This window comes from Ostrea edulis, chromosome 1, assembly GCF_947568905.1.
Source record: "Ostrea edulis chromosome 1, xbOstEdul1.1, whole genome shotgun sequence".
NCBI lineage: Eukaryota > Metazoa > Mollusca > Bivalvia > Ostreida > Ostreidae > Ostrea > Ostrea edulis.
In genome coordinates, this window is record NC_079164.1 from 38,785,630 (window position 1) to 38,929,808 (window position 144,179).

The following is a 144,179-nucleotide window of genomic DNA, read 5'->3' on the forward strand; positions in this document are numbered from 1 at the left end:
AAAACAAATGTATAGAGTTATATTTAGACTCACTACATACCAATAATAATTTTTAATAACACACATATATATATATTACCGAATTGCATTCATATAATATGGTATACTATCTAACTTTTTCCATTATTGAAAGTACTCGCACCTCAGCAGTTAGAGATAAAATAAAAGGTTAAGAGCTCTTCCTGCTTTCAAATTTCTCAGACACCAATTTCTTAAAACAATGTATCTATACCCAAAAGCGGATCCAACGCCAGCGACCCCACCCCTTGTTTAGTTTGTTTCGCCAGACCTCTGAGACTGTAACTCTCCGTTCTGAAATTTATTGATCTGAAACTAATTGCACATGTTATTTAATCAACTTCGGATATGTACATTTTGCTTACTCACCCCCCCCCCCCTTTCCAGCTTTTAAAACTGTGTATCAGTCAAGCTGAAAGCCTATATCAAAGGGAAAGCGAATTTTATTTATATGGTAATTTTCACAGGGGCCTAAGATACCATTTCTAATAAAAGAGTTCGGTTATACAATCTGTTTCATTTCGTTTCGGTAGATTTCGTTTCGTTTCGCACTTTACAGGTACCCACCTACATCTACATGTATATATTTCGGCATCGTCGGAAGCCCACGGTTGATTACGCTTCGTTCCTTTATCCATCACCCGTGGGTTCATTCATTCCTACTCGCTGTGTTTGTGTCTGTATGTATGCTGAATTTAAGGAACATTTTCATCGTGTCTTTATAGAGAGCTATGTAGATACATGTAGGTATACATATATACAGATATCTATAGGCTTGTAGGGAGGGCTGACAGCGGATACTCGTCAGGGACGTAGCAACAGAAGGGGGGGGGGGGGGGCTGATCCCTTCCCCACTTTTTAAAAAAATTTCCTTTCTACTTTTTTACATGTTAAAACTCTTTTTGGTTCGGCTGCCCCCCCCCCCCCTCCCCCTCCCACTAATCCTTTCTGGCTTCCCCCTTTCAAAAACGATGCCACACGCCTGCTCGTGTTCCCTTAACACTTTCAAAAGTAGGGAGTGGAGACAAGAGTATGTATGTGCCCCCTCCTTACACTTCTGGGACCCCAAACGAGATCCTCATCTTTATATCAAATGTTGTTTGATAACATCCTCCCCTTAATTCTAGTGCAAGAAATTTCTGTTCAAAAATTGTTATTTGCTATAAAGAAAGGTATACCATAAAATTGGTATAAAATTCGGATATACAGATTTCCGTTGAAAAACTTAGATATGCTCTGATTGGCGCATAATTGCATTATTGTCGTTCCATACAAAAATTGATTTCCTTATTGATTGTGTTATGCCCCGTGGATGGGGGGGTGGGGGGGACTTGAGGCCTACTTCAAACTTTTTAGACTGAGCAGGGTGTAGGGATTGCTACCATTTTTAGCTTGTTATTTCAGGGGTTGGGGTGATTATGTAGGTTACCGTCGCCATCTTCATGACGTTTATGTGGAAAATTTTGGAATTGAATCCCATTTTAGCATGTGTCCCAATCTAAGTTTTGTGCTCTCCTACCAACACTTTACGGTATTTGACTACGGCATTGGCGTTGCCTTATAGCTAATAACAAATTCGTCCGAACAAATTGCTAATTCGTCCGAACAAATAGCTAATTCGTCCGAACGAATTACTAATATGTCCGATCAAATAGCTAATTCGTCCGAACAAATTACTAATTTGTCCGCACGATTTTCTATTTCGTGCGAACAAATAGCTAATTCGTCCGAACGAATAATATATTTATATATGGCCTTTCTACGCCGCCGTAAGTTTACACTTGAATGATTTTGATCAGAAATTGATTGTCTGATTTATAATCAGGCCGTGTCGATTTTGGCGGTTTCTGGTAATTTCCTTAAAATAATGCCTGACATGAATACATTTTAACTCTATTAATTAACATTTTTGGTGATGGTCAACATGTCGGACTATCGGAATATTGAACCGTCGGACTACCGGCCCGTCGGACTATCGGACCGTCGGAATACTTGGCTTGAACCAGATTTATGTAACTTATGTGTTAAATGATCATCATATTGATGCCAATTTGATCATTGGAAGTCCTGAATACAGTTGTGGAAATTTTTCAGAATATCTACAATGAAGGTAGTTATTATAAATTGTGTACGGTATCACCCGATTTGAGCTCATAGTTCATTTCGTTAATTTAATTGAAAATTTCAATGTTTTGAGAGTAAATGCTTAGTTAATGTTTTGATTACATGATTTTGAATTACGACAGTTGGGTTATAAGTATAAAACAAGAATTGTCTGAATTGGGATTAACTTATTTATGGGAAGAATCGGGATTTGGCCATAATACATACAAGGTAATTGAACAAAAATTGTTAGATATATATAAGCAAAATATTTTTTCATCTTTTGTAAATTCACCAAAATGTATTTTATATCAACACCTTATTGATAATTTGTGTTTACAGTTCTATCTTAAAAATCCGATTGATCCCAATGGAAAGAAATATACATGTATAACAAAATTTCGGACGTCTTCACACTCTTTGAACATTGAGAAGGGCAGGCATAGAAATATTTCAAGAAGTAATAGGATTTGTACATTTTATAACCTAAATGAGTTAGAAGACGAATTTCATTTTATTTTAAAATGTCCTTTTTATAACGGTTTAAGAATTAAATATATCAAAAACATTTATTACAAGAAACCCAGTGTCTTTAAATTAGTAAAACTTCTTAGTGTAAATAATACAAAAGAACTCAATAATTTAGGAAAGTTCCTACAACAGACTACAAAGTTTTGACCTTCATGTAACTTATGAATTCTGTACTTGCTACGTCATATTATTCACGTGTATTGTCATATGTATGTTGAAATGCATTGGTTTTATATCCTTAAAATTGTATCTGTATGTCTACTCACCCTCTACTATCTTATTTGTAAATATTTTGTATCTATAACTGATGAGCTGTATAGCTTAAGGAAATAAAGATTCTATAATATAATTATCAATTGGCTGTATTAATATTCCGAGTATATGGAGTTTCTCTCACTAGCGTTATATTAAGGAAAATCTGCAGGCGGTCTTGAGAGCAGCGACCGCTTTTGTGAGGGCGAGACAGCGGCTGATCTGTGCAATCTGTTGTCTATGGGTCAATAAGATGTAATCAGTCGTAATTATTTTATAATATGTCCACTATCGCTAGATGCCGCCAAACGGGGAGTCGGTCGATTGTTGGACGATGTCATCTGTACATCGATCATCATGTCCCCAGAAATCGGCGAATGGTGGAAGAAAATTATAACTTGGACTTCAACCACTTGTCAACCTAAAATATAGAAAAACCAGTAATATATATATATATATATATATATATATATATATATATATAACCTAAAATATAGAAAAACCAGTATATAATATATATATATATATACACACACACACAAAGCACTAAAATGACCAACGACACGAACAACGAGATTGTCAAATTTTCGGGACGACCCGTCCCTTCTTCAGGACAAACGAAAACAATTACATAATGTGGTAAATATCAACAGAGCATAATAACAAAAACTACATATAAATATATCTAGCACTACAACTACACTAATCTACAAACGTATTTACAATGCAGACTACATGTTTTTGGTCTTTAGGCTTGCCAATCAATGTTAAAAGTGGAGCGAATTAGGACATGCCTTATTCGTCCAAAGAGCTGATCCAAAAATCCGAAAATTTGACAATCTCGTTGTTCGTGTCGTTGGTCATTTTAGTGCTTTGTATAATTTTTTGTATTTGACCTTGTATCCATGTTGTGGATCCGACACTTTGAGGTATCGGGTGTTGTTGGAACTTTAGTGCTTTTATATATATATATATATATATATATATATATATATATATATATATATATATACTTGGTCAACGGTCAAACAGTTGCCAAGAATGTCTCATTCTACTTAACCAGGCTGTGATCGCGTGCCGGTTTTAGAAGTGTGACATAGGTATCGGCCTTGTGCCGTTGTACCAGTCGTGTACCTACACGTGTATATGTATGTGGGACGGAAGGTCATACAGACGGATGGACAGAAGTAAGGGTAGAAAAAAACAATATAGATTTCATACATACCGAAGAGTAGCCTACACTTGGTGGCCCTCACATTCATTATGTACAGTGTAGGACAGATTGTTTCATTGATTTTCAGAAAATCGAAAAAATGCCAAGGTTCAACATTCTATCACTCATGGAAATGTTTAAGAACCCCCCCCCCCCCAACGATATACACAACTTCTCTAATGTCCAGCAGGTGTGGCACGATAAAGTTCCCTCCCTGCTCAAAGACCGGAAGCCCTTCACCGGCAATGGCGACGTCGCCATATGAGTAAAATATTCACGAGTAGAACAATATCCGACCAACTAATATCCTGGTTAATATAAAACTTCTAACTGCTTTGAAAACTGCATGAGGAGTTTGCTGAACAAACTATGTATCTATAATCTTAAAATAAGAAATGACAAAGTTAAAAATCCTTCATTTGTAAATAATTAGGGAGTACTCTACATCGTCATAATGGCTACCTTCCTTTCAAAACATGGATGAAAATATAAATATCAGCAATATTTGTCTATTCATTTCTAAAATTTTCGCATACTAAACTGTAGATCGCGCGTTCGGGTCCAGCAGGAGTTTTAATTTTTTCCCATATTGTTTTCTACTAAAATGACATTTTTTGAATGAATAGAGTAAATTTGAAAGTTTACAATTTCAAAATATTGTCATAACCTCCATTTTTCATCCATATCAAATTTCTCTGGTGTAGCATACATCATTATAGAAAACTGATAATATACGCATTCACTTCTAACACAGAGTTTGTGATATTCAAAACAATCACTACATGTACCTATTGTAGACGCCTTAAGTTCAACACTACGCAGGGTTCTAGATTGGAACTTCCTGTTCGCTCGTGATGTGTTATTCATTTATTGTGTGTATTCGAATTTGGTTTTTAACATACATTTTATTTTAATTCTGTATTTCAAACAATGTGTACAACCGTCGCAGTGGTTTAGAGGTAGAGCGTTCGCCCCTCATGCGGAGGGCCGGGGGTCGAATCCCGCCCGCGTAAGACCTAAGTCGTTAAAACAGATAGTGACAGTTCCATCGCTAAACGCTCGGCATCAGGTGTGAATGTCACCGGTCCTCAAAGATTGCGTCAAAAACGGATGTCTTGTGTCGCAGTAGGTGTGACACGCAATTAAGTGCCGAGCATAGGCCTAAATTTGAAGCCCATCACCGGTCTTGGTGACGTCTCCACATAAGTGAAAAATTCTCGAGAGGGACGTTAAACAAGATATAATCAATCAATCATACAATGTGTACAAATCCAAAACTTGAAGTTTGCTGCGATATACAAAATTTGGAATATGGTATATTGTTTAGCGGATGTTTTTTTTCCCATACTCTTTTAGACAGACTAGAATTTTCAAAATTTTAATCTTCTGTAGTGCTTCCTAGTATGATTTGTTCTTCATTATAAACGTCCAAGAATATTATCACTATTTTGAAATGCTTAAAAATGATAGAAAGAGAGATAGCATGAACATGGTTTTTTTTTGTATTATTTGTAAAATCATACAATTTTACTTTTAATCTAATAAGGAGATTTAAGGTTGAGCGATCCTCATGTGATGTCATAAGTTTTTGCAAATCTTTATTCAATTAAATTTGGCGCATGATAGAAATATATCTTTTTATCTCATACATGTGGTGTATATTGAAAGTGTGATAAAGCACTTCCGGTCCGAACTACTTTTGACACTGTCCCCGCTTGGATGACATATTTTTGTTTTATTTATAATTTCTTTTATAGCAAAATTAAAATGTTGTCCCCACTGACATATAATGCAAGTTACCGGCCACCAAAATGCCAACTGGGTCTGTAACTAGAAAATTACGATCAGAAAACAAAAATATGTGTACACTATTATCATCGACAAGGAATCAACCCCTACTGGACAAACATAATCGAAAGTACCTCGACATGCTGCGGTACCAAGTATTCGCAAGCACAGTCTCTTTTTTTTTTTTTTTTTTTTGAGCATATTAGCCTAAATGTAACAAATCTCAACAGCCTTGGGCCTACTTACTAGGCCAGGCTAGGCCTATTTAAAGTGCCTCGGTTCAGGATTTCCCCTCGCCCTTAGATCCAAAGAAACTACGTAAATAAAATCCAAATGCACAAACACTTCTATTTTCATTGTAAACTGTTGAACATTCTAATAACGCTGTATTAAAATATTACTTTCATTGATTGTTATTACACATGTTTATTTCAAAACGACATCAAACTTTTATCAGAAGGTCGGGCCTACGTCAAAAAATAAATACTCGGTCAATAGTTGTTACTTTGTTGGATTGGCAAAACCATTTTTAATTATAAACTATAATCCAAAAAAAAAAATTCATCCATGGTTTCTTTAATAAAAATGGCCATTTGTACTGTATATTAATGGTTTATAAGCGCACTATTTTTTCCCGCGTAAGATAGACAGATTAAGCACGACGTCTGAGCCACGGATTCAAAACAAATTCAATCAGCTGTTTCTACCATACTGGGGATCATCTCAAAATTAAGTGAAAAGAAGACGTATGAGACAAATAGAACATCTATAATTGCGTATTTTGATATTTGGTTTATCCAACGAGTTGATATGGTGTATTTATTCGCTCGGCAAGCCTCGTGAATAAATACACCATATCAACTCGTTGGATAAACCAAATATCAAAACACGCAATATAGATATCCTCTATCAGAAAGAATTTTATTCACTGGATAAAATAAAAAGAAAATTTGGTAAACTATTGATACTCAAAAAGTTTTTATTTTCCATAGATAATCAATTATTTATATTAGTTATAAAAAAAAAATGTCAAGGGCAATAACTCCTATGCAAGAATTTCCTCTACTGCATGTCTATCATACTAACAATGATTTCCCTAGGCTAATATCCACAATCAATTTTTATATATTTAAGAATTAGCATTTTAAAAAAAAAAACTGTTGACATTTCAAATTTGTCATTTCTACAAGTTTTTTATTGATTTTATTTCTGTTTAACGAAAATGTGGGATTTTTTTTTATGTTGATACATACTTTTGTTTTTGCATGTCTAACATCTTTAAAAAGATTGCAACATACAACGTTTTTTGTTATTTATTAAATTAAACTATATTGAGTGGAAATTAATACAGTTCTTACACATCCAACCATTAATCTTGATTGGTCACATGAGGATCGATCCATCTTATAAGCTTCATAACGACATGTCATTATTGTACCAATGTTCTCTGCTATTTTCACCATGCGGTATTTGCGGCTTTCATCAAGATTATTGTGTTCATCGGGATACTCTGATAACCAAAGACGTTAAAATCCTTCCCCTTAAAGTCATTTCATTTTTTGTTTAAACTTGCATTAAAGATGCATATATAGTTCATTCCCCGATTTCACTTGTGGAAATGCTTTAATATAGGTTTCTCAAATAGTTTTTTCTCTGATTTCCATAAATAATGTCATTTGACAGAGAAAAAGATTCTGAAAACTTTATTACAGGAGTCTCAACAGTCTCGTTTAAAGTCAGCATTTTGCAAATTCTATGGTCCTTATAATGATCTAGTGTGCTAATATAACCTATTACTGGGTCACATGTGTGTTTCGTAAAGATTGTTAAGTCGTTCTTGACACACTGATTTTGACTACGAATTACTCCGTTTAACTGATCAAGACACAGGGCTCACGGCGGGTTTGACCGGTCGACAGGGGATGCTTACTCCTCCTAGGCACCTGGTCCCACCTCTGGTATGTTCAGGGTTCCGTGTTTGCCCAACCTTTTCTTTTGTATTCCTTGTGGGAGTTGTGAGATTGATCACTGTCTAAATATGAACAATACTTTGTCCATTTCTTGACCCGTCACTTACAACAATATGTCTTGATAACATTCTGGTCATGTGTACTACTGAAATCGGAGGCAAAACGTCCATGTAAATACTTTATATTTTTATATTAAAATTTGATATTAATTTAAAAGTAAACAGTATACAAAAATTACTGAAATGTCCAATTAAATGAATATTAATAACTAATAAACATGTTGTAAATGTACAGTGTTTTTATTGTACTTTGCGGTATTTAAAAAAAACACAGGCACATAAAATCACGCGCAGGAACGTGTTGTTCTCGGATTACAGATAATCCCCTACCAGTAGACAGTGTAGTTTTATGTTTTCATAACAATTTCCAACACCAATTAATTCTTCGTGTTTGCCCTACTCTTAATTTTGTATTCTTTATAGGATTTATAAGATTGATCACTATTTGCTATCTTCACTCTTTCACGTTAGAAAATTAATATCCGGGTTATAACTTCATTTAATTATTGACATTCTTATCAAACCTTTTACTCTGTACATTTACCCGTCATATTTTTTATTAATTTGGATTCAGAGAAACATTGCTAAAATAAACACCCCCTTTTCAACAGTAACTGATTTCGCCAAGTATAATGCCCCATTCATACGACGAAAATTTACATGTACTCGCATACACTGTAAGTAAAAGTATATATTTGCTACGCGTTCAGACGAAGTTTAAAATACCGTAAGTAATCCTATGAAAAAGGATCGATTCAGACTTGTCCGTTTTCATAGAAAACGTACATTTCCATACTATCTAAGCGCAGAATTATGGTAGGATGTTGTTCTTAGGAAAATTAGTTCTACCGAATCCCACCGGGTGCAGGACTTTTCGGCACAAAGACGTTTCGGCACTTTATTATTAAGACGTTTCGGCACTTACTTTAAGATGTTTCGGTACCAACAATTATTTTTTATTTGGCACCAACAATTCTTTCTTTTTTATATCATAACAATTTAGTCTTATATTGATTTCATTTATAATCTCAATAATTTGAAAATATTTTGGGAGGTGTATAACAAAGCAATTTAAATGGACCCTCCATTGAATGTGTAAATTGTAAAAACAAAAACACCCATATCCTTCTCCCTATCCGGTGACTAGGTGCTAATTAGGAGGAGATAATGAAGAGCCCCTGCTACACAATGAGGGTTTCACACCTCATTTCAGAAAAGAGTCTTGAAGAGAAAACCAACGATGTCAGGTCAGTATGAATTGAATGATATAATATTTTAAATTAAATTAAAAAAGATATAGTATATCTTATTTTTATGTCCCACTCGATGGTTGGGTTGTTATAGATTATACCAATATAGAATATGATGGGTAACTCATCATCAATTTCAAATAACTTTTGTTGTACAGTGTATATTTAGTTGTATGTCACATGTGAACATATATGCAGCACATTGTTCCTTATTGCATTTTACATTCTGAGATATTTTTGAGATCTTTAGATATTTTAGTAGGTTTTTTTTAAATTGTGTTAATTTTTGGGGGGAAAAACAAACCCAAACATTTTCTCTGATCTATAGACATATATGCCACCTTCCGCCTATCCCTCTCTGGTCTCTCAACAAATCAGGATGACAGACAAGTGGTACTTTAAAAAAATGGAAAATGTTATTTGTGCAATAAACAAATTTTCAATATTGAAACACAATTACATTTGTCAAATCATTATTCAAAATCAAGATTTTGACTAATCTTACATATGATCAATTAATGATTAATTAATTTAGGCACCATGAGTAGTAGAGGTAGCATTGTCAACCGCAAATATTGAGGCTCCGCCAGCCAGTCGGCCAAAGCCTGCCAATATGACTCGAATGGCAAACCGTGTTCGAAGAAATATAAGGCCACAAGACCCTCAAGATTTGGATTTTATAGTAAGCTTAAATTGATACATTAGTAGTTTAGTTTATTGAAACCTTGAGAATTATATCTCATTGCCTTTGTCAAAATGTTTGCTAAATTACGTAAAGTTGGAGCTGTTGGCCAAAGCCAAGATGTGGTACATGGATGCCACATTCAGAGTTGTTAACGGACCATGGTTACAACTATTCACCATAAACGCCTTTATTAGAAGTGGATCCCACATGAAGCAATTGCCCCTTGCATATTGCTTCATGTCAAGCAAACGAAAGAAAGATTATTATAAGGTAATCATTGATTTCATTAATCATCTTCTGGGGCGGATCCACTAGTCCCCAAAAAGTAACAATAACATGTCAATGTTGCAGTGTTCGGAACAGTTAGAATACTAATAATTTTTCAGGTTCTCAAGACAGTTGACCGTCTCCTCCCAGACCACTTCAAACATTTGTGGTTGATTTCGAATCTGCCATGTGGAGGGCCATCCAGGACCGGTTTCCAGGATATACCATCCAAGGATGTGTATTCCACTGGACGCAGGCTGTGTACCGAAAGGTCCAGGAATTTGGTTTGCAGGTACATTCCCCCATAGTATTCTTGAAATAGTCAAATCTTATAAATTTTCATTTGTAACTATAGAAAATATTGAAGTTAATATAATAAATCCTTACTTATGTATCTTTGATATTTATTCCAGAGGTCATATAATGAACGAGGAGATGTCTTTACCTTTATAAGATAAGTTCCTCCAGAGCAGATTGAGGAAACTTTCCATCATCTAGACAGGAGAGTCAGCACTGACCAACTGGACTCTTTAATGGATTATGTTTGGCGGCAATGGATGCGCAACCCCATCTTCCCAATCCGGAATTGGTCCGTTTATATGCTGTCAGTGCGCACCAATATTGATTTGGAAGGTGGCACAACAGGCTAAACAACGGAGTAAACCGTGCCGGGAAAGTGCCGTTTTATCTGCTGTTAATTGAGTTGTACCAGGTTGCCCGGCTTCTTTCAGAGGGAAAGATGGAGAGAATTCACAGAAAGCGAACAAACAGGCTTACGGGAAGTTATTCCAGGCATAGGGGAACTACAACAATGGTGATCTGTCCACAACCCAACTTCTCCGAGCTTGCTCTGCCCTGTATGGACCATCAACTGAGTGAGAAAGACCACAACTGCCTCAGTGTGTGTGTATGTGTGCGTAAATGAATAAATACCATGCACAATGCAATTCAGTATAAAAGTAAACTCTAATAAAATGAACCAACAGGTGCCGAAACGTCCTACACATCGGCCGATTCAGAGAGGCCCCGGCCCCTTTCACCTCAAATTTACAATATAATGTTAGTAAAACTCAAGAGTTTTGCTAATTCATGTGTGCCCCCCCCCTCCGATATTTCTGGATCCGTCAGTGCTATTGTAGATGCCGAAACGTCCAGAATTCATCCCACCTCTGTTGTGTCCAAGGGTCCGTGTTTGCCCAACTATCTATATTGTATTGCTTATAGGAGTTATGAGATTGATCATTGTTCGTTATCTTCAACTTTCTACCGAATGGTGCGACAGCACCATCCTCAGAAGATACGATGACAATGACTGGTGTGATAACTTTCGTGTGAGAAAGGACACTTTCTTTAAACTTTGCCAAAAGCTAGAAAGTGCTTTGGCACCTGCCCCGCGGACTGTAGAGGTTCCGTTGAATGCAAAGGAAAAAGTAGCTATTGCTATTTACTGGTTAGCGTCCACTGCTGTATAGCGGACAGTTGGAAATTTATTTGTTGTTACTAAATATACTGGTCATGATTGTGTATATTAAAAGTAAATTTACTGTGCGTTCACACGACAAAAAATACACACAGGAGCAAACAGTTTGCCACGACATATAGCAAAAGTTAATTTGCACCAACCCATCACTAGGTGCAAATTTAGGTGTGCAGGATTTGCATATTAAGCCCTGTTCACATGTTCTGATTTACTCACAGGATGCAAATTGTGCATATATGCAAAATCTGCACCCGGGTGTAAATTTGAGCATGTGAACGCAATTGCATATATGCAAAAGTAAGTATACATTTTGAGCAAATATACACCCGGGTGTAAATCTGCACCTACTCAGACCAGATGGAAATTTACTTTTGCATATGTGTATATTTACTCCTAGTGTATTTTTCGTCACGTGAACGTACACACCGTGCGTCGTCACTGTGGATCACGAGGAATCGGCTCCGAAGAGGAGCAAACGCAGTATCACCGAATATGATATCACTTTTCTCATAAAATACACCGTATTTCTGCAAACATTATATTGCATAGAGTGTAGTAGACATATCTTGATCAATCAAATTTGTCACCGAAGCCTACACAGTAAGGGAAATCCTCCTTCTCAATCAAAAATAATCCGCCATCTTTATCAAACTTAGAGAATCATTGCCATTTGACCCTAATTTGTTAAGTACCATGTGAACGCTTAGCAAATATACTTTTACACACGGGTGCAATTTTTGCATATATGCAAAATTTGCACCCCGTGAGTAAATCAGTGCATGTGAACGGGGCTTTAGTAAATCACTTTATACGACAAGAATTGCACACCTAAGTAAATACACATTATGCAAAAAATACTTATGTATTCAAATCGTTAAGAGTATTGTATATTTCAGCTTCTCCATCGTCAACTTCCCATATTTATGTAGCAAAATTCCATTATCACCTGCATGTGCTGTTTATATCTCTTAACTGATTTGATACGCAAGAGGTTGTACTGCGTATGGTCAGGTTTTTTTTTTTTAAATCGAGGCAAGCTACTGACAAACAAGTTGATAGTACAGGGGTTTCAACAGTCTCGTTTAAAGTCAGCATTTCGCAATTTCTATGGTCGTAATAACGATCTAGTTTGCTGATACAATCCATCACTGGATCAAATGCTGTCTGACTTGTTTCATACCGATTGTTAGACCGTTCTAGACACACTGATTTTGACTAAGGATCACTCCGTTAACTGATCAAGATATAGGGCTCACGGCGGATGTGACCGGTCGACAGGGGATGCTTACTCTTCCTAGACACCTGATCCCACCTCTGGTGTGTTCAGGGGTCCGTGTTTGCCCAACTTTCTATTTTGTATTGCTTATAGGACGTATGCTATTGAACACTGTTCGTTATCTTCGCCTTTCCTATACAAGAACAAGTCACTCTGAAGTTTGCGAAGGATAGTGCTACTAACAGTTGACTTTGAAATATGTGTGTGTGTGTGTGTGTGTGTGTGCGTGTGTATTATGAACTGATATTTAAAGGGGTATTAGCTGCCAAGTCCTTAATTGGTTGTACATCCCGTCAATTTTTTACTCATATTGAGACGTCACCAGCTGTAGATGAAGTTCCACAAATTTAAACCTATGCCCATTCCTTTCAGCCGTAGCAGGGATGATTTAAGGTCATATCCGAAAAACCGGTAATTCTCACTTCTACGTGCCGAGCGTTTGGCGAAGGAGCAATCGCTACCTGAATGTATTTTTACGTCTGCAGTTGGTACGAGCGGATTTCGAACTCATGACGTTCCTGTTACGAAGCGAACGCTCTACTACTGCGCTACGGCGACCGATCTTGTTGGGCAATTGCTTCCAAAATAACTAAAACAACATTACTGTAAATACAAATAACTACTGATATATTAAAATTGATATACCTAGCAAGTTTGACATTAAATATTCGTTTGCTTACGAATAAACATTACACAAGTACGTAATTTATTACATAGAAATTATACATAATTTTCATAACATTCAACAAACAAAAAATATCAACACAAATCCCTTAACGCCACTTAAAAAATCATTCAAAATAAATGAGCGCATGATGGCTCTTTTCACTCTTAAAATTTATTGGACAAACACGATATATTCTCAAGAGAACGCTCAGTGTTTGTGTGGACATCTAAAGTGTCGTTGAAAATACCAAAATGCCACTTGAAAAAATAATTCAAAACAAATCAAAGCCGGAGAAGTGAAGAAACTTTATCACGCTTCTTTGACATAATTTAGCCCAAGGGAATAATTGAGAATTATGGTTAATAATAAATATACAACGACGAAGAAAACGGAGAAAAACCCAGCTATTGCAATGCCTATACAAGAGATCATTACCACAAACACGTGGTTTTGCTATGAAGAAATTATAATTATGACGTGTATTATATACCAAATAAATAACAAGATGACATCACATATTTACACTTTACAATAGTGAGATTTAGGCGTATCCAGATATTCCTTAATTATGTATTTTTACATGATTCCTGTAGTGTAACTCCTCGGAAATATCAGTTGTATATCTGGTGACGATGTGTTGTGAAGCAGTTCCATGTGGTTTCTCAAGTTTCAGTGGGTTAAAATATTTCATATTGATTTATTTTTTTTGCGCACCGTTGTGTTATCTGCACAATGAATGTCAAACAAGATATGTTTGTAAAATATATATGCTCCCATGATGCAAAATTGAAAAGAGTTATTCACATGCATCATTTAATTAATAGCAGTGCCAAACCAATTCAAAATATTGAGCAGACAATATCTTCCTATGTCCAAAGTGAATTGACCATGTGACCTAAAATTAATAGGGATCATCTACTCCGTTTACTGTATCAGTGTACCAAGTTTGGTACGGGGCGGCGTTTGTTGCTGTCCCATCCCAAGGTCTACCCCCATTTAGTCGCCTCTTACGACAAGCAAGGCGTACTGCGGACCGATTCTAACCCGGATCCTCACGGAAATAATGTGTTGTGTAAAGTTCGTATAAATAAAAGTTGATAACTCCGATAAGCAATAAAAACAAATAGAGAGTGGGACAAATATGGACCCCAGGACATACATGTACCAGAGGTGGGATCAGGTACGTAGGAGGAGTAAACATCCCTTTTTGACCGGTCACATCCGCCTTGAGCCCTATATCTTGATCAGGTAAATGTTTGGTCCTGTTGTGGAAAGTTAGTATAAATAAATACCCGCGAGTTCTTGTCGTCTACATTTACATTGTACTCGAGCATAGAATAATAACAAGTGTTCCGTCGGCAATATGATCAAGAGACTGATAAACATTTTAAATTGGGGTAGGTCACAAAGGGGAAAACATGTAGTGGGTTCAGTGATTTTTGTTTTTAATTATATCGATATTTCCTTCGATTAGTGTCTCAGAACAGAAAACCTAAATCATTTGGACAAGAAATGTCAATTTATTTTGTTCAAATATAATAAAATAGAAAACTGACGTAACTTGATTCAACTGTCATATGTCTTGGCAGAGGTTTTGTTCAAAACTCATGTTTTAAGAATAATGTGGCGTGACATTTCAATGGGATAATGAAACCGAATCGGAAATGCGATCACACCAATCACTGGGCCTCTACTTACGCTTGCAATTTTCATTTCTATACAGTAACCTCTTTCACCATTTACGATAAACTAATGGACGTTTGCACGATAGCAGAAGATTCTGTTTCCGCTTTCCTTTGGCTAATTTCGCATCTAAGGTTATACCAAATGAATATATTTAATCAAAATCAAAAGCCATTGGGAAATGGCGGATCCGAGAAAGATTTGGTACCGCTGCATGGAATCGTAAGTGACAGTATTAGCACAATGAAATGTTTTTAACAGCAGGAAAATATTTCCATGTGAATTTATTTCCAAGCGGGATATTTTACAGACGGGATTAACTGTCATTATCTACATTCATCTTTTAGCAACTTATCGATATAAACAGTGGTAACCGTAATGAGTTTGTAACAGCTTGTACTTGGTGACAATCGTATTTCATCATTTAATACACATTTCTATGTATTAACATACTTATCTTCATAAAACGTTATTAGTACAGAAATTACTGTGTAAACAGTATGTCCCAGGTTTTTTATTTAGAGTCCAATGATGAACCCTGTCAGCGACAAACAGATGAACATATTTGAGAGAAGAATTTACGAATCGAACAAATGAATTTATAACATGTAAATGCTGAGGATTAAAATATTTCGTTCAGCTTGCTTTCCAATTGATTTCTTAAACAGAGGGTTCAGAAAGACGTTCATAATCTGCCTAATTCGGGCGATTTGTACAAATGAAAGATGAAGGTAACAAACAGTGATCAATCTCATAACTCCCACAAGCAATACAAAATAGAGAGTAGGGCAAACACGGACCCCTGGATATACCAGAGGTGGGATCAGGGGTCTAGGAGGAATAAGCATCCCCTGTCGACCGGTCACACCGCCGTGAGCCCTACATCTTGATCTGGTAAATGGAGTTATCCGTAGTCAAAATCAGTGTGCAAAGAATGCCCTAACAATTAATCGGCATGAAACACGTCAGACAGCATTTGACCTAGTGATAGGTTGTATTGGCAAACTAGATCATATAATTTAACAGTAAAATTTAACAAATGACAAGGATAACTGGATGATTGTACTTACATTTCGGTTATAACATGTCACAGATAAATATAAAAATGTCCTTACTTGATATCTAACAATGTGATATTGCATAGCATCGCCCACAATTATGTAAGAATATATATTTAAGGTGTATCGATCCTCGTGTGACTTATTAATATTAATGGTTGAAAGTGGAAAAACTATATTAATATCCACTCAATATTGTTAAATTTAATTGATAACCAAAGAAAATGTGTATGTTGCCACAATTTTAAAGATGTCAGACATACAAAAAACAGAAGTATATGTTAACATCAGAAAACCACCCATTTTCGTTATACAGAATGATTAAAATAGATAGAAAATTGTTGATATGACAAATTTTAAGTGTCAGCAGTTTAATAAAAACTGCTAATTCATTAATATGTATAAATTAATTGTGGATATTGGAGAAATAATGTATAATAGACAGGCAGTAGAAGAAATACCAGCATAGAAGTTATTGCCCTTGACAACATTTTCAAAATTATAAATAATTGATTTTCTATGGAAAATATAAACTTTTTAAGTAATTCCTCTGAAGGAAATATTTCTATCATGCACAAAGTTAGATTAATAAAGATTTTTGCTAAAACCTATGACATCACATGAGGATTGATCAACCTTAAATGTCTACAGAGGTCACTGTTATACTGTAATGGGTGTTGTTGGAATATATAACAAACAAAATGTTAACTTAATACATGAATAAATAAATATGGAAATATACTCGTGGTCTTGGTGAAGTTATGGAACACAGATTTTGCTATTTCTTTTCAGTCATTGTCAACATACATTAAAGTTAGCGCAATTCATACGATTCTCAGTTAAAACAGAACTCGGCGATTGCTTCTTACCGCGTTTCCGAAATCTCAGTTCAACCGCTCCCAGATGTAGTGGATGAATGTCATGGTTCTTTTTTATATGACCTTAAAAACGAGAGTCCTGTGATGGCAATATAACGACGTTTACAATAGTATACACGAATAAAACAATGTAATTTATGAAAAGGTAAAGATAATGAACAGTGATCAATCTCACAACTCCTATAAAGAATACAAAATTAAGAGTAGGACAAACACGGACCCCTGCACATACCAGAGATGACATTTATAATAAAACATAAGGAATATCAAACTTCAATAGAAGCGAGCGTATTTACATCAAACTTGAAGTATTTTATTTTCATTTATACACGTTATTTTCAACATATGAACAGTCAAACTGCATGATATGCATGTACACACACAAAACAAAAACCAACCCGCATTATCATGAACATGTTTAATATACAATGTATCACTTTAAAAATACACTGTAAGTATAACTATAGTAACATTCAATAGGTTATAATATATCCTTAGACGAATTTGACTTCACATTTTTGGCACACTGTTTTTCCTTATAATAGCTCTAAAACTTCATTGTTATTTCGGATTTCAAACATTTCGGTTGAACATCACTGAAGAGAAATTATTTGTCGAAATGCGCATCTGGTGCATCAAAATTGGTACCGTGTAAGTTTTACATTATGACCCCTGGGTCGAGGCCTCTGCTGGTGGACTGTTAGTCCCCGAGGGTCTCTACAGCCCAGTAGCTAAGTACTTCGTTACTAACTTGAAAATACGGATGTATATTTAATTGCTGTTATAAAATTTAGAAATTCATTTTAAATTTAAGGATTATCTCCCTCACGCATAGCTCTTATCCTTAGACGAATTTGACTTCACATTTTTTGGCACACTGTTTTTCCCTATAATAGCTCTAAAACTTCATTGTTATTTCGGATTTCAAACATTTCGGTTGAGCATCACTGAAGAGACATTATTTGTCGAAATGCGCATCTGGTGCATCAAAATTGGTACCGTGTAAGTTTTACATACTGAACTATCTTTGATAGTTTAAATATTTGCACATTGTAAGCTCGCTTCAACAAATGTAGGTTAATAGGGGGAGGATAAAATATAAAAACGTCACAATTTCGTTTGTTTTGGAAGTCATATTAGTTATCCATTCACACCTACAACAAACAGTATACATGATATTGATTGATGTTTTACGCCGTTTTGGGCAATATTTCAGCCATTTTATGGCGGTTAACTAATTGAAATATGTTTGGTTGTGAGTGTTTGAGTTTCCCTGACCGCCCCCAGTGAACCTACTCTTTTTACATCAAGGAAACGATCGTTTGCGTGCCAAGGAGGTTGTGATCCTAGACACGGGACACCCTTCAACGTCCCATCCGACGTTAAAAATACTAAACAGGTTTTGAAAAAAATATTTCGTGTATATAAACAGTTGTTTTATTAAAATTTTCAATTTTTCTGTAAAAACCGCATTATTGTAAATACGATGTATTGTATACATATAAAGCTGGTCGATATTTGTAAAAAGTTCTTTTATTGATTGCAGATTACTAAAAAGTCTATTTCGTATGGGCGTAAAATCACTACATTCTAAAAGAATTTGATGTATAGTTAATGAGCAGCCGCACGATATGCATTCAGGCTGAAGTTCTCTGTTTAGTAAGTAAGAATGGGACAATTTTGAATGTCCTGTGCGTATTCTCGAAATAATTAAAGGGAAAGGTAACCCTAACCACATAGTTGCTTTTATGAATAAAGTATCACTTGCTGATATCTTAATTGACAGTCTTAAACAACAAAAATTCTTGCTTAACAATTAAATCAATATTAATCTATCATGTATTTTAAATTACCCGCCGCTAAGAGAGTGGCTATTGAAGTTTCATTTATGACATCACACCGTCTGTTCCGGTTTATTTCATCAGCAGCACTGTAAACATGACAAGTCACGAACAGTTAAGTTTGGAGCCGTATAGATTTGAGCCCGTTCTTTTGCAAGAAATTGAGAAAAGAAGACGTTCAGTCGAGTCGCAGACCAGACAGACGGTACACATTTTTTCATACAAATGTCTTGAACCTCAACTTGTCATTACCCAAATGATGGGTCCACAGTTTACGTAGTCTTTCCTTTTCAAATGACTTGGTTGAGTCGGGAATTTAGAAAAATTACCTTTTTTCACATCTCCCCTTCGCATTAGTGCAATTAACTGCTTGCCAGTAAGACATCAACCTATTTATTCGAAAGATCTACCACATGCACATCTTTGATGATCTCGCAGGTGCTTGGGTTCACGACCCCCCCCCCCCCCCACCTCCGAATAAGCTACATTAGTTGATTTAATTACTTTTTTTGTTGAAAATATTTCTAAAAAATACCCTCACTGGTTATTATAAATTCTGTTATAATAACCAATGAGGGTATTTTTTTTTAAAAGGGCTTATTTTGAATTATTTTGGACTTTATGGGCAAGACGTTATTGACATGCATTAGAAATATTTTCAAGAAAAAAATAATTAAATCAACTCATGTAGCTTATTCGGAGAGGGGGGTGGGGGTGGTCCTGAACCCAAACACCTGTGGATGATCTTAGAATCTCATCAAAACCGGAACAGACGGTGTGACTTCAAGATGATTGATTTTTGTGCTTTTGAATACAAAAGAGTTACACATCATGGCAGCCTCTATAGATCACGGGAATTTCAATTTTTGATGTTTTCAAATTAGTACTGAAGCTTATCTAGGCCATATATCAACAGAATTGTATGACAAAACTTTATCATATGATTAATCCTATCATTTATCATGTAAAAATATTTTGGGTTGCCTTTCCCTTTAATTCATGTTGGCGTTTCATTACGATGTTACACGATTTAATTTTTTTTTTACTTTGTTTTGAATAGAATAAAGAATACTTGTGTCACAGAAATCCCAATGGATTTTCTGAAGAGAATTTACATATAATTTTATGAAGTATTTAAAATCAGTGTAGGGAATTTTGAAGTGTACAATATCATCTTGAAGTGCTTTTTGAACCCCTATTGATTTTGAGATCAGAGTTCAAGGGTCAAACTGGACATAGGAATATACTGGCCACTTAATATCTTGATAACCCTTTGCTTGACAGACATTAAACATGGTACGCTTGCACATCTTCAGGAGGAGATGACCCCTATTCATTTATGGTCAAAGGTCAAACTGGACATAGTAGCATATTGTCTCCTATATTTATGCCCCCCACCCTTTCAAAGAAGAGGGGCATATTGGTTTGCACCTGTCGGTCGGTAGACCACATGTTGTCCGCTCAATATCTTGAGAACCATTCACTTGATGATAATATTTCATATGTGGGTTGGTTATGAGTAAAAGAGGACCCCTATTGTTTTTCAGGTCAAAAGTTCAAAGGCCATGGGTCAATCTAGTCTGGACATAGGAATATAATGTCCGCTCAATATCTTGAGAACCCTTTGCATGAAAGACATCAAATTTGGCACACTGGAACATCCTAAGGAGTAGATGACCCCTATTGATTTTGAGGTCACATGGCCAAGGGTCAAACTGGACATAGGAATATACTGTCCGTTCAATATCTTGAGAACCCTTTGCTTGACAGACATCAAACTTGGTACACTGGTACATCTTCAGGAGAAGATGATCCCTATTGATTTTGAGGTCACATGTTTAAAGGTCAAGGGTTAAACTGGACTTAGGAATATACTGTCTGTTCAATATCTTGAGAACCCTTTGCTTGACAGACATCAAACTTGGTGCACTGGTACATCTTCAGGAGAAGACGATCCTTATTGATTTTGAGTTCACATGGTCAAAGGTCAACCTGGACATTGAAATATACTGTCCGCTCAATATCTTGAGAACCCTTTGCTTGACAGACATCAAACTTAGTACAGTGGTGTATATTCAGGAGAAGATGACTACTATTGATTTTGAGGTCACATGGTCAAGGGTCAAACTGGACATAGTAATATACTGTCCACTCAATATCTTGATAACCCTTTTGCTTGACAGACATCTAACTTACTACACTGGTACATCTTCAGGAGAAGATGACCCATATTGATTTTGAGGTCAAAAGTCAATTGTTGAACTGGACATAGTAATATATTGTATCCTATATTTTAAGAATTATTTGCTTGATTGACATCAAACTTGGTACACTTGTACAGCATATGGAGTAGATGAACCCTATTGATTTTTAGGTCACATGGTCATCTTGACATAGGAAGATATTGTTTGCTCAATATTTTGAATTGATGATACTACTATCAATTAAATGATGTGTGTGTATAACCCTTTTCAACTTTGCACGGGGGGTGGGGGGCATATGTGTTTTACAAACATCTCTTGTTTGGTTTAGAAAAAGCATGGAAATACGGTGTCTTAAAAGATCTTCATAATATAGGCCTTAAAGGGCATTTACAAAATTTCATAAAGAATTTATAAAGTGATAGACATTTCAATGTTCGCCTAGGATCTACAATTTCGAACAAGAAATGGGCGTGCCACAAGGAAGTATTTTAACGGTTACATTATTTAGTATAAAAATAAACAGTCTAGCTGGTGTTCTTGAAAACGACTTTCATGGAAGTTTATGAGTCGATGACTTTGTTCTCTGTTATAAATAAAAAAAACCCACGAATTCCATTGAGCGAAAACTAGTTATGTCTCAACAAAATACAAAATTGGGCTATGTAAATGGTTTTAAAATTTCCAAAACTAATACTGCATGCATGCATTTCTGTTCTAAACGGAAACACCACGATGGCACTCAATTGCAATGAGATGATACTGCAATTGAAGTTGTAAAAGAGTTGAAGTTCTTGGGTGTCATGTTTTATACTAAACTTTCTTTTATTCCTCATATAGCAATGCTCAAAGAGAAATGTACAATAGCTCTTGATGTAATTAAAGTTGTTGCAAACACAAAATGGGGAGCAGATAAAAATACTCTTCAACATCTGCATCGCTCTCTAATCCGGTCTAAACTAGACTGCGGCTGTATAGTACATGATGCTGCAATAACATCCTACTGGTATATCAAAGCTCTCGGTGCAATTCACCAAGGACTTGGACTGTGCACAGGAGCTTTTCGAACCTCTCCTGTAGATAGTTTGAATGTTGAGGCAAACGAACCACCTTTTGATCTACGTAGAATAAAACTTATCTTACAATACATTGTTAAAGTAAAAGCTAACATTGACAGTCTTGTATTTAATTGCATTTTCCACCTGCAATTTGAACATTTACATGACAAAAACAAGATGTGTATAAAATCAATCGGTCTACCAGTTTAAAAAAACGTACAGGATTCAAACAGACACATCACTTTCTAAATATAAAAACTCTGAAACAATTTCCGTTATTTTCAAGCATAAATTATCCGAAATAAAACAATACAAACGTTCTACAATTAATATATATACAGATGCTTCAAAAGACCAAAATAAAGTCGCTGCTACTGCAGTTATCACAAACGACATTTTCTCTGCACGATTTCCGATTGAAGCAATAATTTATACCACCGAAGCAAAGGCTATTCAGCTTCCGTTTCCGTATATTTCACAATTTCTAATGACGAACATTTTACTATACTCTCGGACTCCCTATCATACAGTCAATAAACAACATGACTATTGATCATCAATATGAAAGGTGAATATAACGAACAGTGATCAATCTCATAACTCCTATAAGCAATACAAAATAGATAGTTAGGCAAACACGGACCCCTGGACATATCAGAGGTGGGACCAGGTGCCTAGGAGGAGTAAACATCCCCTGTCGACCGGTCACACCCACCGTGAGCCTGTCTTTTAGATATTTTAAACCGGTAACATCTTTCAACTAAACAAGGTAAAATAGTTGGGTTCTGCTGGATCCCAAGTCACATTGGTATCCATGGCAACACCAAAGCAAACAAAGCGGCAAAAATTGCATATTAAGATGATATTGTACACTTCAAAATTCCCTACACTGATTTTAAATATTTCGGAAAACTATTTGTAAATTCTCTTTGGCAAATCTGTAGGGATTTCTGTGACACAAGTATTCTTTATTCTATTCAAAACAAAGTAAGCAAACCGTGCTACATCGTTGTGAAACGCCAAGACGAAGTGATTATTTCAAGAATACGCATCGGACATTCAAAATTGACTAATTCTTTCTTACTAAAAAGAGAACTTCAGCCGGAATGATTATCTTGTGACTGCCCATTAACTATACATCACATTCTTTTAGAATGTAACTGATTTTACGCCCATAAGAAATAGACTTTTTAATAATGTGCAATCATACAAATATCGACAATTATTATATTATATCATATTTACAAGAATGCGATTTTTACAAATTGATTGATTGAATAGTGTTTAACATTTTAATATTATTTAATATTTGCTCGAGAATATTTCACTCATATGGAGACGTCACCATTGCCGGTGAAGGGCTGCAAAATTTAGGCCTATGCTCAGCGCTTATGACCTTTAGCAGGGAGGGATCATTATCGTGCCACACCTGCTGTGACACGGGACCTCGGTTTTTGCGGTCCGCCCCCATTTAGTCGCCTCTTACGACAAGCAAGGGGATACTGAGGACCTATTCTAACCCGGATCCCCACGGGATTTTTAAAGAAAATTTTTAAAACTTTTATAGTACAACGGTTACGCACAAGAACTATTTTGAAAATTTAATCTATGTATTTTTAACTTTTTTGTCCGTCGGATAGGGCGTGAAAAGGTGTCAAGGATCACAACCCCCTCGGCACGCAAAACATCGTTTCCCTGAAGTTCGAAAAAGAGTAGGCTCACTGGAGACCGTCATGGAAACTCTCAAACTTTCACAAACAAACATTTTCAATTGGTCAACCGCCGTAAAATGGCTAAAATATTGCCAAAAAGGCGTAAATCCTCAATCAATCACCTGCTGTGACACGGTGCCTCAGTTTTTGCGGTCTCATCCGAAGGACCACCGCATTTAGTCGCCTCTTAGACAAGCAAGGGGTACTGAGGATATATTCTAACCCGGGTGACCGCGGGACGATTGATTGTTTAATTAACCACGATCCTGTGATAGGTTGCAAAGTCATGGTCACATGTCTTAATTAGTCTTAATTCGCACGGCGACAACATGTTTACAGAAGACACACAAAGATTTCTCATGACCAAGCAAGGTCATTTGGTCAAGCTTGTTTCCAGAATTGTAGCTTGGACGTTAGAAATACTATTAATTAAAATTCCTTTTGATTAAAAACGTGTCATCTAGTTTACAGAGTTTGAAAGATACACTCGTTTATCGATTGCATAATGCAACACACACTAATAAATTCATTGTTGTGACACCCCGGGTGACCATCCGGGCCCACGGGTCCCATCTCTTTAATATAAAGAGTACCCTCAAAAACTGTCCTCGTTAAATGGAAGCTGTGATTTTGATGAGCCGGGGAATAATGAAATCACTAGTGGTCATTATATTGATGACGGGTCACATTACGAATATTGGGAGTCACGATTTAAGTATATGATTAAGCTATATTATGAGAGAAGAATTATTTATTAATTGGTTCCCGGATAACCACACTGTTTACGACTGCTTACCCGCCTCAAAGACCGTCTATATCTCCCTAGTGGACACTCTTCAAGTTATAGCCATCATATCTATAAATCTAAGTATCATTTTTATTGCCATCAGTTGCTTGGTTATGTGTACTCTAGACACATGCCTGAAAATGTTAATATCCACATGACTCCGTTGAATTTAATCAAGATATTTGTTCTATATCACGTTATTAAGTTTCTTCTCAATCCCCTTTTATTAATTTTATTTCTACAATTGAGTACGCAAAAATGTGTGCCTGTTTGGATTATTAACAACAATTAACACTAGACAGAGACGGTAGCGACGATGTTGTGTACACACCTTCCGAACATAAGTAGATTAAAATGGTGTTTTGTGTACTATTAGACTCTGCCTGCATATTGCGATATCCGCATCAAATGTTGCATTCACAGGCATTGATGCTCCCAGGAATCCTAACTAAGGTATAAAAATGATTTCTTATCACCGTGTTTAGTCATGATTTGTATATCATTAACTCCATTCTCTCTCATTTATTCTGTTTTCCAAGAAGAAATGTGAATCCGGATGATCTTTTGGTTTATATATGTAACGTTTTAGGTCACCTGAGTAAACGCAATTGGTTGTCGTCTTGCGTTAACAATTGAACATTTTTAACTTCTTCCTGATAACTACCAGTTCAATTCTGTTCAGATTTGATATGAAGCATCTTTTGGACAAGGGCGGAATAAATTGTAAATTTCAGGACTTCTGGGGCCCATGGGGCGGGGCAAAAATTGCCCAATATTTACCAATTTTAAAACTCTTCTCAACAACCGCACATGTTTAAGAAAAACTAAACGCATAGTGATGTAGAACAGGAAGGCCTCTACCAAAATTGTAAATTTCATGATCCCCGGGGTAGGTGTTCTGACCCCAGAGCGGGGCCAAACTTGGTATATAGTGTTTATGTGTAAAACACTTAAATAACATCTCTTTAGTACTATTGATACTAGATTGAAACTAAATGGATATTTAGAAAGAGTAGGTAAATCTTTTACCAAAATTGTAAATTTGATGATACCAGAGTTAAAATTGTGCTATCAGGATGGGGCCAAAATGCTCAGTTATTAAATGTGTGAAGAATAGAAATTTTTAACTTCTTCTTGATAATTATCATTCCAATTCTTTTCAAATTTGGTATGAAGCATCTTTGGAACGAGGGGGACATAAATTGTAAACTTCAGGATTCCTGCACCCCTTGGGCCTTCGGGATGGGACAAAAACTGCCCAAAATTGACCAATTTTCCAAAATCGTCTTCTATAGAACCGCGCATGTGTAAGAAAAACTAAATGCATAGTGATGTAGAGCAAGAAAGCCTCTACCAAAATTGGAAATTTAATGACCCCCGGGTTAGGGGTTCTAACCACAGGGCGGGGCAAAACTTGCTATATAGTGTTTGTGTAAAACACTTAGATAGCATCTTCTTTAATGTTATTAGTCCCCTCCGACGAAGTCGAAGGGGACGTTAGGTTTGCAATCCGTCCGTCAGTTGAGTTTTCGACACTTTTTAGCTCACCTGAGCTGAAAGCTCAAGTGAGCTATTCTGATCACTTGTTGTCCGTCTGTCTGTAAACGTTTTACATTTTCGACTTCTTCTCCAGAACCACTGGGCAAATTTCAACCAAACTTTACCAAAAGCATCCTTGGATGAAGGGCTTTCAAATTTGTTCAAATGAAGGGCCATGTTCCTTTCAAAGGGGAGATAATCACAAAAATGCAAAAATAGGCTGGGGTCATTTAAAAATCTTCTGATCTCAAGAACCACTGGGCCAGAAGAGCTGAAATTTACATGAAAGCCTCCTGCCATAGTGCAGATTCAAGTTTGTTCGAATCATGGCCCCTGGGGGTTGGATAGGGCCACAATAAGGGATCAAAGTTTTACATACAAATATATAGGAAAAATCTTTAAAAGTTTTCTTAAGAACCACTTAGCCAGAAAAACTGAGATTTACATGAAAGCTTCCTGACATACTTTAGATTCAGGTTTGTTCAAATCATGGCCCCCGGGGGTAGGATGGGGCCAAAATAGGGGATCAAATTTTAGATACAAATATATAGGGAAAATCTTTTTTAAAAATCTTCTTCTCAAGAACCACTGAACCAGAAAAGCTGATATTTACATGAAAGCTTTCTGACATACTTTAGATTCAGGTTTGTTCAAATCATGGTCCCCGTGGGTAGGATGGGGCCGTAATAGGGGATCAAATTTTACATACAAATATAGGGAAAATCTTCTCAAGAACCACTGAGCCAGAAAAGGTGATATTTACATGAAAGCTTTCTGACATAGTGTAGATTCAAGTTTGTTCAAATCATGGCCCCCGGGGGTAGGATGGGGCCAAAATATGGGGATCAAATTTTACATACAAATATATCGGGAAAATCTTAATCTTAAGAACCACTGAGCCAGAAAAGGTGATATTTACATGAAAGCTTTCTGACATAGCGTAGATTCAAGTTTGTTCAAATCATAGCCCCCGGGGGTAGGATGGGGCCACAATAGGGGATCAAAGTTTTACATACAAATATAGGGAAAATCTTCTTCTCAAGAACCACTTAGCCAGAAAAGCTGATATTTACATGAAAGCTTTCTGACATAATGCAGATTCATGTTTGTTCAAATCATGGCCCCAGGGGTAGGATGGGGCCACAATAGGGGATCGACGTTTTACATACAAATATAGGGAAAATCTTTAAAAATATTCTTCTCCAGAACTATTGGGCCAAAGAAGTTGACATTTACATGAAAGCTTTCTGACATGTTGTAGATTCAAGTGTGCAAAAATCATGGCCTCCAGGGGTAGGTTGGGGCCATAATAGGGACTAAGGTTTTACATGCAAATACATGTATATATGGAAAATCTTAAGATATGGGCCAAGGTGACTCAGGTGATCGATGTGGCCCATGAGCCTATTGTTTCTCTGTTCATGCAGATATTCATTTGATATTTGGTACATTGCGTTGCCATAACAAGTTACAGATCAAGCTCGAATTTCGTCTCGGTCCGTTGATTTTTCATTAATGGCCCTTGGACTTAGAAAAATAGCATGAATTGTTAGGTTACATCCAGGTTTCTTAGTATTTCTTTAGATAAGAGTACTACACTCATTAAAACTTCTAGTATAGTAGTACAACAATGCAGCTGAATTACTCATGATCACTTACATTGTACATTTCAGAAGACTGCCGCTGTTTAAAATTGGTCATAAGCCATACAAGGAAAACTTGTCTTTTATTTCGATATCAGTGGAATATACAGAATCGACATTTGAATGAAGATAGGTATTGTTAACAGATAAAACGTCGTCGATATTATATCAAAATGTCGAGTTGAAAGCCCCAGCAAGAGATTTTTTCTTATGTAGAAGTATTTGAATAAATTATGCGATATAAGGATACTAAAATAGGCCAGCTGATAAAATGGAGGACAATTCGTGCCCTTAATAATTTCAACAGGCCTGATCAGAATAGACTATGTAGATATTGTGAATTTTAACTTTTTAATGTCAATTTCACACTTTATCTGCATAGAACCTGAGTGTTGTTTTACAAGGTGATGTTTTGGATGACTGATCATGATTATATGGATATTTCTGTGTTCCATATTTATTCAAGGAGCAGTTGTGTATGAAGTCAAATGACATGCTCTTTAATTTATCGTGACGAAAATGGTTGTGTTAATCTAACTTAAACAATATTTTATTCACTAATAAGTGAAAGGGATTGGGCAGCAGGCATATCCTGTTTCAGCCCTCTCCCTACATTAAGGTCACAATGAATGAAGCACATGTACATATAATATATGAATAAGATAAAATGTATAGAAAAAAGATCACAAAGTTCTGTGATTTCGAATTTACTAAATTAAAGGTGAAGATTACGAACAGTGATCAATCTCACAACTCCTATAAGCAATACAAAATAGAGAGTTTGGCAAACACGGACCCCTGGATATACCAGAGGTGGGATCAGGTATTTTGGAATGTTTTAGACTTCTGGCACAGTACATCTGAAGTTTCTCCTTCACCTCTATATGTTCATGAGAAGCAACGCTAGGGGCTTGGTAGAATATTTACAGGATTCAGCGGTGTACCTCTGTTTGTAAGGGTTTTTGGTGAAGTTTGGAATTCAGTACAGGTATGGTAACTCATATTCATCCGTTCCATTGACTGGGGTATTAAATTCCATATCTATATATTAATTTTCCAGTATAACCGCTGTGAACAAGCATAGCCTTCCTTAACAATGGGTTAGGTTAAGAGGCCACTAAAATCCAGTTTTAGCAAGTCTCTCGGACTAGTATCAGGCCCGGTTAATATTGCCAACAGGTTCGCGGCAAATCATTATTGTTGATAATTTATTGCCATTTTACATCATTACGTCAGTACTTATTTTCAAAGTTTACTCTTATTTTTGTATACAATATAAATGCTCTAGTTTCATAAATTGGCTAATAAATTACAAAATGAAAGACAACTATTTCATTGCATGAGTATAATTATGATGTTTCGTAAGAGAACTATTCATTTCGAAGAAGAATTAACCTATAATAATTTTACATTGCCATATTCTAAGAAGTCCATGGCAAACAATGCTCGTCTAAGTCACCTTGCCTTAGCTATCCAGAAGATTTTAGAAACATTTTCTTCCTTCTATATTCTCATGAAAACTTTCCTTATATCCATGTACCGTATTATGTTAAAGTTTAGCCCCACCCTAACTCCTTTGTTTCATGATAGTTGAAGGTACACCACTTACGAATGTTTCCATATCAATATTATTTAATGTCAATTGCATAGATGCTACAAATGATACAAAAGTTAGATAATGGCAAACACGGATCTCCGACAATCTTAAAGGGACATTCACGAAATTTCTATTTTTGATTTTGATGTAAATAGGACGTACACCTCGTAATTGTTTATAAACACATCATCAAATGTGAATTGCATGAAATTGAAACAAATGCAGTGTAATGAACGGACTATGCATAGATCTATTTAAAAAAACACGCACACACATGCCTTTTGTTTACATAACAAAGAACGAGAAATCTGTTTCAGCATTACAATTTAGATGTGCATTTCAAGTAAATTCATCATTATTATTATACCTCTGTGCTTACATGAAATGTGTTGGTTTATTTTGATCCCTTACAATATCCTCATTAAGTTGATCCTCGTTAAGTTGATAGTCAAGATTGGTTCACCGTTACAGTTAGGTAGTCTTATTGTCGGTATGGGAAATGGAATGAATTGGACTCCTCTTCTAGGCTCTCCGATACCTGTCGGTGTTACATGGCCCCATCTCTTCAGTGTTAATGTTTCCATTATTTATTTTTTATATGTTGCAATCTCTTGTCGACCTCTGCATTCTTTGTCGGAGCACCAATATACTGCAAACGCGCGTGATAAAAGCAATTATTTCAATAGCTGAAATTTTGCTGTGATTGGCAGCCGGCGGTACACTAACTTAGTCACTTACCAACATATCTTTTGCATATAAATACTGCAATGTTATGTAGGCAATAAGCAACTAAGATTGGTAAAGTCACCTTGCTTGACACCAAGTCACATTCGCCATGAGCATGAAATCTTTATCATGTAAAAGAAAGTAATTCGTAGAGTCGGAGTGGGAGCTATCTGGTCGATGAGCCAGTTTCTTATAGCCGCACGTACTGGCTTAACTTAGTTGAGTTTTTTCATCAATCGTCAATGCTTGATGGTATTCCTTTATGGATATATATTTTGGTTATAATTCTTATTTATCTTTTACGGCGTATAACTAACTGAAATATATTTGGTTGTGAAAACGTCAGCATCCACATCCAAACATTTCATTTAGTTAACCGCTGTAAAATGGCTGAAACATTGCCAAAACGGCATAAAATCATAATCGATCAATATTTCAGGTATTAAATGGCACCGAGAGGCACAAAGTTTCACACCCGATGTATTTTAGTAGTAAGAACCGTTCACAAGTTAGCACTATGTCCTAACCACCAAGAGATCCAGCGTTGGAGCAACTGGGTGCAGTAAAAATTGAAATCTGGAAACTTTTCCACAAGTTAACAAAAACGACGAGGTCAAGGAACGCTGTAAATGAACAAGATCACAGTAGCAATCACCCGCTGGCTTTCCCATGGTTGTGCTTGTGCTCGATTTATATCTTTGAAAATTAGTTTAAAAAACAATCAAATTTGAGAAATGCTCTGTCTATGAAAATATTTGATTTTCATTTGATGCAACAAAGCATTTCGTTTATAAAATTCATATCAAAAATATTGCATCACTATGTGTTTGTAAAATATTAATTTAATTTTATTTGTTGGTTTGTTTCTTCTATAATTTGATATAGAAACTATAAGCAATCTTTTGGATGCCATGGATTCTGTCTATGATAGTAAAAAGACCCAAGGGTCTTGGGGATTAGGACCATCATTACTGCAGCAAGAATCCGCTCTGAAACTGAAACGTAGTCATCCCTCGTTACTTGCAAAGAAATGCGATGAGTAGTTCAGTAGACTTATTGGTAATCATTTTCCCCCCAAATTTTAGAAAATGATGTATTTGGTAAACTAATTGTAAATATATATACTGATAGTTCATACCTTTGAACTGCATTATATTGTTTGGATTATCAAACCCGTACCTACATGTATTTTCTGAATTGCATATCACAATGTTTGGTTGGTGTGTTAATGTTTGACGTCCCGTCAAAACATTTTCACTCATATTGAGATGTCACCAGGTGTAGATGAACTCTATTTTAGCGTTAAATATTATAACAGTAAGCAAAATGTAGTAACCATTATGATACAGTATCCAACTCCTGACCATTCAATGATAACATTTTGTAACTTCCCTATCGTCCATTAGTTAAATTCTAGACTTATATCATTAATAGTCAAAACCGTCGTCACTGATGATAGACAACAATGAGTACTACATTGCCAAGTGATGCTATACATTTTGGTATTGCATTAGTGGGTGGACTTGCAACCATTAATGATGTAAATACATGTATTAGTGGCAAAATAATACTGCTTCCGTGTAAAATAAATTTTGTCAGTCTTTCGTTACGTCTACTATATTACTACAGGTGTATATACAGGCAGTGTACTTCTGAGTTATATTTGCCGTAGTACCAAGTTCAGTAATGGGGACAATATTCAAATAATTATGGTATATAAAGGGGATAGGTAAATGTGTTCATACGTTATACATAAGATATGTGTATTGACACCACGTCCATGTGATCTTAAGCTTTTACTACATAAACATTTCTATATTCTTATCTTCCTTCTTTATTTTTTTTAATACATATGTAGTTTTTTTAAATTTATTTTACATGGAAGCAGTATTATTTATTATTTTGCCATTAATGCAGGCCTAGTGTTTAGAGCGTTCGCCCCGCATGCGGAAGGCCGGGGTTCGAATCCCGGCCGCGACAGACCTAAGTCGTTAAAACAGGTAGTGACAATTCCATCGACAAACGCTCGGCATGAGGTGTGAATGTCATGCGTCCTCGGAGATAACCTTAAAAACGGATGTCCCGACTGGCAGTAGGCGTGGCAAGCTAACGAACCCTCACTGCTCAAAGGCCTTAAGCGCCATTTGAAGCCCTTCACCGGTCTTGGTGACATCTCCATATGAGTGAACATTTTTCGTGAGAGACGTTAAGCAAGATACAATATGGGGACGATTTTTTGCATTCGACAAAAAGGAAGAAAACAGAAGAGCTAATTGTTCGTACAAATGTACATAATTGTTGATGCCAAATACACCAACAAAGCAGCTAAAATAGCCGTCAAATTGTCTCGGAAATATCTGATAGAAAAATTACCAGACAAATGGGAAGAAATGTTGGCGGAGTTTTATGCTGAGGCCAGAACGAAAAATTGTAAAATGTACAAGAAGTCTACAATGGTGTGATATAGACAGGGACTACAACGTTTCTTTATCTAACAGACACATATCATTTGTCACAAGGCGAGGCTCTTCAGGGAGGTGCACATCTTCGCTAGCCAAGGTTTTTCGGACCACTCTGCTCCCCGTAATCATACATAGTGGGAGCAGCATGATCAATGATCTGTGTTAATTGGCCAAACACACAAAATATGTCGCCAAAAATCAGACGCCTGGGGTTTCTTTTTTTTTTTTTTTTTTGGTAGTTGGCTATCACAAATCCGACAAACTTCCATGCTCATGGACGCAGCCATTTTTAATTTCAGTACGTAACAAACGTTGTGATTGGTCAGCTACTCGTTGCTGCAACAAATCACAAAACATAGATTATGACCGTGTTTTATTATGAGATCAGCAAAGGGGGGGGGGGAGTGGACCGAAAATCCTTGGCTATCAAAGATGGGAGGAACAAAGAAAAAAATCAAGGGGGGGGGGGGTCATGTCACAAATAGCAAGTGAGAAAATCAGAGAAGAGAAACCACTTCAACTTTTCAAAGATAATTTGGAAATCCAGAATTTCAGCTTAATTCTATTGTCTGACTCTTAAAGGGGCATGGACACGATTTGGGTACAAGAAAATGCTTGGATACTTATTTGATAATAGGATAATATAGTATTTGATTCTCAAAACAGTTCTATGTTTTGGATTGCGTATAGGAGTTGTGAGATTGATCACTGTTCGTTATATTCACCTTTCATAAAACATAGCAATAACCCTAAATTTCAAAAACTAGTGCAAAATGTATTTGAGACAAAGAACCCACTTTTTGTTTACATGTCACGTGATCAACTGTCAACACGTCGTCAAAGTTGACGGCTTCAATGAAAAAGCTTTTATAACCAAACTTTTCTGGTTCCCCCTTTTGTACTTGCTCCCTATACTGATTTATCATTAACATTTGTCGAAATGGTGAATGCTTTTGCCATACTATTTAGAAATCTTGGGTGTTCCCACAAATCTGCAGGTGGTTTCCTGGCTATGACAAGCCTGTTGACAAACACTATTTTGGGAGACGTATTTTATGTAAATATAAAGTATATCCTACGTAAAAATATTTTAGTCCTTGTTCTTAGAAAAAATATCTTTATTTTATAACCAAAACAACTGTCAAATTTCAATCAAAAACAATGTTTCATTGATAAATTTACATATATCAATGGTGTGGATGATATTTTGAAATCAATAACTGTCAGTGAAATATGTGTGAAGAAACTTGTAATTCCACATGGTATGTTTCCTGTTGTTCCATTAATTAAAAATTGCACAGATGTTACCATCAAATACGACGTTACGCATTCTGGTTTTGGCCGGGTTGCACAACGTGCAAACGACTTATAAAATGGTGAATGGCAGGCGGGCGTCCCTGTAATAGGGTAATCAACTCCTCTCACATCAGTAAGTTGAGGTTTCCTAAAATTTGTAGAGTTGTTTTGGATACATTGAAGATGTGTGTGAGTCTTTTTGAAAGTGATCAGAAATTTTTCGATAAATTCACATGTAGTTGAACTTTGTCATTTTTTAAGCATGAAAGGTGAAGATATCCAACAGTGATCAATCTCATAACTCCGATATGCAATACAAAATACAGAGTTGGGCAAACACGGACCCCTGGATATACCAGAGGTGGGATCAGGTGCCTTGGAGGAGTAAGTATCCCCTGTTGACGACCGATCACACCCACTGTGAGCCCTATACCTAAGTCAGATAAACGGAGTTATCTGTAGTCAAATTCAGTGTGCCTAGAACGGCCTAAAAATCAGTATGAAACACATCAGACAGCATTTGATCCAATGATAGGTTGTATTGGCAAACTAGAGCGTCATAACGACCGTAGAATTTGCCAAATGCTGACTTTAAACGAGACTGTTGAAACCCCTGCACCATCAACTTGTTTGTCAGTTTTAAAACTAATCATACGCAGAACAAGCTCTTGTGTATCGAAAGTGAAAGGCGAAGATAATGAACAGTGATCAATCTCATAACCCCTATAAGCAATACAAAATTAATGTATCGACCTAGTGCACGCAATTATCAAAACAAATGTTCTTAAATTCATTTGAATTAAAGAGATCGTTCATTCATGTGCGTAACAATTCGAACACGTATTAAAAGGTCCTTCCTCTATGCAATTGTGATTCCCCGCGCATCGATCAAAACAGGGAAAAATACAAAGAAGAGGTTTTGTTCATGCCTTAGATGTGTATATTGATGTCAGATTTGTTATTTTAACTTCTTTTTTCGACGTCTCCATGAGTGAAAAAATCTTGTTAAATAACATTGAACAATATACAATCAACTTGTTTTTTTTTTAAAAGAAATGTTCACATTTTTTACATTTCAGGAGTTCGATCACGATGATATGAGAGAAAGAGAGAGAGCATTTTAATGTATTTTGTATTAACGACATGTATTTTTATACGCCCGTCTTTCCACCAGACGACGGTGGCTTGAATTAACTTCATTATCATTAATCGTCAAACACCTCTGTTAATGTGGTGTGGATAAAACTTAGATATACATGTACATGTAATACGAGTTATATATCTTTATAGATACTTGTTATTAGCATACTTTATGTACTATAATGAATTATCATCGGTCAAAATTAATATTTGAGTCTCTAAATTGATCTGGTTCCTTTCATCCATTTTGGGTAATTAGTGACACCGGTCAAAATGACTATGATATTAAAGTGGAAGAGCAGACAGTTTACAGTCACTTGGAGCTATTACGGACTTCAGTTTATGAATTGGGGTAAGAAATTCAACATAGAATGTGAAGCATTAAATATCATTTCAATGTAATTGCTTGTTGCAATAATATGCAAACATTCTGCTTAGTGGTACTGAACAAAGTTCCGGCTAAAAGTCCCCCCAAGGCATTTTACTGAATTCATTTACTACATATTTTGGGAAATACCCAGAATGTCGGGATGAACTTTGGTAATAATGTAGATTGATAATGTGTGATTATATCATAATACAGAATAGAATTTTAAACAATTTGGTTTATTGTATAAATTGGTTTTATTTATCGGCAATTTTGGGTACCCTATATTTAGAGTTATATGCCTTTACTCTTTCACAGTAAATTCGAACCCACGCGATATAATTGCCTTGCCTTAAGGTAGCTCCACCTTCATGCGACTTATCGATGTTAATGGTTAAAGGTGGAAAAATGTATTAATTTTCACTCAATACAGTTTAATTCAATTGATAACAAACGAACATGTATATGTTGCCAGCTTTATTAAGATGTCAGAAATAGAAAAAAACAGAAGGATTGGTCAACATAAAAAAAATCACACATTTTCCTAAAACAAAATAATAAAAATAAATAAAAACTTGATAAATGATGAACTTTCAGTGCCAACAGTTTAGAAAAACTGCTAATTTATGAATACATATGCATAAATTGATTGTGGATATTAGGGAAATCATTGTTTAATAGACATATATTGTACAGTTGAGGAAATACCAGCATACGTGTTACTGCCCTTTACCACATTTTTATTATAAATAAATGATTGATTGTTTCTTGTTTAACGTCCCTCTCGAGAATTTTTCATTCACAACAAAAGTTGCTCGTTAAATCTCACAAAGATGAAATATTATTAAATGCATTCAAAATTCAAGACTCCCAGACCTCCAATACATCGAACGTCTCCCATAATTTTCAGAATATGTAAAATGCATGTCATAGTTTAATATACAAGTTTGTTCAGAACATCATTGAATATTAGTATTATTGAGATTTCATTTAATATATTAAACAATGAATTTAAGAAGATAGTAGTGAAAACTGATTTTATAGGTGTTTGGTTCTATATATTTAAAAAAACACACACACACGGAAGGGCAAGTGCAATGATTGCATGTACACCTAAATAACGCGACTTTCTCTTCATCAGCCGAAGTTGAGTGAAGACACTTTCAGTTTGCCCACAAATCACGGCGAAAATGTTTCATTGTACTTAGATATCTTATTGAAAATGAAAATATTAACAGTGAACTAAGAACTTCATGACAAACGGAATGATTTCAGCTTCTCCATCGTCAACTTTCCATATGTATGTAGCAATATTCCATTATCACCTGTATATGGTCTTTATGTTGATATGCAAGAGTTATATTCTGCGCATGATCAGTTTTATTTCGAGGCATGCTACTGACAAATAAAATAAGTTCATGTTACAGGGGTTGCAACAGTCTTTGTTACAGTATAGGATTTGCAAAATGTTTACTTCAAACGAGACAGCCACTGTTGAAACCCCTGTGACATCGTATTTGTTAGTATCCTGCCTCGATTTAGAAATTTATCAACGAAATGCATGCTCTTGGGTATCGAATATATGACCAATTTAGCGCCTTCCTTTGGAAGGAACGCAGGAGTTAAATGAATTTTACTGTTTTGTTAGATGGCTCAATGCTCATTATAATCACAAAAACATTTTGCCTCCTTCGTATCCAGAAGTAAATAAGATTGGTTTTTGATATATGAAAAATTGAGCTTCATATCTGCATGAACCCTGAATTCATGGGTCATGGATTTCAGTTTTAGAATTAAGGCGCATTAAAATGATGCCAATAGTTTGACTGCTTAGTGTCCTAGAGTAAAGAGGATTTTTAAATATTGCATTGACTTTTATGGGGTCCGTGTTGGCCCAACCCACTATTTTGTATTGCTTATAGGAGTTATGAGATTCATACTGTTCGTTATCTTCGCCTTTCACATTCTTCGTCACTCATGGAGGTAGTCCATGAAATTTACCTCTTGACCCATAGATGTCCAATACAAAATTGGTTGAAATTAGTTTAGTCGTTCCGAAGAAGGTGAACATTTTCTACCGATGCACGATGAACGACGACGGCCAAAAACAGATACCAAATATTGACCTAAAATTATTTATTTAGAAGCTTCTACATGAGAAGAAAAAATCTCTTGCTGTGGCCTCCAATTCAACATTTAGCTATAACAACGACATTTAATTAATCTTCATTCATATATATTCCAGTAAACTCGAGATTAAGAACATCATAGATTTTCATTTCTCCTTCCTATTAAAGGCAAACTAACAACTCCAATTAATAATTTCTGTAATCAGATGATAACTTCTGTAATCAGCTTCTCCATCGTCAACATTCTGTATTTATGTAACAATATTCCATTATCACCAGCATATGGGGTTTACGTCTCTCAATTGATTAGATACACAAGAGCATGTTATACCTGTGATCAAAGTTTAAGTAAAGACAGGCTTCTGACAAATAAATTGACGTCACAGGGATTTCAACATCCTTTTATAGTCAATGAAAGGTGAACATAATGAACAGTGATCAATCTCATAACTCCTAAACGCAATACAAATCAATATGTCGCTAAGTTTTCGGTATTCATAATTGCATGTAGATTGATCTAATTTGCAAATACAATCTGCCCTTAGGTCGAATGCTATCTGACGTGTTTCATACCAATTGTTAACCCGTTCTTTGAATACTGATTTTGGCTATTGATTACTCCGTTTACACGATGAAGATATAACGCTCACGGTGGATGGGATTGGTCAACTAGGGATGCGTACTTTCTTCACTTTTTCACCATGCATGGTCAAAATTCGTTGACAATTGTTTCATAACATTGTTTTGCAGATCAGTAGGCAAAAACGACAATTACTTAGGACATCGAAATGCTCTACGTAGCAAGTTCTGTATTTGAAAAATAAACAGGTTGCACAGTCAATCAAATTATGTAATGCAAAGAAAATTACCATGATTTATATTTTTACCATGCCATAAAATTGGTTGTCAAAAATATTGTTATCGATAATAATCAGTGAAACATCTTATTGTTTCTTACAGTTGTAAATGTTACAGAAGTTATTGAAGAGGTTTATATGCAAGATTGTTGATAAAACATTCGGTGATCACTTGACAAAGGTCCCCAATTCCGCTACAGAAATACCCAATAGTCAGACACTGGATTTCAGACAAAAGCAATATAAAGTTGTGCTTGACTCGTTGAATGGCTCATTACAGTACATTATGTTTTACTGCAGTCTATAAATCCGAAACAATTCCTCTCCCGATACACGTCCCCTCATTTACAACAGACAACTGGCACGTTTAGGTGCCATAGTCGTTCCTTACAGTTTACTGACGTATTCAAAGGTTGAAATAAGCACAAATTAAAAACCCAGAATCAACCAAACGGGTATCATTAAAGTAGAGGCAGTTAATATAAAATATTTACAATCACAGACATTTCCCGCTATGCTGTATTTATGGAATAAATCTTTGAATAAAAGTTATTCAGGATTGCTTTTGTGTTAGTTGCTATGGTAAAGTATATCAAAATATGTATTTGAATCAACTAAGTTGACTACTTTGGTGTTTATGTGTGGACAAGACTGCAAAAAAAAAAAAACAACCCAGCAGTTTGGATTTCATTTAACTGTACACAAAACGCACTTTCTGAAAATATTGCTCTTCTGGATAATGTAGGAACATTTATTATTACACTAATGATGAATTCCTGCAATATATCAGAAAAATTAGAAGATATATTTTATTTGTGCATATATTGTTTTTAGTTACAAAATACGTGGGCTACGGGATCATGTATAACCATGAATGATACAATATCCAGTAATAATTAAAGGTTGCATTAGTGGTCAAAATACTGAACATTAATGATAAAATTTCATCATTAACGAACTACCCTACTGATATAAAATTTAAAAACAACAAACACCTTGCCAACGGATGGTATACATTTTGTTATGCATCTGCGGGCAGACTTGCAATCATTAATGATATAAATACCTGGATTTAGAGCAAAACAACACTGTTTCCATGTAAAATAACTTTTGTTTGTCAGTGTTTAATCTCGTCTACTATACTAATAAAATTATATAAATGTACAGTACATACAGTATGAAAAGTGAAGGTAACGAACAGTGATCAATCTCATAACTCCTATAAACAATATAAAATAGATAGTTGGGTAAACACGGACTCCTGGACAAACCAGAGGTGGGAAAAGGTGCCCAGGAGGAGCAAGCATCCTCTGTCGACCGATCACACCCGCCGTGAGCCCTATATCCTCATATATACTTCTGAATTTATACTTGCCGTAATGGGAGGAATATCTATACTTATGAATTAACAAATTTTCCCATAAACTCCGAAACGCTTGCTCCAGATGTACTGCTTGCATCTTTAACATTGTTTCATATGTGAGGTGAAGTCACTAAGCTATAATAATAGAAACTTAATTGATTAGTAAATGTCATAACATCAATTAAAAACCTTTGGTTTTAGATAAGCTACCCAGAAATAGCAAAAATGAAAGCAAAGCGTCGGACAAGCTTCAAAGCCAAATAGCGGATCTAAACCAGTTTCTTTTTTCTTTTAATGACAACTTAAGATAATGTGATATGAAGTAAATCCGTTATTTATCGATGCTTGAGTTTGATCTAACATAAGAAATAAATTTTTATAATTGTTGAATAAATAAAATAAGCCTGTTCGTTTCTTCAATCCGTGATTTTAGTCTTGAATCAGCTAGTACGGAAATTTCCAGATCGAAGCGTCCAAAACAAGGCAACATCATAGACACTTAGATTTACAACCAATTGCACATTCGTGGGACTTTTCGGCAAGCCGAAAAGTTGAGATTGGTTAAAACGTGATCAGCATAAAATTGTGTATGTTTTCAGTGTTAGTTATGATAGTTTGACTAGGCCTATATTTATTATTTTATATACATCTCATTTCACGAAGGACTACCCCTCCCGAGACTAACGATCTGACACATCGATAACTTTTTAAATACGATATTCATCTGATATTTTCGATGTTCTTAATTTTTGCCGTGATTATAGAAGTCACTGTTACGACTTTTTCTAATAAGTTATTAACAGTTACTCATATGGATAAACACAAAAACGTTTTTATTTTGGTTGCAAATATGTGATGACACAGATCTTGAAACTAATTTACGGAGAGAGATCAGTTATGTTACATAAGGAACATTTAATTTGGAGCTCCAGGTGGCATCCTAATAATCAGGATTTATTTACTGTGTGATATACTTCTACTATTGCATCCAAACTTTTTAATTATAAACAAACTTTACATTGCCTAGATATAGACCATCTTACACTTAATCCACCTACGTATTCTTTTTCTTCAACTTCTTTCAACTATTGTCCAGCTGGACATGCCATTACTGGTGATGTTGATATATGTGAAAATGAGGACCTGGAATCACGAACAGTGACCAATCTCATAAATCCCACCAGCAATACAAAACAGATAGTTGGGCAAACGCGGACCCCTGGACACACCAGAGGTGGGATCAGGTGCCTATCTTGATCAGGTAAAAGGCGTTATCCGTAGTCAAAATCAGTGTGCCTTGAACGGTCTAACAATTGGTATGAAACACGTCCGACAGCACTGACCCAATGATAGCTTGTATTGGCAAATTAGATCGTTATAACGACCAAAGAATTCGCGAAATGCGGACTTTAAACGAAACTATTAAAACCCTGTACCATCAACTTGTTTGTCAGTAGCTTGCCTCGATTTAAATAAAAAAAACTGACTATATTTCGTATCGACTAGTTGAGAGATATAAATACCATATGCAGATGATAATGGAATATTGCTAAATTATGTGTGATTATATCATAATACAGAGTACAATTTTAGACCATTTGGTTTATTGTATAAATTGGTTTTATTTATCGGCAATTTTGGGTACCCTATATTTAGAGTTATATGCCTTTACTCTTTCACAGTAAATTCGAACCCACGCGATACAATTGCCTTGCCTTAAGGTAGCTCCACCTTCATGCGACTTATCGATGTTAATGGTTAAAGGTGGAAAAATGTATTAATTTTCACTCAATACAGTTTAATTCAATTGATAACAAACGAACATGTATATGTTGTCAGCTTTTTTAAGATGTCAGAAATAGAAAAAACAGAAGGATTGGTCAACATAAAAAAAATCACACATTTTCCTAAAACAGAATAATAAAAATAAATAAAAACTTGATAAATGATGAACTTTCAGTGCCAACAGTTTAGAAAAACTGCTAATTTATGAATACATATGCATAAATTGATTGTGGATATTAGGGAAATCATTGTTTAATAGACATATATTGTACAGTTGAGGAAATACCAGCATACGTGTTACTGCCCTTTACCACATTTTTATTATAAATAAATAATTGATTGTTTCTTGTTTAACGTCCCTCTCGAGAATTTTTCACTCACAACAAAAGTTGCTCGTTAAATCTCACAAAGATTTTAATAAGTTTTTTTAAATGATTCCAAACCAATCTTGTGATTCTCATGAATTTTGTATATAAACTTCATTATCCTCAACTTACTAGAACAAAGAAAATTATCTGATTTCATATTGATCTTGTAATTTGTATTAAAATTACATGACGTTAGCTCTACATTAAAAGTTTGGGTTTGTGAATATGATTGGGTTAGTATAATACAAGTAAAATTTCTGTTCCAGAACACATTTTGAACGACAGTTTAATCCACAAAATATACAAGTTTCATCTCTCTTTATCCCTTTTCTTATGAATACATGTCGGTACAGTGTACTTATGGTGTGACATGCCAACAGACGTAGATATCTGATATATAATTATTCATTTGAAGTTGTAACGGTCAAAAGTGGATAATCTGATCTGTCTATAAACAGTTATCTTTAGTACAAGCCATAAGTAATCGGTCCGATGATTTTCGCACTTCCTTTTTACAAACTTCTAAACCAAGTGATTTCTTCCAACCCACACGGTCTTTATAACCTACGCCACGTGTTTCAAAACGTGTTCCTAAACATTTGTCTCCTATCGTACCAAGGGGATATTTAGACATGATAAGTATCGTAAGGAACTATAATTGTACTGCCTCGGTATTTTGATAGAAACGCAAATGGGTGCAAAGAAGCTTATAAAACCCCATTTGTTTGGAATAGTTCATAAACCGATAGGGGGTCGTTTATTCAATGAGTGTTCAACCCTAATAATTAGAGCTCTTAAAAATTACATCCTCTTTTCAATTCTGTCGGAATTCTCAGCCGTTAAAATAGACATGATACTATATTTATCTATTTATACGCGCATTCTTTACAACTCTGTTCATGGGGGAATTGGTATCAATACAATTTGTAGTGGTATCAAAGGCAGAAACATTGGAAATGGAAATACTGCGGCATGCCACAGGTACTTAAACTACGGCACGTGCACGGTGAGACTCTGACATGTGTTTCAACCACGTGATCAGTGCCCTACCTATCCTCTAAATTTACCTAAAGCAAGAGTCAAGGCATATTTGTAAATTGATAAATAAAGTAAGGATTTATATTTGGTTGTATATTAATTTTTACATTCTATTCGATAATTCTCCACTCATTTACAGAGACGTCACCAGATTTAGGTGAAGTACCGCATTTGTTGTCAACACTTACCATAAGCTCCATTTTTCAAATCATATCCAAATTTAATTTCCATTTCTATTGTCGGGCGTTTCGGAAAGGAATATCCACTACCAGCGCGGAATTTAAAGGGACATGGACCATGACCCTCTTATGAAAAGACAATTTTGTTTTTGGAATACTTACCAGAATGCATCATTATAGTTAAAATATTTTAGAGACAACAAGGAGAATGTATACTATAATGTACTTTACAGATAATTTTGGAAAGAAAATTAACATTTTTGTGAATATATTTTGCTTAAAGGGCAATTTAAAATCATAAAGAAAAAATTGACTGTAATTATTTAAAATACATTAATATAAAATTCGATGTACATTTTTTGTTTAAGAATAATGTAAAATCAGCTAAAAATGTTAGTGTTAATCAATATGAAATTTCAAAAATCATTGTGTGAAAACAGATGGAAAAATGTTTTAATATCAATTATTGTAGTTGAAAAATGTATGTATCACAAAAATTATAGAAATGCATGAAATAAGAATATCCGAATTTAGATGTAATTATAAACTACTTAATGGTACTTTGAACAATAATGTATATGTAAGTAAATGGAACAAAGATGTATCTCCATTATGTGAAGCTTGCAATGTAGATGAAGACATTAAACATCTTTTGAATGCAAAATTGTCAAGTCTATTTGGGGAAAAATTAGCTCCTTCTTGAAGTTTGATATTACATAGAAAACCATTGTACTGGAGTGTTATAATGAAATCAGCGAAAAAACAATCTTTTAAATAACCTTATATCCTTTGTAAATTTTCTATACATAAATATAAAATGAAATGCAGATTACACTAGCAAATGTCAAAGCAAGATCTCCTGTATGATACACCAGATGCGCATTTCGACAGATAATGTCTCTTCAGTGATGCTCAAGCCGAAAGTTTGGAAATTCGAAATAAAAATAAACTTGAAAGAGCTAAAGGAAAAACTAGAGTGCCAAATACTGGAACCAAATTCGTCCAAGGATCAGAGCTATGCATGAGGGGGATATAATCCTTAATTTTGAAAGGAATCTCATTTTATCCCAGCAATTAAATATACATCCGTATTTTCGTGATAGTAACGAAGTACTTAGTTACAGGGCTGTAGAGACCCTCGGGGACTAACAGTTCATGAAACATATCTTTTAATTCAAATGAAGTTTTAAGAACCATATCTGAATAAGTGTGTGCATCATTTATGTTATTGATATCATGCAAGGTGAAGATAACGAACAGTGATCAATCTCATAACTCCTAAAAGCAATACAAAATAGATAGTTGGGCAAACACGGACCCCTGGACACACCAGAGGTGGGATCAGGTGCCTAGGAGGAGTAAGCATCCCCTGTTGACCGGTCACACCCGCCGTGAGCCCCATATCCTGATCAGGTAAACGGAGTTATCCGCAGTCAAATCAGTGTGCCAAGAACGGCTTAACAATCGGTATGAAACACGTCAGACAGATTTGACCCAATGCGAGGTTGTATTGACGAACTAGATCGTTATAACGACCATAGAATTTGCGAAATGCTGACTTCAATCGAGACTGTTGAAATCCCTGTACCATCAACTTGTTTGTCAGTAGCTTACCTCGATTTAAAAACTGACTATACCCAGAACAAGCTCTTTCATATCGAATTAGTTGAGATATATAAACACCATATGCAGGTGATAATGGAATATTGCTACATAAATGTGGGAAGTCGACGATATATATATATCATATACAGAAAATAAAACGAGATCAACAGGAAGTCACGTGTACTTCCACATTTTGTTCCTTGTGACAATTTTTCGACGGGGATTTAATTTAGAAAATTCTTGATATCCGATAAATCCTAATGTGCAAGTTCCTTATTAAATGATATTGAATTACTGTGCGCTGTAATTGAAAATAACAACTTTTTGCAAATATAAGAGGCCTACAGGCCTTATTGGTCACCTGGGTATGAGTTAAAAGTATCACTAGCCCCAGGGGTTATGGAATTTAGAAAACATTTCCTGTTCTGCATATCTAAGCTAAATTCTAATATTTAGCAACAGTATAAAACAAGATGTGTTCGTAAAACACAAATGCCCACAAAGTGCCGATACTGATAAGAGTTTACATAATATGATATATATGTACATGTAACATTACATGTAACACACTACGATTAATTTTGTGTATGGAATTTCATTCTATAGTCATAGAACGAATATCCGGGTTTTTTTTTTCCACGTTTCGTTTTTTGTGTTCCCCTAATTTGTGTCCTCGTTTATAATATTTATACCTACCACTATTGATTACCAATTGCACATTAAAGTGAAAACTATTTAATAGGTTCATAAAATATTATAGTAGAATTGATTGTAAGCTGCCATCTCATGAATTACCTATATTATTGCAATGTTCAAATCATTATATTCTTTGTGTATTCATATATTCTAATATGTGTATGACCCTGTACCTTCTACGGAGAGGACATATCGGCAGTGCCTGACGTCCGATCCTATTATGAACTGTTTAAATTGATATGACTAATTTAGACCCGTCCTAGAATAAAAACCACGAAGTTGCGAAATTCACAATTTTCTTATATCTTTTTCTGCTTTCCCTGAATATTCACTTAGATTTTATACCATATCAAACGAATGATAAAGAAAATAATCACTTTAATAATTTTGGTCCCACCCTGGAACCTAAACCTTTACTCCTTGGGATCATGAAAAAGTGAAAATAAAGAACACTGGGTAATCTCATAACTCTTCTAAGGAATACAAAATTGAGAGATAGGCAAAGCTGGAATGAGATGCCTATGAGGACTAAGCATCCCCTGTCGACCGTTCACATCCACCGAGAACCCTATATCATGACCAGGTAAACAAAGAAATCATTAGTCACAATCAGTATGTCCGTAGAACGACCTCACAATCGGTATAAAACACGTCAGATAGCATTTGACCCAATGACAGGTTGTATTGGCAAACTAAATAAGATTGAACAATCCCCGGGACAAGCTCCCAAATCCCTCTGGAGGGATCAACTATTCCTTAGAACATACTATTTTGCTTCATTTAAGTTAATACTTTCTGAAGACAATCCCCAGGCCCTGAATAGTGATCAAATAATTATTCTTTATATTCACCATATTTGTATCCGAAAACAGTAGAAAATTGGAAACTGTCATGTCTTTTGTAAAACCCTGGATCCGCTACATTAAGATAAATGATTGATTGATGTTTTCCACCACACTCAACAATTTTTTCAGTTATTTGGTGGCGCCCAGTTTTGGTGGAAGAGAGAGCCCATATACAATGTACCTGGGAAGAGACCACCGACCTTCCGAAAGTAAACTGGGAAACTTTCTCACTTCAAGATATAGAGCTCACGACGTGGCGGGTGTGACCTGTAAACAGGGGATGTCTATTCCTCCAAGACCCCTGATCCCATATCTGGTGCGTCGAGGGGTTCGTGTTTACCCCATTCTTAAATTTGTATTCTTTAAATGAATTATGAGCTTGATCACTGTTCATTATTTTAACCTTTATTACCCATGTTAAACGTTGGACGAAGTACCGATATTAAAAATAATGAAACCCTATCCTAACAGTTACGAAACGATCCCCTGAACAACTAGGGTACCGCGACCAATATACATGTTTCATTATACAGAACCTGAGGCGTACATGTACTACACCAGAGGAAAGGTGAACGAATGTAAACGTTCGGGAACGAATGTTTTTGACTGGGAACCGAACGCTGAAGGGTTCCTATTGAGAACATCATGATGTTTGAAAATGGAGATCAAACGGTATGGGTCGAGAACGAAAGGGCTTGGGTCAAGAGTTGTACAAACAGATTAGCCTCGAAATTCGGACTCTTTCAACACGTTTTTCACATATTGAGACATTGTGAGAAACAGAAAGAAAGAATTTTTTGCTTAAAGTCAAGTTTTGCTGAGCAATTTATTTGAAAATAGTATCATTTTAAAGTGAAAGGTTGGTTGCATATTGTTTAACGTCCCTCACGAGAATTTTTCACTCACAAGGAGTCATATGGAGACGTCACCTTTGCCGGCAAAGAGCTGCAAAATTTAGGCCTATGTTCGGCGCTTATGGTCTTTGAGCAGGGAGGGATCTTTATCGTGCCACACCTGTTGTGACACTGGACGTCGGTTTTAGCGGTCTCATCCGAAGGACCGCTCCATTTAGTCGCCTCTTACGACAAGCAGGAGGTACTGAGAATCTATTTTGATCCGGATCCCCACGGGATTAAAGTGGAAGGAATGTAGATGAAAATATCAATATAACGTTTGCCCAACTGTTATTCATACAAATACCAAATAAAAATCGTCTGACGTTATTTTAGATTCTATGCTAATGAAAATCATCATAATTGAACTCAGAAATGTCAGCAGTGTCTTTAAATTTTTGAAATACTTTTCTTTTCACTTGATGTGGAGATGTTCATGAAAAGACTTCAGTTTATCGTAAGTTTGTACTTTGTGCTAAGTCGATCGAACGTTTGATGGCTTGAAAATACACGATATATAAATATAGCTTGTTAAACTTTTTTTGAATTGTAGATTTATCGATCTAAAAATTATATATTTTTAAAAATAAAAATGTTCGGTACATGCACCTACAAACATGTTGTGAAATTGTGGTAGGGGATAGATCCGGCGATAACTCACTGAGATACGATATATCTGTTTAACAATTTATTTCGTTTAAAATGCTGCATTATGTGCGCTTTCATATCAGTGAGTGTACAGATATAGGGAATCGAATAGAAGCAGTTTGCCCTCTAGTTGTTGTTTGCTCCGTACGTATATAATATTAGATTTAGTTAATTTTCCAAACATCTGTCCTCTAAAACGTGGCCAGTAAATACACGCTCTGTTTAATATGTTTTAACAGATCAGTGCACATTGACCACTATGTATTTATATATATATATATATTTTAAACATACATACAGTATATATATATACATACATTCTGCAAAGAAACTTGTACAAAATGTTTATAAGAAACTATCAAAGGTATATGTATATATTATTTTCTGAGAGAGAGAGAGAGAGAGAGATGAATTCAGTCATTATTTAATATATTTTAAAAAGGTACATATATATTGAAATTTATAAAAAAAAAAAAAAAAAAAAAAAAAAAATTAAATAAAAAAAAAATAAACAACAACAAACACTCAATGAAATAATTGATTCAAGCGGTTCCAGCAGGTGTCAAACAAATCTTTTTCACCATTTTTATATGCAATATGTCTTTGAGTTTCATAAAATGTATTCATTAGCGATATCGCAACATTTACATTCAGTGTCTTCCCTTTACACCTCATAGTATAGATATAATATTTCAGCCAAAGAACAAGATTATTTTGTATAGTTTTCTTTTCATCCAAAAATCCAAAAATAAAATTATTTTTTGTTATTGATATTTGAAGATTGGTCTTATGTTCAAAACAAACTTCAAATTCTCTTAAGAAATGCTGAACACTATCACATTCCCAAAACAAATGTTCAATTGTTTCTTCTTCTATCTGACAGAATGTACAATTCTTATCATCTCTAATTTTGATTTTGAATAAGTACGAGTTTGAAGCTAAAATTTTGTTCAGAATTCTGTATTGAAACCACTGCAGTTTACAATTACTTGTAACTTTAAAGGGCAATCTGAAGATCATTTTCCATTCTGTGTCATTTAATTCAAATATTTCATTCCACTTTCTTTTACCAGTAGGTTCTGTGCAGTTTTGATTTAGAAGAGTATAAAATTGTCTTGATTTTTTGCATCGTAGAAGAGTGTATATACTCGACATAATCAGAGGGTTTGTTAATTTAATTAATTTTTTATCAAACTTGACTTTTTTCATCCATGCTTTAATAGCAATTATGACACTCATATATTCTAAAAAATTGATTTTTACTTTTGGATAAATGTTACAGAAAGATTCATAAGTCAGGAACAAACCCTCTTCATCAATAAGGTCATTAAGGTATTTAATATTATTGTGAAACATGGATTTATTAAGAAATGCTTTCCCACCCACAAGAAAACTATGTATTTATGATATATGTATTCAAAATGAGCATCCCCTAAGACAAGAAGGTGCCTGAATTTTTTCAATATTCTTCATATGGAACTCGAAATAAAAGACACAACAGAGTCGTTCACTTCTGTTTCATACTTAGATACATGTATGTTATTGAAAAAGAAATTAACAGCATACTAACAACTCAACTTTATGAAAAACGGGATGATTTCAGCTTCTCCATCGTCAACTTCCCATATTTACGTACATGTAGCAATATTTCATTACCTTCATATGGTGTTTACATCTCTCAACTGATTCGATACGCAAGAACTTGTTCTGCGTATGATCAGTTTTTAAATCGAGGCAGGCTACTGACAAACAGGTAGGTGGTGCAGGGTTTTCAAGAATCTCGCTTAAAGTCAGCATTTCGCAAATTCTATGAACGGTATAACAATATAGTTTGCCAATACAACCTATCATTGGGTCAAATGCTGTCTGACGTGTTTCATACCGATTGTTAGCCCTTTCTTGGCACACTGATTTTGACTATGGATAACTCCGTTTACCTGATCAATATATAGGGCTCACGGCGTATGTAACCGACCGACAGGGGATGCTTACTCCTCCTAGGCACCTGATCCCACCTCTGGTATATCCAGGGGCCCCTGTTTGCCCAACTCTTTATTTTGTATTGATTATAGGAGTTATGAGATTGATCACTGTGCGTTATCTTCACATTTCATGGTACAATGCAGATATAATGACACCCATGATGTACAGTCGCATACTCAGGTAAACTTTATTAGGTAAACCTATTGCATTTGGTTGTCATCTGTCGACGTGCGTTGTGCGTTAACAATTGAATATTTTTTACTTCTCGATAAACTGTAAATTTCAGGACTCTTGCACCTCTAGGGCGTTAGGTGCGGGACAAAAACTGCTAAAAAATGACCAAAATTCAACTCTTCTCTATGAAACCGCAAATTTCTAAGAAATACTGCAGGGTCATTTGATCATTTGGATAGAGGTTCTGATCCCAGAGAGGGGCCAAACTTAGTATATAGATTTTATGTGTAAAACACTTAAATAACATCTTCTTTAGTGCTGTTGCTACTATATTGGAATTAAATAGATATTTAGAAAGAGCAGGTACTCCTTCACTAAAATTGTAAATTCGAATGATCCCAGGGGTAGGGGTTTTGGTATCAGGGTGGGGCCAAAATAGTCAGTTATTAAAAGTGTGAACAATATAATTTTTTAACTTCTTGATAAGTACTATTCCAATTCTTTTCAAATCTGGTATGAAGCATCTTTAGGACAAGGGGGACATAAATTGTAAATTTCCTGCACTTCTGGAGCCTTAGGGACAGGTTTATAAAAACTGCCAAAAATGACCAATTTCCAAATATCTTCTCTACAACTGCACACGTGTAAGAAAAACTAAGTACATAGTGATGTAAAGCACGAAGGCCTCTACCAAAATTGTAAATTTCATGATCCCCGGGGTAGGGGTTTTGACCCCAGGACGGGGCCAAACTTAATATATAGTGTTAATGTGTATAACACTTAAATAACATCTTCTTCAGTGCTATTTATCCCGTGTGGATCCGGGTTAAAATAGGTCCTCGGTACCCAATTTGCAAACATTGTTACTGGTGACGAAACATGGGTTCACTATTTCGAACCAGTAAGAAAAATTGGAAACAAAATATGGCTAACTAAACATGGTAGAAGGCCTGTAGATGCCAAAAGAACCATAATCACAAAGAAGGTTCTATATTGCATATTCTTCTCATGTGGTGGTATAGCCGTGCAAATTCCAGTGCCGAAGGGCAAAAGTGTTGCAGGTTGGTATTACCGAGATGTTATACTAAATAAGCTCAAGAAATCTTATCTTAAACGACGCCCTGTGTCAGGATTTAGGCATGTTCGTCTTCTTCATGATAATGCTCCATTACATGCATCTGAGTTTGTGAAGCAATTTTTGAAATACCGTCTTGCCACACCCACCATACTCTCCAGATCAAGCCCCATGCGACTTTTTCCTTTTTACAAAACTTAAAAAGTTCTTATCTGGTCATCGTTACAAGTCCCGACAAGCCATTGGCTCAGTCATCAGTCAGTGCCTCAGAGGTCTACCTAAATCAGCGTTCGTTGACGCATTTCAGAAATGGATTCAAAGATTGCAATTATGTATTTCAAACCGCGGAGAATACCTAGAAGGGATGTAATGTTCATTTCACTATTTGAGTCGAATGCTTTTGAGATATCGTACAATACACATTACATATTGAACAGCTCGTAGAACAAATTGTCTTATACATAAGCTGTTAGAAGAGGGTGCATCAATGAAGGTTTTCAGCAACGATTTAGATAGAGTCAAACTGAATATTCAATCACTTTTAAAAGAAAACAAGCATTTATTTTCTGTGTCTTTGTACTACAATGTATATTTATCATTTGTTTTGTCCATATGCGTTTATTTGTGTCTTGCTATATTTATTTCAATTTACAAATTCAGTTTATTATCTGTCTGCAAAATTAATGTGAATTCTGTAGACTAGCCTTCTGCCGATTGTGTTATCCTATGTAAATATCAAGTTATTATTAGTATAAAATCCGATGTGGTTCATGTTGAAAACATCTGTTATCTCCATATGCATGCTCTGTGTGCAAGTATTTCTTGCATTGATTTGTAGTAAACCTGTTTGAAAGAAAACAATCTTTTCAAACGGATATCTAATATTTCCAGTACTATTTTGCTCGGACTAAACTCATCACGTGATTATCGACGGCATTTCTATGGACAGTAAGAAATTCATATGCGGCAAGATGGCAGATTTGTTTAAAACCACAGTGATTACAAAATACAAATAATGTATATCGTACTGTGATATATTTTACTGACCGTCTACAGACATATATCGAGTTGATCAGACCCATTGATGGTGACCGTTGATGGGCTTTATCAAACCGATATATTTCCGTAGATGGTCTCTTAACAAACATAATACGTAATATTATAAGGGGATGACAAAGTGAAAAAGCGACGAGGAAAGGGGTAGGGAGGAATGCGACAATGAGAGGGCAGAAAGGGGAATGAAGATGAGAGGGTTTTGGAAAGAGAAAATAGGAGAGTTGTTCCCTACCTTTATACTTCATTTTACAATTATTTGGGGTATAGTAGTATCAGGTTGTCCATCCCTCCGTAGACGGGTTGGTGTGTGGGCCTTTAGTGATTTTTCCACCATACTTTGCCCAACTCTCTATTTTGTATTGCTTGATCACTGTTCGTTATCTTCACCTTTCACTTCACACCATGACTCGGCATGAGATTAGAGTAGTCCCCATTAATTCACAATACAAACCTCTAAAAGAAGCATTTGGCGGGGAGTATATCAGTCCAATTAAGACAGGTGTAGTTAATAACGAGTATACTGTTTTCCCAAACGCTTCCTTAGACTATTGTGACGTATGTGTGTTGGTGAATGAGCGGCAAGCATATTGCACTGTTGTAGTCGTTGCTAATGTGTGAGTAGAATATCGATGCTAACAAGAGAAAATGTTTTAAACTACACGTATACATAAACCCTACTCCGGTTGCCGATTCAGGTGGTACCTTTACAGCTTGCAGCCTCACAAGTGTATAAAGTATAAACAATCTAATTAAAATTAGATGTTGGATCCGCTCGCATACTCGCTACACAAACATCTAAAAACATCCCATAGAGGGTCACGTCAGAGGTCAAATTCGGTATCACTCTAGACTTATCGGCTTCAACAAACATTCAATGATTTTGCCAGCGGTGATTTCATTGGTCAATCGAATTTGACCTCTGACGTGACCCTCTACGAGATGTTGTTAGATGTTTGTGTAGCGAGTATGCAAGCGGATCTAACATCTAATTTCAATTAGATTGAAGTATAAATTACCTTCTATAATAAAACTTTCAACCCAAAGGGAGATTGATTGCAACCCTTCTAATCTTTAGATCCGCGGCTATACCCATTCATTATAAATGATGTTGTTCCTTTATGTAATCATACTGGTAGTAAAATCTGCGAAAAGCTTCAAAATATTTACGGTTGGTATAGCAGAACTCTCCTAACGACAACCTTTTAACATGAAAATCAATAGCTTATGGGTAATTCACTTGACATGAACAACTGGTGAATAGCCTCTGTTACTGTCAAGCTCTCTGCTCTCAAGGTATTGCAATTGGCTAGTTAGCATTGCATGTGATATGGCAGAAAAGCTGGCGTCTTCGCAATCCATTGCAATTGTTTACGATCTGCCAGCGAAAAAGAAAACCAAGTAAAACTGAAACGTGTGGGAGAAATTTGATCTTTGAAGAGACAACAGTTACATGCTTCTTTTGCTCAACCTGTTTACATTCATTAGCTAAGAGTGAGGATACTGGTCGGACAACTTTGTTTATCAGAATAAATGACAGATCCTCTGTTCTAACATTTCAGCATTAGTATCCAAGTATATTGATAGTTCAGTAGCCCTTCAAAAAGCTTCCAAAAATTGACAATAAAGTTTAAACGTCGTGGCTTCTCTGTTCACAGATCCATTCGTTACACGATAGAACACAGATCATCATCACACGTACATTTATTTATTGCACTCTCTTTCTTTACAAGATGGTGGTGGCTCCGACGCCATTTCCTTCACGTATGTCTCTTCTTGTGACTACAGTGTTTAAATGTGTTCTGGCAGTAAATCTAAAGTCTGCTATTGAGATAACGACCGATACCTCCAGATTTGCTATATGAGCGGCGGGTAATGTAACATACAAAGGCACAATTGCCTCTACACTCCCGCGGGTTCGTATACGTGATATAAACGGATATTCCTGCGTTGCTGCTGAATATTTACGAGTGAAGAATTAATCAAATTCAATGTGACAAGCTACAGGAGAGATATGTATGCAGTACTGAGTAATTGGCTCCCACAACGCAAAACTTCCGCCAGAGTTCGTTTGCTCACAAACCAAACTCTTCCAGTTAGGCATTATGGGGTAGGGATTTCCCAGAAACTACAAAGACACGCGGCCGCGTACACCGACTGATTTGTGAAAGTTTTTTTCTCATTTTGCATGTCGTGCCGTATTCTCCTGTCATATCCAAAAAGCATACAGGTGCTCCGCTATCAGTTTTGTTTTTAACCTGATCTTTCATTATGGCATTTAAAGACGGTATTACGATTGCAACGGCATAAGGAACTTCAACAACAAGGGACATTACATACTTTTTCTAAATCCAACGGAAAGACACACTACGTCCCTTTTTCCATAAACGCATGGGTCTTAACGTCATTATGTTCTTCCTTTAGCTCAAAAGTAAAAAGCCAGAAAATGTTTCGCGTTCTGTAGTTTTTCATAAATTGGTGAAAGTGTAATTTTTGAAAAAGAAAGTTCATTACTGTACATTATAATTTGAACAGAGTTTCCCTGCTTTTTAGTGATCTTTTGATCATTTAAATGTTTAAAATAAAATCCATGCTATTATATCAATGCTCGTAACGTCCATATTTTCAAGCTTAAACTACAAACTACTTGTTTAGTGTTATTTGCCCGCGTGAGAATCGCGGACTCACCATATACAAATATGTTTCTGTAGTGCGTCAGCCGGGAGAAGTCTTTATCTAGATGAAGCCTTGACCGGGAGTTTGCCTACAACGCTGGCAGGGGTTGACCAACATACTAATGCATGATCTCAACAACAAGGTGCGGGCACACACTTGTTGCATCAGGGATATGCAGGGATATAGCAGCATACTTATCATATCGAACGGAGAGCAGTGGTGGCCACATAATTTGCATTTTATGGAGAGAACAGATACATGTACAAGCCAACACACACAGTCTCCAAACACAAAGCATCCATGTTTTTAAAAATATCCATATATAGTAGGGATACACCAACATTACCGTAGTACTCACCTTACAACGATAGGTTGCAGATTCACTTCATATTTGTGAATATTTTTTGTCATAATTCCATTCCGAACTTGTATTTCATTGTAGATACGACTTTCCTTAAGGTCTAAAACTTCCATTATACAGTGAAATATAAAACCATAGCAATAACCAATACTTTATATAAGAGTCGCATAATTAAATACACTGATACATGTATTTTGATAATCTATACCACAAAATTATGTGCCAATTATACAACTGATTACCAAATACTGAATACCTATAAGAAGGAATAGGGAATTATCTCATTCTTGTACAATTTATCACAGGGAGTCCTGCGTTAAGGTTACAGGATACCCAAGATTTTGGATGCATGAATGAAATGAGATTTTGATGTGTTTGCGAAGCATTCTTTATTATTTGATCAAACCACAATGTAAATACAGGATATCGGAACTACAATATTTTGTAACTCCAGTAAAGAATCTTACGAAAATTATTGATTTTTGGTGAATATAGAAGAACATCGGAGGTGGGATCAGATGTCAATGAGGAGTAAGTACATGTATCCCCTGTTAACCGGTAACACCCGCCATGGACCCTCTATCTTGATCAGGTAAACAGTGGACCTGTAGTCCAAATCAGTATGTAAAGAACGGCCTAATAATCGGTATGAAACACGTTAGACAGCATTCGACCTAACAACAAGTTGTATTGGCAAATAAAATTATTAGAAAGACCATATAATTTGCAAAATGCTGACTTTAACCAAGACTGTTCAAACCCTTGCAACATCAACTTATTATTTGTCATTAGCTTGTCTCGACTTGAAAATTTATCATACGCAGAATATGTTTTCGTGTATCGAATCAGTTGAATTGAACTCATTTACTAAAGGATACTCCATCACCACACACCCTTATGATTTGGGGGTTTGGGTAGAACTGCTTTTCTTGCTATATGGCTAACCAAGAATTGTCAAACAAATATAAAGGAAATTTTTTGTCCGTTTTCCCCACCATTCAACTTTCAAAATCAAAGCTAAGTGCCTGAACTCACTATATCTGATAGTTACGTGTGGCTGTGTAATGCAGCGTTGTCCAATTTAACGCAGATCTCTTTGGACATACTAACTTATATTAAAAATTGTCGCGATATTCCGTATCCGTCATTAATACATAATATACCCAATAAAATACGTTTTTAAGGATTTCAATTTTTGGGTCAATTAAATGTTTTTCCATTGAATTTACAAATAGGGATTTGTGAATAATGCTATCGTACACTCGATGTGGTTTTCTTAGTAAAATTTTGTGATAAATAATGTTTTTAAGCAATATTAAAAATAGTTTTACTAAATTATATAACATTTTTGGGGTATTATATGAATTGATACCCCAAGCCTGGGGTATGTTTTGTTTTTCTATCATGAAACTAGCTAAACAAAACAAATTTTATTAATCTAATGTTAGCATGGATATCATGACTTGCTTTACAATTAGATATACTGGACACGATTATTTCTATATAGTAAGTTAAATTCGGGATCGTATTTTTTTCAATTCAGCTTATTTCAAAATGGCGCACATGAACACAACACAGCTTTTTAACTGTGAAGGTTTGCTCTTGTCAAAAGTGGACTTTTAGAATATTAAGGGATTTCCTGTAACCCGAGTTTTACTGTACTATTTAAAGTGGCATCTTTCATTCTAAAAGCTCTTATACACATATGTATTATTTTCTACAACCATCTGTACATGACTTTGGCCATAAAACCAAATATGGGAAGTTTAATACGCATTTATTCAACAAAATTGAAATCACATGCACCTGATTTAGGCATTTTGAACAAATTACTCCGTCATTACCAACATCAATATATTTTCTTTTGATCCACTCAAACTGTTTAACAGTTATTTTCCGTCTTTGGGCTTTTTCTTTCAGAGCTTTGCAAAGTTCAAAACGGTTTTTCGTAAAAGGTACAGTGTATGCTAGCCTTTGTCAACACCCTTTACTCTGAAAAACATTGAAGTTTTCGTTAGTAGCCTTGACTAAGAAAACACAGGTATCACATGCTGTATCCGGTGTGTATGTTGTGAGTCCCATTCACATCTTGGACAGAAAGTCGTTTACAACATAAACTAAACAGTGTATAAGTTGGAAGTTAATTTAATTTCAAACTCGGCACATTGTGATAAACAGAAATTTGACTTGAAACATTTATAAAGACTAGAGGTGTATTTAAATTAATGAAAAAATCTGGATGGAAAACATGATATAAAAAATTGTGAGTTCGTGAGGAATTCAAACCCCGACCGGTCGTTTAAAAAAACAAAACATCTTCACATCTAAATATAGACGACATTACCCTCTAAAGCACACAGTAGATCATAAATTGGATGGATAAAATGGAAAATCAACTTACAGGTGAAGATCAAAATAATATTTTTGAAATTTACAAAAAATGCCCTCGTGAAACAAAATTTCAAAGCGATGATTTTTAGTGGAAAACTCAAAGAACATGTTCATGCTAAGTTTAGTTTGTGTCACTAAGGCAGATTCTTCCAGAAATTCGGGGATATACTCCTGTCTTTTAACGCTAAAATGGTATAAATCACTTATTGCTGAATTTAAACTCAAATTGCTTAATTTAAATTCATATTATTTTGGCAAATTCTTGTCAATATACGTCTTTGAAACTTATCTTCAAAATTGTTTGAATGAAGACAGAAGTTCCAATTGGTTTTATTATATATATATCTGAATAACTTTATGTTATCGCTCTTCATGCAACACCTTTAGGGAAATTAACATGCAATATCTACTTTAGTATTGATTTATTTGGTTCCATACATTTTTTTATATTCGTGCATGTGCTTTATGCATAGATGCAGATCTTAGCTTTTTTGAAAAATATTGCAACACGATTTGTTAATTCATGGCCACGATTTATTAAATCGTGGTCACGACTTACTAATCCGTAGCCATGATTTGTTAATTTGTGGCCACGGTGTTTTTGTTTTTTCTTTTTTCTTTTTCGCATTATCTGACCCGAGTAAGCTTTTATATCAGAGAGCTACATATCTACCACGTAATAAAATCTTCGATTTACGACGCGACGTCTCCATATGAATGAAAAATTCTCGAGAGAGACGTTAAGCAAAATACAATCAATCAATCAATCGATTTACAACGCAGAACAATGCGCACGTTTGAGGCCTTAGATCGTTGTATTCTTGCAAGGTGTCTCAAAAAATTAATTTTAAAAATCTCGCATATTTCCTCACTACACTTGTGTCCAAACATACCTTCAAACAATCATTAAAGCCCAACGTGATCCGAAAACCCAAAGCTTCAAACGATTTCCTTTGTTGATTACTATACAGAGACTGGTTCTTCATGATGATACTCATGCGTATGATGGATAAATTAACCTTCAACCCCTATAATCAGCAATAAACTCGTCCATATTACCGAGCGTGCGATGCTTGTTTACATATATACAATATATTTACAACTACTCAGTGAAAATATATTTTCCCGTCATTTTGTAAAACGACCATTTCTGTTTATATAGTGCTCATGATTCAATGTAAGCTCTCTTCGTTTTTAATTTTAGCTATTGAATATAGGGGGATTATATTGTTTGGGGAACGTTTTCTGGGGCATACATCACTAGTATTTCCAACTAACCGAGGATGCGAATAGGCCCACAACAAAGGTATTCATGCGCGCAGTGCGTGGTGGCTTAGGGCATTGAACAAAGTTCAACTCCCAATAATATATAGATAGTCCTATACTAGACACTATAACCTTGACCTCGTTGTTTTCAAATTCAATATTTACCGGCACATCAAGAACGGATCCGGAGAATAAGAAAGAAATGTAAACCTTTCTTATGTAGATCAACGGTCAAGGTCGCTCTAGCTGTCTGTTTTATACATGTAGTTATATGGTGTAAATGGCACTCTCGTCTCTAATGGTGAAAATTGTGGTCCCTGGGTATGGAAAAGAGAGTCATTTTATCACACATTAAACATGCATTAACCAGTGCACACAGATCTGTGTATATATATATATATATACCTTGTAACATAGAACAAGTTGTTCGGAAGCGTTTTGAAATTGATGCCTTTTGAGTTGAGATTAAAGCTTTGGGGATAGCCTTCTTTTCTTTTAAATGCGAACATTATTACCAAATTGTCCTTTCGTACCAGACTGTATAATGCAATGCCATACTAAAAATTACACCCTATATTTTGGAGAATAAATAGGAAACATTTGTTTAATCAAAAACGTTGTTCGTGCAATAAATCTAAAGCAGAGTTTGCAGAAACATCTTGAAATGGAATGACTTTGAATTGATCTTGCAGACATAAGTATGGAGACTTAGTGGAATGGTGTTTGTCTGTGCGTAAATCTGATTCTGAATATCTTGTGCTCTGACATCTATATGTCCATGCTCTTTAGTAAATGGTGATTGTGATCTTTCGTTGTCTATCAACTTTGCCTAATGGCTTATCTACAATAGACTCTTTCTTGATAAAAAATTTGTGTAAAAGTTTACCTAACTTAGTAAATTGCATAGACCAGTATACCATATGATTCGGGATTATGATGCTTGTAACAGTGTTGAACTCTGCATTATGCAGAGGTGTATATGCCGCGGCCAGTAATTAATTAAGACGAGAACTTCGTTATTCTCATTAAAACAACAACTAAAATTAATCATGCACTGCGATTAAAAGCTCCTTTCAAGGGGACAGAGGTATAATTCACCTGTGGTTGTCAATTTCAAGGTGTAATGAACCAGGTAGATTCACTAAATTTCATTATTTTTCTTGCGACATACAGTAGTGTTTCTTAATGTGACATTTTTTTCAAAATAAAACGGAGGCCGGGTTCATAACTAGAGCATGTTTGAGAAGATACAACACAATACAGTGCATGGCTTAATGGCGCGCAAACACACAACACGTACATGTATACAACTCCTATATGCAACTCCATAGCAAAAATAAACGAAATATTCCAAATGAAAGGTGAAGATAACGAACAGTGATCAATCTCATAACTCCTATAAGCAATACAAACAGAGAGTTGGACAAACACGGACCCCTGAATATATCAGAGGTGGGTTAGGTGCCCAGGAGGAGTGCATCCCCTGTCGACCGATCACACCCGCCGTGCGCCCTATATCTTGATCAGGTAAACGGAGTTATCCGTAGTCCAAATCAGTGTGCAAGAATGGCCTAACAATCGGTATGAAACACGTCAGACAGCATTTGACCCAATGATAGGTTATAATGGCAAACTAGATCGTTATAACGACTATAGAATTTGCGAAATGCTGACTTTAAACGAGACTGTTGGAACCCCTACACCATCAACTGAAAGTGAAAATAAAACAAGAGATGTTTGTAAAACACATATGCCCCCCATGGTGCAAGATTGAAAAGGGCTATACACATACATAATTTGATTGATAGTAGTATCACCAATTCGAAATATTGAGCAGACAATATCTTCCAATATCAGGAGTGGATTGACCAAGTGACCTAAAATTCAATAGGGGTCATCTACTCTTTATGTTGTACCAGTTTACCAGGTTCGGTGTCAATCAAGCAAATAATTCTTAGAATATAGGAGACAATATATTACTATATCCAGTTTAACCATTGACCTTTGACCATGTGACATCAAAATCAATAGGGGTCACCTTCTCCTGAGGATGTACCAGTGTACCAAGTTTGATGTTTGTCAAGCAAAGGGTTCTCTAGATATTGAACGGACAAAGTCTTCCTATGTCCAGAGTAGATTGACCCTTGTCCTCTGACCTTTTGACCTGAAAAACAATTCGGGTCCTTTTCTACCCTTAACCAACCCATATATGAAATATCATTACAATCAAGTGATTGGTTCTTAAGATATAGAGCGGACAACATATGGTCTACCGACCGACCGACAGGTGCAAACCAATATGTCCCTCTTCTTTGAAGGGGGGCATAAAAATGATTGTAAAATACATACGTGTAGCTATTTATATAGATACAAGTATTCATGCCCATGTTATCTAATGAATTTATGCTGATTTATTTAGGAACTCCCCTTAGAGGGACTCTTAATGGCCTCGCATTAGATCTTGCTTTAGGCGAATACATGTAACTGTTCGGAGTATTCCATATACCCCGCTTCCAGAGGGTATATAGCAGAGGTAAATTTCCGTACATCCTTGACTGGATCTGCATAACGAACAAATTTCCTATGTAAAAAGATTAACTCGTTATCCAGGTTTAATCACATGTTTGAAAAATTATATTATTTTATCAATTAAACAAATTATTATTTGTATTTTACATGTTAGTAAGTGAGGAGTCAAGATGATTGTTTAAAAAGTCTTTAATTGCAAGAATTAATTAACGTGTTAGCCAAATTTGATGAAAACTCGTCTTACAAATTAGAAAAGAATTAAAATGTGTTACCGTACGAGGTGTGTCCAGCTAATTCTGATACAGTTACTTTTTCGAGCTAGAATTTCTTAATCATGCTGGATTTTTTATACGAAAATCTTTAAAAAGACGATATTTTAAGAATATAACACGTATCTCTGAAAATTGACAAAGTTGGAAATGATAAAGTGCTGACAGACGACGCTCGAGAACGGACAAGTGACTCGGAATCGTCTTAATTTAGATGTTCTCTTAGAATGTAAAACACACATCAGTAGACTTAAGAACATACTTCTGTGATCCTAACTTCACGATGACTACTAGAACATCTTTCTTAATTTTTCTGTAATTTCCATAAAGTAGAAAATACTGTGTGTGTTAATTCAATCTGACTAAAGTACAGACCTATATTATTATATACACTGTATATATAATAATATAGGTCTGTACTTCAGTCAGATTGTGTGTTAATTCTTCTGGATTGCTTTTTTCAATTTGATTTCGGTTTATTATTTCATTTTTCATAGTTCGTTAACCAGCTGGTGACAGGAGTGGATGGGAATCAATTTCTGATTTAATATAACAAAGTAAACCAAAACGAAAAGCCCTTCTCACAAATCTTTTATTGATGTACTTCTGTAACACGGATTCATGTTCATCTAGATAATGACGATACCTAACATATTGCAAAGATATTTTCCTACCTTGATGAGGTGCTTGCCTCGATATTATTTTTTGAAAAAAAAGAAGCTGATGAATATGACAAGAAGTAGAAAGAGCCAATCATTATCCGACTACACGGAGGCTGATATAAAGTCAATTGAGAGTTCTGTTTCTGTATTTGACAGCCCGAGGTTCGTATGAATTTTGTCGTATCCTGGAGACTGTAGTTGTTGATTGTTTAAGATCATTTAAAGGTATGTATACTTTTGGTAATTTGGATAAGTAATTAAGACAAACTTCCAAGCAAAATTAACAATGTTTGAAAATTATTACATTTTACATGTGGAATATAATACAATAACTTGAATAGTGAGGAAGTATCCGAGGCCTGTTAATATGTCATGGTTAGTTCACTTGGGTTGTTATAATTCCTTTTTGATGTTTATAATTACAGTACTGTTCAACACTCGCTTCAACTTATTTTTTTCCCCCACATTTCAAAATATAATAAATCGTAATATAAAGAAAATTATAGTAGTAATGAAGAAGTGTCAGTGCTCGCTAGTAAATTACAAAGATTTTTTTGGTTTTTTTTGGTCATTTGCGCCGGATGAATATTTGTCATTATAGAACATTAGAATGAAAGGAAATATATCTGCTCTGATCAAAAAGGGACACCAACGTAACCATGCAACTTACAGCACATTATTCAATGAATGTGTTCGATAGGAAACGACAACGGTGCATCACTAAGGATAATAACCGATTAATCAAGACGTGGGAACCCATATATTCATATTAATTATAAGTTATTATAGGCAGGAAACTCTAGGATCAGACAGTATACATAAGAAGTACAACTTTGTCTAGATCTCTCAGAAATCCTTTTGATGTACTGGGTTTTTTATTAATGGCGATTTTTGTTGTCCGTAAGTAGAGACATAAGCTCCACATTTCTCTTCAGAGTATTAACTAGTAAGTTATAAAACTATGTGATGTTATTTCTCGTCTTAGGGAGACAAGAGTGCTTTTCAGAGTTTGTTTGGCACTAAGGCTGTTTAATGATTATAAGAGGGAACTTGTTCCAACTTTCACGTATCTCTTTTCATCATTAATTAAAATAGCTTTTCTCTAGTTTGTACAACCATTGCGTCAAGTAGATTCGGCTCTTCCTCAGCTCTTCTACTAATTAAAAGGAACATTTTCAAAGTTCTGATAAGCTTTCATACTTTAATATCAGTCTTTGAAAAAAAGAAAATGTAAGGCTTTTCTAGGAGGCGCTGATGTACAGATATATGAAAAGACGGTTTTCTATTTTGAAGCGTGATAACGTAACATTTTTATAGTGGTATTTATGTGATATGAAACATGATGTACAAATGCCATCTTCAAGTTTGAAATGAATATCATCGTAGCCTCTTTGATCCTGAAACTAAGTTATTGTGCCTTTATATATAGTCACGTTGATTTTGAAACTAAGATATATTGTGTCTTTAAAAATAGCGCACGTTGATTTTATTGTGCACTCTAACCTGCATCATCATCTGCTATGTTACACTTATTAACCCCGTGGTATACGGGTTTGTGTGATATTAATGATTTTCAATCAATGTTTGCAGATTTTCCATCGTGTGCTACATCCAAAATGTGTACGTTTTCGTAATGCATTCATTAATCACCCTTATATACTGTACAATCATGTACGATTGTTTTAATAATTGACATCGCCCAGTCGGAATATGAATCAATCACTTTATTGTTGATTGCGTATTGTAAGATTGATTTAGACATACTTTGTCAATTAGATGTCGGTATTATCTGTAGTCACATCTTACTAGTAGATTGTTTTACAATCAACTGTTTGGAAATGAGTAAATCTTGGAAATCGGTCAATCTGGTGCATTGCAACAACACTTTGTACTCTGCAAAAACATATATGAACTCAGAACTATTTGGGATACGGGACGTATGGAAAAAAAGCAACCAAATAATTGGTGTCGCAACAATATAGATCAGTCTTAAACAATACAGAAGTGAATGGTTGAAGTATTACTGTATGTTGACTGTTCGATATAGTGAGTGGAATTACTAATGTCATAAAACTCGCAAAGAGCATTGACGATGTGAACCTCACAAAGTGTTATTATTATTATTTAGAAACCCTCTTTCGTCTTGCATAAGCCCGTATTCCATTAGCGACCAATTGATTTTACAAGAATGTCATAAAATTCATTGACACATACGATATTGACTACAAAGATAAATATTCTAATAGAACAAGGCTTTTTTAAAGTTAGCGAGGGGCGATAAACCGTGTTGCTGAGATGGTTTTGTTTATAGACGACCTCGGCGTGGTATTTTTGTGAAATGCTATTAAGTCTTGGTCGTTATTGTTGCAGTGACCAATTCTCTGTATGTGTGTGACATATTTGATAGAGCTCTACAGGGAAGGTACTCTGTTCCTACTGCAATATTTTAAAGTGTTTCTCGTGTGTATATCGTAGGTTATTTCTGTCGTAAAACTTTATTTATGCAATGTAAACAGTGAAAAAACGCACGATCTGATATAAGCACTTGTCGACCTGAATCACATTTTCAGATGGATCGTGTTCACAGCTTCGGGTCATTCCTTTTCTAACATTTAGATGTACACTGCGCATATCACACTGGGGTTTTGCAGGACAGATTTGGGAAAAGTTTTGGTCCACATTAAAATCTTTGTGAAGGATGGGCGGACAAAAAATGAAAATCCCCGTGCAATTGTGGAGAATATTTCTAGTTTTCTCTCTTTTGAAGTTGAAAAGTCAATATCGAAAATGTTGCCCTCACCATTTCGCCATACGTGTACATCGACTCTCATCTGAATAGGGGGAAATTCTAAAGATACTGATTTCTACAACATTATCACATTTACTTTTATAAATAAGTTTTGAATATTACTTTTATACGACTATATTCACTTAGAATAATTTCCCATATGGGATGTAAAAGAAACAATCTGCTTCACAGAATACGTGGCCTCAATATTGGAAAGTCGAAACCAACCAATATTTCAATTATTTCCCATGTGCTATTTGAAAGCAAATTGGTTTGCCGATAACTCGCCATTAAACATAACCCATAAACAAGTGAAAAAAAACTATGTCTCATATTCAAAAGGGTTTAATTTCATTTGTGACAGTTCTTAGAGGAACGGATATCATTGACGGGGGTTGAGTTATACTGTCTCTTTAATGTAAAATTAGCGTTTACCGTATATTCACGCAACATGAGATACTCGCTTTCATTGAAACCTTGTTTGTTTTTAGATCCAGGGAGTCAAACTGTCTGCTGATTGTCAATATTGACAAGCACAAATTTATTTTCATTTTATTACAATTTTTACACCTACAAACGTCCAGTGACGGGAATCAAAGACACCATTTCTTTGCACAGAGTCCCAATTAAATATATATTTAGGGTCGTTCAAACATAACACATTAAAAACATTGATAACATTTTATTGCATGTAATATTAGTAATTAAGATATTTCATCCCTGCTTGTTTGTATTGAGGAAAACATAACCCCTAACTCGTAAAGTTTGAGGATTTTACCCAACACATTTCCTGTTCGCGTGACTTAGAAGAATATTTCAAAAATTAAAGTACAGCTTATAAGCCCAAGAAAAGAAGGAAAGTCTATTAAATTCTGTATCTGGTGACGCATCTATGATTGTACTATAGGGAACAAGGAACTCGGAATCACCTTGTAATTTCATCATACACTCAACAAGTAATATTTAAGAAGTCATTAGACAATAAATACGTTTCCCTGTGGGTGTCCAAACATACAGGTACAGAAGACGATATGTCATGGGGACAACTACCGCATGAAAGCGCTGAAATGTCACCGCCACCGCTTTGATTACTATAATCATCTGCATGCAAATCTATTGTAGCATCCTTCTTCAGTAAAAATATCAGATATCATTGATATTTAAAACCAAAGAAAATGAAAAGTAATGTAACACTAAAGAATTGTAAAAGTATCAGATTGCTGCCTGATTAATTTTTATTACGGAGCAAAAAAAGTTGCAAGGAAAATACGGTCATAAAATTTGCGCTACAGACTATGCCTTGTTATCACTTAACTTGTCATCGATCAAGATTTGTGTATTATATAATATCACTGATTCTCGTTAACAAAACCGCTCACTGCTGATTCCCGTTATCAAAACCACTCACTGCTAATTCCCGTTATCAAAACCACTCACTGCTAATTCCCGTTATCAAAACCACTCACTGCTAATTCCCATTAACAAAACCGCTCACTGCTGATTCCAGTTAACAAAACCGCCTACTGCTGATTCTCGTTAACAAAACCGCTCACTGCTGATTCCCGTTATCAAAACCACTCACTGCTAATTCCCGTTATCAAAACCACTCACTGCTAATTCCCATTAACAAAACCGCTCACTGCTGATTCCAGTTAACAAAACCGCATACTGCTGATTCCCGTTAACAAAACCGCTCACTCCTGATTCCAGTTAACAAAACCGCATACTGCTGATTCCCGTTAACAAAACCGCTCACTGCTGATTCCCGTTATCAAAACCACTCACTGCTAATTCCCGTTATCAAAACCACTCACTGCTAATTCCCATTAACAAAACCGCTCACTGCTGATTCCCGTTATCAAAACCACTCACTGCTAATTCCCGTTATCAAAACCACTCACTGCTAATTCCCATTAACAAAACCGCTCACTGCTGATTCCAGTTAACAAAACCGCATACTGCTGATTCCCGTTAACAAAACCGCTCACTCCTGATTCCAGTTAACAAAACCGCATACTGCTGATTCCCGTTAACAAAACCGCTCGCTGCTGATTCCCGTTATCAAAACCACTCACTGCTAATTCCCGTTATCAAAACCACTCACTGCTAATTCCCATTAACAAAACCGCTCACTGCTGATTCCAGTTAACAAAACCGCCTACTGCTGATTCCCGTTAACAAAACCGCTCACTCCTGATTCCAGTTAACAAAACCGCATACTGCTGATTCCCGTTAACAAAACCGCTCACTGCTGATTCCCGTTATCAAAACCACTCACTGCTAATTCCCGTTATCAAAACCACTCACTGCTAATTCCCATTAACAAAACCGCTCACTGCTGATTCCCGTTATCAAAACTACTCACTGCTAATTCCCGTTATCAAAACCACTCACTGCTAATTCCCATTAACAAAACCGCTCACTGCTGATTCCAGTTAACAAAACCGCCTACTGCTGATTCCCGTTAACAAAACCGCTCACTCCTCATTCCCGTTTTCAAACCCACTCACTGCTGATTCCTGTTAACAAAACCGCTCACTGCTCATTCCCGTTAACAAAACCGCTCACTCCTGATTCCAGTTAACAAAACCGCATACTGCTGATTCCCGTTAACAAAACCGCTCACTGCTGATTCCCGTTATCAAAACCACTCACTGCTAATTCCCGTTATCAAAACCACTCACTGCTAATTCCCATTAACAAAACCGCTCACTGCTGATTCCAGTTAACAAAACCGCCTACTGCTGATTCCCGTTAACAAAACCGCTCACTCCTGATTCCCGTTAACAAAACCGCATACTGCTGATTCCCGTTAACAAAACCGCTCACTGCTGATTCCCGTTATCAAAACCACTCACTGCTAATTCCCGTTATCAAAACCACTCACTGCTAATTCCCATTAACAAAACCGCTCACTGCTGATTCCCGTTATCAAAACTACTCACTGCTAATTCCCGTTATCAAAACCACTCACTGCTAATTCCCATTAACAAAACCGCTCACTGCTGATTCCAGTTAACAAAACCGCCTACTGCTGATTCCCGTTAACAAAACCGCTCACTCCTGATTCCCGTTTTCAAACCCACTCACTGCTGATTCCTGTTAACAAAACCGCTCACTGCTCATTCCCGTTAACAAAACCGCTCACTCCTGATTCCAGTTAACAAAACCGCATACTGCTGATTCCCGTTAACAAAACCGCTCACTGCTGATTCCCGTTATCAAAACCACTCACTGCTAATTCCCGTTATCAAAACCACTCACTGCTAATTCCCATTAACAAAACCGCTCACTGCTGATTCCAGTTAACAAAACCGCCTACTGCTGATTCCCGTTAACAAAACCGCTCACTCCTGATTCCAGTTAACAAAACCGCATACTGCTGATTCCCGTTAACAAAACCGCTCACTGCTGATTCCCGTTATCAAAACCACTCACTGCTAATTCCCGTTATCAAAACCACTCACTGCTAATTCCCATTAACAATACCGCTCACTGCTGATTCCCGTTATCAAAACTACTCACTGCTAATTCCCGTTATCAAAACCACTCACTGCTAATTCCCATTAACAAAACCGCTCACTGCTGATTCCAGTTAACAAAACCGCCTACTGCTGATTCCCGTTAACAAAACCGCTCACTCCTGATTCCCGTTTTCAAACCCACTCACTGCTGATTCCTGTTAACAAAACCGCTCACTGCTCATTCCCGTTAACAAAACCGCTCACTGCTGATTCCAGTTAACAAAACCGCCTACTGCTGATTCCCGTTAACAAAACCGCTCACTCCTGATTCCCGTTTTCAAACCCACTCACTGCTGATTCCTGTTAACAAAACCGCTCACTGCTCATTCCCGTTAACAAAACCGCTCACTGCTAATTCCCGTTAACAAAACCGCTCACTGCTGATTCCAGTTAACAAAACCGCCTACTGCTGATTCCCGTTAACAAAACCGCTCACTCCTGATTCCCGTTTTCAAACCCACTCACTGCTGATTCCTGTTAACAAAACCGCTCACTGCTCATTCCCGTTAACAAAACCGCTCACTGCTCATTCCCGTTAACAAAACCGCTTACTGCTCATTCCCGTTAACAAAACAGCTCTCTGCTCATTCCCGTTAACAAAACCGCTCACTGCTCATTCCCGTTAACAAAACCGCTCACTCCTTGTTCCGTTATTAAAGCCGCTCACTAATGATTCCGTTATTAAAATCGCTCACTGCTTATTCCGCTATTAAAACCGCTCACTGCTGATTCCCGTTAGCAAAATCGTCTACTGCAGAATCCTTTTAACACAACCGCCCACTGCTGATTCCCGTTATCAAAGCCGCTCACTGCTGATTCCCGTTATCAAAACCTCTCACTGCTTATTCCGTTATTAAAACTGCTTACTGCTGATTCCTTTATCAAAACCGCTCACTGCTGATTCCGTGCTTAAAGCCGCTCACTGCTGATTCCCCTATTACCGTCATTCATTTCTAATGCCCTTTATGAAAATAATTTACTGTCGATGCCGTTTTGTATCACTCCCAACTGATGCTCTTATCAAATTACTCACAGCTGATATCCATTATTAACGTCACACACAACTAATATCTGTTATTAACGTCACACATAACTAATATCTGTTATTAACGTCACTCACAGCTGATATCCATTATTAACGTCACTCACAGCTGATATCAATTATTTACGTCACACACAACTAATAACCGTTATTAACGTCACTCACAGCTGATATCCGTTATTAACGTCACTCACAACTAATATCCGTTATTAACGTCACTCACAGCTGATATCCGTTATTAACGTCACTCACAGTTGATATCGATTATTAATGTCACTCACAGTTGATATCGATTATTAACGTTATTAACGTCACTCACAGCTGATATCCGTTATTAACGTCACTCACAGTTGATATCGATTATTAATGTCACTCACAGCTAATATCCGTTATCAACGTCACTCACAGCTTATATCGGTTATTAACGTCACACACAACTAATATCTAATATCCGTTATTAACGTCACTCACAGCTGATATCAATTATTTACGTCACACACAACTAATAAATGTTATTAACGTCACTCACAGCTGATATCGGTTATTAACGTCACTCACAGCTGATATCAATTATTTACGTCACACACAACTAATAAATGTTATTAACGTCACACACATCTACTATCTGTTATTAACGTCACTCACAACTAATATCCGTTATTAACGTCACTCACAGCTGATATCGGTTGTTAACGTCACACACATCTAATATCCGTTATTAACGTCACACACATCTAATATCCGTTATTAATGTCACTCAAAACTAATATCCGTTATAAACGTCACTCACAGCTGATATCCGTTATTAACGTCACTAACAACTGATGACCATCCTTCGTGTTATTCAAAATATTTTTGGTTTTGGAACGAATACTGAATAAGTACCTGTTATTTTAATCGAACGATTACATGTTCATTTAATGTGACGAGCAGTTCCAATTTTAGAGAGTATATACATGTACAATGTATTTTCAAAAACTTTATGTACACGAAGAATAAAGTACAAATCCTCATAATGGATATCCTAATATTCAATATGGTTATAAAACAAGAGGTTCATGGGCCACAATGCTCAGCTAAATTAACCTGGTCTAACTTTTCTTCTGAAGATTTGAAGGAAAAATTAGTTTTTGACCTTCGTTAAATATAAAAGGGACGAGGTGGTCAATAAAAGCAATTCTACTGCATACAAGTTAAAATTTTATACATGTACATAGATGCCACAGACGATGGTTTCTAAATATCGTTTTGATAGTTCCCTTTGTTTTTTGTCACGAGGAATGTCGAAATATCAATTGATTTTTAAACCCCATATCAAGCAGTTTTCGTCAAGGTACTCCTTCATGAATAATGATAAACAAAGTGGGCGGGTCTTAACACAATATACACCTATTTACTGGCTATGAGGACAATAGCAAGTTTATTGTCCCCCAAGACGGCAACTATTTCCAGAGGTGCAGCCGAGGGAAATAGTTGCTGTCGAGGGGGACAATAAACTTGCTATTGTCCGAATAGTCAGTAAACAGGTGTTTTATCATACCAAGGTAGACTTTACTTGTGTCAGACATACCAAAGTGAAGTAAACAAATATTCGGAATTAGATGAAATCGACCGAAGTGATCCGAGTGGTAAACTAATTAGAGTCATCAGACTTTGACGTCACAGAAAAGAAAACGCGGGAAAATATAGCATCCGGTAAATAGTTTCGAGACTATTTCCCTAGGGCAGATAGTTCAGAAACTATTTCACGGCTAGCGTTATCCAGAAGAAATAGCAAATTTATTCACCTAACATTTATATAGGAAAAACATTCTGAGGTATGATAATAGTAAATAGGTGTTTTATTATACCAAAGTAGACTTTACTTGTGTCAGACATACCAAAGTGAAGTAAACTAATTAGGGTTATCAGACTTTGACGCCACAGAAAAGAAAACGCGGGAAAACAGATAGTTCAGAAACTAATTCACGGCTAACGATATCCAGAAGAAATAACAAATTTATTCACCTAACATTTATATAGCAAAACCATTCAGAGGTATAATAATGTCCTTATATGCTGCGCCTCGGGAAATAGTTGTTGTCTTGGAGACAATAAACTTGCTATTGTCCTCATAGACAGTAAATACATGTAGGTGTATAATCTTCACTTTAGGAATATGAATAGATCTCGTGCCTTCCCCGTTTTCAAATGATTTGGCATTATTTGATTGTGTTAGAATCTTCAAGTTGGTATATAGTTTTTATGAAATAGAAGCTATGCATGATTTTCACTGAATACATATATGCTGCAAATGTGATCGATGTTTTCCATGCATGTTATTAAGTCTCCCAAACGAAGTTTGGAGACCCATTGTTTTTACTCGGTTCTTATTCTTATCATTATAAAATAGAATTATGTCTCTCAACTGATTCGATATCAAAGCATGTTCTACGTATGACCAATACTTAAATCGAGACAGACTAATGACAAATAAGCTGATGATAATGGGGTTTCAACAGTCTCGTTTACGGTCAGCATGTCGCAAATTCTATTATATGGATTTTGACTATGGGTTACTCCGTTTACCTGATCAAGATATAAGGTTTACGACTAGTTTGACCGGTCAACAGGGGGTACTAATTCCTCATAGGCACCTGGTACATGCACCACCTCTGGTGTGTCTATCGTCTGTGTTTGCCCTAGTTTTGGTTTTGTATTATTTGTGAGGTAACTGTTCCGTTAACTTCACTATTTCTTTGCAATGATGTGTTATTATACTGTTTTTCCGAGGGAACCTAGAGGAAATTATTCTGTATAAATGGGTTGGTTTTTTTTAAAGTGTACTGAAAATGTAATTGAATTTTAAATGATTGTGGCTTTTAAAGTGGCATGAAAAGGTGGGGATAACGATCAGTGATCAATCTCATAACTCCTATAAGAAATTACAAAATATCTGATTTCATAGCCTATTTACCAAATCAGTTATCAAATCATATCGCTAACAATTTATATAAATGGCACGTTATAAAAGGTTACCTAAAGTACAATGCAAGTCCATTACATTTGTCGATTTTGATGACGGTATCATATTTATCAATATAGTATAAAAAAATCGAAATATTTCTGTAATCCCTTGTATTGATACGTGATCCTGGCATCAGATACAAATTATTTCATGATGCCGGCTTGTCTCCTTTATCTAATAAAATATACATTGAAATGATATATTAGAGAAATGAATAATGGAAAACGTTCGAACACGAAATATACACACAGCCCCACTCCACGCTTACGATTAGTGTTCATTGAAATAACGGTACTTTTACTGCAAAAACCAATGAAATATTAATTTAATATGTCCTTAGTCCGACAAAAATCCCGTGAAACATGAAGGATTTCAAAGAATAAGTAGAGTAAATAAGACACTTTTTGGTTTCTTTCACATGGACTTGTCAATAAGTATAACCACTTCCGTGGAACAGACAAAATACTTGAATCGATGCGCTTGAACCATTTTCTAAAGTGTTGTGTCTGTTGGTCCTATCTTCTAAAATCAGTATTAGTTTATTAACTTTCTTTAGAGGTGTTTCCATCATATTTCGATGTCGCTAGCTATAGGCGAAGCGTCACAAATTTAGAAGCATGCATGATACAGGGCCCTTAATAGTGACGCTATCGGATCACCTCGTCCTTTTCTGTTGCATGCTAGACTCGGAAGCACAGGACATATACGAACTACTCATGTTAGTTACATGGTGTAAAAAGAATGGTGAAGGAGGGCTAATTTGTTTATTGATGTACGTTCTGCAAACAAGGAACAGAGTGAGGGGACTAGGGGTTCGGGGGCCCCTCTATTACCACACCTATGAATATATACAGTCTGTATATCTACACTTGCTCATATGGTATGCGTTGTAAATCTAGTTCCTGCTATGTCGATATAACAAACTGGAATTATTGCAGCAGACAAAATTAACACCAGGTCTTGCATGATGGAATTTAGAGGCGCAATGACTATGACGACCATTGACCGATTTCCCATTGCATCATAATGATATCAAACAATACCTGAGGAATGACACTTGTCCTGTACAAATGTACCATACAACAACCATAGTATTATTGCCTGCATATACAATGATTGCAAAGCTTGCACCTGTTTATTCTTAAACTCAAAACCAATTTGCTGTTTGGCGTAATCTAGATCACCCTGAAAGATGCTTATCTTACCTCTTGTCAGTGACACAATTATTGTATGTTTTTGTTTCGTTTGAAGTGAATTTGAGTTTAAATATCATTCAAAGAGAAACTGATTCTAATATAAGTGTTCATCATTGTGTACTATGGGTAGAGGAAGTCATATATACCCCATTGTTAACTGAATTTATATTATGTTTCACTACTTCTTTCGGTAAAATACTCAAATCGTCCAATATTCATGCACTTACTGATAGCACACGACGGAAAAGGGCGAGGTCATCCGATTGAGTAGAGCCGGTTCTTGACAACGGCTGCCGCGGCACGTTGCTTCAGGTTTTTAAGGTAAATTATGAAGATATTCGCCGTATTAGCAGTATTTTGTTTGATGTTAAAAACTAGACCAAAGTTTTGTCAGTATGATAAACCATGTAAAAAACCACACTATTTGACAATTTCACAAATCATATACCAGTATCAAAGGAGTACTGGTCTACTCAATGTAAGGAGAAAAAGATGGTTTTCTAGTGCATATTTATGAAGGAGTGATTTTATGGTGGTTGTGCCCAAGCCCGTGAGAAAAAATATTAATAGAAAAATTATGGGAGCTACGGAATATTTTAATCGTACTGACTGATGATTTCATGTTAAACATAAGATTTAACTCCCCTTCTATTGTTCAAAGTGCATCTCTTTACCGCGTTTCCGTCTGATTGTTTGTATCGCGAAAAGTGTCCCGTCAACAGTCTACAGGCCGTACATGCTTCCGTGTTGCGTTGCACTTGTTTTCTTTCGAAATTCCGCATACACCGTCACCTGATTATGAATATTTCGAAATGGGGCATTTACTCTCCGACTCGGAGAATACATAATCAAATGGGAAATTAGCTTTATTACTTTTTAATCCGATTGAGTTATAACTTTTATGTATATAGCTTGATATAAAATACCCGGTACCTGCTGTTTATTCATACGGAGATATCCAAAGAATACGGCATATATGGCTTTAATGTCATATCCCAAAGACTCCCCGCTAATCTGAATGTTTGGCGAAGTCACTAACCTGTTTTGCGACTTAGATTCGACCGTGGCTCGAACTCACGATCTCCCGGTCATAGAGCGAGCGCACTATCCTTTGAGTAACAACGACAAGTGTTTAATCTAACTATAGATTCTCGTAGAAATGAGGTAAATGATGTTAAGTCAACTATCTCATATCGAAGTGTATTTAAAAATAAAATTTTATTTCATCATTGTTATTTAATTGGTTGAAATCCAACAAACTATCTTTTAAAAATTCCCTCTATGTGCCTTACAGGTAAACATAGCATTTTATTTTTCAACATAGGTCCATATTTAAATCTGGAATTTCCAAATTAAAACGATTGGTTATTGATCATCCTTTGAAAACTCGCGTCTCTAATCATATCCAATTAAGCGAAAAGGTGAAGATAACGAACATTGACCAATCTCATAGTTCCCTCAAAGAATACAAAATTAAAAGTAGGATAAAACATCGGCCCTTGATATATAGGTGGGAGCAAGTGCCTTGGAGGAGTAGGCATCTACTGTTGACCGGTCACATCCGCCGTCACTCATATTCTTTATCAGGTACATGTAAGGGGAGTGATCCGCAGCCAAAAACTAGTATATGGAAGGTGACGATAACGTACAGCGATCAATCTCATAACTCCTATAAGCAATACAAAATAGATAGTTAGGCAAACACGGACCCCTGGACACACCAGAGGTAGGGTCAGGTGCCTAGGATGAGTAATCATCCCCTGTCGACCGGTCATAACCGCCGTGAGCACAATATCTTGATCAGGTAAACGGAGTTATCCGTAGTCCAAATCAGTGTGCCAAGAACGGTCTAACAATCGGTTTGAAACACGTCAAACAGCATTTGACCCAATGATAGGTTGTATTGGCAAACTAGATCGTTGTAACGACTATAGAATTTGCGAAATGCCGACTTTAAACGAGACTGTTGAAACCCCTGTACTGTCAATGTGTTTGTCAGTAGCTTGCCTCGATTTAAAAACTTATCATACGTAGAACAAGCTCTTGTGTATCGAATCAGAAGAGAGATATAAACACCATATGCAGGTGATAATGGGATATTGCTACATAAATATGGGACATTGACGATGGAGAAGCTAAAATCATTCCGTTTGTCATAAAAGTTGAGTTGTTAGTTTGCCGTTAATATCTACTTTCAATAGAATATCTAAGTGTGAGGCAGAAGTGGACGACTCTGTGATGTCTTTTATTTCGAGTTCACTGGGATATATCGAATCGACATATGAAAGTTGTTATTGTTAATAGATAAAACGTCGTCGATATATCTAAAAGATTTTTTCTTCTCACGTAGAAGTTTTTGAATACATTCCGCTTCATAAGAATATAAAAACAGGTCAGCTAACAAAGGAGCACAATTCGTGCCCATGGGAATTCCAATAGACTCTTGGAAGACCTGATCACCAAAGACCACAAAGATATTGTCAATGAGGAACTCTAGCATGTTGTTTTTTATTTCAACTTCAGAATACTTGTGCATAGAATCAGAGTGGCGTTTAACAAAATAATTCTTGGATGACTGATCACTAGATATGAATATTTCCGTTTCCCATTTTTGTTGAAGAAGCAATTTTCTATGATGTCAAAAAGTCTAGTCTTTAATTTATCGTGAGGAATGGTCGTGAAAAGAACGACCTAATAATTGGTATGAAACAAGGCAGACAGCTTTCGACCCAAAGAAAGGTTATATCTAGGTCCTGTCCTCTAACTGTAAGTAAAGATAACCGACTCCGACCAGATATCGTTTTGCTAAGCCTATCAAAATACATTATATAAGGACATGACTTATGTAAATTTCATAGTAACCGTTATTGTTAATATACAATATTAGAATCGGAAAACACCACAATTTCAAACCATGTATGTCTATAAAGAGACCTTAATTTTGATTTCCCATCACATAAATTGTAGAAAGGTTAAATGGGTGAAATCTTAATATCTCCTAAACCTATCACCAGAAATTGATCACAAATATTCCTTGCGATGGGGAGCTTTGCACAAAGGTCATTTTGGAAAGGTCAAGGTCACTCAGAACATTATACCTTACATATGAAAAATGTTCCATATTTCAAAAACTTAATTTAAAACAATATTTCATCAGTTATTGACCATTGTGTGAGTCATTCGTCATATGAAGTAGGTCATTGTTGGGTGCAGTTCGGGAAGCATCCATAAGTTTTACTGATATTCTTGTCGTTTTACATCCCATTCAAACATTCGTCACTCAGATAGGGTCGTCACCAGGTTTAGATAAACTGCTACAAATTTTAATTACTTTAGGGCGCTCACGACTGTATCAGTGGTGATATTTCGTCATGCGAGTGGAGATATTTCATGCGAAAGCCTAGCATTGTCAAAACAACATTTACATTGAATTTCAGTTTCCGATATATAAGAAGTCCGTGTGGGTATCAGAACCCCAGGTTTGATAGTAAAGTGCATCAAAGTAGAAAATTATTCACTAGGAGAGGTTTGAAAAATTATATATATTACCTAATTAATTTAACATTAAACCCATGGAAATACATGGGGGGAAAAGCCCTTGGTGAAAGGCACATAAATCCTAATTTATAAAGCAAAATTGTAGGTCACCAGGCAAAGTCATATGAAAACTAAATTTTGAACTTAAAACTCTTAATAGTTTTCATTCAATTGTAACATACATGTACCTTTTCTGACATGTGTATCCAGTTATTTCATATGAACTATCGATATATAAATAACTTCACAACGAATTCACTTCACTATACTATTATGTATTGGAGACCTTTTAATTTGTTAAATGGTATTGGTATTACCAATCTGTTTTCGTAATTCGCTGTAAATAAAATGCTCTGTATGCGGGTTTGTGGCTATGGTATTTGCGCTTCGTTAATTCTAGGTGGAATTGGAATATTGACTAGTGGTTTTCCTCCATTCTTTTTAGAACTCCTCTGGTTTTACGTTTGCAATGAGGTTATAATAATAAAAACATTTATAGAATGCCTTATATGATAAAAATTACCATACAACGCTTAAGAATAGGGTACAATATGAATGTACATTACAAAGTAAATAATTAAAATGCATATATTAATTAAAGATATATAAATATATGTGGAAACCAATGGGAGACAAAGATAGTACAATTATTTTGGAAGTGATGGAGCACAATGCCTATTATCGGACATCAACGAAATAAAACATTAAGATTATTTAGATTTGAAAATTTACATTCAAAACGGTCATTATCAAAACTTCTACTGTCTCAGAAGTTTAAAGGTCAGGGAAAGCAATCTTGAAAAAAGTGTGTTTGTAACAGTTTATTTTTAAATTTATGTTTTGGGCAGCATTGACATGTTTCGGACGGTCATTTCACAAACTTGCTGCATCCCAACTGTGCGTTCTCCAAACGACTGTGCGAATTTCCGCACAATGAACCTCCAACCCTCTGTTAACGTATCACGTTTCATTTATATTCCTATAAAATGCAATATTATTGTTAGGTTAAGAACGATAACCGAGAAATTCTAAATATTATCACATTTCACTGGAAATCAAAAGGATCAACTCAGGCTAAGAAAAGAAAACCTTAATGGGCCAGATTGATTTTAGTCATCCATACTAGTTTATGACTGTAGGCCAAACAAATGTAATAAGTTGTTTTTCACACACCGCAATGTCTTAGGTATGTGGATATACGAGTTAACTTTTTAATAGTTCTCTTACTACGATGTACATAATGTACGATGTACATAATATGTACATGTAGTGTGACACATGCATTGTTTACACATTTCAAGTTAGTCGTTTCCAAATAATTTTTTTCTCATAGTTTTGTAAATCTTTGGCATAAAACATCGCCAATACACACATTTACATGTTATTTGGTATTTCTCTAGGAACAAAACTCTTTCCCAAAAGAAGTTCTTGTTTGGTAAGCACAGCAATTATTTGCTTGGCATGCTTTTATACGTGATACATGTACATGTACTTGAGTAACACAGATTTAATTATAAATGTTCTCGGAACAAAGCTTATTGAGCCACACAAACTTCAATAATTGAAAGTGCAAGTGTGAACCAGATTATCAAAAGACGATTTCCTTAAGTTTTTGTAGTTTTTCGTGAATTTAGTAGAATGTAAATATGAAAATAAATTTTGTAAATAACCGTGAAGACTGAGCTAATGATTCTCTCGACAAATGTAGTTTGTGTAGCACAAACTACATAATTATACATATCATTTGTCCTAGTCACTACTCATCAAGAAACTGTGCTACATGTATATATAGTTGTTAGAAAATTAATTTAAAGAAAATCAAAATATATTATATATGAATCGAAATTACAAGGTAAAAACACGTGTTCAACAAGCAGTGATTAAATGGAGAGTCTGCCAGAGCTTCACAAAACTAAAAGACCCCCAAAGCGAACACCTCCGCAATCCCATCATCCATAATAGTATAGCATGATAGGGAATCAAAAGCAGCGCCCCTTCGTTACCACTCAGGCGCTCTAATCAATGAGGCCAATAGTTATTTAATACATGTACTAACACCCCGATCCCGATGCATCATTGCCTTAATCGATCATAAATTATCTTATATTCCGGCATCCGTATCCAAATTAGCCTCGAAATCTGATCAATCTTTTCTTGACCAATTAAAGCATATTATTCCAGAAAAACTTCCTCAAATCCCTCGAGATGTTTAAGGGATATCTTGCGGACAATTTAGTGTTACAAACCAGTGTGGAAATCATTTACCGGAAGTATAAATTAACCACAACATATTAACTGTAGTTGCTGAGAAAATTGTAGGAATTTGTCGCACTGCATAGTATACAAAAATTCTATGCAGAGGATTCATGAATGTACACCATCAAGAGGTATATAATAAAACGCTTATATATGTTGTTGTGTGTTATTATAATACCTAGAGGAATCTTTTAACAAAGTATGGAGAGTTTGTCACTTCGAGTTGCAAAAAGGCGAATGATTCGCGAGGGGGTGGGGAGGATGGACAGAGGAATAGTGTCCCTTCCTCTGATCAGGGAGTGTGTGTGCGCGTGTGTGTGAAAAACCAGGCAATGCTTTTGATTGCAGAAATAGCTTCAGAGGATTCGTATATCACTTGGTTTTTTATGGATTCATTAATAAAAAGAAACAGGTGCAACAAGTTATCATAACGGGATGTTTGCTTCTCCTGCTGTGACGGAGCACCAACATACCTTCCAAAAAGACGACTTTACACCAGATTCGATGTTTTTATTTCACCTCAACGAGGTTTTGAGATATGCATTGAACGCCAGTGTTAAATATCTCTTCGTAGATGTCGATGTGTGGAACAATATGAGAAGAAAAGATAATATACATGTAAGTCAGGGCGGGGCGCAGCATGCATCTCGTGTTCTGGCGTAATTATTATTACTAGTGCCGTGTACTTCAACAAAACACAAAAAAATCATTTAAAGCTTATCAGTGTACAGAGAGTGCCCCTTGGTTATGTAACTCATTTAAGTCGATCGACGATCACAGAGCGCAGCTGTTCATGTGTTAATTTAAAATAGTAACGTTATATTGCCGAACATTACAAATCATGTTACAAGGCGAATTAATGTCGACCTTTTGATGAATTTTTTAACCTACTTGCAATCAAGAAAGTTTAATTGTGGACACACACACACGCACGCACACACACACGAACGCACGCACGCACACACACACACATATATATATATATATATATATATATATATATATATATATATATATTGTATCATTATCAAATTAAAAAATATTGAATTTGATACTTGGATTTTGAAATAACGAATGTAAAATTAGCAGATTTACAGAAAATTACGGAATTTTTAAAAAGTTAGTTTGCAACAGAAGTAGATATGGAACTGATTGAAGACGACCAATCGATAACCTTGGTGAATACCAGAAATTAATCCATCGGCTTTAAATACGCCCAGACCAATATAGATCGAGAGTAAGAAGAGAAAAGTCGCATTGTTTTTTCGGAAGATCAGCTGCCGGTAGGATATTGGATTTATATACAACGCTCGTTTATAATTCCCTGTTACGCGAGTCAGGAGATTTTTTTCTTTATTGAAGGTATGCAACTTATAAGTTTTTAATTATAGAGAAAAATGTGTTCATTCAACTCAGGACCACGCGATATTATTTTAAAGATGCAAACGCATTCGAGTGCATGATTTCTATACAATGCAAAAAAGAGTTGCATTCGTACTTCGATCGCTTAAAGTGGACTATTTAAAACACAGCGTTTCATAAACCCATTTATCGTACTTAAGAGCAAATTTTATTACTGTACAGCTTAGTTACTATTCTGGTGTACACTTAAGACTAAAGAATATGCAATATCATTTTACTTTGAGAAATGTATATCAATTAACATTACTACAAGTAACCATTCAATATAGTATTTAAATGGGAAAATAACATGCAAAAAGCATGTGACATATCCTCGGGGTTGTTCTTTAGGGCTCGGGTCCTGTGTGTTCATATTCAAATGAAGTCTTTTTCAGCCATTGTCCAGTACTAACTGCACCAATACTTGTAGTGGTGTATTTTCTTGCACCATGATAATGTATTTTCTTCTATGTTATTCAGTGAGGTTTAACATAAAAAAGACTCACAGTTACCAGATAATACATGTATGTAATTAACATATCAATGTCATATAGTGTCCACCTCAAACCATGTTCTCCCCAGAATTTTGGTAAATCTTAAATTTACGTCCAGATGACAGAGTTTCTCTTGCGGACAGGAAGGGATTGATCAAAATATGTCGTGCTAGAAATATTTATCCGTTGGATACCAGGAACATTACCTGTCATTCCGGGACACTAAAATGTAGATAAACCACAAGGAATGTAAAGAAATACGTTCACGCCAGTACAGTTCCTCTGGAGAGCAGAACGTTTTGTCCGCTGCCTCCCACGTGACTTTAACCTTATTCTTACTCTGAATATTGACAATCTGCATTATAGACTTTGCCATTACTTGTGGATTGCCGTATAAAATGTAATTTGGTATACAGTAGTAGTGGAAATAAAGTCACCTACGAATTAATTTCAGAGTTTGCTGGGGGGTTGGGGTTAAAAAAAATATAGAAGTTAAAATAGCTTACTCATTCAGACTGTTCCCGTTTGTTACGTTTTGAAACGTTGATTGTAGCAGTAATAAGACAATATCTGTCGGAATATAAACAGGATATGCAATCACTGAGCATGCGTGGTTAGTTTCAATCAATATTAAACAGCATGCTACAGAATATGTAATTGCAAAATGTAGGCAATAAAATAGTTAATGTTATTGTACTATACAGCACCCCATGCATTTCTTCATACAGTGTCTTCCGATTATTGACCGAAATAATATCTGTATTTGATTTCAGTTGTGATATAACTGTAATAATGCTCATGATCCGGTAAGTATTTGAGACAAATGACGAATTTAATAAAATATGTGTTTGTGAAACACTGATGCCGTGTACGACAGCAAAGTAATTATAGTACTAATAGAAAGGTCTTGTCACTAAGAATACACATGTGAAATTTGAAAGCCTAACCATTCATTCAAGAGTTATGTCCTTGGTTAAAGGTTTTGGCGAACCAGAAAACTATCTATAACGGGGGCATAAAAGGGGTGCGTTGAATTTCATGTCAGCATTTTGAATACCAAGTATTTAGTGTATTGTATTATATATCAGTGTCGCCTCCAACGATGATATTAACTACCAAAGTTATCATATATTTATTATCGAGAAAAGTGCATATCCTTTTAAGCATGCTCAACATGCATTTCCAAATGTACACCTTCTTGTCGACTCTTGCTCATTGTAAATGGCATTTCGTCGTAAAATAACAATTTATACTCAAAGCGTCCAAGAAATGGAAGCACGTAATTGCCACTTATCCATGTATGATAGAGTAAATCATAAAATTGACTATCCCTTACAGAACGAGAACATATTATGAATGTTATGAACATTCAAAATCAATTTTCTGATTGTAGGTATCGGAATTCGCCAGAACGATTCTATTGACGTATAAGAAAACCACTGAAATAGTCTTACATTACTGTACATGTGAGAGTTGCTTGTAGTTAATTTTGAAATAATTTTGAAAGATTTGGAATGGTAAAAAGTATTAACTATATATATGCGCGAATGTATCTGCATTCAACATAGAATATTCGCTTGAAGAAAAAGTGAGATTTCGTCAAAATGACCATGCACTTTGACCAGAACGTTGTTTTCTACAGTTTTACATTAAAGCTACATGTGTTGTATCTAGATTTTAGTTTCGGTCAGTGATTTCAGAAAACAAAATGATAATTTGCAATTGTTTATCGATATCAATAAAATACCCGTAAACTTTGGTTGGGTTAAAGATGTGGAAGTGTTTACCGTTATACCACTATTTGCCATCTTAATCATATTAAATTGTCACTGACATTTCCAATTTTTTTTCAATTTCAATTTGTAAAGGGTGCTTGAAGACCTGCATGGATCGTCAAAACAAGACTAGATTGGTTTTTTTGCGTTGATTTGTTTGAATACCAGTATACTTTGCTTTATCAAAATAAAATGAAATAGTTTTATTTTCGCAATATTATTATATACACCCCTAAAGGGATTCTAACCAGGATATACATGTAAAAACAAAGTAAATAAAAAAGTGACGATGATCTCATAAAGCATACAAAATTAAGAGAATGACAATCACCCTAGACACACCAGGTGAGATCAGCTGCCTAAGGGGACCAAGCATCCCCTGTTGGCCGGTCATGCGTTTAGGGTACTGCTCATTTAGTTTAATCCACTGCGATACTCGCATTACAGAATGTAACGATCATGACCATAGCTACATGATGAACTTACTGAGCTTGAGAGTTGAACTTTTGTCATTTTACCCTCATGGCAGGTATATACCTGAATCAATCTTTAATACCAAACCTTTCGAATGGCCTCAAATATCCGTGGAAAGTTTTTCAGAAAAACCCTTGGGAATTTCAGTGGGCATTTTATAAGAATATAGAAACCCATGTGATTTTACCTTGAAACTCGAAAATCTCAAAAGCTACAGCAAAAAATGTTGATTGCTTTTATATATATGAATTATTTCTTTCTTAATTTTGTGTGAGGAAATCCCACGGAGTGGTAAATAACTCGAGTTTGTAGTCAAAGTGGAAAAGGGTGTGCAACTCTGAAAAATGTCAATTCCAGAGTTTGTCGTCCCCTATTGAAGTCTTAATTAAAGAACATTTGAGGCCAACATACATGTACCTGTGGAAATTAACCCTTGATCGATAACGCAAATCTTTGACGGTTTATCAGTCTCACTAATCATCACCGATGATACAAGTACTATATGAATCTACAAATATTTGTAGTTGTCCACTGGCCTCCTCTAAAATGAGGAAGCTAAATTTTATCTTGTAGTTTATTTAACTTCCGCACAAGCAGTTTAACAGTAATCACTGTCCAGACCATAATATTTGCACATTACAAAAAATAAACTTTAAAGAGGTTTTAACTTATATGCAACATATTATCCGACCTATCAGGTTAGTGTTTTAAACCACAGACACCTGAAGTATGGATAGCTTGTATAGATCTTTTGGGATGACCACTTGTGAGATACTAACATATGTTAGTATCTCACAAGAGGTCATCTCAAAAGCTTACAGAAGGTAGAAACTGACTATCTATCCAGAACGACTTATGAGGGTGATTGGTGGGGAAATAACATTGTGGATAAATTATTGGTTCTGTATAAAATAATCTCATTCTAGAAGGCGGTATGTACATAAGATCTAAACAACCTATCCACACTAAGGTGCCCGTGTCTTAAACGTGAGGGTGGAATGATCAATACCGTTGAAATTTGACAAATTTAATGGTGTCCCCCTGCCTACGTGACAACCCGGAAAGGAAATGCCGAAACTTGCACTTAAACGTTGTCAACTTGAAATTGCATTTGAACTGAGTATGGTGTTTGTTACCAATGAATATTGGCGAGTTTAAACCTTTAGTCCATAGGATACTGAATGATTAACTCCTACAACGAGGAGATATAGGGTGCCGACCTAATTACATGTGACACACCCACTTCTACAATCAATAGGTAATCATACTGCCTTCTCATTATGAGTGTTAATAGGATGTGCGATGTTGCTAAATAATGAAATCATAACATTCTCGGACGCCATTTATGAAAAGCAAATTTTACACATGAAAACCTTAAATAAAAACAAAATGTATATGACTTCCTCCACATCATATTGATTTTTGACATCCCACAATAGGAGATATATAACTTTGAAAAAAGTTGGTTCAATCAAGTTTTGAGGACGACCTTCTAAAAATTTCTTCGGTTTTAAACATATCACTCCTTAGCGACCTGTGGCAGGTCTGACATATTCGTAGACAGGTTCAATGACCTGTAACCTCACCAGTACTATAGAAACGAGCAGCCTATTAAACATGCGTGAGACATCAAATTGGTCTCTACTTCAATCCGATGTCTGTGCAATGTAGCACTAAATTTGTGTAAAGTGGATATCCAGCAGTATAAGAAAGCCATTAAGTCATTAACCATGTATATGATCATCTTTATTCAACACTCATTTCACTTCGCCACATTCGGTATATGAAATATACACACCATGTATTATGATTAACACATTATGAAGCCGGATTAATCTTGGTAAAAATAATCAATTGTATTTTTACAATGTATTTTATATTTTCGGAAGATACTGTATTTCTTAATTAATAAATCCTGTTTCAGGTAATACTATTTATATATATGAACGCGTATCAAATGTTTGTTGATGTACATGTACAGTAGTCATAATTAAACAATACTCAATCACGTCGGTAAAAGATTCTCACATGATTACAATGCACCTGCGTGAGATGGATATTACCCACGTGAGGCAGCCGTATAAGATTTTTCTTCCTTACATAACTACCCGTGTAAGACAGCGTTTTCCCTTGTAAGGCAGTCATGTAAGATTTCTCGACCTTGCAACGCCATCAATAATGACGTCATATATTTTCTATAATTTACGTTACTTGATGAAGTAAAACAATTTGTATCATTTTCTGAAAATATTTGATTTGATGTAGCTTTCTGGGGACAGCCAAGGCGTTTTCAGTTTACACATAAAGTGCTAACCATTTTCGGGTATGCTCTTTGATTTATGACTTTTTAAATTCAATTTCAAATGAGGATTTTGATAATTTTGAATTTTTTCTAAGTAAAATTTCACTATCCTACACTGATTACAATCATATGATTCTACTAACGTAACGTTGCTAGCACATTCTTGTATAATTGTTCTTGTTATTTCTCTACCTCTCTGGCAGTTTTCGTGCGTATATCGATGTTTGTTTACGTTTGATATGAAGAAGGTAATTTTCTTGCACACCAAAATTTTACATAATGATTTAATATTTTTCTTTAATACTATTAACTGCTGGAACACTCCAATAGCATACATTTACTAAGCTGACCAGGCTCCGGGGCCATGAAACTTGAACGAACTCACTTTTAATCTAAGTAAGGTTTTCTCTCTAGTATGTTCCTTTATCAAAGTGAGAATCATACATGTATTAAAACTGGGCCCGTCTAAGTTTTATGACCTCGAAGTCCTGTAATTTGATTTATTTAATTCCTTTGAACAGACAATCCCATCAATTGTAAAATAATTCTTAAAAATCACCCTTTCAACCTCTTCAGTGGGCATTTTTTTCAATGTTCATAGAACATGTAAAGAGAAGAAATACTGATAGATAAATGGAAACGCTATAATTCAATTCATTTTATTAAATCATGAAAACGGGTATGCGGATAACGAAGATTACTCATTTCCATGTTGCAAACGGATATTGTTTGATAAAAAATGAAGGGCGTATTTCATTTTTATATCAATTTATTTTACACTTACAATTTTGTAAGTCTGTTTCAATGTATGTTCCATATAGTTCAAGATGAAATCACTAACTATTCAATTTGACTGTTCTGATAGCTGTTAAATTGTCTACCACAATAGCATGCTGTATTGATCGAAGACTAGTTTTTACATAAGACCTGATGTTATTTTAGTTGACTTTATTGTTTAATTGTGACGTGCAACAGTTCTAGGGGAAATACTAATCCAAAATGTGCTAGGCATGCAATTCCTTTGTAATTCACTGTCAGTCTCATATGTAGTTCTTTTAATAATTGCTTCACTTGTTTCTAGATTGTAAAAATAATACGACTGTGGTAAATACAAAATGTATACTGGTACCTAATGCTCCCTTTAGAGATGAAGCAATTAGTATGGAAAGAGCTGTGGTGGGAAAATTCTGTTTCCATTCTCAGAAATTTGCTTGCCAACAATACGAAAAGGTGAAGATAACAAACATAACTTCTATAAGGAATGCAAAATTACGAGTTGGGCAAACACTGACCACTGGACACACCAGAGGTGAGATCAGGTACCTAGGAGGAGTAAGCATCCCCTGTCGACCGGTCACACCCGCCGTGAGCCCTGTATCTTGATCAAATAAACGGAGTAATCCGTAGTCAAAATCAGTGTGTAAAGAACGGTCTAACAATTGGTATGAAATACGTCAGACAGCATTTGACCCAATGACAAATTAGATCTTTATAACGATCAAAGAATTTGCGAAATGCCGACTTTAAACGAGACTGTTGAAACCCCTGTACCATCAACAGGTTTGTCTGTAATTCAGAATAAAGCCACTGAACATAGATTCAACACAATCAAATAATAAGGACATAGTTGAAACATAAATAAGTGTAAAATGTGTCTCTCGTTAAGCTCTCGTCTTCTGGTGGGAATACCAGAACACAAGGGTTTTCCTGTCTATCGGGCTTTGAAGTTCTTTATCCTGGAGATCTCCGAGTATAGAAGTTACATTGGGAGAAAATATTTACATACATGTAATTAAGCAACCCTGTTCCAAAAACTCTTCGAAGCAGTGAACATTAAGATAATAAATGTAATGATTAAAGATGACTATATTGCCTTATCATCTACGTTGATTAGCTTCTCCAGCTACCGAGCCGATATTGACAAATACGAATTATAGGTACATGAAAGCAAATGTTCGTGAGGTTACCATTTAGATGTTATCTCTTTATATTTTAGTCACTGTGAGCTGCTGTCTTGATCAGAACTAGATATCTGGCCTATCGGTATATAGCACAGGTAAGTGCCAGTTTTTATTGTCGATTACACACAATTTTACAGGTTTAAGGAAAATTATATAATACGTGTTTGTCATGTTTTCGCTACGCTATTCTATTTGTATTAGGAATGTCACTTGAACCATCGACAAGGGAAATTTGTAACATTTTGAATGCAATGTTGGCAAAATATGTTTAATCTATGTTCAACATGTTTTGCTTCCCTCGCGCATGATGATGTCATAAAAGCAACCCGTAACGTTAACAATGATAATTTTGGGACCAAGTTCGAATCCCGTTTCCGAATGAGCCTAGTTGTTTGTAGAGAATGAGCCTAGTTGTTTGTAGAGTTCTGACGACATTCGTGACAGCCACGTGATGATAAACCACACCAATAATGCCACCTGATGTTTTAAAAACATTAATTTGACTTAAAAGGTTTAGCATCCTCTAACTTAGTGTAATACAAAAGAAGAGTTGAAAATAAACTACGTAATCATATTGCTTTAGGGGATTGTGTGGGTGAGGTACAATATGGTACCTAGCGTGTAAGTGGTACAACCCTTTCAGATTTCCTGTGATAGAGTTTGTGCAAGTGATTTTGAATAGAGATAAAGGAGAAGTAACTTTAATATTTACGCACGTGTAGCTTGTCAAGAAAGTCTTTCCTTATATGTATTTCCTTATCAGAAGATTTAAAATGTTACATCAGAAGGTGTCTCTTTAGTGAGAGCTGTTTCTACACTCAGTTAAATGACTATTGTGTGATACGAAATTTGAAAACTACATATGGATCATTTAAGGTACATGTTTTCTGTTCAGGTACGTATAACATTTAACTTCTAAATCCCTGTTATCAATACCTTGTACATTTCACACGTGACTTGCAGTGTCGGTAATGATAGTAAGTGATGGAAAACTCAATGAAGTTCAAACAAAGATAACCCAACGTAGCGACAGATTGGTATCATTCATGTCAAAATAGATAGACTTCTCCATTAGCTTTTGGCTTCGAAATCAGCCTGAAGAAAATGAGCTATTATTCAATAGGTGACAATGAAACGAGGAGATGTAAACCATTTCACGCGTGACACACAAACAGAGACTTGATTATAACAGCATTGATTAACGAACATGACATATACAATAAAAGATACAGAGATTCTACACAGAGCGGACGAGGAGAATATTTACCAAATGAATACCTGATAGCAATGATTCACAGAATGTGTTTGCCGCATCAATAAGTTGGTATTCAAACCAACTACTACTTAAAAACTGGCGCTTTGCGATAATGTCTGGGTATTGTTTAAAAAGACACAAAACACACTTAATATTGTTCTTATTATGTGCACAGAGGAGTACAGTTTGAACAACCTGGGGTCTGTTCCGTATAATTCAGTTTACTGTAATGTGTATGGGGATTGAGGGTCTTCTGCGATTGCATCGTGTGCTTTGAAGCTTTTAGATTTCCAGTCACAATAAAGCAATATTCAACAAATCCTGACACTTACTACTTTTTAGTTTGTCCCAGTTGTACATTTAGCCACTTGATAGCAGACTGCTTCTATTTCGAGTAGCACCAACTCCATCATGTCCAATGACATCATTACGGGAACAGAAAGATAATCGCCCCGTTACAGTGGTATATCGTGCATCAAGGGTATAATTCACTTACGAACGACCATTTAACCGTAATAGATTATTACACATCAAAACGCAAATAAAAAACTATTGTAATTGCTAGAGGGATGATAATACACCGTTCATGTGAGCAATAAAAGGAGAAACTATAATTTTGGTCATCGACAAAAATGTATGCTTCGCTGGATTGATTGATTGAGTGTTGTTTAACGTCCCTCTCGAGAATATTTCACTCATATGGAGACGTCACCACTGCCGGTGAAGGGCTGCAAAATTTCGGCATACGCTCGGCGCTTATGGCCTTTGAGCAGGGAGGGATCTTTATTGTGCCACACCTGCTGTGACACGGGACCTCGGGTTTTGCGGTCTCATCCGAAGGACCGTCCCATTTAGTCGCCTTCTACGACAAGCAAGGGGTACTGGGGACCTATTCTAACCCGGATCCCCACGGGATTGTTTTGCTGGATGCTTCAGTTAAAATCATAGCCAAATAGTACATCAGTTTCACGCTTACGAAAAATAATTCATACATAGAAATTTAAAGATTGTATTAGATATATATCATCAAGTAAAGGCATATAAATATCAGCAGATTCGCTTAAAAAGCCTACAAGAAAAGGAAAAAAAACCAGCATGTGAAATTACTTTGTACATGTAAATACAGGATAATAAATGAGTAGTTCGCCTCTAAATCAAACTACATATTGACGTCGTTCCCGGTCACGGAATTGTGTATCATGATAAACGTTTACGACGTAGATTCTACAGTTTACAAGCTCAATCTTTTGTTTCATACACAATGTAGCCTATAAATATGTGGGTGGGGAACAGTTGTGCACACTTTAATAACTTATTTCACTTTGTTTTGAATGTTTGATTATGCTGTTGAAAAAAAATCCAATTTTCGACAAAATATTAGCATACTAATCAGAAATCCGTAGAGCTTATCGCAAATTCAATAAGCCACCACATTAAACAATGCATGCGATAGAAGTGGAATCAGTTAATCATTGTAAAGACTGCGTGTGATTCAATTTTATTGTTAAGTGATTTGAACTTAATATGTAGTACCCTTCCATATACCTTTTGGCAGGAGAATAATCGCATTCGTAAAGCAGGCCACTGTAATTTGATTTTTGGGGCTTCCCTCTGTCACGTGTTTCAGCAAAGATTTCACTTTTCCCGCGTTATCAATAACGTATCTTGGTATTGGTTTGGAGCGGTTATTGAATTTTGGTTATCATGGACTGCGTTTATAGTTAAGGGTCCCCGCATGCCTGGCCGGGATAAGTACAAATTGATTTGGTATCGACAGAAGAGACGATATCACAAAACGAATGGCAATTTAGATTCAAATTAGACTGCAATTTTCACTGCTAGCTGTGAGGCGACTGAAATGATAATTTTCGGAGATCACGTGACAAGATGAAGAATCATGTTTTTCTCAAAACTTTAGTTCTTTGTTTGGGTTATCCAGTAGGAAAACCCCCCAGAGATTTGACGTTTTCATTTCATTTGATCTGTAATAGATTTGCGATTCATTTGATACAACTTTATACGAGTTAGAAAAAATCGTACAGAGAAGACACGAAGTACTTAGTTCAGTTTACTACATCTAGACCCATGTAAGTAGGTCGGGATCGGGCGCTCGCTTTGTAATCAAGGGGTATCGCGAGCGAATCTCGACCCCGACACTGCGTCAAACCTAAGACGTTTAACATAGTAGTAACTGTTCTTCGCGAAGTGCCTGGCATTGGAAGTGAAAGTCAGAGGTATTTTGGGATATGATCTTAAAATCAGTGCTTCGCTGTCAAGATATGGGTTGACACGAGAAAGAACCTCACCGTTACCCGTCCTGGGTGCTATGAATAATATCTATGTCACTTTACCTTCAATCATGTGGGGATCCGGGTTAGAATAGGTACCCTTTGCTTGTCGTAAGAGGCGACTAAATAGGGCAGTTCCTCGGATGAGACCGTAAAAACCGAAGTTCCGTGTCACAGCAGTTCTGGTACGATAAAGATCTCTCCTTGGGTGCAATTTACAATTGATACAATTTACATGTATGCCTAAATTTTGCAGCCGGCAATGGTGACGTCTCCATATGAGTGAAATATCCTCGAGAGGGACGTTGAAAAGTATACAATCAATCAACCACTTTACCTTCTGCTGATGACACGCCTATAGTGCGAACAATTCTCGAATAGAACGTAAAGCAACAACCAAACATAATTAACACTATTCGAACATCATTTATTACAGCAACTACTGTGATATAGAATTTATCTACAGCAACGAGTACCTCATTATCAAACTCGAGTTCGCAGTAATGAACCACGGCATCTAACGGGTATTTATTAGCAAACTTAGTATGAATAACCACTACAAGAAATATCAGAGACACATTATGTGTTAGAGATGTCTCTGCGGCTAGTACGTTCAAGTTAAACACGGCAACAACTCGTTACCTGTACTCATCGAATGCTCCCATTCGTTGAGATATAAAAATACTGTGTTTTTTACATTCTATAATTTGCCTCGTTTGACACTAGATGTCAATAGCCCAATTGATATTATTTATTTATATCCAGTTCGAGATTCGCCATTGTTGGCATTTTTTAGGAAAGGGAAAAACATACGTCTCTTAAGTTTATGGAATCATGAAAATTAATAAAGTGAAAACTGATATCGACTTTCCCTTATTTGGCATTGAAGAAAACGCGCCCAAGCATATAATTGGAGTCATTTCAGCACAACGTGTCCTTGATATGCAATCTTCTATTCCCATATTGGTTGTTTAGCTCCGTTCGCTTCGAAAATAATATTAGGGTTTCTTTATATGGAATGTAATTCTGCATCTCCCCAGAGGACATACATTTAATGAACTGCGGCATACCTTTACTATGTGTTTATTGATCATAAAGCAGAACATGGCAAATATTACTTCTTTTGTTAATAAGTAATATCAATGTCAATTAAGATTTGAGTGTATACTTAAAATGAACATGCAAAACAGTATTGCGTATACGTTCTCTACAAACCTTTGTTATGTGTGATATGTATTTGTAAAACTCGAATAAACAGAATCTGTGAACACGGGATTAAAATGCTTTTAGACAGTTCGGAATCGGGTCATTTTAAATTGGCTCAATGCATCTTGATAGTTTCTCAAATCAGTACGAAATGATTTTATGAAATATATGATATGTAATAACTTATGAAATATATGATATGTAATAACTACACATAAGAAAGAGGCAGAAAATATACAATTTTGGATAAAAGACTGGATTTGCAAAGAATTATTTTAATTCCATGAATATGAACAAAAGAAAAAACCTCTGGTATATCCAGGGGTCCGTGTTTGCCCAACTCTATATTTTGTATTGCGTATAGGAGTTATGAGATTGATCTCTGTTCGTTATCTTCACCTTTCATTCTACCGGATTTGAATTCGAGATCTGCGGTTCAATTACTTTACACTTTATCCAATGAGCTACGGTGGTAGAGAAATGAATTGATTGCTACAAATAATTCACAAAACGTTTAAATCGCCATCTTGTGACGTGCCATAACAAGTACTCAAGACTTGGGTGATGAGGAGAGCTACCTTAAGAAAATCAAGCCAAACATGGATCTAAATAAAAGGGAGGTATTCTCCGCAAGTCCATTTATGTCAGGGAACATTTCTTCCGTACAATAAATGACAACCCAGTAGAATAATCGGGTGTTTGATGCTTTCATGTACCATTCGTCAGAGTTGGGTGTCACCAGTGCAAACCATTGCTATATACTGCAGTGGTTTAGTTTGCATATTGCAATATATTGCCAATGATTAATTTTGATGCATCTTTATTTTGATTGATTACGGTTTTACGCCGTTTTGACAATATTTTAGACATTTTACGGCGGTTAACTAACTGAAATGTTTGGGTTGTGTGTGTTGTGAGTTTTCCTGACTGAGCGTACTCTTTTTCTAAAACCAGGAAACCGATCTTTTGCATGCCAAGGGGGTTGTGATCCTTGACACGGGGCACCTTTTAAATGAGCATGGACACGATTGAGCTGAAAATTTTATTGTTCCATTTCTATTGTTTACAATGTTCTAATGGTCAACCAAAATTTTGATATCAGTTTTTAGTTAGAAGTGAACAAGGGTTGTGCCATGTGTTTGTTTACACATAGATTGCTTAATAGAAAATAGCATGTGTAAAACAAAATGATTTATGCTAAACACTTGACACTGTTTAATTGTATTCCGAATAAACTCGTAAATTGAAAAAGCGGCAGGTGTGACCTGTCCACTTGGATTCCAGCAGAACTCAACTATTTTGCCTTGTTTATTTACATGTAGAAAATAGTACCGATTTAAAATATCTAGATATTTCCAGTGTAACACGATCGTTGCTATAAATGCGAAAAGGACTTTGAAATTTTACTGGAATGGCATACTTTAGCTTCGAAGTTAAATTTTACATACATTGTATAACTTGACGAGAAAACACTTTCACCTTTTGGGTTTTCTCCCCATTAATAATTCAAAATTATGAGCATAAACAGAAAAAAACGAAGAGTTTTTTATCTTTATATGTAATGTAATAATAGAATGATTATCGATATTAATTTATTGCGTACAACACTATGTAGTATTCGATACGGCGATTCTCCGTTTTTTACACTTGATATTAGTGCCATTAACGCACTTCCGGTAGGTTTATTTGACATAATGAAAACACTTAACAAGTATCAAAGATTTTCTAAAAACAAACATTTTCTAATAATTCTCAAGTAATATTTAAGGGACATGAACACGATTTGAGCTGATAATTTTCAAATTTTATTTTTCCATTTTTAATGGTCAGTAAAAATTTCAATGTCTAACAATTGTCAAGGTACATGGGAGATACAGAGCTCACAATTGTTTGTTATGTAAACAAATCATGTTAAAGGGGCTTTAAGCAGGAATGCTACACCGGAGAAATCTGATATGGATGAAAGGGGAGGACAATATTTTTGATAGTGAAAACTTTAAAATTTACTTTATTTAGTCACAAAATGCAGTTTTAATAGAAAGCAATCTGGAAATTTTTTAAAAACCCCTGATGGACTCGAACTCGCGATCTACAGTTCAGCAGTTGACGTGCTAACCTACGGAGCTAGGCTAAACTATTTCATATTGCTGATATTTATATTTTCATTCATGTTTTAAAAGGAAGTCATTCATTATGATGATGTAGAGTGAGGACAACGAACAGTGATCAGGCTCATAATTCCTATTAAGAATACAAATTGAGTGGAGAAAACATGAACCCCTGGACATACCTGAGGTGGGATCAGGTTCCTAAAAGGATTAGGCATCCTCTGTTGACCGGTCACACTCGCCGTGAGCCCTATATCTTGATCAGGTAAACGGAGTAATCTGTAGTCAAAATTAGTATGCAAAAAACTGCTTAATAATTGGTATGAAGCACTTCAGACAGCATTCAATCTAATGTCAAGTTGTATTTATAAATTAGATCGTTATAGGGCTCACGGCGGGTGTGACCGATCGACAGGGGATGCTTACTCCTCCTAGGCACCTGATCCCACCTCTGGGGTGTCCAGGGGTCCGTGTTTGCCCAATTATATATTTTGTATTGCTTGTAGGAGTTATGAGATTGATCACTGTTCGTTATCTTCACCTTTCATCGTTATAACGACCGTGGATTTGTGGAATCGAGACTGATCAAACCCCTGTAACATCAACTTAAAAACTGATCGTACGCAGAACATGCTTGTGCGTATCAAATTCAGTTGAGAGACATAAACACTACACGCAGGTGATACTCGAATATTGCTACAATAACATATTTACGTTATAGAATATATTAATATCATTTCGTAATATGTCGTATTTGATCTTTATATACAGATATTTTATCGCCACACCACATTATTACATGCTCCTACCACATTCGAGGATTTTACAATCATATAGAGACGTCATCTTTAGTTGGAGAAGTCTCACAAATTGCTACCTAATGCATGGTGCTCCAGACAGTGGAAGCGGGGGTTCTTTATCGTGCCAACACCTAACTAAATAAGGGACCTACGCTTTTAAGGTCATACTCAAACGATCTGTAGCGCTCACTTCTAATGCTATGCGTTTGGTAAAGTAACAATCACTACCAATGTAAAACGCCGTATGTTTGATGTAGTGCCGGGATTGAGAGTCGAACTTTCAACCTAGCTGTCGATTGCGAAACAAGCGGCCTATCGACGAAGATACTGCGACACCATGCATTATCACCAATTCTTTTGCAATTGGTGCACATGTTTTCCATTAATTGTTTTCTGTTGGATTCACTGGTGAGTGCATGTTTTAAATACATCTATCCGTTTGGAACTCCGCAGCAGTCACGCAGAGTTGGAAACCGACGGCAAACATGCTCAATCAGGGGATCTAAGAATTATAAGTTTGTTTTCCCTCTATTTTACACATAAAATATATTTTTTAAATGATTTTTTATACAAAAAAATATTCTAAGTACAACTTTATTTATACATACATTTTTAATTTGTACGCGATCTACCAAACAATACCTTCATTAAACCAAGCCCATTGTGACATCTTACCCCCAATGAGACGGAAATAAAGTACGTTTTAAGTACTTGAAATACTCCAGTAACTTTATGTTCTATTTCATCTTAAACATATAGTCGCGTAGTGTGGAAACGCTTTGTATTAGTTAAACACGAGTAATATCCATTAAATATATTGCAACAATAAATATTTTTTTCTCTTTCGGAAATTTGCATCAAATCCCACCAACAAATGAGAATGATAGTCTCTAATACTCATATGCATGGAGTATAATTTAATTAAATCAACTTTTAACAATTATATTTATTTGAATATCATAATATCTGCGTCCATAAAACTCGATGGACCCTAAATAAGATTAAGGCATTGTAATTGGTGACAGCCGTCCTGATTAAGACAATTTTAATGGGGTTTGCTACAGGGATACGCAGATGTAGCTCTGTTAATTGCAATTTATCGAATTATTATCGCCTACATTCCGAGCTTTTATTCCAACCTATGTGTTTAAAAGTCAAAAAATGTAAAAGGATTAAAAAGCCTAGCATAACATTGGGCTGAAAAAATCCGGATTTTCCTGCATGCATTTAGAATAAGATTATTTTAAAGATGAAATACTTTTAAAATATGTAAATATAACGAATACTGGGACAGGATATCGAATTATTCCATAATGTGATGTCATGTGATGACGCGTTCAGTACACAACCTATTTCCGGATAACAACTTAATTGACAACAGAAGGTGTCTCCTAAATTTATATGAATGCGGAATGAGCACAGAAGTTGTGTGAAATAACAAACATATCGAGATCTACGGTGCATGATAATCTTGAGATGTCGTGAAGGAAAATCCGAGATGTCGAGGATATGTCCGGAAGAAATTTGTTGACGTTAATGACAGCAGACGGGCTGCACAAATTCCTGTTTTTCATCCTCAGTGGTCAGCACAACTAATCGTGAGTGAACGTCCGTGGAGAGTGTCAGTTTTAGCGTCCAAATGGCCGCTGAGTAGGAATTTGGCTCAAAGCAATTATTTGACATCCGTGCCCCTAATGACAGCAAGACATACACGGAAACAAGAGACATGGGACCTCAGAAATCAAAATGATGATGTTATTTTACAAACGAAAGCCACCTTCAGTTTTACAGATGTACCAGATAAAGATGGAAAAAGTTTGGACATTGTCAGATAATGATGCCGATATCGATGTTCTCGAGAGCTAGCTGCAGAACTGTAGCTCTCCGAAAAAAAATTATGTTGACAGACCGGAGAGCTACAGTGCCACTCATAGTAAAAACTGTATATTTATTGCGCACGAAAAGCTGCGCTCGGTTCTAGGTTTATTTCTCCAACTTCTTACACAATCTACCCAAAAGCACGAAATGAAAAAATTCCTCAGACATTTATCAACTACTCTCGTCCCTTTACAAACCTTACAAATGTTTTAAATGGCTCTGATCAGTCTCGGAAAGTCATACGTTCGAAATTTTCGCCTATCGACAGCCATGTTTACTTGTAAGTGAGATCTCATAAACATTTGTAAGGTTAGTAAAGGGACGAGAGTAGTTGATAAATGTCTGAGGAATTTTTTTCATTTCGTGCTTTTGGGTAGATTGTGTAAGAAGTTGGAGAAATAAACCTAGAACCGAGGGCAGCTTTTCGTGTGCAATAAATATACAGTTTTTACTATGAGTGGCACTGTAGCTCTCCGGTCTGTCAACATAATTTTTTTCGGAGAGCTACAGTTCTGCAGCTACTCGAGAGCGTGCTATGACAATGTGGGGTGGTCAGGGGCGGATCCAGAAATTGCGGTAAGGGGGGGGGCGCAACTTGTCTGGGGGCCGCCTGGCGAAGCCCCTGGAAGCTCCTGGATTTTACAGATTTTATAGGGGTAGAGATATCTCCCTTATGCAGTCATTTTTACTATTTTCTGTCATTTTTGATGAGGTGAAATTACGGGCTAAGCCCGTTTTGGGCCCGAACTCTGTGATACCATAAATATGAGTTCGGGCCCAAAACGGGCCTAGCCCCTGTGGGTGACATTAATAAAATGGCGCAAATTTTAAGTTATTGGAAAAAATGTAAGTTCTCCCAATAAAAGTAATTCAATAAATAAAATGAATTTGTCATTTATTTTTCCGAGAGTGGACGAAATTATTGCTTCTTCTATCGTTTACATTTCTCTAAAGAAGAGACCACGATTTACCTTAAATTTGAAAATTTTAGGGGAGGGGGGGGGGGCGCCGCCAGTAAGATGGCTTTGATGCAGCCTGTTTCTATATGCTGTAGAGTATCGTAATTTTTTAGGAGACTGTTGTATTACAATATTTTGACATACAATCTGCCGTAAGATCTGAATCCGGACAATACAAGATCCCACACAACAGGAATGTTTAAGAAAGAGTCACGTGACCGTCATGTAAATCCGATAGAAAACGCGTGACAGGTCATTAAAGATCATTGCGTGCAGAAAATATCAGCCTGGAAACATTCCGAACTGAAATAATTTATGTGCATGTTATTGTTTTTTCTGTTTCTTATGCGGTAGTCGGTTAAAAAGCTCTACAGATCTTGTGTTGGCTTGTTATATACAACGCAGTGCTGACTTTAATAAATATAATTAACTACTAGACAGGATCGTGTGGATGGGTCTGAATCAAAGTTACATTGACCTGTACACATCGACAAATCGCCCAATATATAGAGAGACACGGGGAGGGGGGGGGGTCTAACTGATTATTGACTTCAAGCATTTTAAACTTAAAGCTCTAGAATATGTTATTCATACATTTACAGTATATTTTTGTTTTAAATCACATTAAAAGTCCATTTAAAATGAAGTCTGAATTTTTTTTGGACAATCCAATAGTTGAATCGTGTTACAACTTATACACTGGCTTTTATTTTCATTCAATGATAAAAGTTTTGCGCATATGGCAGCGGTCTTCAAGTTTGAAAGTATTATGAACTTTGTCCCAATGGTTGAAAAAAAAACCACTCCAATGTTATTGGGGGGGGGGGGTGTAAAATTGTTGGTCATCGATCTTTTCTGATTGGTAGCACCAGAAATCATGATTTTTTTTATACATACTTTGCAAAAAAAAACAAAAAAAAACCCAATTTTCTTCGGAATTAATGTTTTTGATCATGAAATCTTTTCAGGTTCTTTAGAAATGGGAAAAACAAACTTTTGTTCAAGCTTTGATCGATGAACTGTTTAAAATGAATTTACGGACAGCAATGAGGTGGGTTCCTACTTTTGATTTTATATTCATTGAAAAGAATACTTGTCACCCTAGTGTCTTGTATGTGTAAAACGTACGAAATGATTAAATTCTAGATTATGATATGGGATCATACTAAACTGAAAAACACACAAAGCATTTTAGGGCTCTCTACTAGCATTGTTTGTAATGGACACCCAAAATTGCTGACATTTACGTGGAATCAATTAGTTAGCTTTTGTCTCTCATTGTGTATCTAAAGTCATTGTGTTGCAACGGTGTGTCCGATTTCTCTCTATTAGAAGGAGCACTATATGATGCCTCTTGTATCAGTTCAATATCATTGCGACTTCATTCATTGAGAATTTGATTTTATTAAAAAAAAAAAAAAAAACAACAACGTCTATTCAGTAAGCAAACTCTCAGTTTAATAAAATACACATGGCAAAATGAAAGATCTGAATAAAAAGTATCGGAATCACTTATGTTATACAAATACATGTATAATTGTTATACACATGTAGTAAAATTATATCATCTGACGTTTTTCACACACTTGTATTCAATATAAATATTTACTAAACCACCACTACATGTGACTTTGGCATGTACATGTATACTCTGCGCCAAATAACTGATATACCAATGCCACGAGACGGTCCACTAAATGACATCTATATCATTTTTGTGTTCGTCAATCTATATCCAACATTCGCAGTTTCAACGATACTGCCTGTATATTAGGTTATGTTTAAATGCAAACAACAGTTGGTCAGCCAGCACGGAGCGGTTATTTTCTCGGGAACATTGTGAAATCATAATGATATAAAACTAGTGGAATATAAGGAACTATGTAGATTGCGACAAAAATCACTGAGACGCATCACGTTATTTTCTCAACAAAGACGAGGTATTGACATACAACCGACTCTTGTGCACCCCATAGCACAGAACAGAATATAATTTATCGAGGCAATTTGGCTTCAAAAACGTTAACTTAACTCAATAAAGTGCTGCTTTTGGACGATTGATTGCCATGCCCTATTCCACAATTAACGTATGGTGGAAAGTAGGAAATGACAGGGAAACGAAGAAAGATGGAACAAATTCTCTTCAAGATATGGTATCAGTAAGGCTTTCAATCAATGGCACGCAAATTAACATTTTGTATCTCTGGAAATTAATATCAAGAAATAGTATCAGAAAGGCCTTCAATCAGTGACATGCAAATTAACAGTTTTGAATACATGGGAATTAAAATAAACCGTGTTTACAATTGAAACATTTCAATGAACCGAATTCCTGCTGGAGAACTGACGACAACTCGATATTGCTCCTAATTTTATTTCAGCTGCTGTAGGTAGAGCGTTCACTGAGATATACTCTATCTAATTCAGCGGCCCGAGGTGCAGTGCAGTCGCCGCTCATCTCAGGGATAAGAGGAATAGCCGAGGATCTATGTCGTGGTTTTGAGAATATGGATATTCAATCATGATACTGAGGTCCCAAATCATGGTACCGAGGTTCTGTATCATGATATTAAGGTTCCGTATGATACTGAGGTGGAGAACCATGATACTGGGGTTCCGTATCATGATATTGGGGTCCCGATTAAATCATGGTAGATACGACATAGAAAGCAAGATGCACATATCCAAGTATAAGGGACAATTTAATCTTCTCAAATATTCCTGAGAGAGTCGACGAAACCCCTAATGTGACTGAGAACATTTTACGAGAATTTCTAGAAAAAGAACTGAAAATGGATACGACTGATGTGAGCAACATTAAGTTTGACAGAGTACATAGAATGACGGGACGTAACAAACCCAGAGCAATAGTGGCGAAGTTTAACAACTTCAAACAAAGGCAAGACGTCAAATTCAGATCCAGAGAACTGAAAGGTACAAACTTTTATATAAATGAACAATTTCCACCAGAAATCAACGAACAAAGACGACAACTAATTCACATTGCGAAGGAGAAACAACGACAAGGACACAGGACACGTTTAGTGTACAATAAACTGTACATTGATGGCGTTCCATACAAACCACCTACCAACCCACGGATCCAGGAACCGATGAGATAGTGAGATTGGTTAAACGACGAATTTGAATACAAATGTTTTCCTAGACTGAAGGGTAAAGGCGGTAAATTTTTAAAAGGTGCTTTACTCTTACGATCTAGCCAAACTATCGTTTAATGTATATGCTGGTTTTTGTTGGTTTCTTTTTTATGTAAACTTGTCTTATAACTCTCTTCATGTATGTCCATCCTCTAATATTCACTCCACTTTTCATACTGTATACATCTTTTTTGTTTATACTTTGTAATTGAATATGTATTATGCTGATGAGCCGCAAGGCTTAAAGCCAATAAACAATACAATACAATAAGGTCAAAGTATTAAGTGGCCGTAATACAAAGTTGATAAATAACAGAGACGCTAGCATACATTTATTGTTAAATGTCTCATTTAACAATAAATGTGTGCTAGCGGTTCTTAATAACCCCCACAAACTAACAAAATTAATTATAATTTTGGCATTGCATCCCGAAATAAACCACATGACGTCACAAATACATATATTTTTCACATTATCCAGTTACAGAGAATGGACGACATGGGTCTACACGATTTACAGATATGTTAAGATCCGTCTTAATGTTCCAAGTACATCAATATCGTCTAGGGATACTCAGGATTCCCCTTATGTTTCATAGTTTAATCGTTAAGGAGCCAAAGTTTGTGTCTTTAATTGCACCAACGTCTAATAATGTTGTTAATTCAGTTGCGAAAAATGACATTTCAAAGTGTTACGTCCTCAGTACCCCTTGCTTGTCGTAAGAGGCGACTAAATAGGGCGGTCCTGCGGATGAGACCGCAAAAACCGAGGTACCGTGTCACAGCAGGTGTGGCACGATAAAGATCCCCTGCTCAAAGGCCATAAGCGCCGAGAATAGGCCTAAATTTTGCAGCTCTTCACCGGCATCGGTGACGTCTCCGTATTAGTGAAAGATTCTCAAGAGGGACGTTAAACAATATTTAATCAATCAATAAACAGTGTTACAAATCACAAAGTTCATTAGAACATGTACGTAATATTCCTAAACAGGATTTCTATTAGTGTGTACTCTCCACTGTTTTTACTCATGAAGATACGTTGCATTGCACCAACAATAGGGGAAGTACCAAAAGTCTTGATCTATGTATGGCCAAACGGCCATTAGTGAGGGATATTTAGCGTATCAACGCCCACAGCGACACTGGACCGGGACATTCGCTAAGGTCATATTCGAAAGACCTATGACTTTCACTTGAAATACAATGTACTTGGCTCTTCACCGGCATCGGTGACGTCTCCGTATTAGTGAAAGATTCTCAAGAGGGACGTTAAACAATATTTAATCAATCAATAAACAGTGTTACAAATCACAAAGTTTTACAATCACTACAATCACTACCCATATTAAGCGTCTTAGGTTCGACGCGGCGCTGCGATACAGAATCGAATCCGGGACACTGTGAAGCACTAAACTATCATGGTCTCTCCTTAAACAAAATTCAGAATTGGGGATATCATCTTCATTTTTTTTTTTTCCAGATTGACCCTGCTTAAATAGAATTATTTTGTTTTTGACTATTTCAAAAGATTATTATTGAAATTTAAATCAATTAAATTTGAATTAGTATTAACAATACAGGGCCATAAGTGAGTGATGTCGCATTTGGTTCTTTGGAAGATTTTCGCTGGGACATAAAATTCCATACAATCAATAATTTAGTGACAATTTGAACATCTATTACAAGAAGCAGCGATCGAGATTACCGTCAGATGACACTGTGCTTGAACATGTATCCCCATTGTGATGATTTACGTCTTGTCACGCTTCAAGATGTCGGTCACTATATACACAGAATTTATTTTATAAGGTGTACAGTATATGTAAGTACTTACAGTCTTTTACTAACCCCCCCCCCCCCCCATATTGGATATATTGTAGTTACGTACATAAGAAAGTTCAAATACAACACGCTTCATAGTGCCTATTTCAATACCGACAGAAAGTTTATAATTGTTTCAAACAAATACTCTAAGATTCATAAAATAACATATTTCGGATATATTTTCTGCAAGTAGAAGTCAGGATCTATTCAAATAAAGCCATTTTCTACAAACCATTGGTTATTAGTGAAGCGAATGAAGGGAGCTTTCCGTTTAATCCGATCTGCGATGATTTATCCCAATTTCATTATGTCGTTAGGGTTTTCCTGCGTAGAAATTCTTATGCCGACATTGTTTCCATAGTGAGGACAATACCAAGAGTAAATTTTATATGAAATGTCGATTATATATAGTGTCTAAATTGTGTCGAATGTTTATTCGTTAACACGGTCGCTCTTCATAGAAAGGGAATATGAATAAATTACATGGGTTCTTACATTGACATTTGTTAAGTTATTGTCCAATGTAAATGGATGAAATGGTCATACGATTATTCTTACACCTAATGTTTACTAATAATCACGCCCACCAATGAAGCTGACCGATTTTTCTTGAATATCGCGGGGCTTTTTCTCTCTCCAAAACCAGTTAATAGCATACATTTGTGTACGATGCCAAACCATGAAATGTGAGGATATTTTTCAAAATGTACAGCAGATAGCCACGGGAACTAACGGGACTAATTTAAACTAAACAGGTTGTGAAATACAAACCACGCGGTAAATATACACATCTAGGAACACCACGGGTATACACGTGTCATTCCATCATGCATAAAAACCACGTTCTTCGTGTTCGATTGGAAATGCTCCTACATATGTAAATCTCAAATGCTGAAAGTTGATGATTGTCAATTATTTTGTTTTCTTAATGCACTAACACGCATCGTTGCTTTTACATTAAAACTGTCATATGTGACGTATATGTGTAACGGTCATTTGAAAGTCACGCTGACCTGTCAGATATTCATTAGTACTAAAAATATCAGTTTAAATTGAACACATTTTATTAACGACAAAAGAGTGAGACGGGCGATTTATGCTCCTTGGAGCCTCTCATGTTCCATTATTGCTGTGAGAAATATTTATGCCCCTTTTCTATTTGCACTTAAATTTGTTGACATCACGTGGCGAAATTTCCGGAATGCAAATATTGATTATGGAAATAAAGTCATTACTTTGTTTTCACGGACTGCTTCCAACACCTCCCGGACTATCTTCAGATAAAAATTATTGGAAGTGAAATTGTCAAACGAGCTTCCTAGAAGATTTCAAGTGATAAAATGTAATTTGCGGGTCGAACAATAAATCTCGTACACCATGAGAAATGACGTTTGCGTTGTAGAATTCCCTATTCGGCAACCAAGGATAAGAGCTAAGTTAAGATGTGATTATTAAAAATCCTGGGAGATTTAAGAACTATATTTCAATAATTATGATTTGTTCTTGATACTAATATTCTTGGCGTGACATTTTGAATGAGAATATCTAGCAAAGTTTGTTAAGCGCTTGTTTCCTTAAGGTACGAAAACAAATTACTCCAAAGTTCAACTGGACACGAACACCCCCTAACTTGTAAATACACGAAGAGAATTTGTATTTTCACGACTTATTCTACGTGTACTCGATCTTCTAATAAAAAAATCAAGTTCCTCTAATATTTTCCTGAGTAAATATTCAAAAACTAATAGTGATACTACTTAATGGAGTGATGAAATAGATAAAAATCTAGAGAATGTAGGAAAAGTGGAAATGATTTATAATTTTTCATCTTCTTAATAACATGTTTGCCGTCTCTTCTGAAAACTTTTCACTCATACTGACACGTCAACTGTAGGCGAAGTGCCAGAAATTTATACTTATGCTTGGCGCTAAGGTCAGGAACAGTGGGTTTTTTTTATCGTGTCAACGCCTACCGTTACACGGAACTTCACCTCCTTTTTTAAGGTTAATTACATGGTGTTCATGGCCGTGTTTGTCCTACTCTAAAAAAATTTCATTCTTTACAGAATTTATAAACTGTTCGTTATCTTTACTTTTAATGCGAAAGACCAGTGACTGTCATTGTTAATACATGTACATATGTATAATTGGCAAGACTTTAATAACGCAATATTTATTAATTTATCAAAGACGTAAATTACATATAATCTTTTATGATATCTATTGATTCCTCTGAGAGACTACAAGTCAAGAGGGGTGGGTCAGCATGTGGCTTTGGTCACTAACACCGGTTATATTTCTAACGACGCGTGGGCGACGTGTCATTGACAGGCAGAAACTCCGAATGGTCCTTTGGGGAATGTTCTACCACTCTTTTAACCACGTTCTTCCAAGTTCTTGCAGATTTTGAAGCTGACGGCTTCTCACACGTCTACCAAGCTCGTTCCACAAATGTTCAATCAGGTTTAAGTCCGGAAACATAATGGACCAATCAAAAAAGTTGATGCTGTTCGTTCGAAGGAGTCAATCTCGTGTGCGCGCGACTTTTCTGCTAAAAAAATTAATTGCCTTGCCTATGTTGCTGCATTAATGATACTAACACAGGCTGCAGAGGGTCGTCTACATACCCTCTAGCAGTTAAGGTTTCACTCAAAATGACCAATTATGAGCGAAAATTTGACTTAATCACATCCCAGGCCATGACGCTACCTTAACCGAATATATCGCGTTCAAGGACACAATTGTATACACAACATTCGTGTGCACGACGGTAAATGAGCTCTGCCGTCAGCATTACTAACGTTAGTTTAAACATATTTTATTGAGAAACTCAACAAGATTGGGCAACAGGCATAGCCCATGTAGGCCCTCTCCCAAATACAAAGGTCAAGTACAAAGGTATGATATAAAGGTATAAAAAGGATTTATTTTTTTTGAAGATTTAACAATATTGTAATGAGGTTTACATGAAAATAGTTAATAAGAGTTTTGTTGAATTTTGCTATGAATTGATTTGTTTTATAGATCAACATGTTCTACACATACACACATACTTACATAACCCTCCACCTACAGTCATACACATACATATATACATATAATATAGATCAATACCAACGTAGATCAATCCAGCCGGATAGAACGGATAAAAAAGTTACTAACGTTAAATACGGACTCATCGGAGAGCAAGACCCGTGTCCAGTTTTGGCGTTGATTCAGCCTCCTCTTCACCCATTATTACACGCTGTAACGTCGGTGATGTTGTTTACTTTGTCACCCTTTGCAATGTCCTTTGAAGCGGATCCCATGGTGTTTCAATATTCTGGGTACTGTTCTAGGATGAATAAATTTATCATGACGTCCAATTGTTTGCTTTGCCGTAGCCTTAAACATATCCCGCCAGTGACGTTGTCGTACATATATATATACGCTTGTTGACGTGGCGTGGTCACAAACGACCGACTAGGTCTTGTTTTAGACATTGATCAAACACAGAATATGCTTTTGCGTATCGAATGATTTGAGAAACACAGACATCATATGCAGATAGTACTGTAATGTTACTACATTAAATTGGAAAGTTGGTAGTTTTACCATTAACGTCTATCTTCAGTAAAACATACAATTACATATATGAAACATATAAGAAAGGCTCTGTGGTGTCTTATATTTTACTGGTAAGTTCACTTAGATATATCAAATCATCATATCAATGAAAATCAATATTTCAAATAGATAAAACGTCGATGTACATAAATATTGAGTTGAAGAACACAGCAAGATATTTGTTTGTTCCTTAGAATTTGCAAGCTATGAAAATAAGCAGTTTTTAAAAAAATAAATCTTGCCAGATAAGAATACAAAATAGGTCAACTAATAAAAGAGCACAATTTGTGCTCATGGGAATTCCAACTGGCTGTTGGAATACCTAATTTCCAAAACAATTAATATATCATGTCATGCAACGTTTTTTTATTATCAACTTCAGAGTGCTTAAAATAGGTCCTCAGTACCCCTTGCTTGTCGTAAGAGGCGACTAAGTGGGGCGGTCCTTCGGAAAAGACCACAAAAACCGAGGTCGCGAGTCACAGCAGGTGTGACACAATAAAGAACTATCCCTGCTCAAAGGCTATAAGCGCCGATCATAGCCCTAAATGTTGCAGCCCTTCACCGGCAATGGTGACGTCTCCATATGAGTGAAAAATTCTCGAGTGGAATATTAAACAATATACAAGCAATCAATCAATGAGAGTGTATGTTTAATCAAAATGGTTTCTCTTTTTAGGTCACCTGAGTAAACTCAGGTGACCTATTGCAATTGGTTATCGTCGCCCGTCGTGCGTTAACAATTGAACATTTTTAACTTCTTAATAACTACCATTCCAATTCTTTTCAAATACGGTATGAAGCATCATTGGGACTAGGGGGTATAAATTGTATATTTCAGGACCCCAGCACCCATGGGTCCCTAGGGGTGGGGCAAAAATTACCCCAAACTGACAAATTTTCAAAAATCTTCTTTTCAAGAACCACACACGTGTAAGAAAAACTAAATGCATAGTGATGTAAAGCAGGAAGACCGCTACCAAAATTGTAAATTTCATGATCCATGGGGTAGGGGTTCTGACCCCAGGGCGGGGCCAAACTTGGTATACAGTGTGCATGTGTAAAACACTTAAATAACATCTTCTTTAGTGTTATTGATACTAAATTGAAACTAAATGGATATCTAGAAAGAGCAGGTAGTCTTTTATCAAAATTGTAAATTTGATGATCCCCAGAGTAGGGTTTGTGAGCTCAGAGTGGGGTCAAACTTAGTATATAGTATTTATGTGTAAGTTTGCTGATACTGTATATAAAATACATGTATATGTAGGTTGTGTATTTGTTTAAAGCTGTGTGATCCGATGTTCATGTATTATTTTTGTACATAATTACTTTAAAGCAGATTAATTAGTTATATAGTTATTAACTTTCCCTTAATTACATGCTTGAAAACATTTGCATGTAAACAGTGATAGGATTATTTAAACAGTAAATATAGTGGGGAAGCATAAATTATACATTGTCTATTAGGCGTCTATAGATAGCCATGCACATCAGGGGAATCCCAATATAATGTATATAACTCAGACGCAACTGTCTAACCTTAAGACCGAAAAACAACGCATTACTAAGAGGTACTTGATATTTTTATTTCTCTTAAACTTATGGCACGCTACTATTGTCACAAAATACACAGCTTTACACAGATAAGACCGCCGATGATCTGAAAGTCTGAACGTGACACGTGATTGTTACTTCAAGTTGAAATGTCCGAGTGACGGTTGTTTGTAAACACCGATTTAAAATCAAATAAATCTGGTTAAAACAGGTGAAATAATGTATGGCATGTCGTACAGCCACATAAATACGTACGTGAAAGATGAAGATAACGGCCAGTGATCAATCTCATAACTCCTATAAGCAATACAAATAGAGAGTTGAGCAAACACGGACCCCTGGATATACCAGACATGGGATCAGGTGCCTAGGAGGAGTAAGCATCCCCTTTCGACCGGTCACACCCGCCGTGAGCCCTATATCTTGATCAGGTAAACGGAGTTATCCGTAGTCAAAATCAGTGTGCGATGATTTAACAACGTTTTTACAAGGTGGAAAAAAATTGTCGAAATTCGGACCATACAACTTTAACGTTTATCAAATCATTTTGCACTGCCTTTACAGAGCTTGGTAAGTAAGGTTCATGGTGTTTTACATATTAAATATCATTAATTTGTAATCTACGTAAGCACAGTTTTGTACAGTGCAACCATGAGTTTCTGTGTAATGCAATTTTCTTGCAATTATAGTTTTCGATAAGATTTATAAAATAGCATATCATTTCGAAAGAATCAAACGTAGGTATACAGGGGCGGATGCAGGAATTGTGGTTACGGGGGCGCCACTTTATGAGGCAGTGGGTCCAGCGGGCGAAGCCCCGGAAGCTCCTGGATTTTATAGAGTTTATGGGGCTTGAAATATTTCTCCTATTAAGTCATTTGTACTATTTTCTATCATTTTAATAAGGTGAAATTAATAAAATGACCCAAATTTTAAGGGTTTTTTTGGAAACAAATAAGTTCTCCCAATAAAGTAATTCAAGAAATCAAAGGATTTTGTCATTTATTTCTCCGGGGGTGGAAGAAATCATTGCTTCTTTTATCGTTTAGAACATTTTCCAAAATGAGATACCGCGATTTACCTTAAATTTGAAAATTTTAGGGGGGAGGGGACGCGCCAGCTGCGCCCCCTCTAAATCCGCCACTGGTATATCATTAAAGTATTTCACAGTTTTGAAATCATGTACGGATCCAGAATTTCTGTGGCGGCGTGAATAAAGTCTGATAAGGCAAGGGGACTGTGGGGCATCTTTACCCCTACCCCCAGGAGTGCAGGGTGAAGCTCTAGTATGTTACTGTAGTTTGATAAAGATTGATTGATTGTGTATTGTTTAATGTTACTCTTGAGATTTTTAATGAATATGGAGACGTCACCATTGCCGCTGAAGGGCTGAAAATTTAGGCTCATGCACGGCGCTTACGGCCTTTGAGCAGGGAGGGATCATCATTCGAAGGCCCGCCCCATTTAGTCGCCTCTTACAAGCAAGGGGTATTAAGGACCAATTATAACTTGGATCCCCAAGAGAAATTTTGATAAAGAAATTCGGAATATACATATAACTAATAGTATTTTAATACATACATATATACTTCTGGAAATTCATAAAGTACTATTTATAGTTTCAAAACAGAAATTCGTTAAAAATTACTTTCTGCAAAACTTGTTGAAAGGGGGATAATTTATAGTATTTCCATTTTAGCTCAATTTTCTTTAACGGTTGTTTCACGAAATGAAATTGACTCTTTCAGACGATATCACTGCTGCAAATCTAATTAAGGAAAAAAACACAGTATTTTGTAACATCATCTAATCACATCTGATAACACTGCCCCCCCCCCCCCCCCCCCCAGTGTCTGGCATCTTACTTCATAGAAAAACGAGGATGACGTGTTTATGTGTAATTAAATCGAGAGGTAAAATAGGGGAAAATTAACTTTATTTATGCATCTGAATTTGACATCAAATAAATTGTTTATTGGGCATTGACAAATATTTTCGTGATCACATTTGAAAACAAATGGGGGTATGAACTGCTAGGCTTCATGACGGCATGCATAATGAAGCACTTACCGCTTCATGAAAAGTATGCGGGCGTGAAGCATTGCATTTTATATCTTTGTATTTTCAAAAAAAAAGAAAGAAATTGATTTCTTATATTCATTTCTATTGGAATTCCAGCCCTTAATATAGACGTGTTATATTTATCAAGATTCATACATGCGTTGTTCACAACTGAAGCGCGTTCATAAGGAAATATCTATCATTACAATGTGTGTATGTAAAGATATCAAAAGCAAAAACATTGGAAATGTAAATATTCATTAATTATACCCCCGCAAACGACGTTTATTAGGGTATACTGGAATCACTCTGTTCGTCGGTCGACAGAATCCATCCTGAGTATGATTATATCTTTAACATAAATTAACAGATTTGATTAAAACTTTGTATATACATGTGTCTTATATGGAGAAGTTGTACACCTGGTATTTTGACTTGCGTGTAGGTTTGTTAAAGTTCAATCACGTTATAGATTCCCCCCACATTTTTAGTAGTGATGGGTATGGTGTCGTTGTTTAGAGTATATTTTAAAAAAAACAACCCATTTGATTTTGAATGAACACTGTCTGGGGGGATTAGTCCCGTTATGACAGTGTAGATTATTCAATAAACAATTCATGTACCGAGATTCAATTTCTTCATGAAAACTATTGTATCCACTGCAGTCTATCTGAGACTCTAGCCATATCGGGCTAGTTAATCTGATATAATTACAACTCCAATATTAATGTCTTTATGAAATTTAATTACCTTATAGATAATACATATACATAATCGACATTATATCGGTAATTCAAGATGAATTTAAAACACATACTTATGCTTTAAAAGCATTGTAATGGTTTACAAACACAAATCAGACTCAAATCCTGAAACAATCTATCATAGCTTTTAAAAAGTCCAGCAATTGCAAATGTTTTCACTAGCTGACACTTTTTCTACAATCGGAAGCGTCTGGAGAGCGGAACTAGTGAGTGTTGATCAATTGATCAAGACGACTACACTGTACAGGTATAAATGTATATTTATCTTTCGTCAGTATCAATGTTATCTCTTGCCTCCCCCTGTTCTACTAATACACAGGCTACTACTGTTAAATATCTTATGGCCCATTTACTGGTCACTACCAAATGACCATACATATGAAGAAATTACGTGCTTTTGATAATATCCTTACACGCTTTGGTATTATTCTGACGTGCTTTTCGTGATATTCTTTAAAAAGAAAAGTATAATACTAATATGTTTGTTATGGCCACGCCTACAGTCGGGAACCATATAGTGATTAGCCGGGGTGTTTGTACATGCGTGCATTAACAGTTTTCCGGAGTTTTTGGCTATTCCTGCAGCTATTAAATTCTAAATTTATCATTACCTTACATCAGTTCAAATCTGAGCTTTCTTGGCTTATTTTTGAAAGAGTTTTGTCCCTTAAACAGCAATAACCACAAAGCGGGGCTATTTTGTTAAGCTTGCCATCACAGTGATATCTAGTTTTAGTTTGTTTGACGCCAGTTTGGCGATACTTAGCCATTCTTGGACAACAAACTGATAATACTGCATGGATCACATTTATGTATCTGCCTCTCGCTCAAGGAAAATCAGATTGATATGAGAGTCGAATGTCATTTATTTTCCATGTTAAAATGTTACATGACATGGACTTGAAATTGGTACAAAATGTGCAACTAAAAATTAATGAAACGAGAGGATTCCTCCAAAATATGGTATATGTACCTTAAACTTACGATTAAAACAATAAAGTACATACATAGGTATGAAATAAACCAGATCCATAGAACAGCAAGACAACATGCCTAAATGCTTAAGGAGAATATATATGCAAAAGTAAACAGATCGAGCTAATGCAGTTCTTTGATAAAAATGCATAGAAATACAAAACTACTGTACATCACAAAAACTAGTGTGACAAGCAGGACATAATAAGATACCCAATATGGCAATATAAATGAGCACTGTTACATATGATAATATATATACAATAAATACCAGTGGGAAGTACCTATATGGGGGCCATGTCTCCTCTTAACAGGGTAGACAACATACCCTAAATATTAAGGACAAACAAGGTGTCTTAGGAACAGAATGAGTTGAGGGCTTTTTAAAGACCCTCTACATAAAAGGCTTGGACCACATTTTGAAGTTTTTTTTGGAATCCATGTGGCGAACCACAATTAGCTTAATACCGTATTAAGAGAGGGTTTATATAGGCGTCAATTTAACTGGATTTGTTTGTATGGCAACACAATATAAGCAACACAAATCAATCATTACATAAAATAAATACACTATCATCACTGCAGATTAAAAAAAAAGTTTACTACTACTAATTGATTTAAATAATGACCTTTTTGCACTGGAGATACGAAAAATTTCATGATATGAAAATTGAGGGTTTAGAAGGATGTATTAGGAAAGGCGAAGATAACAAACTAATTAATCTCATAATTCCTAAAATCAATACAAAATAGATAGTTTGGCAAACACGGACCCCTGGACAACCCAAGAGGTTGGATCAGGTGCCTAGGAGGAGTAAGCATCCCCTGTCGACCGGACACACCCGCCGTGAGCATACATCCCGATCAGGTCAACGGAGTTATCCGTAGTCAAAATCAGTGTGCCATAGGAGTAATGTCAAGTTTTAAAATTCCACATAATTTTCAAGGTCTTTTCTTGAAATTTAAAATGAAACTTTTAAAAAAAGTGGGGGTTGGAGATTTTTTAAAAATTACATTATTGGCAACAAAATTTCGAGTCAATTAATATAAACTTTTATAAGAATCGGTGTTCTGTTTCGAAAAATATATGAACCAAATTGATAAATTACAACATTTGAATTAGTTCCAAGTCTCAACTACTTGTATCATAAATTATAAAACTGAAATACATGTATATGGGTATAAAAATAGACGACACATTGGATGAAACAGAAACTGTAGTATCATGCAGATTAAGAAATGTTTGATTAATCAATCCTTCCGCCGAAAATATAGTCCCTGTCAAACCCTTTCAAAATTTGAATTGACACAAAATTTTCCAGCTGGATAGGGTTCAGTAATAGATATGTAATGTGTTTGCACCAATGGGATTAGTATTGAACCAGTAAATACTTAGTTGTACCATCCTGCGCAGTTGTACTCAAAAGCTCAGGAGCTAACTTCTTTAAAGGAGTTAATGATATAAAAAATATACTTACAACATCTTTTGTAAAATATGACCAATAAACATAATCGGAGGACATTCCTGATTTTTCGTGCACTGTACTATAGATTTCTCGTGAAATCCTACCAGCGAAATGAAATATTTGTCTACCGAAACCTCTCCACAGTAAAATATTTCCATTTGAAGAGATCATAAATTGCAATAGATGATTTGTCTTTAGAATCATAGTTATAAAAATAGTAAATTTTCTGTCTGACGAGATTATTTTAAATGAGCTCGTTGATTAGAATCCAGAAAGAAAATGATGTTTATTGGGACATAGCACTCAACGTACTGAGTGTACAATAACGTCAGGTGTTAATAATCCGAGGCGTTATAATGATGAATTTAGACCAGTAATTCTTCAAATTTTTAATCTGATCAATAGAAAAAGGTGAAGCTAACAAGAAATGATCAAACCCATACATCTTGTAAAGAACACGACACATACGGACGCCTGGAAACACTACCGAGTTTATCAGGCACCCAGGAGGAGTAAGCAACCCACCATACTCGCCCTTGAGCCCTAACTTGATGAAATAAACGGTTATCCGTAGTCAAAATTAGTAAGAATTGGTATGAAACACGGCAAAACGCACTCTACCGAATGACAGGTTGTAAATGTATTTGCAATGTGGTGACTTTAACAGGGGTTATTTATCAGTAGCCTGTTTTGGTTGATCATATGCATATCATGCTCTGGTGTATTGAATAACCACTATATGCAAGTGATAATGGAATACAGCTACATGAATATGGAAGTTAACGATGTATGTTTTTCGTTTGTCATAACGTTGAGTTGTCAGTTTGCCGCTCCATGAACATCCAAATTGGAAACGGTTGTGAGAGACTGGTGTATTTTATTTCGAGGCCACTGAGATATATCGAATCGATACATTCAATGAAAATGAATATTGTTAATGGGTATAATGTCATTAATGTGTCTACATGATGAAGCTCACAGCACGGTATTTCTTCTTTTCGTGTAGAATGTTTTGAAAGTAATCTACCTGATAATGATATTTAAAAAAAAACAAACAAACAAAACAACGGGTCCGCTAATAAAGTAGCAAAATATGTAGCGATAAGAATTCCAGCAGACTGTTAGAAAACTTAAGCTTGATCTCTAAACACTACATAGATATTTACAATGTGAAACTCAAGCATATTTTTTTTTTTTTTTTTTTTTTTTTTTTTTTTACATGTATATCAATTGCAAAGCACTTGTGCCTAGAACCAAAATGGTGTTTAAGTAAGAAAATAATTTTGTTCTGTGATAGATTACAAGACATGGATATTTCCAAATTACAGATTTATTGAAGAATCTATGATGTCAAATAGCATTGTCTTTAATTTGTCGCAAGGAGTGGTCGCATAAAATATTTAAAAGTCGTACATGAACATTTTGATGCTGTTAATTTTGGAAAAGCTTTGCTATTTACTAAAAGTTCTTTGGCATTTTTGAGAATCCACATATGATTTACACCATTTCTTGCATAAGTTATGGCACAGTACCTCTGCAATTTCTCTTCCACAGCAGATAATATTTTTGTGAGAAGTAAATATAGAACATTTACGGGATCCTGCAATGTATCTTTGTACGGGTTTTTGTAAAGTATTGGAATCCAGTATATGTATGGTAACTCAAACTCTTTCGTCCCGCATATTGGGATATTAAATGTGTTCAAAATTAAAACGAGGTTTTGAAGAATTTCGAAAAGGAACTTTGAGTATAACCTGGATTACCATATGTGGAAATAAAACCAAGTACTTCTAAGAAAAACACATGTAATAATGAGCTTTACAAACGAAGACAATGTTGCTAGAAGCTGGAATCGGTACATATTCCCCATGTAACCTGTCTAATTCAATAATACTTATTACAATATATATATATATATATATATATATATATATATATATATATATATATATATGATTACAATATAAATATGATTACAATTAGTAACGTTGAAATCCAGATTTCTTGACAACAGATACATTTTCGGGACAACTGGTTATGTACAATGTTATTAAGAATTAGAAATTTATTACGGAAGTCAATTACCCTTGTTCAGAAGAGGCATGAATAGCGCACATTCACATCTGAAATAAGTAAATAAGTAGTTCCTAAGTGACATCTAGAACCGTAAATTCTGTTTTCTCGATCCTTTTCACATTGATTTTCTCTGAGACACATGGCAAAAATGAAGATAAAGTGGATCTGAGGATTACTAAGAGCATTGTTAGAGTATTTTTCACAATACGCCATGTGTTCTGTTCTACAAAATCCCCTCTCGACTTTGTTAACGTTATCGGGGATGTCGTCGTGGTTTCTTCTATCTGAAAATATATGAGACTCGTTTCCACTTAATTACGTGTAACGAGATTATATCCTCGACTACGAAATGTCAGAAATGGCGTGAATTTTGTTATGTTTATCTTTTATAATTTAATAGTCTGTTTTCTATCGGCGTGCGTCAGATTTACGAAGATTCACTCACTCAGTATATACTGTATATTATACATTTGTATTCTGGATGAATATTAATCTATATCACTTTTTGTGAAATTACAAATTTCCGAAAGGAGAGATTGAAACTTCAATATGTAGTATAATACAGTGTTAGATAATTATAATAAAAATGTTGAACTTTCAATTATGTATTAAATTTGATAGAACACAATATATGGAATGCGTTATGATTGAACGTCAGCTATCAAATTCACTTACATATTTATCACTAAATGAATAACATCCACTAATGATGGAGATACATGAATGATTTACAGTTGGCCGTGATCATGTATCATATATTATTCAAAATATATTTCTCGCACGCTATTCTAAATCTCCGAAGGATCTCCATCAGGAATTAGCCAAAAGCTTCAGCTGTAATATGCTGTCGCACGATTCACAGCTTCGTGTAATTCTAAACCGTGATAAAGAAAATGGTAAATATATTGTTGAGTCTTTAGTATGTTCATTTCTAGTCGCAAAACGGTTCTCCCTATTGCTATTTCACTGACACTTTCACATCGGGATTCGTAATTTATGAGTATGAGTTATGACCATATCATCAATATTATTTTCTGTCATTGTTCATTTCTAAATTCATTACTTCTATGTTTCCTTATTCCATTACAGTATCATCTAACGAGAAAATAGACACTTGGATGGACAATGCCTCCTCACACTCGGACACAGTTCACGCCTGATTTTCCCCTGTCGTCTGCTCCTTCTCGTTGCCTGATGCAAGTTGCGTGATCCTTGGAATAGTTGCATAACGCAATTTATAAAGCTTAACCTAATAAACGTTTCGCCTGAAACATTTATCTATTCGTTCTCATCTACAAACAACCCGAGTTTTGCGCATACTCACAATGAATGACACTGATGTTGTCTCATCGTTTTCCGATATGACATATAACTCGACTGCCCTTTTGTCCAGTCAGAACAACACAGTCGAGTCAGACATGGGATTAGTGAAAGGCATCAGCCCAGTGCCGGAACTCTTGCAATTCCAGAACCAATATCAAAACATTCATGGTTACCTTGCTCCAATAATTTGTGTGTTTGGAGTGGTGGCAAATATTCTAAACATAGTAGTATTGACGAGGAAAAATATGCAGACTTCTACGAACGTCATTCTTACAGGATTAGCCATTTCAGACGGTTTAACTATGGCCGCTTACATTCCATATGCTTTGTTGATGTACGTGATTCATGGAACTAAGAACACTCCTATAAGAGACACTTATCAGGTAGCCCAATTCCAAATGGGGTATGCATTATTTAGTGTTGTCGTTCACTCTATAGCAATATGGCTGACGGTAACTTTGGCGTTGTTTCGGTACATTTTTATTCGCTTTCCACGCCTTGGTGCGCAGTACTGCAATATACACAAGGCAAAGATAGCTGTGGTGGCCAATGTTATAGTGGTAACATTAGTGTGTGTCCCATACTCTGTAAATTTTACGATAGGAAGTGACAACTTTTCCGATCCCAATGAACTACTACCCAACGGAACAATTTACTTCATAAAAATGAAAAATGATAATGACTTTGAAAAATTCTTATTCAATGTAAACTTTTGGATACAAGCGATCCTTATCAAACTCTTACCAAGTTTCTTATTGACCATATTCAGTATTCTATTGGTAAATACTATGAGAAGCGCAGAAAAAAGGAGGAAAAAACTTCTAAACAATGTTCCCATGTCAGATGAGAATGGAGCCACAAGTACAAGCAGCACGACGACTTCCTCCCGGAAGCAAAAGAAAAGTCGCAGTAATCGTACAACAAAGATGTTGTTAGCCGTGGTCATTTTGTTTTTACTGACTGAAACCCCTCAAGGTGTTCTTAGTGTTATGGGTGGTCTAGACGAAAGTTTTTTCATTCATATTTACCTTCCTTTAGGAGACCTACTAGACATCATCACGCTCATAAATAATGGAATCAATTTTGTTTTGTATTGTACAATGAGTAAACAATTCAGAGACACGTTCTTGAAATTATTTCTGAAAAACGTTCTTCACCAGGACTATCGGCGGACCAAAACCAATTACACCACAGCACAGGGGACTCAAGCAACCAAGGACTCGGATGTATAAATATGTTTTGTACATATACTGCCATTGCTTCTGTGATTATTTAACTGTTCTAGACATAACGGTGAGTACTGTTCACGCACCTGCTGTAAACAGTGCGTGAATTGGTATGTTTATAGGTATTGTTGTAGCTTTATATGTATTAGAACTTTAAATGCTCAACCTCATATATTGTAGTTCGCGTTACATTTGGTCACTGATTAAGCATTGAAACCGTTATTTTTTTTTTAAGAAAAAAAAAACACTACGGCGTTTACGAATTCTAGACCATATGGCTAACGGTCTTTCATCTTTTTAGCATTTTATCATGTATATTCTAAGTGTATTAAAATCAAGAATTCCATCCCAAACGATTGAATGTTTGGAAATCATGTGAACAAAATAGTTGTTTTATGGGATGCATCTATTAGGAATATTTTTGTTCGAACCATGACAAGGAGAGGAAACGTCTTTTAGCTCATCTGAGTCGAAGGCTCACTTGAGCAATTTCTGTTCAAAATTTGCCGTCGTCGGTGAATTTTACATAATTAGCTTCTCAGAAACTGATAGACTAATATCAACCAACTTGGCATAAAGTATTCTTAGGTAAAGGGAATTAGTTAGTCCATATGAAGAATCACTTCATCTCATAAAGGGACGTTAAATTTCAAACTTTTTTTCAGTGCTAATTTCAATCAAACTTGGCAAAGTGCATTCTTAAATAAAGGACGTTCAATTTTGTTCAAATAAAGAACTTTTCTCCTTGAAATAATTAGGAACAGTGAAAAGGGAGTGGTTTAATTAAAAACACTTCTCTTGAACCACTTGATCTGAAGTTACAAAATAGACAGGATCATCATTAAAGTTTGGATTGATATTTTTCTTCAAATGGTGAATCCTGAGCTTTGAATGTGGCCAAGACGAGGACTGAAACTATCATATAAATATGTAGGAAATACCTCTTCAAAATATTCTGTTTGAGAAGATTCTAACTTGTTTAATGCAAATTGTTTCCCTGTGTACTTACACTGTGCATGTTGTATGCAAGTTTGAAGCATACCAGTTTCTTTGTTCTTGAAAATTGACTGTGGCACTCTAGGAAATAATTTTACCAGTCGCGGTAGCTCAGTGGTAGAGCGTTCGCTTCATAACCGGGAGGTCGTGAGTTCGAGCTCCGTTCGATCCATGGCCACGGCAAATCTAAGACGTAAACATAAGTAATGATTGCTCCTTCACCAAACTCACGCATTTAGAAGTGAGAATCACGGGTCATTTGGGAGACTTTGAAATTTCATTATTACTTTCAAAGCGATATGAAAGCATTTTATATTCTTGCTTCATAGTAAATATATTCATCTACTAATTAATTTGAAGCCGAGTTCATCCTATGTTAACAGTTGAGACCAGAATTCAGGATTTTAATCATTTGCGAACAGATGAAGTTAATTTAACTCGGGGGGCCGGTCTCGGTAGCCTAGCGGTTACTTACTCCGTAACCAGGGCTCCATGTTCGATTCTTTCCGAGTCACGCGTCAAACCCTGGACTTTTAACATTGGTAGTGACTGTTCTTTCGCCATGTGACCGGCAGTAGAAGCAAACGTCAAGAGGTCTTTCGGATATGAACTTGAAACGGGAGTCTCGTGTCACGGTAGGACTTAGCATGACAAAGAATCCTCAATGCTATGGCCATATAAAGGTCTAAATTTGTGATACTTCGTAGAAACAAACAACAAAATTTCACTTAGGTGAGCATTGTGACCCCCAGGCCTCTCTTGTATGACATAATGTATGATAAGTACACATGTAGTAGCTGTTGTTTTAGTAATAGAGATTTAATGTGTCAGAAATATATATCTTAACTACTTTCACCATGACGGGTTTTTTGTTTTTTTTTGGAATCAAAAAAGTTATTAACTTTGTAGAAATATTTTTATAAATCATGTTTTAAAATCATTGAATATTTCATAATGTGTAATAAATTAAATAATCATTTGATGATGAAAAATTATTTGGTGTCCATGGACGCTCTTTGATTAATACACTAATAGATGCCGAAATGTAAATTATAATGTTCATTGTACATGTAGACAGTTGTTTCATGTTGCAGAAAATAAAGCGTTTAAAAAAAAATAACAAGAGCGTTTAGAGACCACAAATTTCAAATCTCCGTCTTCAACTGTTCCCATTCTTATATCGCTTTTTATGCCTCTTCCTTACCAAAACACAAAAAAATTCCAATTTGTCAAAAGTGTATGTATTGATCAAATACCTTCGATCAACAATTCAACATGTATAATAGAGACAAAATTAGCAGATCACGTGACTACAAATTCAACATGTATAATGGAGACAAAATATAGCAAATCACATTATCACATGACTACAAAAAATGCCACTAACTAATACCAAGTGTACTTTGGTCAACAATTCAATGGCAGGTCTGTTACATCATAAAAAATACACCTATCCAATATTCATATTTTACCGGTATTAAGAGAACAAAGGTAACATGTATGTGAATAGCCAATAAGAATATCTTCAAAATAATGTGCAAAGGTGGGTCATCGCCCACAAGTTGAGAAGATCATGGATCTTTGAAACGACCCCCTTTTTATATTCAATGTGCTTTTGCAAGTTATACAGATATAAGCTGTCTTTTGTGAAAATTTATTATAAAATAAAATCCAAGTTGTAGATTTTAAGTAATTTTGCACATACAAATATACACACACGCATGTCCAATAACTAAAGATAATCCCAGAGGTAACAGGAGTGAACAGTCAATATCAATGCAATATGATGAATTGTACATTGAAGTATACATTGATTAATACATAGTACCTGCACCGCGCCATGCCATAGAACGGATCCTAAAGGTTGCACGCACGTACACACACACACCGCAATAACAAGTTACAAAGTAATGGTGTTCTTCGTTGCTAAATCCAATCCAACTACATGTATACTTTGTATGTAGTCTGACGAGACGGTATAAATATATGTATCTGTTCATCATACTGTTACACCACGTCTCGATACATGTAGTGAAATATAGAAAATAAAAATAAAAATTTTGTTTTCTGGTAGTGGAAAATACCAACATGAATTCAATCTTTTTATAATGTGAAATAACAGATTGTGATGGGTGGGATGTTATGAGTATTCTCTTTCGTTGTTTACAATGGAAAACAATTGATTTAAGTGGTCTGAATTAAAATCATTCACTACGCCTGTTGTGATTCTGCTGCTCGGTCTCAAGACTGACGACTAATAGGGGAAATTGGTAAATGTGTCCACATTCTCTAATTGAAAATGGAATTCATTTCACATGGGAGACAATATATTGCTGTTAATATTATTTCTCGTGAAAAGACACAAATCCTCTCCCACCAATGAAATAAACAGGGATTCCATATTCACATACAGGAAGTTCAATTCTTCTACACCAGTCACCGTCACTAGCCACGCTTACTGAGTACGGGAGTGAGCGGAGACGAGAGGCGCGGTTTGCAACACATACAGTACTGTTTTACGTTTCAGTTTTATGTTCGCTCTTTTTGTCCCTTTCTTTTGACAAAGTCAAGATAATGAAATAGCGCAATTTAATAATACGAAAATATAGTGATCGTCGGAGTAAAAATCGTGAATAAATATCTCACAGAGGGTCTACAGATGGTAGAATGTACATACTTTGAATCATGCATAAAAATGATGTGGATTTATCAAAGATGTTAACGTCTGTCGGCGCGGGTTCGAATCCCGCTCGCGCCAGTAATCGAGAAAGTTTCCCAGTTTACTTTCGGAAGGTCTCTTCCCAGGTACATTATATCTGGGTTCTCTCTTCCACTAATAAAAGCTGGACGCCACCAGATAACTTAAAAATTGTTGAGTGTGGCGGAAAACACCAATCAATCAATCAAAGATGTTGCATGTAAAGGTATCTGGTGTACTGAAGCGTTCGGCGGATTGACGGTAATTCAACAACGTTAAGGTTACAAGAATGATATAGTATAAAATTAATAGCGAATGAACCTCGCTTCAATGATTACACATTTGATTCACGTGATTTGCTCTTCACCAGCGGAAGAATAGCGAGTATTACCTGTAATGCATCTGGGAAAATGTTATCGTCACTACGGTATTATACTTCATGGACAACCCCGTTGATAAAAATAATAAATAGATTGGAAAGTACCACAAACATTTTTAAATTCCAGATAAGATTTTTCATACCTTCGTACCTGTTGTTGTTGATAATATGCTTGGTTTGAAAGAAGAAGAAAAATCGCAGCTAATATGACGTCAAGATGCACTGCTTATAATATCGACGGCGTTGTATTTCCCGCGTTAAATGTCTAAAGTCGTGTTGCAAGATGTTATGGGTCTTCGTTCGTCTCAACAGTCGCACCCTATAACATAGTAGAATAAAATGACAGTTCAGAAATACGTTATTTTGTCGCCAAAATCCTTTTTGTTATGCAGATGCTCATTAGACGGACTAAATTAGAAATAGTTAATATCCGGAGAAGATATGCATCCCTTTTTAATGGCACAGGCAAACTCCCCGTCGAGGCCTCATTACGTCACCTACGTACATATCTCTCCTATGTGACGCAGTACAATATACATATTTGTATATTGTGTGTCCGCGATTATCACGCGGGCAAATAACACTAACGAAGTAGTTCGTAGTTTAAAGTTTGAAGATATTGACATTAAAAGCATTAATATAAAAGTATGGATTTTACTTTAAACATAAAATGATCAAAATATCATTAAAAAGTAGGGAGACTCTGTTCAAATTATAGTGTAAAGTAATGAATTTGATGTTTACGTTCTTGTTTTCAACTGTTTACGTTTGACTTATGTTTTTCGTCATTCTACAGTGACTTCACAGTATACGCGGCCTAAGAAATCGCTATCCCATAATGCCTAACTGGAAGAGTTTGGTTTGTGAGCAAACGAACTCTGGCGGAAGGCTCATATCAGTCATGTGATCAGATATATTTCATGCATTGAAATCGCGTTGGCGCAAGTGAAAGATATGGCATTGAAATAATATGTTTTACGGTGTGGAAATATAACGCAGTGCATTGTGACGTCATAGTAGCTGCGATTTTTTTCTTTTCTTTCAAACTAATAAAAAAACAAAACGTTCGAAGGTATGAGAAAGCTTGTCTGAAATTTAAAAACGTTTGTGGTACTTTTTGCCCCCCCCCCCCCCCCCCACCGCAAAGCGGAAGGGGACAAAGAAATACCGGTGCAACGTTCTATCACGCAAGAGGTTTTATCATTTAAAGGGTGATAGTATTTTTTATCAAATGTTTCTCAACCAATCAGAGTCAACTAATTTACATGAAAGTAAAATGTTTAAATTTGGAGACCTAATATATGATATTAACGAAAATAACAAATACATTTTGAAATCATTTGACAACCAGATTTATACAAATACATCTTACAACCAGATAGCGGTAGTAAATTACCACAAAACTTTTTGACATTTCCCCAGTTTTATACACATAAGACCTTGATAGTGGTAGTAAATTATGACATCTTTCCTGAGATCTCCGAAACGTCCACTTTACCATATTCCCTTACGTTCACCGTTCAATTACCGTGCGTTCTCCGTTCACTAACCGCTCGCGCTCACCGTTCAATTACTGTGCGATCTCCGTTCACTAACCGCTCGCGCTCACCGTTCATTTACCGTGCGTTCTCCGTTCACTAACCGCTCGCGCTCACCGTTCATTTACCGTGCGTTCTCCGTTCACTAAACGCTCGCGCTCACCGTTCATAGTTCGCTTACCGTGCGTTCAGTCTTTTGTCTTTACATTGTCATTCCGAACTCTGTATTGAAAGGATAGATCTTTGTAACAAGGACAAAATGAAAAGGAATGCAAGCACAGAAACTTACATGATAAATATGATTTTGAACAAAAAGTATCTGGATTATAAACTGCGAAAAAAACCTCCAATCAACTCAGCAATATATCACATCGAGACATGGTAATTTTCATAAGTCAATTATATTATATCAGAAGACTTGTTCCGTGGTGATCAGATAGTGGGTTGTGTTTCAGACACCGAAATAACCACACGTAATTATTAATAATGATTTGTATTTCCCTTCTTTTACAGGAGCGCCTTTTCAGCAATGTTCAGATTTACAACTTTTATACATACATGTAACACTAAGCAGAAATATATTTCAATGACAGTCGTCTGCAATTTGTGACATAAATACCACTTTTTAAGACAGTAGTAAACGGTAGCGGAATTGATATTTCTACTCTCTCCCCCGCCCTACTCTTCCCACCTTGAAAAACCCATATATCTCGCATTGCACGCGTCTTTATTTACACATGATATTGACCTATTCCAGGAAGTGTTCACAAAAAGCTTTATAGCTATTAATGCAGTTTGGTGATATTGGCACTATAAGATTTATTCATTGCTTAATCAACAAATATCGTTCATTATCACTTGTACATGGTGTTTATGTCTCTCGACTGGTTAGATACGCAAGAGCTTGTTCTGCGTATGGTCAGTTTTTAAATCGATGCAGGCTACTGAAAACAAGTTGATGATACAGAAGGTTTAACAGTCACCGTTTCGCAAATTATATGGCCGTTATAACGATCTAGTTTGCCAATGCATGTCATTTGTTCAAAAGCTGTCTGACGTGATTCATACATATTGTTAGACCGTTCTTTACACACTGATTTTGACTCCGTTTACCTGATCAAGATATAGGGCTCACGGCGGTTGTGACCGATCGACAGGGGATGCTTACTCCTCATAGGTACAGTGTACTTGATCCCACCTCTAGTATCCAGGGGTCCGTGTCTGCCCAACTATTAATTTTGTATTCCTTACAGGAGCTATGAGATTGATCACTGTTCATTATCTTCGCCTTTCCATAAAGATTTTTCAGTGTTCATTACAGAATTCACCTTTCCTCTATTATGTTTCAAAGTGAAAAGTTAATATAACGAACAGAGATTAATCTCAATTTCTATAAAAAATATATGTGCAATACAAAATTAGGAGGAGGGCACACGCGTACACTTGGAGGTTAGATCTTGTGTCTAGGAGGAGTAAGCATCACATGTTGAACGGTCACACCCGCCGTGATTCCCCTATCTTGATCACGTAAACGGACTTATCCGTAGTCAAAATCAGTATATACAGAACGCAAATTGGTATGAAACAAGTAATATAACATTTGATTCAATGACGGACTACATTTGTAAATTATATCGATATAACGACCATAGACCTTGCGATAGTCTAACCCCGAACGAGACTGTTCCCTGTAACAACAACTTATATGTCGTTAGCGTGTCTTGATTCAAAAAACCGACCATACTCGGAACACGCCCCCGCGTCTAACCAGTCGAGAGACACAAACACCACATGCAATGATGATGGAATGTTGCTACATAAAGATATGGGAAGTTGACAATAGAGAAGCTGAAGTCATCCCACCAGTCACAACGTTGACTTGTTAGGTTATCGTTAACATTTATGTTTAATATAATATTATCCAAGTATAAAGCAGATATGGAAGACTGTGGTGTCTTTTATTTCGGGTTCACTGGGATATATCGATTCTACATACATACAGTGCATGAATGAAAATGAGTATCAACAAATAAAACGTCATCGATATATCTAAATGTCGAGCCGAAGGCCACAACAAGACATTTAATTCTCATATAGAAGCTTTTGGATAAATTCTGTCTCGTAAAATAATTAAGTTAATTAAATTAGAAACAGGCCAGTTAATAAAGGAACCAAATTCGTGCCAATTGAAATTCCAAAAGACTAGGAATTTAGTAGTTTTTGTACAATTATGTGTCCAGGGACGTCATTTATGTGTATACAACATAAACAAAACCATAAACTAAGGTATTTTATGTGTGCAACCGATCAAAAGTGCCCGTTTCTAAATTTCGATGTAGGGCTCTCCGGCTTATCTCCCTTTGATGATGACGCCCATTACACCCCAGTTAAGAAAGATCTGTCAAACTTCTATCAAAATCATCTTAATAAATTGTCGTAATGTGCCGCATTTAATTGTAAATGTAATGTAAGAAAACGGAAATTTATGCTTCTTTGCACCTTTACCCAAGGGATCAAAAATTTCGACGAATACAGAAATGTATGAGTACAAAATCTTGAGATGATTCTAAAATAAATATTCGTCTCTGTTCAAAACATTTCAACGACTTACAAGTCATGACCAATCCATGGGTAGCAGAAAAATGTGTACACAAGGTTGATTCAAAGTCTGACGTCATTTCCACCATATCTGATATTTCTCAGAAACGATTGCAGGTGGGGAAAATTAGTTGAAGGGAAAGGCAACCTAAAAAAAATTAAATGATAGGATTAATTATATGATAGAGATTTGTCATACTATTCTGTTGATATACGGCCTAGATAAGCTTCAGTACTAATTTAAAACGTTTAAAATTGAAATTCCCGCTATCTATATAGGCTGCCATGATGTGGAACTCTTTCGTATTCAAGACCACAAAATTCAAAAATGTTGACGTCACACCGTCTGTTCGGGTTTTGCTGAGATTCTAAGATCATCTAAGATGTGCATGTGGTAGATTTTACGAATACATTGTAAATAGGTTGATGCCTTCAAACTGTGGATCAATCTTTTGTGTAATAACAAATTGAGGTTTGAGACATTTATAAGAAACGTGTACCATCTGCCTGATCTCCGACTCGACTGAACGTCTTTTCTTAATTTCTTCTTGTGAAAGAACGGGCTCAAATTTATATGGCTCCAAACTTAACTGTTGTGACTTGTCATGATTACAGTGCCGCTGATGAAATAAACCGGAACCGCCGGTGTGACGTCATAAATTAAACCCCAATGGCTGACCTCTTGGCGGCGGGTAATTTGAAATATATGATAGATTAATATTGATTTAATCGTTAAGCAAATAATTTTTGTTTTAAAGACTGTTATTTACGATATCAGTAGGTAATAGTATATTCATAAAAGCAACAATGTGGGTAGGGTTGCCTTTCCATTTAATGAAGTAATGTAGGTTTAAAATACAAACTCGTTTATGACTGAATGTTGAAACGTGTTCATTCATTTTAGGGGCCGGGGTGTATTCTGTAAATGCACATACATGGTATTATCAATTTCTATGTTATAGATATTTTATAGGCACACGTATTTAGATCATTAGATGCCTTCAGTGATGAAGAAACAACGATCCACCCAAGGATGTTGTCATTCACAAATTAGTTAAACGTTTTTATGTCCATGTATCATGTCATATTTCATGATATAACTAATTGTTTAAAAATTCCGTAATTATTTCCTTGCAATTCATTGTGAGAGGGGATAAAGCAACTGGACTGTTCGTGTTTGGGTGAGTACATGTATGTGTTTGGTTTTAACACTGAACTGGTAGACACTACAGATCATGTTTTTCACTCGATTGAATTAAATACTTCACATATAGCTTTGTTACATGTATCAAAAGAGGGAGAACCCTATTGATTTGGGGGTCAAATGTCAAAGTCTCTATCGGACCTTTTAGATACTGCTTGAATGTATACACTCATTACGGAGATTTATCCCGCCTTGCAGAACTCTTGTTTGTATTGGTAAACTCCAAGGAACTGTTAAAACGGACATAGCTGAACTACAGTCCGGGGATTCATCGTTGTTTATGTGCATTTTAGGATAGTTTTGACATTACAAAGTGTAGATTTTAAGTTCGATAAACGAGGCGAAAATGAACCTTTTCCGGCCTCGGTTGATAATTATTCTGGACATTTAGATTTTTTCACCGATATATTTTGCATTGACTCATACCAATCTTAATATGTTTTACAGAAAATAGTAAATAAATGTTGAAAAGCGTTTCTTGTGACATTTTAGACAAGAACTACATGTATAAATGATGACACATACAGGCAATTCATCTGTGATTAAACTGTTTCTAAAACACTGCATTTAAGTAGGATATTTGTGTATATTAAAATACGTCATATTCTTACTAAAATGTTTCCTAGAAACTTTTGTTTTGAAAAAATTCGTTGAAATAAGATTTACCTTGTGGATCTGTTGAAGAGGAATTGTTTTAGATGTACAAAAAATAAAACAAATGTTACAATTATAACCTTTCTTATCATGAAGAGCTGCAGTAATCAAATTGGAAACATAAAACTTTGAATTTCTCATTATGACTAAAAATTCTCACTAGATACTTAAAGTCATTCATTCCTTCTAATATTTGAGTTGCAAACAACTATAACTCATTTAGAAAAGGGGATTTTTAAAATCGAAAGCAAAATAATTTGAAAATTTTATCTAGTTATGTGCATGTGACTTAAGTTAACTTGTCAAAACCGCTGACAACATCACACATTTAATTATTACATTGATCCATTTTAGCTTTAGTTACGCAATGTGTTATGTCACGACTACAAAAATGAATGATGGAATAGAAATAACGGACATTTCAATACAATCGTTACATTAATTGTTAAGAGTCCATAGAGCGCCAAAATTAGCCCACAACCTCATTTCTTCTTCCCAATGAATAAAACAAATCTTAAGAGTTTTCCTCCGAAATTGAATGCAAAAATCCCCAATTGACAATAATTAAAGCAAATAAATTCAATAACATAATTGTAAATTCACGTTTAATTGTTTTTCACTTGCGTGAAGTATATTTTCCCTGACGAACAAATGAAGATAACGATCTCATAAATCCTATAAACGATACCAGATTAAGAGAAGGGCAAACACACACCCTTGGATAAGGAGCCAATGAGAAGTAAGCATCACCTGATGACTGGTCACACCCACCGTGAACCTTATATCTGATCAGGCAAACGGAGCAATGCGTAGTCAAAATCAGTATGTAAAGAACAGAATAACAATTGGTATGTTACACTTCAGGCAGCATTCTACCCAAAGATAACTTGTATTAGCAAATTAGATCAATATAATGACAATAGAATTTGCAAAATTAATGCTGACTTGAAACGAGACTGTTGAAAACCTTGTAACATCAACTTATTTGTTAGTAGCCTGCTTTAGTTTAAAAATTGGTCTTAAGCAGAACATGCTGTCTCTTATCAAATCAATTGGAACAACAATTATTAAAATACTTGTATGGTAAACTTAATGTTAATCAGCCCAAAGGTCAAAAAGGTCAAACTTCAAAGCGATATTTTACCTGATCAGGATATGGGGCTCACGGCGGGTGTGACCAGTCAACAGGGGATGCTTACTCCTCCTAGGGACCTGATCCCACCTCTGGTGTGTCCAGGGGTCCGTGTTTGCCCAACTATCTATTTTGTATTGCTTGTAGGAGTTATGAGATTGATCACTGTTCGTTATCTTCACCTTGCATTTGAGCCCTCATGCAACACATTACAAATTGGTAAGATTTTGTGCAAATTACATGTGAAATGTAAGTAAAAGGGCGATAAAATCATCAACAATCATGGTACCGGGATATACATACTCTCTATCAAACAAATCAAGGAGGCAGAAAGATGAAATGACCGAGAAAGATGGGTTTAAATAATCAATTTCAACTTTGTAGACCTACTCGTGAAACGCGAGCGAAGAGTTTGAGGTAAGTACAGGTTTCTGAAAGTCGGTGACAAATTTGAATGATCAAAATATATCTACCACACTATGCAGTATGATTTTTTGCAGAAATATGGTGTAGTTTATTAGAAAATCGATCTCATACTCGGTGATACTGCGTTTTCTCCACTTCGGAGCCGAGCCCTCATGCTCCAAAGTGACGACTCCTCCAATGTGACGTTGTATATGGTGAGAGGTGAAAGGACGTGTGATTTTGAGCGCGATGTTCTAACCACTCTATCACGGAGGCCCCCTACGAAGGTATCTTGCTTAACGTCTCGCTCGAGAATTTTTCACTCATATGGAGACGTCACCAATACCGGTGAAGGGCTTCAAATTTAGGCCTATGCTCGGCGCTTACAGCCATGGAACAGTGAGGGTTCTTAGCGTGCCACACCTATTGTGACACGGGTCATACGTTTTTAAGGTCATCTCCGAGGACCCGTGACATTCACACCTGATGCCGAGCGTTTGGCGATGGAACTGTCACTACCTGTTTTAACGACTTAGGTCTGTCGCGGCCGGGATTAGAACCCCAGCCTTCCGCATGCGGGGCGAACGCTCTAACCTCTCGGCCACCCTACGAATGAGTGGATACTTAGACTAAATATAAAGTTAAGTAATTAATGAAATAAATTGAACCCGAAACAAAAGCAGTACAAATTGATAATTCTAACCTTTATATTTAATTTAGAAAATACGCTTGATTTATTGCTAGAGATTATACAACTAAAAGGTTAATATTGAAAATAACTTCAATCCCAAATTAAAGACATTTTACATTGATTTTTTGAATATTTTAAAAAATTCACATTTATCCCACAGAAACGATGACATTAACTCTGCAGAAATTAATTGATTGTTTGTCTCTTGTTTAATGTCCCTCTCGAGAATTTTTCACTCATATGGAGATGTCACCAAGACAAGTGAGGGACTTCAGATTGAGGCCTATGCTCGGCGCTTAGCCCATTGAGCAGTGAGGGTTCTTTACCATGTCACACCTACTGTTAAACGGGACATCCGTTGTTGAGGTAATCTCCAACGACCCGTGACATTCACACCTGATGTCGAGCGTTTGGCGATGGAACCGTCACTACCCGTTTTAACGACTTTGGTCTGTCGTGGCCGGGATTCGAACCCCCGACCTTCCGCATGCAGGGCTAATGCTCAACCCTAGACAACCGCGGCAGTGAATTCCGCAGAAATGTGTGGACAGTTTGAACACCCGCATCAGAAAAGACCGTGCTCTTCCGCGGTCATATAATGGAGCACACTTTGTGCTCATGAGAATTCCAAAAACACTGATGAATTGGAAAACCTAATCACCGAAGCCCACGAAATTATTGGCAATCTAAATCTACAAGATAAGGCTTGGGTTTCTCAACAACAAAAAATTCAAACTCAAATTTGAGTTTTCTTCTATTTGAGTAGTCAAAATTTGATTAAAATCCCGAACTTAAGGTTTTTATACCATCACCACAAAGTGGTCGATGTATATATGTTTACCCTTGTCCGTCCTTCCGCGACACCCAGTTTTCCGGACTTTTTTCCAAACGCTTTGAGATATCGAACTGCTAATTTGTATGCAGATGTATATCAATGAGTTACAGATCGAATTTGAGTTTTGTTCTGGTTCGTTGAATTTTGATGGAGTTGTGCCCCTCTAATGTAGAAAAATTTAGGTTAATACCAGTTTTCCGGACATTTTTCTAAACCCCTTGAGAAATTGAATTGATTTTTGTATACCGATGTATATTGATGAACTACAGATCGTGTGTTTGTTCTGTTTCTGTTCGATGATTTTTTTTATAGCGTTGTGTCCCTTTAACGTTGACAAAATTATGCATTTTCTGGCTGTATATATAAAGGATTGTTGTATTTCTAGAGAATGAAAAGAACACGCGTGGTTTATATGCTCCCCCCCCCCCCCGTGGCAAACCGTCATTAACGCACATGTACATGTATTTACACATAACACCGTGTATGTGTGTGCTTACAACAGGGAGTATGATATGTATAAAACAACGATAAATTATGATCTTATTAAGTCAACAAGTTAAACATATTGTGTTTGATTGATTATTTTTTAACTAACAGAGAATCCTAAATAGGGAGGACTTCTGGCAGTTCATTTCTAAACTAAATACTTGTATAGCTTAATATTTAGATTAATAATGAAATGACTTTTAATTCCATTCAAGCATAAATTCTGTGTTAGCCATTTAGCTTTTTCATATGAAAGGTGAATATAACGAACAGTGATCAATCTCATAACTCCTACAAGCAATACAAATTAGAAAGTTGGGCAAACACGGACCCCTGGATATACCAGAGGTGGGATTAGGTGTCTAGGAAGAGTAAGCATCCCCTGTCGACCGGTCACACCCGCTGTGAGCCCTTTACCTTGATCAGGTAAACGGGGTCATTCGTAGTAAAAATCAGTGTGCCAAGAATGGCCTAACAATAGGAAGAAACGCGTCAGACAGCATTTGACCCAATGATAGGTTGTATTTGGTAAACTAGATCGTTATAACGACCATAGAATTTGCGAAATGTTGACTTTAAGCAAGACTGTTGGAACTCCTGCACCATCAACTTGTTTGTCAGGCTGCTTCGATTTAAAAACTGACCTTACACAGAAGAAGGTCTTGCATATCGAATATGTTATGAAATAAATATATGGATTCTTCTTACTATGGGTTCACCCTAGTTTATATTGATTCTGTTTCAATCTTTCTTTCCCGCTGTATCTCTTCAGTTTTAAGACTAATCCGCAGGGTATCGGTAAATGTATGAACTTTCACACAGATTTATCCCAAATGAGGCAAACCTTTTTTCAACAACAGACTCGTTCGCTTTCAAATTTGATGTGATACATAAATGTATATTGTGCCAATTGTAGAACTAAATTCAAATTCAGTTATCTTAAACATACATGTATCTAGTTCGATTAAAAGCACGTTCGATTTAAAAAGGCTATGTTTTGGGGAAATTGTTCAAAAAATTATTTTATCTTTTACAATGTTGTTTTCGGGGGAGGGGAGGGGTTACCTTTTATTCATTGGGTAGCCTCATAAAATCTTTTCTTACGGTAGCAGCCAGAATAAAGTAAAATAATTTGAAAGGGGTTCAATTATAATTCAAGTCTTTTTCAGTATGTTTATCTTTTTATTTTCATTTGTGAAACAACATACTGTCACAATCTTGTGGTGTGTGTGTGTGACAAAGCCGGGGAAAGGATGGTACAGGCGCTTGCTTAATATTTTTTAATTAAAACTTACTATGTCAAATATTAAGCAAGCGCGTGTTGGTACATTCATCCACAAAATCCATCGTTTTAAAATACATAATAATGCATTAGTATGAGGTATTAATATGAAATGGTGGATTCTGATGATGACTTCCTGTTCTCTCTGTAATTTCTGCTTCCCTTGTTCATAATAAGCCTTTTGATTTTACAAAATGCTGACCTCCTCATAACATTATTGCATAAAATATTTTTCGTCTTCCGTTCCGTTCCGCGTTTTAGCAACATCCGATTACATGTACATGTTACACTGTGGCTCGCGAAACAAAAATTGTTTGATTGAAAAGCAAAGCAACAAACCAAATTGAATACAAAACACAAATACATGAAATTACTTGTATTTTTACAAGTCGATGAATTAAGATTCCAATTCAGTCATTAGATTTCATGTAAACTTAACACCAGTATCGTATGGTATACAGGAATGCTCTCTCTTATTTTTGTGAAAATCCACATATGCCAATCGACCGACTGGTCTCTAATTCTATATATCGCAATTGAAAATCATATAAATACAACACTCCAATTTCCCGGAAATATAACGATTTTTCTCGATGTTTTTAAAGACACAATCAAAGCTTGAAATGTTTCCTTAGACATCACTGGAGGGCTAGGTTGATTTGTTTCATTGAAATATAAGATTGACTGAATATGAATGTAGAAAACAGATTGTGCTTCTCTGGTTTTCGATAAAATGTAGGCTCACTGGGAGTTTCCAGGGGCAACTCAAAACCGGTCATATTTCATTTACTTAACCGTCGTAAAATGGCTGACATATTGTAAAAACGGTGTTAAACCTGAAACAATTCATCCAATCCTTTTAATTTTCAATTCCAGGAACTCCATTTTGACGGGACAAATCGTATCTGACATGGTTAACGGGGTTTCAAGTATCCGTGGACACTATATGCAACACCAGGTTTGGTTTGTGTAGTTGCATTCTTTGTGAAATTCCTTTTTGCTGGATAAGTATACAATATGATTTTAGGGTGGAGAGGTAATAAACAATGGATGTCAGGGTAGTGTAGCGTTAACGCACTCGCTTCTCACCGCTGCAACCCGAGTTTGATACCCAGGATCGACAGTGGTTGTATGTGAGAGGGCATTGTGACAGGCCATTTGGACACGTGGGTTTCTTCCGGGTACTCCGGTTTCCTCCCACATTAATGACTCCTTCTCGTCAAAATCCGAGCCGACGAGAAACATAAATATAACTGTAGAACTTGTTTGTTAATCGTCATAAAATAAACTTTAAACTTTAAGAATCATTAAGTTGACTTTGACAGAAACATCTGAATACCCTCAAAATTCACGCTAATAATTAATTATAGCAAACATATTTCGGGGTTGTTTGTTATGGTGATCACCAACCTTCTTGCAGTTCATCTTTGGAAGATTCCTCGTAGTAGGGTGTCGGAATGGACCTGTGACTGATGTGTAGCATGCTAATTACTGCCCCGTATAAATGAGAACTATTAACAAAATGGCGAAGATAACGAACAATAATCAATCCCATAAATCCCACAAAGAATACAAAATAAAACAAATTGGGCAGACACGGACCCCTGGACATACCAGAGTTGGGATCAGGTGCCTAGGAGGAGTAAGCATCCCATAATGCTGAATAGAACGTTACCACTCGGGTAACTCTATAGAATCAACGTATGTAGATTTAGGACTGGCAGCGGACCTAACCGGTGGGATGTCTACTTCTCTTAGATACCAGATTCCCCTTCTAATGTTCCCGGGGATCCGTGTTTGTCCTATTTTATGCTTGACACAACGTACAATGTATAGGATTGATCACTGTTATCTTCATTTTTTCATTTACCGATTGTGGTAGCCTGGTGGCTAGGGCGTTCACCTCGCAATGAAAGGTGAAAATAACAGCGATCAATCTCATAACTCCTACAAGCAATACAAAATAGAAAGTCGGGCAAACACGGAACCTTGAATATACCAGAGATGGGATCAAGTGCGTAGGAGGAGTAAGCATCCCCTGCCGACCGGTTACACCCACCATGAGCTCTATATCTTGATCAGGTAAATGGAGTCATCCGTAGTAAACATCAGTGTGCCAAGAACGGCCTAACAATCGGTATGAAACGCGCCAGACAGCATGGACCTAATGATGGGTTGTATTGGCAAACGAGATTGTTATAATAACGACCATAGAATTTGCGAAATACTGACTTTAAACGAGACTGTTGAAACCGCTGCATCATCAACTTGTTTGTCAGTAGCCTGCCTCGATTTAAAAACTGATCATACGCAGAACAATCTCTTGCGTATCGAATCAGTTGAGATATATACATGTACACACACCATATGCAGGTGATAATGGAATATTGCTACATAACTATATGAAGTTGACGATGTAGAAGCTGAAATCATCCCGTTTGTCATAAATTTGAGTTGTTAGTTTGGGAATACGTGGACGACGGACATTTCCTTAGATACTCAAATAAACCTTTGATCTGAACTAATGAGCCAATAAATTTATCCTACTGAGTCCATTGCATATTAGCTAATTACTGGGATGGTGTCTGTATCAGAACAACTACAGTAAATTCAGAAGGAAATGTTCTGATGGAGTGCACTATAAAGTGAAGAAATTTACGATCGCGATGACTTCACTGGACAATGTACCTTGAGGCTATTAATGTAAATAATGTTAATGCCGAGCTCCATCCATGTCAGTTCTAAGTGCAATTCATTGATGACGTTTCAATATGAGTGAAAAATTTTCGAATCTTCGTGAAAAATAATTTAGAATAAACATATGAAAGTAACATTGTAGAAGCAAAACAGTTACTTCATATTAAAATGCATCTATAAGTTTGTTGTTTAGTGGATATGTCTCTGCTATGTATCGGCTTAAGTTACAGTGTATATTCAGTGTCCGGTTGTAATTATTTTTGGTCACCACGGCGACTCGTTATATGCCTTCTGTTTTATCGAACTCCACGAAACGCTCTTTTGCGTGCCAGAGGGGTTGAGATCTCCGTCACGGGGCACAATTAGTCCCATCCAACGGACGGACCTTGAACATAATCATGTAAAGAAAGAAAAAAAGAAGAAAGAGAGAGAGAGAGAGAGATACAATGTACATGTAGATAAGGTTAATTGATTGATTGATTGTATATTTTTAACGTCCTTCTCGAGCATTTTTCACTGATATGTAGACATCACCATTGTCGGTGAAGGGCTGCAAAATTTAAGCCTATGCTCGGCGCTTACGGCCTTTGAGCAGAGAGGCACACCTGCTGTGACACGGGGCCTCGGTTTTTGCGGTCTCATCCGAAAGATTGTCCCATTTAGTCGCCTCTTACGACAAGGAAGGGGGTACTGATAACTTATTCTAAACGGGATCCCCACCGGATATAAAAAAATAAATGTACATGTATCACAATTGTTAAATCTTATTATAAAAGTCGGATTCGTATGTATACCATTGGATGGTTACCTTTACGAGCAGCTCTTTCATTGACTTTCTAGTTTGGAAAAATCTGGTTAAAGCATATAGGAATGTGTCCATGTAGTTGGCTATTGAGAATTCTAGTGAAAATCACGTTATCTAGTCTATTCAAGATATACATGGTTTTGTTTGTCTCCCGTGTGATTTATTGTTTGACAGAGATTCCATTCAGTCTGCCAAATTGTCGGTTTAAGGCCCGTATAATGAAATTAAAGTTACCAATTTCGAACTGAAGTGCTGATTTCGCATCATTGTCTGCTGTTGTGTTTCCACGAATACCACTATAAGCCAACAAAAATTGATTTATCTTGTTTTCTTCAACAGTACTATTGATTTAGGATATATAAAATATATGGCTGATTTAAGTTGATATTTTGCAAACTAGTATACAGGAAAGAGAATCCAAAAAGTTTTTATCTGAAGATAATTTGATAAAATTAAATGACCTTGTCTCGGCTGTAAATGTTGCTTGAGCTAGCAAATATAATCATTAATTACAGAATTAACATGTACATTATGTTTTGATCTCAGCAGTAAGACCTTGATACTGTTTAATTTCGTAGTTTTTGTTGAATTATGATTGGATTTCTTTCTGACTTTTTATAGTTTGTTTAGGATGCATCTACTATTGGTTTGTACCACAGGCAATTACATCGCTTGGGTTCGAATTTATACTATTAAAGAGTAAAGGCATGGGACTCTAAAATATAGAGTACCCAAGTTCGCCGATGTACAAACAATAACTTAAACCAAATAGTATAAAACTTTACTCTATATTCTAATAATTACATTGTATATTCATACATAATCAACCTACATTACTACCGAAGTTCATCCCGAAATTCCGTAAACTTCCCAAGATATGCAGCAATGAATTCGGGAAAATATTGTTTGGTCAAATTTAGCTGGGCCCTGACACTGTACGACTACACAGAATGTTTGAGCATAGCAACAATCAACCGATTACCCCAAAAGGATTAAAGGATTCATAACGATTTAAAAACTCAAATACTACTTTTGATGAATATTACTAAAGATACAAACGTCTTATTACAGTCTACTCCGGATATAATGAAATTCAGGGGACCGATCTGAATTGTTCATTATATCCAAAGTTCAATATAACCAATGCTGAACTACACAAATATTGCTACTGGGGGATTTATTTTAACTTCAATATAAGATATATTTCAATATAACCGACTTCAATATAAGTGGAGTGGACTGTATTTCTATTCTTATCTAAACCGCATTAGCACTGGTGTTTGACGATTTATTATAATGATGTTAATTTGTAAAGAACGGCCTAATAATCAGTTTGTTGACCATTATTATACGCAACGGGTACATGATTTGGTGGACGGATATAAGGGAACTATTTCTGTACACTGAGTACCACTATCATAATCCTTACGAAGATGGTCTCGGTATAAAATCTAAAAATAAAAAATAAAAACAATAATTAGTCCTTTAGTACAAAGGGTACAGTACCAGTCATTTGAAAAATAAATAAATATGTCTTTTAAAATACTAAAAAAAAACCAAGATATTGGCCATCTTTAAAATTCGAAAAAGCAGTAAAAATATAACCCAATCAGACATTGAAATGATCGACAAATCTCGTTTAAAGTCCGCTATTCGCACACCTATGATCGTTATGACGCTTTAATTCACAAAATCACATTTACAACTTGTTATAACGTTGAATGCTGCCTGACGTGTTTCCTACCTATTATTAGGCCGTTCTTAACTTACTAGTTTTAACTACGAATTACTCCGTTTACCTGTTCAAGTCATAGGGCTCACGGCGAGTATGACCGGTCAGTAGTTAATGCTTACTCGTCCTAGGCACCTGGCCCCACCTACAACGTGTGTCCGGGGTCCGTGTTTGCCCTGCTCTTAATTTTGTATTTATAGGATTTATGGGATTGATCTATGTTCATTATCTTCCTTTTTTATTGATCACTGTTAGTTATCTTCACTTCTTTCTTTCATGTTTTTATTTTAAGCAGCGAGGTGTTAGCGTCAGTTAGTGTGAAGCTGATTAAGAAATAGTTTTATATCTGTATCGCGATCTATGGGCTTAGCAACCGCTAATTAATCTTCACTTCATTAATCAAGATGTTTCACATCATTCCGTCATTACAGCAGGCCATCGATTTTAAACACCGGTCTATATGCAAGTAAAATAATTTCTGTCTTTCAAGACAATATTTTCCACGACGTATGAATGTTATGCGAGTGACCTTAGATCGAACTTCTGCGCATGCAAAAATATTTGTTGATGGTGAAGTATATTTGGAAAACGTTGTCCAAAATCTAGATGAATTGGTAGCTTCATCCTCATAATATTAAGAGTCAAAATCAGAAAGCATCAAGCATTTCATGGAAAGTAAAAAAAAAAACAAAAAACAATTTTCTTCAAAAGCTGCTGATACATATTTGATTTTGGACGCATTACGGATCTAGTATCCAAGGAGATGGATTTCCTTAGCAACAGGTGCACAAATTCTTGTGAAAATCAATGATTTTTAGCTATATTAGGGGGATATATTTCCTGTAAGTAAATATTCTATGTCATTTTGCCTATTTGTTTTAGTTTTAGAATGGGTTTACCCATTTTTAAAAAATTACAAACACTCAATTTTCCAGGGTAATTGTTGCCATGACAACGGATAAAAACATGAATTTTAACACTTACTGATTTTCAAAAATAGCAGAAGTTTATCGCTATATAATTAAAATCTACAACCGCCCTTGGAAAAATTAAATATAAATTCTTGTTAGGGGTCATCTATATATTATATCTCTAAAATAAAATTGGTTGGCAACTTAAGTACAGAAAAGTTATAAAAGGTTCATGGCAAGCTTACATTACAAAGCATTTTAACTGATGAGGGGGAAACTGATTAATTACAAAATTTATAAGAATATAATTCATATTTGTTCTGATAATTACATACTTATCTTTTACTTATTGCTGATTGGAAAATTCACCGACATTTGAATAATATTTATAGATATTGTTCAGAAATAATAATAACAAGAGGTACTGTGAGCAATGCTCACTAAGAATACCCCCGCTTACCCCAATCTCCCAAAGGGTGTTCTTAATAGGTATAAATTACCCCTTTCCTGAGTGTAAAAATATGGTATGCATTTGTAGAAGAAAATGAAAGATATAGTCCGAACACAAATCCATGGCATAAACCTATAATTTTGACCTTGATATCAAAGGTCAAGGTCATAAAGAGGTCATGAATGTATATGACACATAGTATCATGGTGATACATCCATGTCTTATGGTATGGCCATGTCAAAACCCTATAATCAATTTTGACCTTGAGGTCACAGTTCAAGGTCATATAGAGGTCATGAAGGTACCCAACACATCGTCTCATGGTGATACACTCATGTGTCAAATATGATATGCCTATGTCAAAGAACAAAGAAGTCATGACCCTGACACGAATCCATTGTAAAAACCTTTAATTTTGACCTTGAGGTCAAGGTCATATGGAGGTCATTAAGGTACATGACACATCGTCTCATGGTGATCCACCTGTGTGCCAAATATGGTATGCCTATGTCAAAGAACAAAGAAGTTATGGCCCGGACACGAATCTGCAAACAGACAGACATACAGAGTGATTCCTATATACCCCCGGACTTTGTTCGGGGGGGGGGGGGTATAATAATGTATTCAGTGTCATTCCACAATCTAACTAAAATCAGATCCTAAGGTACGCTCACAATCGCTACAATAGAGTTACGCGGATCTAAGAAGTCTGATTTTAATTAGATTGGGTCATTCCAGCGTATCTAAAAGTATCATTTTTGTGTTTGGAAATGATATTGTGTATTGAAAATAACCAACTAATTGTCCTACTAAAAATCTATTTGTTATCTTAAAATATGGGAAAAAATAGAGATGGCTCAACCAGTTAAAGAAGCAGCTGGTTTGTCATTTGGTTTGCCCCCCCCCCCTCCATTTTATCACTGTCTTAAAGAGCGGAGAAAAAAAGAGAGAGAGAGAGAGAGAGAGAGGTGTAACAAATTTCAAGACATTAAAGAAATTGACAAAATCACCGATTTTCAATAATACCAATCAGTCTAAGCGTAGTGGTTAAAATTCAATCTAAATTGTATTCAGCTGTTAGAGAACACCCATACTTACAATATGTGTATGAAAAATCTGCCCTCGGGCTCTCAGTGATAATGGAAATACACATGTACAATGTAGGCCTATGTACTTCAAATAAGACATTTTCTTTATTCTCCTATGTAAAATTTTCCGGCCTACCGGGTACATATTTTGCACATATGTTCAACGAGTAGGATGATTAATTGCAAGTCATTATGGTTTGACATTTAAAATGCTTACCAAATAAAACTTTGATAAAGATACATGTATATGTGTCCTATGAAGATTGGTAAAAGACAGCAAAATTCGGAAAATTAAATTTTTTAGCTACTTTGAATCATTGTGCTTAGCAAAAATTAAGAATACCCAACTGAACGTTTGTTTAAACACAAAACACAACTTGTAAATGTTGCCATTTATCATGTTTATAATGCATGTTTGGAACGTATCTGTTCTAAAATGATAAAAAATATGTAATACGTCACGGTCTATGTTTGACGTCATACTGCAATACTCCAGTTTCGAGATACGAACTCTTCTGTATAGGAGATGCATTTAGTGGAACTTTGAATGCCTAAGTGGGACAGAGTGGATATACAGCCAACGAGGAAGACGATGAAATGTATTAAAAGCGACTTCTCTTTAAATATGTAAATGTGGGAAATACTAAATACTATCGAAAGAAATGTTTTACCGAAGTGGAAACATACAAACAATGTCACATTTGCAAGAAATATCTTGGATATGGTACTTATGACCAACGAAATAACGTGATAGGATAAGAATTCTATGTATTTAATTACTCCCTAAATACTTATCACTTACTTAGTTTGTGTATCAGTCGAATTCGGGTTATCAAACAGCGTATGAAAAACTTACTGAGTACAGCGTGTAAACAAATTCTGTCGCGCCTTACTATGTACGAGAGTTCTCCAAAGGGAAATAACTCGGACGTGTCTCGAAACCAGCGTATTGAAGCAGTGGTGGATCTAATTAAATTACGAGCTTGTTTTGTGCAACTGAAAATACAGAGTTCTGGGTTGTTGTTTTTTTTAATTTAAAAATAGTAACCCCTCAAGCCGAGTTTTCATTCCTTGGTACTTAATATACCTCACCCAGTGATGTGAGTCCTTGTGATACCCCCCTCCTGTTTTAGGGTTAGTTTAGCATATAATGTATGATAAATAAACTCACTAATTAATGCAACTTTACTCAGAAGGACAGGGAAATTGTACTTATTTTTTGAAGTAGTATGCTTGACATCAAATGACTTTGATCACCTTTTGAATGGATGTCATGCAATGTATTGTTGTCAATTTCAGTGTAGCGTGTAGTAATGAATATACATTAAATATTTTATTTATAAGGTGCTGATATATTACATCCTTACGTTAAAAATAGGGATTCTGTACAATATGACATTGTTCTAATTGTTCTGTTGATGTCCTACGTACATGGGGATTTAAATATTACATAAAATTAAGAATATTACCACCTTATATTAACGACATTGTAGATATGAATTTGTTTTTAATTCTGCTGTGTGATCTTCATAAAAGTGCCAAAAAGTTCCATCGTTGTTCTTTTAAGCACCCTTATTTCATAGGAAGAGGCTATGTTAGACGCACAGGGAAAGAGTCCACCCTCGCCCTCCAAATTGGTAAAAAAATAAGTATACTTACCTATTCTTATGCACTTCCAGATGTAAAATATTAAATATTATTTGCAAGAATGAAATGAGAAAATTACATGTGGTGATACATATAACTCCTCCCCCAGGAAAAGATCTGTACATCCACTTGCACTCAGCGTTAGGTCAACAGCCATATTGTTTAAAATTGTAAAACACCCCCCTCCCCAAAAAATCCTTTTCATGTACTACAGCATGTGAATTCACAATAGATCTTGCATCATTTAGAATAGGCCTCATCCACCCTAAATTGTCGCCCGTCCTAAATCGTCGCCCGGCAATATTTTATTACACGAAAGTTATTATATTGTACCCTCTCTTATAAGGGGGAGGGTGTTTCATAAGTTTCACTTGGTCTGTTTGTCTGTCCTCACACATATCTCTGGTGTTTGTTGACCTATTGGGATAAAATTTTGTGTGTAGATTACAAGTGACCCTCTGACATGCCTCCCCAAAAATGAGAATTCCGGAAAGAGAGCTAACAGGCGTAATCTAATACAATCTGATGTCACTAACAAATCTGCGGTGAACAAGACCTAACAACCCCGTGATCAGCAGAATGACTCTACAACAAAAGGCAAAATGATTTATTGTCGGACATCTCTCTCTCTCTGAAGGACTGGACGAAACAAATCATTTAGACAACAATGGCACCACCACCACAAACAACAACAAATATAACTCTTTTAATATTACCAACACCACTACCAACCAAAACAACAATGATAAATATTGTGATCATAATTCTTTTTTAAAATATATACAACAGAACAAGTAAAAATCGAAGTAGAAGATTAGAATGTCTTGCTTATTAGGTCCAGAGAACCTTTTGCGGTTATAGCTGGACCACAAAAGAAGAAGAAAGAGGAGGAGAGGAGAAGGAGCTACATGTAACAAACAGGGTCAGTTTGTATGTAAACGATGTTTCCAAATACATGTACATGTAGTTGCAGCAAGGGGGACGACATTTTGGGGTGTGAGGTTTTGCCCGAATCGTCGCCGGCGACGATTTGGGGTGTAACAAGGCCTAAATGGTATTTTTCATCGCAAAATAGCTAACTAGCTCACTTCAATCTTTTCACCACTTGTAACTGCACAATAAACTAGGCCTAATTAATTAAGTTGTATTCTAAAACAAATATTATTCTAAGAGTATATTGAATGAATTCATCAATTGTGAAAAAAAAATATTTGCATATAAATAACCTGTAATAATTGCTATAATAGATCATGTAAACAATACCGGGTTT

The 144,179-nt window shown here is 35.8% G+C and overlaps 1 protein-coding gene and 1 pseudogene across 1 annotated transcript; both read left to right on the top strand.

Annotated features, from left to right (window-relative positions):
- Positions 1-9,174: 9,174 nt before the first annotated feature.
- Positions 9,175-11,015, top strand: LOC125657760 (uncharacterized; annotated as a pseudogene).
- A 51,488-nt stretch (positions 11,016-62,503) lies between these two features.
- LOC125657472 (G-protein coupled receptor dmsr-1-like) lies at positions 62,504-121,149 on the top strand. The gene is made up of 3 exons (XM_048888044.2): positions 62,504-62,617; positions 88,185-88,244; positions 117,220-121,149. The coding sequence occupies exon 3, from the start codon at positions 117,456-117,458 to the stop codon at positions 118,683-118,685; it is 1,230 nt and encodes a 409-aa protein (XP_048744001.1). The 5' UTR covers positions 62,504-62,617; positions 88,185-88,244; positions 117,220-117,455; the 3' UTR covers positions 118,686-121,149.
- Positions 121,150-144,179: the final 23,030 nt, after the last annotated feature.

Excerpts from the sequence above, each read along its gene's own strand:
- LOC125657472 (XM_048888044.2), top strand. The coding sequence starts at position 117,456 with ATGAATGACACTGATGTTGTCTCATCGTTTTCCGATATGACATATAAC.